Source organism: Carassius gibelio, chromosome B19 (assembly GCF_023724105.1).
Source record: "Carassius gibelio isolate Cgi1373 ecotype wild population from Czech Republic chromosome B19, carGib1.2-hapl.c, whole genome shotgun sequence".
In the NCBI taxonomy this organism is placed as follows: Eukaryota; Metazoa; Chordata; class Actinopteri; order Cypriniformes; family Cyprinidae; genus Carassius; species Carassius gibelio.
The window spans coordinates 29,590,598-29,696,699 of record NC_068414.1 but is presented as its reverse complement, the minus strand read 5'-3'; the positions used below and the strand labels follow the sequence as shown (position 1 = coordinate 29,696,699).

At 36.0% G+C, this 106,102-nt stretch overlaps 7 protein-coding genes and 1 pseudogene across 9 annotated transcripts; 4 read left to right on the top strand and 4 right to left on the bottom strand.

Annotated features, from left to right (window-relative positions):
- The first annotated feature begins 1,491 nt into the window (after window positions 1–1,491).
- LOC127978910 (thyroid hormone receptor-associated protein 3) lies at window positions 1,492–17,660 on the top strand. 2 transcript variants are annotated; one of them, XM_052583887.1, is made up of 11 exons: window positions 1,492–1,596; window positions 6,235–6,373; window positions 7,078–7,851; window positions 8,310–8,870; window positions 8,968–9,143; window positions 9,348–9,459; window positions 9,579–9,654; window positions 10,736–10,887; window positions 14,184–14,478; window positions 16,063–16,197; window positions 16,390–17,660. In XM_052583887.1, the coding sequence occupies exons 2-11, from the start codon at window positions 6,252–6,254 to the stop codon at window positions 16,615–16,617; spliced, it is 2,631 nt and encodes an 876-aa protein (XP_052439847.1). In that variant the 5' UTR covers window positions 1,492–1,596; window positions 6,235–6,251; the 3' UTR covers window positions 16,618–17,660. The 2 variants fall into 2 exon arrangements, with proteins under 2 accessions (XP_052439847.1, XP_052439846.1); XM_052583886.1 differs by lacking the exon at window positions 1,492–1,596 and adding an exon at window positions 3,405–3,669.
- Window positions 17,661–18,432: 772 nt separating this feature from the next.
- eva1bb (eva-1 homolog Bb (C. elegans)) lies at window positions 18,433–23,633 on the bottom strand. The gene is made up of 3 exons (XM_052583606.1): window positions 23,397–23,633; window positions 19,715–19,842; window positions 18,433–19,180 (listed from the first exon to the last, which is right to left on the bottom strand). Exons 2-3 carry the CDS (start codon window positions 19,779–19,781, stop codon window positions 18,753–18,755), a joined length of 495 nt encoding a protein of 164 aa, XP_052439566.1. The 5' UTR covers window positions 19,782–19,842; window positions 23,397–23,633; the 3' UTR covers window positions 18,433–18,752.
- A 2,824-nt stretch (window positions 23,634–26,457) lies between these two features.
- Window positions 26,458–28,363, bottom strand: lsm10 (LSM10, U7 small nuclear RNA associated). Its single transcript, XM_052583364.1, has 2 exons — window positions 28,196–28,363; window positions 26,458–27,378 (listed from the first exon to the last, which is right to left on the bottom strand). The coding sequence occupies exon 2, from the start codon at window positions 27,370–27,372 to the stop codon at window positions 27,010–27,012; it is 363 nt and encodes a 120-aa protein (XP_052439324.1). The 5' UTR covers window positions 27,373–27,378; window positions 28,196–28,363; the 3' UTR covers window positions 26,458–27,009.
- Window positions 28,364–29,307: 944 nt separating this feature from the next.
- Window positions 29,308–33,687, bottom strand: LOC127978875 (protein OSCP1-like; annotated as a pseudogene).
- A 4,304-nt stretch (window positions 33,688–37,991) lies between these two features.
- Window positions 37,992–46,162, top strand: LOC127979533 (endoribonuclease ZC3H12A). Its single transcript, XM_052585060.1, has 6 exons — window positions 37,992–38,157; window positions 38,925–39,495; window positions 41,618–41,757; window positions 42,909–43,143; window positions 43,231–43,331; window positions 43,902–46,162. Exons 2-6 carry the CDS (start codon window positions 38,960–38,962, stop codon window positions 44,819–44,821), a joined length of 1,932 nt encoding a protein of 643 aa, XP_052441020.1. The 5' UTR covers window positions 37,992–38,157; window positions 38,925–38,959; the 3' UTR covers window positions 44,822–46,162.
- Window positions 46,163–52,133: 5,971 nt separating this feature from the next.
- Window positions 52,134–59,169, top strand: LOC127978588 (E3 ubiquitin-protein ligase TRIM39-like). The gene is made up of 8 exons (XM_052583359.1): window positions 52,134–52,297; window positions 53,050–53,124; window positions 53,361–53,914; window positions 54,063–54,158; window positions 55,041–55,274; window positions 55,366–55,504; window positions 56,208–56,243; window positions 56,387–59,169. Exons 2-8 carry the CDS (start codon window positions 53,070–53,072, stop codon window positions 56,932–56,934), a joined length of 1,662 nt encoding a protein of 553 aa, XP_052439319.1. The 5' UTR covers window positions 52,134–52,297; window positions 53,050–53,069; the 3' UTR covers window positions 56,935–59,169.
- A 5,768-nt stretch (window positions 59,170–64,937) lies between these two features.
- LOC127979682 (small integral membrane protein 13) lies at window positions 64,938–69,309 on the top strand. Its single transcript, XM_052585279.1, has 3 exons — window positions 64,938–65,149; window positions 66,046–66,135; window positions 68,029–69,309. Exons 2-3 carry the CDS (start codon window positions 66,060–66,062, stop codon window positions 68,217–68,219), a joined length of 267 nt encoding a protein of 88 aa, XP_052441239.1. The 5' UTR covers window positions 64,938–65,149; window positions 66,046–66,059; the 3' UTR covers window positions 68,220–69,309.
- Window positions 69,310–74,661: 5,352 nt separating this feature from the next.
- On the bottom strand, window positions 74,662–105,778 carry LOC127979138 (enhancer of filamentation 1). Of its 2 annotated transcripts, none has more exons than XM_052584341.1 (7): window positions 105,695–105,778; window positions 88,475–88,846; window positions 81,210–81,308; window positions 81,002–81,133; window positions 78,190–79,296; window positions 77,173–77,262; window positions 74,662–75,623 (listed from the first exon to the last, which is right to left on the bottom strand). In XM_052584341.1, the coding sequence occupies exons 2-7, from the start codon at window positions 88,838–88,840 to the stop codon at window positions 75,075–75,077; spliced, it is 2,343 nt and encodes a 780-aa protein (XP_052440301.1). In that variant the 5' UTR covers window positions 88,841–88,846; window positions 105,695–105,778; the 3' UTR covers window positions 74,662–75,074. The 2 variants fall into 2 exon arrangements, with proteins under 2 accessions (XP_052440301.1, XP_052440300.1); XM_052584340.1 differs by lacking the exon at window positions 105,695–105,778 and adding an exon at window positions 104,110–104,324.
- Between the last annotated feature and the right edge of the window lie 324 nt (window positions 105,779–106,102).

The window sequence follows — 106,102 nt, the reverse complement described above, 5'->3', positions numbered from 1 at the left end:
GATGGACAGTATAAAACCTCATTGGACAGTTACCCATGAGCCATTGCATGGTGTGAGTCAACTGAGAATGTACTGGTTGTTTGTTGTGGAGCTGTTTTGGTGGTAGCCGTTGATAAGTGTGTATGTGTGGATAAATGTGTGTGTGCTGCATTTATCTGCAACCTCTCTATTTAAATGTGGTCTTGCTGCATGTTTCCATGATCAGCCACATATTTGCTTCTCACAATGTGGCTTTGTTTAATGGCTTTTATACCTGCGCTGCGTGTAACTGCATTGCAAAATATTATTTCCAGAAACGTGTGATTCAGTATAAATAAACTTTCCAAAGCAGTCTTTTCTTTGGGCTTTAGGATGTTTAGAGCTTCTAGAATACATATGTCTGCATTCTTATGGCTGGATAGTAATTAATATTGTGGATTGTATTTTTATGATAGTAATAATGTGAGCCAAAGCATGAGAGAACTTACTGGACAAAACTTTGGAGTATAGAACAATGAAACATTACTGAAAACTTAACTTAAAAAAAGAACAGCTTCTAAAACTTTAAATTCTTTCATTTGTTATTCATAAGAGAAAAAAAAAAGAAATTGGGCATATTTTATATATGTACAGTCCATATAATATAGACTAATTTTATATAATTTTATTTAATTTAAGGATCTTTACAACTTTAAGAAAGGATTCATAGACCTTTTTCACATTTGCACTTAATGTTTACACAGTGTGTTCATTAAAGACAACATTTAGTTTGTTTAAAAAAGGTTGTTTGTTGAATGTTTGACATAGTTGAAGGTCTATCAGATTTTGTTTGTTGATTTTGTGTCTAGTGTTTTCATCAGTATATGTGTTATTTTACAATTGCTATTATAGTTTAAATTTTTTACTTTAGTTTAAGTTTTGACTATTTTTTAATATTTTGGTTTAACAATAATTGTTTTTTATTTCAGTTTTTATCACATTTAATACTTAAACTTATTTTATTTCATATTTTTTTCAATTACTGGATACATTTTAATAGTTTATTTAACAATACTGTTCTACATAGGGAACACATTTATGCTAATTCCTCTGACTGTGAGGTACATGGTTAAATAAGAGCCTGGTGACAGTGATATGTTTATAGTAATATTTTTCTACTTATAGACAAACCAATTATAAATACTTTACATGGTTGCTGTATTAGAATTATGTCAAAGTCAATGGCAAAGTATATTTATATATAGCACAATTTATACAGCAACAGCTGACAGATGTGCTTTACAATGCATATACAATATTTTGCATTACAAAATAGACAGAAGACATGCATAAAATGTTAGCAATATTTTACAACGTGTAGTGAACATTAAAAGCCATTAAAAATAAATTAGTTTTCAGTAAAGAATGGTAAGGGATCGAGCAGATCTGAAGTTATCTGAAGTTGTCTTCATAGAGCCAGCTAAATGCATCTGCAGATAAGCTGAAAGTATCATTCATTTAGCCAAGACGTGACTTACTGTAGCATTACTCAAATACAGGAAGTTCTTTTGTTTGTTTCTGACAGGCTAAGTTTACTTTTGCTTTCTCTTGTATTCTCTCTACTACTAAACGCCAGAGGTAAGGCTTCTCTGTTTTTATCATTCTCCTGTGAGTGTTTCAGAATTGGGTTTGGAGTAATTTAATGTGATCAGTTTTGAGGTGAAACTACTTTTGCACACGTGTGGCATCACTATAGCTGTAAAGGCCTAGAAATGGACAAAGTTAGCACCCTGCTGTACTCAAACCTTCAGTGTTAAACATGCCATTTTCATCGGTATTGAGCCCAAATGCATGCAAAACAAAAACCAGAAAAGAGAATGTGGCTTTAAGATATGTACAGCTGCAAAGTGTGGTTAGAAAGAAACAGCCCACCCTTGGTTTTAGGATGGAGGAATAGTAACGGAAAACCACAAGAAGAAGAAAAAAGAACATTCCACTGAAAGTGTGTTATTCTATTGAAATTTGCCCATGGACTCAAAATTTGGTTGTGGTCCTCATATAAATATTTACTAGTGGTTTTCAAATGGAAAAGCTACTTTTCTTTCGATCTTTCATTCATTGTTTTGCATGTGTTCATGTATGAGCATCCAGGCAGATGAGATGCAAAACAGGTTTTAATCTATTTGAATTCACACCAAAAATAAAGACTTTATTGGACATGAATTAAGCTAATATTAAACTGTCTCAATGTAGGTACCCCCTAGATCAGTTTGGGAATGTAAACAGTTTGTCAATGTGACAGACAAGATTGCAAGAGCTGTGCTGTTCAGCGTTCTTTCTTTCCGTTTGAAGTGTGGCATTTAGAATATGATGCTGATAATATTACAGAACTTTTAAATATTTGTATGATTAAGTTAGTTTTGATGCTTTTGTGCTCACACACACAAACACACACACACACACACACACACACATATAATAATATAATATGATTGATGATTTATTTATTTCTATGTACACATTGCAGATCTGAACCAGAAACTTTCTCTGGCCTTGTTGCAGATGACTATTTTTGCGACAGCAGCTGCCAGCAGTCATAATACCACCCAGACAAGAATGTTTATCTCTACATTTTTTATAGGATTACCTTATTGGAAGTCATTGTCAGTGGCATATAATGTAAGAGCATGTGCCTCAAGACTATAGTAAGAGTAAAATTAGATGTGTTTCTCAATTATTACTTATTTCTTCACAAATGTGAGAAAGTGAGATTAGCACAGAACAACAACTACTTCCTGGAACAACACTCAGGAAACACACGTTTCAGAGTAAGACCCACAATTCATAAAACATTGATGTGGTGTGATCACATATATTTGCTAAAAAAAAAAAAAAAAGCTATATTAATAACGCTTAAAAAGGCATTAGGTCCTGACTTACAGAAATACTCATCTGTAACAACAGTATTTTTTGCAGACATCTGAGAGAGATTGGCTCATGCAGTGTTTCCTCTCTCTGTGAAACAGTGCCTGGTGTTTAGCACATTTCTCTGAACTGGTCTTGTGGCCTGTGATTACAGCTGTCACTACTAGAAGCTTTCAGCAGGTGTTTGAAATGGAGGCCCTGTGTCTGTTTTACCATGTGCTGATGCTGTAGCAGAGCTCAGAGAAATAAAAATGGCCATATATTAATTATATTAACATGCAGCTGTTCTTTTAATTAAGAAAAATAGACAGAGAAAATAGTATGCAAATGTAAAAACTCTAAAGGGACTCTGGAATGGGAAAACAGTTTACGTATAAGGCCTATAAAAACCGTCAAATGTCAATTTTGAAGTCAACTCTCATAGTTTTTTATTTATTTATATTCAAGAAAATAAAAAGAGAACACTGAGGTGGACTAGCAGAAAGGGGCGTGTCTAACCGTCTCCGTCTGTGCGCGCGCGCGCGCGTGTGTTGATCAGGAAGCTCTGGGTCTCTGAGCAGCTTCGAAGCGTCTTGCGTTTCCTCAGGAGACCAAATGGCCACTTCTCAATTTCATCACTTAGAAACCATATTTAACTGAACTCATATATGCGAAAGAGATCAGTATAGTTAAAATCAGACGTATATTGAACAGAATTTGGGGTAAAATACAGGTTATTCTTCCGTCGCGTGCGCACAGTGCTTCGGCCAGTGAGCTCGCTTTAATCACATCAGCATAGCCCCTCAGGTGAGTTTTTACACATTTTAACACTATAACGCTATTTTCTGTTGATATTTATCTTAAAAATACTGTTTCGTGTTATTTTGGTGCCAATTATTCTGCCTTTGTGCGTTTTAAGTCGTTTGAAAGTGGCTAATGGGGCTAGTGTTAGCATGGCTAACCGCAGCGATCGAATAGTATTTTTGATAACATTCTGTATTTTGGTAGCATAACAGGACAACTTAATGTGTCATTTGGTTGCTTTACTTGTAAATCCCGAGATAATTGTTCAGCTAGTTTTGTATATGTTTTTTTTTTCTGAACACGTTGATGTTGATAAATATTATTTGTTATCATTAAATATCCTTAATTGTCATTTAAAAACAATCCTGAATGACTATCACCGTAGATGATCGTATTAAATCGAAGTTATAATTGTAATGTGACTGTATTTTGCTGAACTGGTTTTTTATTTCCACCCTTAACGTGAAAGAAGTGAAAACGAAAGTGTTTTTGAATGCGTCTCATAAAATGGCTGGTTGTTGGCTTTTGCATTGAAGAATAGTACTGTTTTCATAATATCTCAATCTATTCAGCTGCCTATCTAGACAGCAAAACAATGCCTAGTCAGCAGTTTGAGCCTGTAGGCAGGTCTGTTGCCTAACTAGACATCATTTTTAGGGGTCACAGTGTCTCTAAATTCAGTAAATTGGCTGTTGAACTATCCATCCACTACCTTTGGAGTCTAAATTGCTGTCTGGTTAGAGAACTTACAAGGTTTTAAGACACAGCCAGTGAGAGTCATCTGTCCTGATGATTTGATTAATGCAAATGTTTTTTCCATAGTATTTCTTGAATAGATTAGAAACTAGCTGCACTCGTTGGACTGGACTGTCTCTTACCCCAAAGGACATGGTGAAAATTGCTTTCCAGTGTTTCCTGTTCCTGATTTGACTGTCAAATCCATAGACTTTATGTATACAAGTCTTTCATGCTACATGGCACACCCTGATGTCTATCCAGAATAATGCTGCACATCGATTAACCTAGGCATCTCATGTTACTAGATAAATGCATCAGTCTGAAAAAGCAGCACTTTGAGATTTTTAACCTCTCATAAAGTTATTATTAACCAGCAGGTGTAAGCCATTGTGAGCTATATATTCTTTTGATCAGAAATGAAAACAAGATTCTGTAGTATATATTTCAAATATAGTGGCTAAATGTGTCATGCTTCTATTGCAAGTGACTAGTGCAAAATATTGTAAGGGAGTGTGTTTGTTTTTGCATGTTTAAGAATTTTAAACCATTTCACCTTCTGCTTTCTGGCTCAGCGGGTCAGTTTGGTTCTCGTTTTTTGTGGTTATCTGGTGCATACTTTTAGAGTTGTTTTCTGTTAATGTTTGATTTATCCAGTCCACACGGTCCACAGAATTCATCCAAAGTGGGTCAAGGTAAAAAAAAAAAAAGACCTTACCGTAAATTTTTATCAGGTAGGAAAGCAAGTATGTTTGAGGACAAATAATATATTGGAATTGCATCAGTTACCGTTAATAGGAATTAGTTCAGGTGACCATGATCAAAACTGCTGAAGATTACTGGAGGGATAACAGCAATCATTGTGAACTTTGCTTATAAATGGTAGATACCTTTAAAAAAGTATATTAAGCTACAAAACAAATACGTAAACAAACAAAAATAGAATAATTGAGTGTCGTTACTGTCCAATTTTCTTTTTACAGATTCTCATAAAAATAAATATTAACATAAAGATTTTATAAATATGGCCAGTTTCTCTTTTTAAAATTTTCATTTTATAATATTTATTTTTTAAGAAATGATTTATTTTGGGGGGAAGTTGTTATACACAGTGTGAGCGATAGAAATAAGTTTTAGTCCAGTGTGATAACAGTAACTAGCATTTACAGGAAAAAGAAAATCATCTCCTGGTCAAAATCACTGAAACACAAAGATTATAGCCCTAATAAATATAATGGCATGCATAAAAACAGTTTTATACAATTATTTCATTGTTGAATTAATCACTTAGTAAAAAAAAAAAAAAAAAAAAAGTTTAGTTCTGCATATCAGTTGTTGGTCACTTAAAGGGTTGGTTCACACCCAAAAATGAGTATTTTATAATCATTCACCCTCACCCTCATGTTGTTCCAACCATGCATTAATTTTTCTTCTGTTGAACACAAAATAAGACATTTTGAAAATAAAATTGGTAACCAAACAGTTGCTGGTCTCCATTGACTTTCATAGTAATTATTTTTAAACCATGCCATGGAAGTCAAGATATATTTTGTTGTTCAACAGATGAAAAAAATTAATGCAAGTTTGGAGGGTGAGTAAATGATGACAAAAATAAGTAGTATTGGTAAATCTCTGTTTTGCATATGACAAGCAGGTAAATCACATTGTTTAGCTGGCCTGATTGTTTTTCTTTTATTTTTGGTCTGGTTTAATGCCATAAAGGTTTAATTGTGTTTTATTTTTAGGGGACTTTTTTCCACATTTTTTTACACTATTGTATAAGTGTTACAGCTTTGTGTTTATGTGATATATTTTTTTTTTTTTTTTTTTCAGATACTGTGAATATAAAGATGTCTAAGCCCCCGAATTCTGCTTCTCGGTCCCGGTCCAGATCCAGGTCTAGATCGAGGTCCTACACACGATCTCAGTCAAGGAGTCGCTCTCGCTCAAGGTCCAGAAAGCGTCGCTACAGGTAAACGCACATACGGCAGATGCTTTATTGTACCCTTGAACCAGAGTGAATGAATATTCAGATAGCATTAAAATAAGATACCATAGTTTCCTGAAGGTTGCTCCTCCTCTAAGCCTTTCTCTTTTTTTTCTAACACACCACCCCCTTTTTTTTTTTTCTTTTTTTTTACGTCCTGTGTGCGTTAGGCTAAGGCTTACGGTTTCCTTTTGTTTGTCGTGACTACCTCTTTCCGCTACATGTGGCTTAGCATGTCGATATGCATGTCAGTAAATGTTATTCTTTAACTGTTTTCCAATGAAAAAGCACAAACGGTAAGACATTTTCTTCTTAGCAAATGTGTGGTTTAGTCTAGTAAATTTGGACCACCTGTAGTTAAGCTCTAAACGTCTAACTTTATGCATTGCCAGATTTAGATAATGAATTTAAGTTGCAGTTTATGTAATTTCGGAAGATCATGATGAAGGCATACATTTAGGCAGCATAATCTTTTAGTCTGTGGTAAAGCGCTTGTCAGAGTAACATCCATTGCAAAAATTTACAGGAAGTAATTTAACACTTTGTCAAGGAAAGAAGTTGCTCTTTACAAAAACAATGCCATTTGTGTGAATATTGATTCTGTAGCGCCATCAAGTGTTCATGAATCATAACTGCATTCTTTCTCTCTTTTTCTCTCTCTCTGATTTTCCATCCTTCGTGTCCTTTAGCTCTAGATCAAGATCCCGTTCACACAGCAGGGAGAGGAACTATCCTTCCAGAGATTTCCAGAGCAATCGTGGGTATAACCGTGGTTTTCGTGGCTACCGGAGACCCTTTCAGTACCGGGGCAGAGGGCGTGGCTACTTCCCACGAGGTAACTACCATAGAGGTGGAAGCAACTATGGTTACCGTTCCAACAACTGGCACGGCCATAGAGACCACCACCACCACCACCAGCAGCAGCAGCAGCAGTACGACCACTCGTACAGCCCTAGGAGGGGGCGCTCGCGTTCCCACACGCCACGGAAAAGATCAGCAAGCCGAAGCCACTCACGCCATTCCGATAAATCATCCTCTGTGCATTCCAGACGTTCCAGCTCTTCCTCCCGTTCCTCATCCCCACGTCGACGCAACTCTACCATTGGACGACTCCATTCTAAAGATCGCAAAGAAAGGGGTTCACCAAGTGAAAGCAAGGGAACCAGCAAGGAATCATCCAAGCCTACAGGAAGCACCCCAGAGGAACCCAGTAGCAAGTGGGAAGGCTTACCTAACTACGATGCCAGCCCCAAACGCAAGGCTGCCTCTTCTGGTGGTCTGTCGGAGATCACAGTGTCTATCTCCGGAGGATCTGGCAATGGTGGTCCTCTGTGGCGAAGCATTGGCTCTGCTGGTAAAAGTCCACCGGCAAAGACGTCAAGCTCAACTGGCTTCGGGGGCTTCTCAAAGGAAGACTTGAAGACTGAAGACAAATCAGCCTCCATTTCAACCGCTTTCAAAAAGTATGTTTTTGCTTTTTTGGTTTTGGATGTTTTCCCTCTTTCTTTTGTCCTCCAGGCAGTTTTTAATCAATCATCATTCTCTCAAATGTGTTTAGTCCTTGTACAGCAACAAAGATCCTTGGAAGAATAGAGCTTATAATGGAAACCAATTTCAAAACTCAAATGTCACAAATGGGCATTTACCTGTGCTATGAGGTTGTTTGCAATCCCATAATTTAGGAGATAAAGTATTAATGATGTAAGTATGGAAAAGAAACCCCATCCTGGTTAGTCGTGTCTGCATTGCTGAAAAGTTGAGCCATAAGTTTCCGCATTTATTAACTGTTTTTTCTGTTGTAAGTATCCTTTCTTATCTTGATGTTAAAGGTTATGCTGGTTTGAAAATGTAAAACATTTACTAAAACAGTTAGATTTTTGATGGAAAAAAAAACTGATTAATTTGTGATCATTCACTTTAGGTTTTTGGCAGAAAAGAAAAAGCCCTTATCAGACAGGGATAATGGCAGGGGTGAGACTTTAAGCTTGGGCGACGCGGACAGTGAGAAGAGCGGCAGCAAGATGAGAGCGATTTTCGATGCGTCTGAATCTGGTTTTGATGGTTCAAAGACTGACAAAGGACTTCCATTTCTGGATGCAGAAGAAGAGGAGTATCGCCAGGAAATGAAAGACAGGAAGACTGAGGAAGAATCCAAGTATAAAGACAAACCTCTTGTCACAATGCGGGACTTAACCGAAGAACGTTTTGGGAAATGGGATGAAGATGTTGAGGAGGAACTGGACGAGGAACTTTATCGCAGTCGGAAGCTTTTGTCTAGAAAAGAAGAGAAGGCCTCCAAGAAGAAGGAAAAGAAAAAGAGCAGGATCAGTCCATCCTCACCATCGCCATCCAGAGTATCAGAGAATAGAGGCAGGGCACTGTTTCCAGCTGGAAGAGAGGCCTCACCCCCAGCTAAATCCTCAGCGAAGAAAGACCCAAAGTTTAATTTCAGTATAAAGGCATTCACTGATGATGGAGAAAGGTATGAATGTGAAGTCATGTTTACTGTTTTTAAAAAAAAAAAAAAATTATATATGACATTTGGGTATGCGTTTATGACTCTCACTGCTTTTCCTCAGCTCATCAGGTGCATTAGCTAAAGAAAGACGTTTGTCGCGGGATCTTGTGCACCCTGGTAAAAAAGATCATGATGAGTTTCACTCGATCTTCCAGCATATTCAGTCTGCTCAGCTTCGCAGAAGCCCATCAGAGCTATTTGCGCAGCATATAGTCACCATAGTACATCATATTAAAGGTAATTCCAGACTAAGCTGGTGGTTGTGTATTCTTTCATTTTAATTTTGCACTTTATGCTTTGAGGTGCTTCAGGGTGCAAACCTAGGACCTTTCTCTTTTTTTTTTTTTTTTGTGAAATTCAAAAAAATTGGCTTCATATGTGTGAACATTTTAAAATGGTGGCATGCATTAAATTACTTTTATTCCTACCTTATGAATGTAGCTCAACATTTCCAATCATCTGGGTTGAGTCTGAGTGAGCGATTTGGAATATACCAAAGAAAAGCTGCAGAGATGGAAATGATGAAGCCAAAGAAGAGTCCTGAGATCCACAGGTAGGTGTCATTGTTTTCTGCTCCGCATTCTACTCATGTATCACTTAACGCTTTGTGGATTATGATTTAGATGTCTTGTTCCTCTCTTTAAAATATATTTTTTGCGTGTTTTTCCACAGGCGAATCGATGTGTCTCCCAGTGCTTTTAAGAAGCACTCTCACCTGTTTGAGGATTTCGAAGAGAGCGGCTACAAGGTGACAGAGCGTTTTCAAATCTGAAATTCCTGCCCAAATGTGTACCAGCTGAAACAGCAGAAATGTGCTATGAGGTGTATAATGCTAATGCACAAGAACCCCAATCTCAGTCTTGTATTACTGAGCGTTACGCTCTCACCCTCCAGCATTTGTCGTATGATTAATCGTGGGTACATACTTACCCAAACAAAATGGCTAATGAAAAGGAAGTGACAATTGATCCTGTGTCCAAGCCTTTCACTGGACCGCTAACCAATGCAATAGTAAGTATATCTCCTCAAAAATGTGTCTATAAAACAAAAAAGTGAGGCTCAGTACTAATCAGCATTGGGGAAAGCATGGAGCATGCTGCTTTCCCATGAGATCTGTGCTTTATTTTTTTGTCCTGAAGTTTCACGTGTTTATAGACGTCTGTCACGTTTTCAGTGGGTGTCCAGTGTATCATGTTCCATCATATTACTTTCTAAATTTGCACACACATTTCATTGGTTTCATTGAAACTTGGACAACATCAGCCAAGACTGTGCAGTCATAGAGGGTGACTAAATAAAATGAGGATTGAATTTGGGTTATACCTAAAGATGGCCAACAAATAGTTTTTCAGCTGGAATTTGACTTGCATTTCCATAAGTATTGTATCTGTGTGATAGATATTCTCAACCTCTTCTTGTGCCTAGGTTAACCCTTAATTTATCATATTCATACTAAATTAATGTTAAAGGGTTAGTTCACACAAAAATGAAATCTGTTCTTTTTTTTTTTTTTGCAAATGACAGATGTTTATAAGACATCTCCCACATGCTGCTTTTGCGCAACGAAAGTAGTCCAATTAAAGTAGTCAACCTTCATGTTCATTGTTCGGAAAACATCAACTTAAAAAAAAAAAATTGAGTTATTTGGGTTTGTAACAACCGCATGGAGAGTAAATGAGTTAAATTTCATTTTTGGATGAACTTTCCTTTCAAGCTTTGTTTATTTGAAATCACATGCTAGTTCAAGATGGAATTCTTATGTTTAGTTGTTTACACTAATGATTCAAGAAAATATGTTCATTATTTTGGATATTATTGTGTCTTTACAGGATCATGGTAAAAGGCATGAGGGTGATTCATTGGACCTTCGCTTGGCAATTGAGCGGCGTAAAAAGCGAGAGGGGGGAAAGAGTTCAGCTGGCTCACGCACACCCAGCCATGACCTCTCCCCTGAGAGATCCTCCAAACACAAGAAATCAAAGTATGTTCGACTCTGTGATTCTTAATAATGTTTGAATAGTAATTCTTTTTGAGCCTGGGTCTTGTGCTCATTTTCATTTTGTACTGTAATGATTTGATGATTGAATGTTGATTTAACTTACCGTATTTTCCGCACTATAAGGCGCACCGGATTATAAGGCACACCTTCAATGAATTGCCTATTTTAGTACTGATTTCATATATAGGGCGCACCTGATTATAAGGGGCAGAGAAGATACTGCAGTCAAGCATTTGACTGGGTTTGCTAAAGGGAATGTCATCCTTATGACAGAGCGCCTTGATCCATATATAAGGTGTTCCGGATTATAAGGCGCACTGGATTATAAGGTCGTTTTTTGAGAAAATGAATGGCTTTTAAGTGCGCCTTATAGTGCGGAAAATACGGTAACAATTTTCTTTTAAAGTGGAACACTTTATTCATAAAACACTCTTTTTAGTTGGTGTTTGGGAGGAAGCACTATTTATTTATTTATTTATTTACTTTATATTTTAAATGTCGTACAATTTAAATTCTTGTAATTTTATGATTCTATTGTTCTAATTCTAATTTAGCCAAATATACAGACTCTATTGACATTTTGTAGACAATTTCAGTTAGGGATGTTCATTTCGGTTATTTTTCCTAACCGTCAACCAACGCTTGTTAAACGATTATTAACCATTAACCGACAAGATTGTTTTAATTAGAATCAAATTAAATTAGAAAGGATCTGTGTCTGTGACCCGTTAAAAATACTAACATTTGTTTCCCTGGGATTAATTTTACATGTGCAAAAAGCGATTCACGTGGTCATATCACATCAAGCACCTGCAGCGCTTCTGCAAGCGGTGAAAAACGTAATAAAGCTAGGTGTTATATGTATATAAAACAAATAAATAGGCCTATACAAGAAATATATTTCTGCTTAATAAATTAAGAAAATTAATGAAAAACGCAGTTTCGGTTAATTTTTGTGCTGCATGAAAGGAAACTGATGGCAGAAAACGGCATCCTAATTTTCTTTTGGCTTATTTTACGCACAAAGATTTGTTTTTATTGTAAATGTACACAAATACAGGCAAACTATTTATAATTCTGATTATTTTTATGTCTAAAAAGAGTAGTTGCTTCCAGAAAAAGTGATTGCGCTGTATGCGTGCACACAGTTAAGCTTTGCTACCTTGACAATGTAGTCTGTTCATTATCATAATAAAATTCAGTCACTCAAACATATGGGGGGAAAAATACACTGCTCAGTTTAAATATGTGGTAAAATCATTGCCGTTAAGTGTTACCGCTGTAATGTTATGCAAAACATTGGAACGAGTGAAGTACAATTATAAATAATAATTTGGCATTCAAATACATTGTGAATACGGAAACATTTTAATTTGTGTTGAATGAGAGAGCTAATGCTGGTTTCAGTTTTGTTTTAGCCTAAATTAATTCGAATGAAATGATTTGTTGTGGAGTGAGGGGAACTAAAATAGCCTAACTGTGTTTACAGTTTATTAGAATGTTTAACATTTTGCGTCGGCATTAGACCTATTTCTGAGTAAAATAATAAAATGTGATTATTGAGTGACATAATTTAATGATTGCTTATCCTACGTGACTTATGGTTTTTATACACTCTTTTACACTATATGCCAGTGGTTCCCAACCTTTTTCAACTCGCGGCCCACACAACCAAACACATATGTTTGCGCGGCCCACTTCAAAAAAATTAACTGACCCCGCTATTGTTGGGTTAATAACTTAGTACTCAGAAGCTAGATTTTAAACTATATTTATTGAATAAACTAGGGCTGTGCGATATGGACAAAAAAAAAAAAAAAAAAAAACTATCGCGATTTTTTTGATCAATTTTGCAATTGTGCTTTTACAGTCATAAATGCATTCAGGATTAATTTGAAACATATTTCCAAAAGAAAACCAATCAGAGCTTTATCAAAAAGTTGTAAAGTCTCTACAACAGACATAAGTCAAAATTATCACTATAGTGAAGATGTAAAAAAATGTATAGACTTGTGGCAAAAAAATAAAATAAAAAAAAAATCCTGTATACAGGGACTTTTTTTTTCTTTTTTGCCATGCATTGTTCATAGAGCTCATTAATTGTAGCGGTGCCTCAGGTGTTTGCAGTGTGTATACAGTATGTGTATGCGGTCAGCAGTGAGAGCGCATAAATATAACGCGAAAGCACATTAAAATAATGCACGAGTGCGAATCTCTCTGTTCGCAGCAGATTTCCTTTGCTCTGTCACAAAACCGGTCGTGCTTGCTCAGATACACGCTGCTTTGCGAGGAGAGTGTGTGCACACTTAAAACGTGTCTCCTCTCACTTAAACTGCATCCTGTTCACTAACAAATTCACTCTATGCTCATGTGTTAGACATGAATTATTTTCGCACGTTTTTATTTCTAGCCTTTTACCGCAGTGAGAATGCTCTGATCCGTCAACATTGGCTCAGAAAAAAAGGCTCATCACAGACAGTGTGTGAACCTGGAGTTAGGCATATGCGCACGCTCAAATCGTGATTTTAGGACGTTTTCTTTTAATCGCACAGCCCTAGAATGGACTGGAAATGAACAGAAAATAATTGGCGGCCCACCTGCAATACCACCGCGGCCCACTAGGGGGCCGCGGACCACAGGTTGAAAACCACTGCTATATGCGTAGCATATTTTAAACTTGCAGCAAACCTTTTAAAATATTTTGATACATTTCTGAAAATAAATAAATTACCTTTTTAAACCATTTAACTGATTGTATTAATCGATCAAAATTCTTAACGGTCAGCTAACAGTTAACCGGTTAAAATTAACATCCCTAATTTCAGTGTTATGTGTGCAATTCATTTATATAAACTTTGTACAAATGCAGGTCGTTTTTCTTCATTTGAATCTTATTAAATTTCCATGTTGCCATTTTGGCATACTGAATTATTTGTAGCTTTATCACATTTATTTGCATACATTTTTTTTTTGTGCAAATATAGTGTTACATTGTGTGTTTATTCTCATACAGTTCCCACAGATGGAAAAGTGGCTCTGATGGAGGATTTAATTCACACAAAATCCCAGCCTAACACCTTAACCTAACTTTACCACTTATTTTTCCTTTAAGAAATGCAAATCTAGTTATTTATCTTCATATTTAAGAAGGAGTATTATCACAATTCTTGTAATGACAAATAGAAGAAGGTATTAATTTCAAAACAGGCATTAACTGCAGACCCATTATTTTCCAGTCACCGATCAGAGGACTTTTAACTTTCTCATTTATTCTAAAGGAAAAGCAAAAAGAAGCGCGAACGCTCTCCCTCCTCCTCTTCCTCCTCCTCCTCTCCCTCCCCTCGTCAGTACAGAATGAGAGAGTACCCTCCGGAGGAGCACATGGAGGGAGGAGGGGGTTTTAACAAGGCCCGACTGGGGTCAAGGGAGTATCCGGGACCCATGGATCGCGGCCCCCGGGACTATGAGGGCCACATGGACAGGGGTTATGAGAGGGGCAGGGGAGGATATGACCGAGGAGGATACGACCGAGGAGGATATGACCGAGGTCATGGGGGTTACGATCGGGGGTTTGTAAGTATCTTGCAGTTCTCTATGACATTGATTGAACTTGTTGATCATTGATAAGTTACAGATGGAATTTGTTTCTTTGAGAGACCTCAGTTGATTCTGAAGCTGCCCAGACAACTTTTCAGTGTAGGATAATTTATTTTAGCTCAGTAATGTACTAAATTCCAGAGTATGTTAGCGGATGTCAGAGTATGTTAGCGGAGTGGAGGGGCAACAGTTTGCCCTCCGTGCTCCAAGCATTCAATAATCACCCGCTCTACACTCCTCGCTCCACTTTATAGAAACCTGCTCCACGGCTAAATTATTTTACCATGCTTGAAAAATCAAAGTTCTGTTCAGAAATAATATTAAACAAAAAAATTGCATGATGCTAGAAGAATAGTTTTAACATGGTTTAATATAATCTATATTAAATGCCTATTTGTGTAACTTCTCTCTATAATATGGCGGAGCTTAGGGTAGTTACTTCAGAAACAAAGATATGCTGTAACTTTCATATTTTTCTTCATTCCTGAATGTATGCTCACGATTTATACGTTATGTGTGAGCTTGTGTGCTCTGTCCGTGTGCAGCACATTAGTTTGAGCACTCGTCCATCGCCATTTTAACCTTTGTATACGATCCACATATGTCGAGATAACTAATTGGGTTTAATGTGCGAGTTGGCATAATTTGTGCTTGTGATTGAGTGTTAGTGGAGCGTTCTTGGAGCGAGTGAAAACCTAGCTCCAGGCAGAATCATGCTGCACCGCTCCTCGCTCCGCTTCCACTCCGTTCCGCTCATATACTCTGCTAAATGCTAAGCTAAAATTTATAAACGTACAAAGAAATCTAGGTATGCAGATCATCGGGGTTTAGGGCCCTATGAAATCCATTTCTTTTCCCACAATTTTAATGGTTTAAGTTTTAATCAAAAAGCATGTTTTATCAATTTAATTCATAAAACATTTGATTTATTTAAATTATTTAAAAAAAATAATAATTCTAGCAATAATAATAATGTTTTTTTTTTCCAGAATTTTTTTATTCTTCTTGATTTGATTCATGATTTAATACAAATGTATAAAAATGGTGAAAATTAAATAAATGCAAACAACTTTTAAATGTAATCAAATGAAAATTTGGTTTACTCTTCAGGTGTGCTGTGTAAATTACAACAGCTGTGTTATTTACTTGAAGTGTGTTCTACTGTTCAATAGTTATTTTTATTTTTTAAGTTTAAAATTTTATTTTTGGGATTTGACTTGAGTTTCTGTGGATTTCTAAATATAAATTTAAATGTAAAAAAATTTTTTTAGCTTAAATGGTGAAATGCTGTTAAAGTGAACCATCAGAGCAGTTCTGAAGTTGAAGTTCATGTTTTCATTGGAGGGATGGGTTATTAGTAAAATTTCCTAAATTCCGTGATATTCCAAATTATACAGTAAATTCTATTTTTATAACTGGTTTCCACAATTCCGTCTTTGTTAGAGTTTTTATATTTGTGTCTCAATGTGTTCCAATGATCCTGAATTTGTTCCTCTATGTGTCTCTGTATCTTCTCAATTCTCACTTGATCTGCTCTTCTCTTGTATTTGTTATTTGCAGCTGAGAATGAGAGGAAGAGGATGGAACCGGGGAAACTACCCAGGCAACAACAACCCCCCTCCCAATTTGGGTGGCCCTTCACGACCCCCAGATGAGGACCCTGAATACACCCCCAAGAGTCGGAAATACTTCCAGGTGTGCTAACATTGATCTCATATACACGCGCCCCCCCATAAACATCACATTAAAAACAAAAACTGGTGGTGGGTTGCTTGGCATGTCACTCAGACAGTCTCTTCCTGTATAAGTGAGCAATTTTGGGACAGTATAAGCTGAATGGTGGCCAGTTGGAGAGTTTCAATTTACGTCTCTCTCATCTAACTGCAGCACGATGACCGGGACAAGGAAGGGGAGATGAAGTGGGTGGACACTCGGGGGCGCGGCAGAGGAAATTACCCACGTGGCAGGGGCACCTTCCTGGTTCGCAAGAGCAACGGCAGCCCCAAGTGGACCCACGACATGTTCCAGGGTGCTGAAGAGGGAGAAATTAGAGAGGGAGGCACAGAGCAAAAAGATGACGACAAGTCTGAGGAAAACGCTGCTTCCAAGCCATAGACTGATTCGTATCCGTTTGTGTCTGTTCTTCTCTACGGTCTCTAAATGGGTGAGAGCCCTCATGAGAAATGCAACTTTGTGTGTTCAGATGTTGGACTGCAGAACCCCAATTAGTAGAGTCATGTCATTTATAGCAACAAACTATCTACTATTATTTTTTATTTGATTTTTCTCTCATTTGTTTTTGGGGTTGTGTGGGGTGATTAAAAAAACAAATTCAACCATCTGGTGGCTAAAATTTAATTGATTTGAAAAGTGCAATAAATCTGTGCACTTGTGCCTTAGATTTAACTAGTTTTATGATTCTTTAAAAATATATATATTTTTTTTTCCCCAAGTAGATTTCCCCTTTTTGTTTAAATTGCATGTAAATTATTTCATACATGCTGCAATCTTTTATATTTCTTTTTTTTTGGTGCACGGTTTAGTCTCATTGGCGCATATCCTTTGTGGACCAATACACTGTGTACTGGGCCGATTTTCTCCAGAAAATAATCTGTTTAAAATGTCCAGATTCACTCTTCCTAACCAATTTGTTCTCGGCTATATTTAACATCCAATTTAGTCAATTTTCTTCCCTTAAATTATGCCACTGATGACTAAAATTGTCCACTTTTGCGAAATGTAATTTAAAAAGTATTTTTTTCTGTTTTGAACAACAACAAAAAAAATTGTCAAGTTTTAGATGGTCATTCATCAGATTTTAAAGTGTAGATATTAATAGAACATGCAAGACGAAGCTTATAATGCATTTATTGCATTATTGTGTTAAACTATCAAACAAATTGTAAAATAGTTCATGCTGCATGTTTAGATCATGTGGTTTTTGTCCATTGATCTCTGTACGCTGTACTATTCACTTGTGCTAGAAGGATATAACTGGGAGACTTGGCTGCTTTCTTTTCAGCGTAGAAATTCCTGCTTTGTGATGACAGACAGTACTGTAATGCTGTAACTCAACATTCTTTTAACATTTATAATCTGTTAACTGTGCTTTCAGTCTCCATGATAAATTTGAAATAAAACCCGTCCTCTGTTTGGTACATGTCTTTTCGTTTTTGTTTTGAGTTGCATTGGCCTTACAAGACACATCCGTGGGAACAGCTGCTCTCAACAGCTGGAGCCTTTTAGAGATTTTATGAAGAGGTAGTACTAGTTACGCAATGTGATATGAGCTGTTTCATGATTAAATTCACAGTTTTTATATATATATTTGTCGAACTGTACTGCAGGACTGTTTTGTGCTTTATACATTTTAAGTTTCAGTGTGTACAAACAGCTCCAACCTGCTGAAACCTGTAAGTAGTACTTCAAGTAAATTGTCATTTTTAATAGTAAAGGGTTAAAGCCATAAAATTGTTTAAAAAAAGAGCGTTTTTGAAGCTCAAAGTTGGTGAGCCGGCCGTTGCCATCTTGGCAGTATGTCACTCCCGGAGAATCGAAAATGGGCAAAAAGGCGGGAGCTGGTTGCTGAAGCCACACCCACCTAGCTCAACAGCAGTGTCTGCTGCGGCCATCCACCTGTCACTCAAGTGGCCACGCCCTTAATTATACAGAACTTTAAGGCATTCATTTAATTTAAAAGGATGGGTTAAAATTCATCCCCCTCACAGTTGTCATAAAGAAAAAATTAGCGATATAGACCAAAATCTTTTTTTTAACCAGGTTGTACATGTTTTTTTTTGTGATGTAAAGCTGGCCATTTTAACATTGGGAGTCTATGGGATTAACTATAACTATTAATTAACTATTAATATACTTTAGTTATAGTTTAGTTTAGTTATGCTACTTTCTCATTTATAAAACGTGTCAGAATTAGGTAAAAATCTTTGGTTTTATTTAAAAATACATACAGTATATATACACAAACATTTAGTGCTAAAATGTATTCATATATACAAAATGCAAATGAAAATTTTTTAATTTCATTTAGAAAACAAGCAATGGCTTCAAAACAGAATTATGGGGATTAAATGCAGACCTACTCTTAAAAAAGTTCTTTTGGAAATACAAAACCTCCCTTTGGAAGCCATATTTTTAAGAGTGTACTCAATCCGTCCCATTTTAAGGGTACTTTACACCCAAATCCTGTGGCATTCAATATCTGTAGAAACAACTGCGTCCACTAAACACTACTAGAGATAGTGAACTCGTCCGAGTGTTCCTGTGCCGGTGACCAGTATATCTGGCTGTCCGTTCCTCCAGATCTCCCTGACGATCCGTTCTCTCTCCTCCAGTCTCCTGGCTCTCTCCAGCTCCTCCGCTGAAGCAAACACGTTCACACTCTTAATGGTTCCATTCATCTGGGCCTGATCACTCAATGGACTCCCAGTAACCACTGGGAATTCTAGGTCCTCGTCATCTCCTTCCTCACTTTGGTCCTCTTCCTTGTCTTCCTCGTCCTCCTCACTGGACTCTTTCAGTCGTCTCTTGTCTGGTGAGGATAGTGTTTTTATTTTTGAACGCGGTCGGCAGGTGATGCCCAGTATGAGGAGGACAATGACCAGCAGAAGACCTGAACACACCCCCAACAAGAAGTACAGCGCAAAGCTCTCCAAGTTCTCTGTGTTCAAAGAAAAGGAAAATTGTCAAGAACAAGTCACATTTCATCCTGGAATCAAAAATTGGATTCTAAATGATAAATCAATTGAAATTTGAATGTCCTATTTGAATTGGGATACTTGATATGCAATGCACTTGTGTGTTGTGTTGCATGCTGCACTTTTGGCAAAATCCAGGAATTCCATGCATACAGTATTCAAAACTTGCATCGTGTACAAATCAAAAGTTTGGATGCATATTAATTTATGTTTCTGATTATCTTGAAAACCTCTTGATCCAATCCTATGCTTAAGTATTACATTTCTATCATAACCTTTGAAACATCTTTAGGAACATTTAAGCCATTTCTCATGAAGTCAGACGTGTGAAGCCAAATCAAACAGAACACTTAAGTCCATGGAATGGGTTGTTATTTTCTTCTTGGGGTCAGGAGTGAGACGGGGCCCAAATCTATAGAAGTGTTTAGCCAGCTGCCTTTCACCGTTTGATATCTTACGCTGCACAGTAATGAGTGGTGAGTTTTGAAAGCTCTTACCTGTTATATGGGCATAAGTAGCCATGCTGTTACTCAGCAGCTCCATGTCTTTCCGTATGGGGTTCATATTGGCTTTATCTGGCTTTCCTTTCTCTTGCTTTCTTGTCTACTGTATTTCACCTTGACCCCTGTGGTAGAACAAAGTACATATAGTTCAGAAACAGCAGACATACGGTTAAGAAAACCCCCAAAACAAGCTTCTGGGTGATGTGGTTGGGAACCTTCCTGTCGCTCTTCAGTTGCTAGGGTGTTATTAGGGCTGCACAATTAATCGAATTTCTAATCGCGATGCCACAATTACATAATTGCTCAAAGTGGCAATTAATCTTTAAAAGTCCACTTATTCTGCATGCTTAAGATACGTTTTTTTTTTCTTTCTATGTGTTATTTTAAGGGTTTTCCATTGTTATAATTTTAGTATAACATTATAATACCTTTCATATTTGTTAGGGCTTTTGAAAAACCAACAGTGATGCTTGCTTCAGCATTGCAAGGACAGCTAAAACAACATGCCCTGCTATTCATAATTAGACAACTAGGCTCTAACTTATTTATTTTGGATCCTGAGGCTGAAATTGCACTTATTGTGCCATTAAGCAGCATTATATCAGTCTCTTTCCACACGGGCCATTTATAACCGCAGTTGTTATTGCATTGACCCAGGTCTCACTCTTTGCTCCCAGGCAGGCTTTCCCATTTTTCCCACAGGAACTGAGATTCTGTGAGGACGTTCACATGCTGCTCGGGGTCTGCGTGGGACTCTTCCCTGGGAAACTGGGAAGGATCCAGCTTGTGTCACTCTCTCCGAGATGGAAAAGAGGAGGGGGAGAATTAAAGCTGAACATCTGGATTTCCCAAGCCGGAGCCACAATCTCCTCCGGCCCAAGTGAGGAAACAATAAAAGCATCAGGCTATAAATGTGGTGACTTCCTGTGTGCGTCCACACCATAAAAGCAGCAGACGCTGAGACCATGCCGGGACCACGGAAGAGGTGCCATGTTATTGTCTTCCTGTTTGTTTCCTCTTGGGGCCTGTAATTACAGCAACGCCATCAAGGCTCAAAGTCTCAGCCGCCCCGATCCCTATCTGCCGCTCTTGGCAGGACTAGGGCACACATTTGAGTACACTAGAGTGAAGCACATTATGTTGACTGTACAAAGTGAAATCTCATTTGTTTTTGTTTTTTTTTTGTTTTTTTTTGCTTCAGAAATCAGAAAATTATGATCACATGTAATAACATTTTCTCAATTATTTATACAAAACCAAATTAGTTGTTATCAAATTATCGTCATATTTTTCAATCATATTTTTAATTATTAAAAAATATATATTATATAAGTGTTATTGAATATACTACTACTACTACTGATTATTATTATTAAATGTGATATATAGTATTATTTAATAATAATAATAGTGGAGGTGGTGAAGATGATGATAATTATATTACAATTATATAATAAAAAAATTGTTTATTAATATTATTTTAAAAATCACGATTAATCACATCCGAAATAAACGTTTTTGTTTAAATTATATAACACAATGCATTTATATAAGAAAAAAAATATTTTATATATTAAATAGTTATATATAATATGAAATATAGGAATATAAATATATAAATGTATATACATGAAAATATTTTCAAAATATATACTGTATATACACAATACACATGCATATATTATGTAAACAAAAACTTTTATTTTGGATGCGATTAATCTTTTGACAGCACTAATAATGCTAATAATGAATATTGTTAGTATTATTACTATGTATAATAATAATTTTTTAAACTTTGATGTTATAATAACGGTAACCATTATAATACTTAATTAAAAATATATACAAAATATAAAAATGATCATAAATATTAGTGAACAAATTAGTAATAATAGTAATAAAAAAATTATTTAATTATGCTTTATATAATCAGTCTAAACAAAGAGTATATTTTAAACAATAAAATGTTCATGATACTTGAAGTAATTAAATGTTTAAATTAAAAAAAATGCTTTTCCTGTGGCGTCTCAGATTTGTTATTCTCTGCAGTCCTGTAAAGCCCCTCAGTGTGGTTTAGCAAACACAATCTACATTCCCTCACATAAACAAAAGACAAACAGGAACTAGGATACCGGGAATATGAGATTACACTAGAAGCTTGTAAACATTGTCAAGTCCTGCTCCAAGTACCAATTAGCGTGGGACATATGCCACAAGTTCCAAAAATATTCCTGTTAGTGACAGAGCATACCAGACAGTGGCTAAATGACCTGCGTTCTGCCCCACAGCTGTGAGTCAACGACTGTTCGACACAGGACAAAACATCTCACAAACATACCATCAGACACCTGTCAGCGTCTTTCCCAGAAGAGCAAACCTGCAGAAGGGCATGTAGCAGCAGAACCTGCTGAACTCATGCTTTTTTTTTTTTTGCATATTCTCCCATCAGCAATCTTTAAAAGCACATTTCTTTCAAGAGGTATCACATAGCTTCATTATTAACAACATTAGCTTTCAGACCACAAAAAGGGTTTTTAATGCATGTTCTTAGTGATTTTGTTTATAGTCTGTTCCGTGAGGTTTAGGTATTCAGCCTTTTATAGAATGTAAGAAATTTGGTTTGCAAAGAGTCAGTGCTTTTTTATCTAAAGTATTTTCTTGATAAAATAATTAATTGCACATCACACAAATATACAGTTGCTAGAGAATTATGGGTGGATGCTAGGTTGTTTCTATGCAGTTGATATGGTGTTGTGGGTGGTTGCTAGGGCACTGCTATGCAGTTTCTAGGCTGTTGTAGATGGTTACTAATGTGTTTCTTCTATGCAGATGCAAATGAGTTGCTAGAATGTTATGGGTGGTTGCTAGGGCATTTTTAATGCAGTTGCTAGGGTCAAAAGAGTCCGGACTTATAATGTGGTGATATTCTGGTTTTAATATGGTTTCTATGGTGATATTCTGGTTTTAATATGGTTTATTTGATATTCTGGTTTTAAAATGGTTTGTATGGTGATATTCTGGTTTTTAATTGGTTTATATGGTGATATTCTGGTTTTTAAATGGTTTATATCGTGATAGTGTGGTTTTAATATGGTTTATTTGATATTCTGGTTTTAAAATGGTTTGTATGGTGATATTCAGGTTTTAATATGGTTTATATGGTGATATTCTGGTTTTAAAATGGTTTATTTGGTGATATTCTGGTTTTAAAATGGTTTATATGGTGATATTCTGGTTTTAAAATGGTTTATATCGTGATAGTGTGGTTTTAAAATGGTTTATATCGTGATAGTGTGGTTTTTAAATGGTTTGTATCGTGATAGTGTGGTTTTTAAATGGTTTGTATGGTGATATTCTGGTTTTTAAATGGTTTATATCGTGATAGTGTGGTTTTTAAATGGTTTGTATCGTGATAGTGTGGTTTTCTGGTTGATAAAACTAGTCACTCCTTCAGTGTAAATCTTTGGGATATTTCACCTGGTTATATTTTGTGGCAGAAAAAAAACTCCAGTTGCTTAAAACGAAACAGCAAGCTCTTTTAAACTAAACTAATACACCCATATAACATTTTTGATACATCCAATATCTGAACAATTTTCTGAAGTCAGAAAGATAGTCAGAAAGATAGTTTTGATGTTTTATTCCTTTAACAAAGATGAACTATTTGAAGTCCTACCTTTTCTAACGAACCATCATTTCTGTCCAGATTGTCCTGGTGGAGGAAAGAGTCCCGTATCCAGAGGCGCAGCAGCCTCACGCACAAAACACTGAGAGGTGCTTTAGCTCCAAACGCACGATCTTTCTCACTCTACTCACACTTATCTGTGCCTGACATCAGGAGAAGCAGCAGACGTCTGCACTCACACATACACAGCGGCTCTCTCACTGGGACCAGACCATAGAAAAGCAGTTTGGGCTGCGGGAGGTGTTTCCTGTCAGAGGGAAAATAGAGTCAGGGAGGGGCAAACGACAAGAGATGAGAATTTACACCCTCGGGATGGCAGTGCGATCCAGGCCACATTTCACGCCCGCTGGTCACCAGCTCAGTGTAAACCTCTTCTTTCAGGTCCACACATGTATATTTGAGTGTCTTGTGTGGGTTTGTAAACCACAGAAAAACATACACTGTGTTTTCTTTAAGCTTAGACAGACTACAGACGCTGTGCTAAATGTAGCAACTCAAATAGTTTGTAAGTATGGTCTAGTATTGTAGTTTATACACCATACAGTATAGCCACTATACATTGTAATGCCTAGGATCCAAAAATATGATATTCCCTATGCGAAAGACCCTTTGTAATATGAAGGCTATGCAATTAAAGACCCATTTATACTTTAAGAAAAGATAATTAAGAAAACATGAAAGAATTTGTATTTATGTTATGATGTACTAACTTATCTAAACATTTATCTGTTCTGTTAGATGTATAAACCTATAGAGAACTCAATTCAAATTTAGATATAATGCTTTTCACCACAAATATAGGTGCAAATCAGTTTTACAGAGAATACCGGCAGCTAAATGCAACAATGGTGAGGGAAAAACTCTAGAAAGATTCAATACAAAAGCAAAAAACGATTTATTGCATGGAAAATGTGTGTGTTTTTAAAAACATTCACAAAGGCTCTCAATTAAAAAACTAATATATGATGAAGTTTTTAGAAAGTAGTTAATTGACTTTTTTTTTTTATCTCATTTTCTAAGACACTCTAATAATAACCAAATTATTAAATGAATGTATTTTGCTTATAAAACAAAATATTAAACCTTACTTATTTTTAGTCATTTCAAAGGAAGCACAAACACAAAAACATTTATCATAATTTTCCCAATCACACACTAATGTTAAAAGTTTAAATAAAATAAATTACACTAATATTTTTAACACATGGATGCATTACATTGATCAGAAGTAAATGCGTATCATTCTGTTTCAAATAAATGCTGTTGTTTTGAACTTTCTATTCGTCAAAGACAGTTCAAATGAAAAAGATTAAAGGGAAGTTCACCCAAAAATGAAAATGTATGTTTATCTGCTTACCCCCAGGACAACCAATATATAGATGACTTTGTTTGTTGTATCAGTCTTATAATGTAAGTGGATGGGAATCACGGCTTTAAAAGTAAAAAAAACAACAACAAAAAACAAACACAAACAAAACCAAATGAAACCCTGACACTATCTACAATCTCAATTAGGAGTGTCAATGATCCACTTGAGAGATCATTTTGTGTCTTTACACATCAGTGTATCATCATGAGCCGCAGGGCTTAATTTGGTTTTGTTTGTGTATGTTTTTATTGTATGTTTTAGCCACGATTTCATCCACTTACATTATGTGACTGACAGACTGCAACGGTTTCAATTAAAAATCTTAGTTTGTGTTCTACTGAAGAAACAAAATCACCTACAACTTTGATGCCCTGGGGGTAAGCAGATAGACATCAAATTTTCATTTTTGGGTGAACTATCCCTTTAAGAACTTTGTTACAAAATATGTCAAACAATTAGTTTAAACTGGAATAATGTTTCACAGTATTAGTTTTAGTGTAACACATTTGTAATTTTAAATGCTATTAATAATTCCACTTTGCATTTTTGAGAAAATTAAAATCTCTAAAACATCAGTAGACATTTTTTTTTTGCATGATCAAGCCCTTATCACTTCTTCTTCAGAAAAAAAATATGCATATTTATAAAGGAAGCCAAAATAAATGGGTGGCAAATGTAAATTCGAACCCAGCCTCTTTATGTTTCTGTTTGTCTTCACTTTCTACATTCAAATACGCCCCTAAATGATGTGTCTTTCAGCGTGTGCTGACTTGAATAAGGCCAACCGCCCAACTTCTGGGACGGGCCACGTTGAACATGCCAGAGATCTCTGTCTGTTGAGGGTTAACCCTGCAGGGTGGAACAGGAAATGTCTGCAGTGGGCACAGTGCCTGGTGCTTCAGGCTATGGCTGGATTAAAAGAGCTCTTTGTGTTCCCGTCTGACCAGAGTTAAACACCTGAAGCGACTCTTAACCGAAAGGCATCCTAAGCTTAGCACAAGGCCAATGAAAACCTGTGAACCATGCTCCTTAGATAAGTTGAGTCCGATGGAGATAAATGGACATGATGTGGGCAGCATGCTCACATCAGCAGGTGCATGCTGGGAAAAAGCTAAATACAACTTGAGTCGAATCGCCCATTGAGATTGAACATCATGCACCAGCATTCAAACGCTTAAAAATGATTTTTCCCTAATTGGGATTCAAGCTTCTTCATAAGCAGCATGTGTAATGTTCATGTTGTGCCATGTCTTTTGTTTACAAGAATATTCCTGGGTCCGGTCAGGAATGAGGTTTGTGTCATTGCAAGGACGATGATTATGTGGTCACTGAAAATCCTGCATCCTCATACGCAATGCTAAAACATATGTAGCATTCTGGAAGCAAAATAATATCGCTCCAAAATAAGATGTAAACTCTGGTGCCACATTGGCCACAAACTGAGACAAAAGCATTCGTAGTCCAATCTGAAGGATTGGGTTAAAGGAATGTTTCACGCTAAATTTTAAATGCGAAACAGAGCCATTATTAAGGCGTTTTTCACTTTAATCTGCTGCTTCTGACAAAAAAAAAAAAAAACAAGTCCTCAGTCTATAATATTGCTTTCAACAGTGTAAAAAGTATTCTTATTGTGATCAGAGGAGAAATATTCAGAGATCAAGCACCGTTTACATGCAAAAACAGTCAAAAACTGTTCTAAACAAATATATTGGTAGATTTTTATGTGTGAGGACAACATAGATGGATGAATGTCTCTTACAGACATCTTATGAAACCTCAGCAATAAAAAACATTAACAGTCATTAAACTGAAAACATTGTTTTGAATTGAACAAATAAAAGGCTTCAACGTACCAATATTTGCATAATGTGATTAAGATATAATTGTGGTTGAGAGATATTGACATCTCAATCAAGAGACAGAACAAATATTAAAAGTAAAAAAGATGTGTCGTTTAAACAAACACAATGTCAACTTAAGGAACACATTGATCAATGGTTATATCACTGTTTACTGCTTTTTCAAACCACCAGAGTTGTGCACACTACACAGAATTGACTTTCCCACACTTTTCCTAGAGATGACATTCAGAGCTCTTTCAGTCACCAACTAGCAACATTTTCAAAGTAAACTATGCATTAAATTTTTCTCCATGATTGCATGACTTAACGAAAAGAAATACTGCCCATTACAAAACCATATGTTTGCAAGACAAACATGAGTTTCTCATAAAAACTATTTATTCTTAGAGTATTCTTTGCGTCCACCGCTTGCTCCAAAGTTTCGCACGCGGTGTATTTTGGCGAGCTGGGTCTCTATTGTCTCTATAATGTTCATGTGGTCTGGGATGTGGACATAACGCACGTTTCGCCCCGTGATGAACAAGTCGTCCATACTGGACACGTGTCCACGTCTGTCCCTGTACAGAACCTTCTCCAGCCGGATGTTCATGAAAGCGTCCACGTTAATAACGCGTCCCCTCGCCGTGCTCTCGTCTCGCAGGTCAACGGTGGTCACCTGACCATGCAGACCCTGAAGAAGAATCACCAGACTGTTCTCGGCGATGGTGCGTTCACGAATGGAATGGCTCACGTCCATGTTCACCTGTGCACAGAGAAGTCCTTAACATGTGGACAATGTCATCTGTCTTACAGTGGGAGCAAGTTAACAACCAATCGATTTCTTTTTTATTTCTTTTTATGACACCAAAGAAGACGAAAAGCAAACAAGTGATTCTGTGCCAATTAATTATAAAAAGGCAGCCCCAAATAAATCTATGAAAAACATTTTTGTTTAAATGTTTTTGAGCATGTGCTCACTTGCAGGTTTCTGCAAGGCTCTGCTGACAGACGAATCACAACAATGCATGGGAAATTTGCTAAAATGGGTTTGTCAACAGAATGAAAAGCAATAATGTCAAATTCAGTAAAATTGAACTTTTATGGATAAATATAGATGTATTGTATAACGAGCACAAAAACACAACAAAAAGTTACACAAATATAAGTTACATTTCATATATATGTGTGTGTGTGTGTGTGTGTTACTTTTTGTTGTGTTTTTGTGCTTGTTATATATGCTCCAAAGTTTAGCTTGCGGTGTTTTTCAGCAAGCTGCGTCTCAGTAACAATAAGTATATATGTATAGTGACGTGTTGCAAAGCATAAAAGACTAACTTACAAAGATACATGCAAGATAAATTACTGTTTAACGGATAGTCACTGGTGATCATTGAACACGATACGAATCACGAAAAGACATTTGCAAATATTAAGCTTTCCTGCAACGTTATCTTTAACGTCCTTACAGAGGCACGCGAGATTTGTATTCATTCAGAGAGGAAATAATAACAAACTAATTTCATTTTGAACCCGGAATAAGTCATAAATTCAACTTGAGGTAAAAGTTTTTGTTTTGTTACCTTGCTTTGCGTTTTCTAACACGCTCAAAACATCATGTCAGTTTATTTCGGGAATGGTTTTACTGTCTATGTTTCGAGAGCGCTGCGCTTTGTCGTAGAGGAGAGTGACGTCATCAATGCGTTCCGGATGAAGGCGCTCGCGCTCCCTCTAGCGAGTTAGGAGCAACTAGGGCAAAGTGTATTGAAGTATAGGGCTTCTATACTCTTTGACTAGGGCTAGTTGTCATCTGATAAATGCAATTTATAAGTAACGTTATGTTATTTAAATGCATAATCGGAACAGTAAAACAATGATGAAACAATGTAAAGGAAAGAAAAACTAAAGATAACATGCAAAAATACCAAACTACTTTTCTGATTTACCTGTAGCTAATTATTTGTATCAAATAATTGTTCTTCCACACACTTATTTCCTATGTGCTTTAGACGTTTACGTTCAAACATTATTGTACACAGTACATAGGCTGTACTTTAAAATGCAATTTGTTAAAAGTTTTGTGCTGATATAGAGAATGCCAATAAATAGCCAAAGAAAGAAATAGATAGATAAATAAATAAGTGACATCTTGCCCCAACCAGACCTGTATAAAATATCCCGAGAACACAGTTCAACATTCCATCCTCTTTATGTTGAAGGTGATATTGTTGACACTTGTCTGAATGTATGTCGTGTGTGTGGTTTTCTGTCTGCAGAATGAAACGCCTTCTGTTCCAATGAACTCAGAATTATTGACTTTCATTATGCTGCAAAGAAACCAGATAAAGAGATAAAGCAGTCATTGCACGTCAATCAAATAAGATATAGTAAACGTACATTATAGATGTAATGAAAACAGAAGAAACACTCAGTCAAAATTTAAAAGGTTCAATCTATTTTCTAACTTTTTTTTCAACCAGTTTAAAGTTTAAAACATCACGTTGTTTAGGAAATCATAAACACCACCCATCAAAATGCGATTTTGCTTCCAGCTTGTTCTTCATCGTGTTTTTGACTATATAAATGCCAGGCATTTCCAAACCTACCATATTGTTCTGTAACCTTGTTTCAGAATTACCACATGTATCCTGACTCACAGTTTACAGCCACTGACCTTTAGAGCTCATCCAGCAAGTCATCCCCCTTGTTCCCGGGTCCCTCTGTCAAGCTTCCCCTTCATCAAATACTCCTGCTGAGCGTGCCAGCTCAGTAATGGCCAGCTGATCCTGAGAATACCAAGGTAAACATTAAAATAAAGTTATTTATATTGAGCCATTTACAGACACTTAGAGTTTGGTGTTAATAGTAGTACATTTACGAGAGTGTCACAAATGTAAAAAATTTAGTTAATATCAAACTCAGTATGTGTTTATATGTACTTAACCGTGTCTAGGTCAGGCAATGCTAAAAGATTATTCCAAACTCATAAAACATTCCTGAATTAGCTGTTGATGTTAACTTCCCAGTGAATTAAATTTGATTGGAATTAAAGTGATATGCCAAAAAGCTTTAAATTGAGCTGGCCCTGGAGCAATGATGCTGTTTCTTAGTAAATGATAGTATAGATTTTACTAGTAGCATTCTCAGCCCTGGGCAACCAAATAAAGTAAGTCGAGGACATGAGCAGATTTGAAAAGTGCATGACACAGCACCTGCGTGGCTTGTACGTGCTGCTCCTTCCGAAATTCCACTGAAAAACATTTTAAGAGATTGGTTATCTACAATACCAAAAATGTTTACCTATTATTTTCAGTCAGCCCTTTGTGGACAAACAAAAAGCTACATACTTCCTTGACTTATTTTGTTAGTTATTTCTTTATTCTTTGCAAGACATTTGCATTTATTTTTCTATATTGGTTTGTAGGTAAATATCCAACTCACCCAGCACTCAAGATCCAAAAAGACTAAAGAAGCAGCATAAAAGTACAATAGAGAATCCAGCATGCCTTGGAGGTTGTGCGTGGCTTGTTGCAGGAGTATGTCTGGATTAGTAATGCTTACATGCCGTCCTCCTCCTGGTCTAAGGCTAACAGGGTCACTTTGAAACCTGCGTCCACATTCAAGATTTTCTGCACCTCTATTCCACCCATCAGTTAAGCGAGAAGGTTGAGTTCCTCTGTGGCCAGAGGATTGGGAGTTGTATCTGCCTGTCCACAACATGTTCAGATATTCACACAAAAACACAGTGAAATCCAGACAGCATTGAGTTGCAAAGCTAAAACTTCAATAAATCTTCATGCATATATTATGTTGTTATGTTGTGTTGTGTTGTGTTATATCATATTAAAAGTAGCCTTTTTTTCCTCTTAACAATGAGCTGTACTATTGGAATCCTGCATGATGCCTGCAGTGAGGGTGGACCTGCTTTGGTTTCCGGGTGCTGTTAGAGGTAGTTGATGGATAGATTTCTTTAGGTGAGGGTGTGTTGTACCTGCACAGAGGTCAACAGAGATTCACAGAAACATATAAACATTCGTGGTCAGTAAGATTTAAAAAAGAAAAAATGTCTTTACTCACAAAGGCTGCATTTATTTCATTGGAAAAATAAAAAATATTATTACAGTTTAAAATAGCTTTACTCCATTTTAATGTATTTTAGAATTTAATTAATTTATGCTGCTTACTATTTTTGTGGAAACTGTGATTGACACACACACACACACACAGACACACAGACAGACAGACACACACACACACACACACACACACACAAACACACACACACAAACACTAGAGCTTTCAAATGATTAATCACTTTCAAAATAAAGGTTTGTGTTTACATAATATATGTTTGTATGTGTATTTATTATTGTATATATAGATACACACACATACATGTATATTTTATTAATAATTATATATAATTTATATTATATAAATATATAAATGTATATATATATATATATATATATATATATATATATATATATATATATACATATATAATAATAATACATACACAGTACAAACATATATTATGTAAACACAAACTTTTGGATTTCATTCATTGTTTGACAGCCCTAACACAATGTAAGACTCTTAACTGTCACCTGATTAATTTAATGCATCCTTGCTGATTAAAAAACATATGTATTTATATAAAATAATTATCTCTATTAGATAACATGGTTAATTTTATTTTATATTGCAATTTAAATATATTAAATATTTGTAATACATAAAAAGATGTATTATATATTTTTTCATGTTAACAATTAATTTTAAAACTATTAATAATTCCTAACTACTAATTTTAATATTTACATGTTGGTGCCCAAAATTGTGACCCTGTCTCCAGAGAGGTCAAAACAGCACTTGTGTAGCTTCCTCCACTGAGAAACCTTGTCCTCCTCGCCTCTCTGCCTTTAGCACTGAAAGACCTGTGAGACGAGAATGTTTAAAGGAATTCTAAAGGAACAAAGTGACTGTTTGCGTATGGGTGTGTATGACTGTAACAATGTGAACTTATTTCCATGAAGCCTCTGTGTTTTCCAGTGTAAATCTACTGATGAGGAACTCACTTTCAGAATATAAGGATCCAGCCTGTGACCTCTGGCCTTTATCTGCATTACCTGATTAAACCAGGAACCTCAAATCCATAAGGGACTGGCCCTGAGGTCTGCAGCACAAAATGGCCATTTAAGTTCTGGATTTTTTGTTTCAAGAAAACTGAGACTTGATGAAAGAACATATTACAAAATCTCATGCAATCAGTAAGTGTCACTACAAGCACATGACAGATTGACTGCGCTGGATGTTCTTATAAAAAAGCGTCATGACTGAGTACTGATTTGCATACAACCATATGGTCTGGCAGGGATCCATTTCAAATGCTAATGACAATATGCCTTGACAAACAAACCACTTACCTTGATTTGCATATCTTGAAAGAGAACCAGCAACATATGTAGGATGAGTTCAAACCCACCATTAGATAAGGGAGTGTATACCTTAGAAAAATGTGCTTTTTAAATTTGGCAAGCGTGCACTAGAAAAAAACCCAATATCATTGGCACAGAAAAGCAAGTTGATGTGTGATGAATTTTATAAAGAATTTCTTCACAACGACAACAAAATGCATCTTTACAACAGATGACACAGAACGATCTGATACTTAAAGGGCATAGTCATCAAATCATAAAGATACAATAAACACAACAACACAAACTTACACAGGAAACTGGTTTTATTAAAGTCAGAAATATTATTTAATATGACTGAATGTAACTGACTACATTTAAGTAATTTGATCTGGGTTGGAACAAGTAGAAATAGCTGCGTTCTATAGTTGCATAACACGTTGTAAAATGCTACTGGTTCATAGATAAATTCAATAATCCTAACTGAAGTAATGCATTTAGTTGTAATACATTTCCTCTGATTTGTCTGAATTTAAGTCACCATGCTTTTTTTTTTTTTTTTTTTTTTTACATTTTTAACAGATCTAGACTGAAAAAAAAAAAACATTTATTCAACATCTTCCCAGCATGCACTGGGGCATGAAACTTGATTTAGTTACAATATTTGCTTGTTTTGTTTACATTGCCTTTTTTTTGTCACATTTAATAACCTGTTGACTATGGCAGATTTTGATAGCTGACCCAAAATGTAAAAATTGCTGAAGCTTTACTCACCCACAGACAATCAAAGATGTAGATGTTTATTGGATCACTATGACAGTTACAGTGACAGTTTAAACAACTTACTGATGGATTTGTTTCTTACAAACACACAACTTTTCACAGAAGGCATTCACTGATGGTCTGGAGTCGTGTGGATTACTTGTTTTACATACTTAATTGTGATGTTTTTATCAGTGGTTTGGACTTTCATTCTGATAGCACCCATTCACTTCCAAAGGTCCATTGATGAGCAAGTAATATAAGATTAAACTGGATGAAGTGTGAACAAATTTTCAGCAAAAATTTCTTTAAGCCACATCAAACTGACATTTTAAGTTCGGTCAAGACTTAAATGTAAGAAGCCATGGAAACTGTTGCCTAAATGTATTTTTCCAAGTAAAAAAAAAAAAAAAAACTTTTTGTTTTAAATAGTTGGACAACCAGTCCTACTTCTAGCCTGATGCATACTGTACAATCAAGACCATTTATTATTACTATTTCTTATTTTTTTTTTTTTATAATTAAGTTTAATCTGAGTAAATATTTCTTTAATGATATATTTAATTACTGACAATATAAGAAAAATTGGTTGCACTTTATTTTACAGTACTTACAGTGTATTTATCTAAGAAAGTTCTGGTAAAACAAGGTAACTACATGGGGTAGGGTTAGGTTTAGGGGTAGGTTCAGGGTTAGTACCTACTTATTACATAGTTATTGTAATTACTATAATAAGTACCTAGCATGTACATGAGGAACAGGACTGTAAAATTAAGTGCTACCGAAAAATCAATGCAAACAAACAAACAAAAAAGGAGTGTTATTCGCAATCGTTTTTGCCCGAGGTGAGGGCGAGTTCATACCTTATCCATGCTGGCTGGGTTTAGACGCATTATAGAGACGTGTGCTAGCCGTGTCAAAACTGTGCGGAGGGCTCCTCTAAAAAGCCTTATCGAACATAGTGGCCACGATATCATTCATAGATAAAGAGCATGAGAAAGATGAGTAAGAAAAACAGAAACATTGAGGCAGGAGTTAAATCTTAAATGTGAAAATGATTTTTGTACATTAGTTAATTATGGGTTTGGTTATGAAATAAAGACATTAGTATATTAACCTTAATTTTGGATTTTTTTTTTTTAAATGTAGTATGATTTGACTTTTTCCAATTAATGTTTAGTTTTGGAAAACGAGCTCTGTGTGGGTGATTGAGTTCTTAAAGAAACCCCTTAGAATTTCACAACATTTACTGATTCTGTCATGATTCTGCCCTCGTGTCCTTGATTTTCTCTAGTCTTGAGGCAGGATCATGACAGGCCCGTGTTTTGTGTGCAAGCACATGGCCTTGTCTTTGGGTCATGTGCTTTTGTTGTCTCGTTTCCTTGCCCCGCCCCCTTGTTATCCTCGTTTTGTCATTATTGCTTTACCGGTGTCACCTGTTATGTTATCTTTAGTCTCCCTATTTCAATCCCCTTGTGTTCGCTGTCTAGGGCGGATCATTGTTACACTTTGACAAAACGTTGTGAGACCTGTGGATTGTTTTTCTGTAGTGTGCGTACCAGAGTGAAGAGTCTTTTGTTTTATTGTTTGTTTCTAGTCGAACTCTTTATTTGTCTATTCCCTATTCGTTGTTTCCCCCCACGTGGGTTTTGTTTTCCCCTTTTTGTTATTAATAAATCCTGTGTGTAGTGCATTCTGTCTGCGCCTGAGTTCATCCCCGCACCTCCTGTGACAGATTCTTCCACACATGCTTTTCCTGTTACAAATAAGCTGCATGTAACAAACATCAAATAGTTGGAACAAACTAAATAGGAAGGTAATGAAGTTTTTTTTTTTTCCTATCATCTGTCCAATGACCTGCAACAGAGCATTTAACCTGTGTTAAGGCCAAATTTCTGTTACATGTGAGCAAGCACTTCTCCTTCACTCTCCTTCGTCTCACCACAGGGCACAGTTTAGTGCAATTGAGAATTAGACATGGTACATGATTCTGTCAGTTATGCAAAGTCCCCTGTGACAGCAGCTGAGATAACATCAAATCAGGCATGTGAATAGATATAGTTCTAAAATGTTCAATGAATTTGCATTAGAAATATATTTTAATTATATTTAAGCAGACAGACTTATATTATAACTGACCAATGAATTTTCAAATGCCGTCTGTACACCATGAATGAATGCAAACAATTTCAGGGCTCATTTTGCATTGACTGTTTAGGCAAATGTAGTCAAATCCTGTATAACTGCCTCAGTTAAAGATGTAAAGTATGTCAAAAGTAAAGACTGCAAACGTCACCATTTTCTGTCTGGTGCCAAGGCCAGAAAAATTCAGTGCACGCTAATTCTTCTACAAATTATATTGTGCTAGTAAGTATAATTATTTTTGTTTAAATCATGATCAAAGACATTCCTAAATATGAAATATATGTTGAGTGTGTTTATTTTGGCATGGTTGCTAAATGCAAATTACTTTTACAGGGAACTCTTGTACTGTAAACACGTGGAACTGTTGAAGTCTGGATTATTCGAGATATTGCAGGAGATTATTTGGTATTTTACAATAATAATGTTCAAAAATGTTACCAGTGATTTTAGCTATCTTTTAAAATATTCAGAGACTCAAGATCAAATTACAGCCTAGATGATTTTAAGCTTTATAAATAATTAACTCTTTTCATCTATGTCATACGATGTATTTTCATTAAGTTCAGATCGAAACTAAAAATAATGGGAAAACTTCAGTACATTTCTGTGTTTATAATGAAAGTAGCATTGTGGTAAGTAAGAAGAATATTGCAAACATAAAAGCATTTAGACTGATTGATTCTGAGAGTAATGTATATGAGTGCCATTATATTTTCATATATTGAAAATATAATTATATAATTATTATATTTTTTTTATAGTTATATATCTTTAAGTGTCTTTAAGTCAGCATCTCTGAAACTCTTAGTCACATCAAGTATGTCAGTCACAAATGGATGTAGAAAATAGCACACTTCTATTTGCCTATATCAGTACCTGGAACTAGAGGGGTGCATTGGGTTTGGGCTCCCGCTGGACCCACTGCAAATCTCGCGGGAGCGGGCGGGTTTATATGGAAACGTTATAAAACCGAACATAACTTTTTAAGAAACTATCACAAATATGCCATTACAAAAGAAGAAAAACACAATGAAATTGAAAAAAAAAATGAACTCAGTGGCACAAATTTAACAGGCTCTTCAAATATGCTTCATTTTTTGTTAATGTTTTTCAAAAATTCATTTTCAATCGTGGATTCTGAATGCATTGCCACAGATTTCGCTTACGGTTCACAATTTTTCGTTTGGTGTTTTGACACAAACTTCTCGTGGGGGCGGGCTTAACAATGATCTACTCTGATTGATTGGCAAATTATGGAAGGGGTTCACAGATTGTAGGTGACTAAGGTAACAATGAAGAATCTCAGTCTGCAGAAGGGGGCTAAACTTCAGCTAAGAATAATCTTAATTCACAGGAGGGGAACATAAAGCAGAAGGTGAAGAATCTCAGTCCACAGAAGGTGGAGAAACTTTAGCACAAGAAGAATCTCTGTCCACAGATGGAGAAACTTTAGCACAAGAAGAATCTCTGTCCACAGATGGAGAAACTTTAGCACAAGAAGAATCTCTGTCCACAGATGGAGAAACTTTAGCACAAGAAGAATCTCTGTCCACAGATGGAGAAACTTTAGCACAAGAAGAATCTCTGTCCACAGATGGAGAAACTTTAGCACAAGAAGTATCTCAGTCCGCAGAAGGTGGAGAAAATTCAGCACGAGAAGAATCTCAATCTGAAGATGAGGAACATCATTCAGAAGGTGAAGAAACTTCAGCACAAGAGCAAGAATCTCACTCTTTGGGCGAGGAACATCTTGCCCAAAGTGGCCAACATCCCAGAAAATCGATTATTAAGAGAAATTGCCACAAAGTTAATGCAAGTCTCCATCCACCTCTTTACTTTAAACAGTATTAGTGGAATGACTTTAAGTGGAATAAACTCTTTATAGAATAAATACTTACCACTTAAATATTGAACAGTTATAGTTTTTTAACTACAACATATATAACATATAAGCAGCACTCAAGCACATCCTGTCAGTCAAATAAAGTATACAAACAAGTGAAAAAAGACTGAAACGAGAAGGCAGGTGAGAGGAAACTATAGTTGCACTCTATGCATCTAACTGTGGTCTGAGTCAGTGTTCACTTAGGGGGTTCCCTTTTTTGCAAACCACAAAAGAAATAACTTTTAACACATACCAAAATGTTAACGATTCTGTAATTTTTGTTTTCTTGACATTTGCGTTTCTTGATCCCAAGATAACAGCAACGAAATGTGACAGTGTGAAAATATGTGGCCTGCTTGTCTGTTTTATGTTATGTCCTTTATGTGTTTGACGTTATACTTTGAGCTTCTTGTACATTTTTTCCAATGTGGTTTTACACTGCAAATGGCTAATAAAGTGAACTGTGTTGGTGAGTAAACAATAACCTGGAGTAATAGTGAGAATTTAAAAAAGCACCAAGAGTACACCCTCCTTTCTCACTGTCATATGCTGCATATAGAAATATAGGGGAATATAGAGGAAGTGAAATTTACGAAATGTAGAACATGTGAATTAATGCTCAATAACTTTTGGCCTGTTTCAGTTTAATTGAAGAAACTAATCCTTAGAACAGTTTCTCGTATTTTTTAAAATATATAAATAAGTTAATGTTGTTACTGTTATTATTATTATTATGTTACTTTTATATTCCTATAAAGAACTATTATATAAATAAATTAAAATAGTTTGGGATGTTTCACTAGGCTACAGTTTCTTTAGATCAAGTATGGGCTTATTTAAGAGGAAATACAATTTAATGTTCTTCTCATATGACATCAGTTCTCATATGATGTGTTAAACACTTGATTCTAATGGACTTTTATTTTTAAACGAGTTAAGAAGGGAAAAAATAACAGGTACTGTAGTATCAACAGCATTCTTTTACTACCCGTATTTACATACGCAAGTGGGTACATTGTGACCAAAACAAATATTTTTTATAGAAATACAAAAGTTAAATAAAAACGCTAACATGACTAAAAATAGTAGCAACATCATTTGAAAACTTCCTTATTTTTAAAGTTAATTATTTTTAGATAGCGTTTGCCTTTGAAAAACAAAGGTCTCCGTGACGTCATCGCTTCCTGGTTTTGCGTTTGAAACTTAAAGGTGTGCCGATTCTCTCTCCGGTATTTTGCTGCTTTGGATTCAACTGGGGCGAAACTTACGATCTTATCAACATTATCACAAGAGGACAGCAGCTCGAAACACAAAGAGAACGGATCAAGTAAAGGTACGTTTAACTTTTATTCTGTTTGTAACTTTTCCTACTTGTATATTTGTACTAGCCTACATAAACGCGCACCAAGCGATAGTCTCGGCATATTAACGTTTCTAATAGTTGACATAGACATTTATTTAGTAACCTGATAGTAAACGGTTTAATGTCTGCTTATATTGTGATCTTATGTTGAATTTAACTTGGTAAACAAAGTGTTGAGGTTCAGTAAGGGGACAGCGCGCGTCCATGTGCTGAAATGCGGGAACGCGCCGCAAGTAAAGAATATGGAAACAATGAAATAATGTGATGTTGCTGTTATTACTGTCAGTAGTTCATAATCTATAAATAAAAAATGAGAAATGAAACCGGCTCATTTTAAAGTTTAACGTATGGAAATTACATTTCCTGTGCACTAGCAGACTTTGGTTTTATAGCTTGTTTATAGATTGAAGCGATTTAGTACATATTTATTATTTTTATATTTTTAAGAATTTCTATATTTTATACGTTTTAATATAATGCAAACTCATTCATGTTTAAGTTCTTTATTTTTTTATAGATTTTAATAAAATATTAATAAAATAATCTATTGAATCGTAGTTTAAAATTCATAATTAAATTCAGAAATGTTTTTTGAAATATTTACCAGATTGTCACAACACATAACCTCATTGCCATGTGATATTTAGATAATTAGATGTTGTAATGTAATCTGAGGCTATAAAAAAAAGGAGTTATGATTGATTTATCATATCTATTATTACACATTCTCTAAACAGGTGTGACTGACAAAGACGTTTTTCCGGATGAAGAGATGAGTGCTGAAATCAGCACCATTCCCACGTTACAATTGTATTTGGATTCCTTTTGGTCTTCCAGCATAGGATCCCACAGTTCTGACATAAACACCACCAACGCATGGGTAACAGCACCCAAATCTTCGTACAGCCCTCCTGTTTCCAGCAGCATTATAATGGACCCGGCCCAGTCCAGCCCGACTCCAGACGAATCCTCAGAACCCTGCTCTGAATTTCAGGCTCAGCTCGACCTGTTCCTCAAGCTGGGATTTTCCCAAACACAGATCCGTGCCACTTTCCTGAAACTTGGCCTCAATGCAGACACCAACAGGGTTTTGGGTGAGCTTATCCAGGCTGCTGGGGAATCAGAGGAGAGAGAGGAACCTACAGCCTCCACGGTGCTGGTTTCACGTGGGGATGCTTCCAATAAAGTCCAAAGTGCCCAAAATCACTGTCACAATGTTCCAGCAGTGTCAGGTGCTCCAGAAGAGCTGGTAGAGGATGAGGACGCACTCAGACCCATTGTCATTGATGGGTCTAATGTAGCCATGAGGTAAGTTTACTGTAAACCTGGCATGCTCTAAGATTTTTAAAGAAGTGTTTACAGTGACATTTAAGTCCGTCTTCTACCACTTTACTATTGAAGTTGTTTACGGTAAATTTAAAGGTCCTTAACCTTTAAAGGTCTTTTTTGACCTTTTTCTTCGTGTCAGATGTTTAAATTTGAAAAATCACAAGATAGCACTTTTTTTTGGTAAAAGTAAAACTGAACATAAACTTTGAATTTGGAGTCATTTGGATTTAATGGTTTTGACAGAAGTCTCTTATTCTGCTGAAAAGTTATCTTCAATATCACATGAATACATTATGTTTGAAAATGTATAGAAATAGAAAACTACAAACAGTTGATTGTAGTTATAGTTACAAGTATAGTTACAAGATGATAAAACAGTCAGGGAATATTCATCATGTTATGGTTAAGCATGTTTGTTTACAGTAAAATAGATGAATGGAGTTTTAAAATTGAGACTTTCTGTTTTTAAGAAACAGCTTTGCCAAAAATGAAACCTCTTTTCTTGCTGAAAACGGAGATGGATTTGTGTTTATGTGAATGTGTGCAACTTGACTGAATATCTGGTTTTCATGTTACAAGAAATGGATGGAACATTATTTGCTATTCACGGGACAGGCTGGATCGTGTTTTAACACTCAACTTATCTTATTTATAGTATACACTTAAACTCTTTTTACCCATGGCACAATATTATTTTTATCCTCAAATGTTTCGCATATGATTTGCTGAGTAATTCATTCTAAATGTCAGACCAGAACATCAGGAAGTTATTAGGAGAAGTTAGATCATATGTTGCCAGTACAACTTATATTGATAGACAAGGTTTTTTTTTTGGTGTGTGTGTGTGTGAGAGAGAGCGAGAGAGAGTACTTATTTATCAACACCTATGTGTTTAATGATCTTTTAAAAACCCTCCCTTTGTATTTCACGTGCATCTGCAAGTGGAGTCCAGGTTTGCACCTGCAGGCTCCTGTATGGGTCATCACTCCAGTATGCAAATAATCTTATATGCAAATCATCGTCGTTTCCCGTCCCCTCCCTTCCTTCTCTTACTATCCTAAAGGAGAATGTATGTGAAAAGAACGCTGTGTAACAGAACAGGCCCGACAGCATTGCAACACAGCTTCTGATTGGATAACTCTGCCCACCTTTGCTATTTTTGCTCCTATAAATCAAACGTTTTTAATTACCTCCCAGAACAGACTGTTTTCAAACACCCAGTTCTGTTTATCCCAGGCACTTTTAAAAGATCCTGGCTTGAATAGACTTGTTCATACAATTAAATTGATTTTGAACTCCTTTGCGGTGCCGAAAATCCTTGGTGTTCCCTGTCAAAAATGACAAGGCTGTTAAAAAAAATCTTTGTAAAGCTGTCATTATGCTAATCAAATCTTAGATTCAATCTTTGGCAATTGTCAACTTATACGCATCCTCATTTGTGAAAGATTTTGGCAATGTTCATTCAAAAACTAATGTGCAGTAGCTCAGTTAAATGAGGCCTACGATGAGTTCGTTCCAAAAAGAAATACAAAAACTGCTTATTGAAAGAAAACATTTTAATAGAAAGATAGAATCCAATACTTAGCAGTAATCTAGCATAACAAAAAAAAAAAAAGTGCGTTTTTTTTCATACCATTATAATTAAAATGTCAAAATAAACTATCAAAGAAACCTTGCATGCCTTATATCAGTAATGGTGCTTTATTTAGTTGCATTTTATTTAGTGATTTCACTGGAATGTGAAAACATGATATAATTCAGCCATAATTAATCTCGCCGTGAAAATAGCCACAGAAGCTTGAATGGCATTAAACACAAAAACTGGAATGTGTATTCCTGCCCATTTTCACCTTCAACTAAGAAAGGAGCATAACAAATGTGATTATAATGATCTTAATGCAGAAACTGTTTCCAGCAAATCTGAAGAGAGATAACTAGAAAAATATTTTCCAAAAAATAACACTTAAACAAGTTTGATATGATATTCCTTGTTTGATCAAAAGCATCTGTTAAATTAATGTCTTCGCAAGCCATACAGTTTCCTTATGCAAATTCTAAACGAATTGAAATTTACACGTACAAAACATTTTCTGTTTTGTAGTCACGGGAACAAGGAAGTTTTTTCCTGTCTGGGAATTCAGTTGGCGGTGAACTTCTTCCTGGAGCGGGGTCATGTTGACATCACAGTGTTTGTGCCTTCCTGGAGAAAAGAACAGCCGCGACCTGATGTGCCTATAACAGGTGAGGAACAGGGAATGCATGCACCGTCTGTCAGAAACAATTCCTGCTTTCCAGAGGGAATCACATTCCCATAAGTGAGGTCTGTTTCCTCTTACCAGCAAAACTGCTAAAAAGAGATTTGCAGTATATTGGAAGCCAAATGATGTATGAATGTCCAACTAAATTACACTTGGAATACAGGAAATACATTTCTGGTTTTATGTCTGGTCTTCAACCTCAGGTCTCAAATAATAGAACTGGAAGTATGGGAAAACCCCAGATTGGTTTTATTTGTGTAGCTGTTTGAATGAAGTATGTCATAAGATATATTGGCAAGTACCTGGGGTTTTTAAAACCTGTGCAACTTCCTTATATCATAAAGAAGGCCACAGTGGAATAATACAACCGCTGCTTTTGCCTGGTAAGATGTTCCAGCCTGCTTGATCTGCATTGTTTGCCAAACCCTCTCCTAAGTTTGACCTGTCTAGAGGGTAATGTGGTTGGCGATAATTCTCAGCATCCAAAAAATAGTTGTGATGTTGATCGGTCTTAACAGTTGACATTTAACTATGCAAACATGTATGTTTTATATTCCTGCTAAACTGTCTATGTGTAAATGGGCACTCGTCCAATGAAAATCACAAGCAAATGAATAGGCCAAGAATCTTTTTTCCCTTGGGCTGTTTGTTCCGGCTGGTGCGAAGGGTAACTGAATACCAAGAAAACCATGTTTACTTTTAACAGAATAGAGACCATGTTCCAAGAAGATCCGTCAATCAATGGTGATGTCAGATTAATTGCGTTATACTAGTAATTACGTTTATCAATATTTGCTTAGAAAACACGTTTAAGGATATTACATAATTGTGGCAGACAAAAACATTTAATTTGATATGGCAAAAAGAACATAAACATAATTTTTCATTCTGTCCAAGGTTTGCACAAAAAAAAAGATATTTTTGAGCCATTGCATAGCTCAATGTTTTGTTTTAACATTGAACTTTTAATCAAGGTCATACTAGTGTGAAAAACTAATTATTATGCATTTAATTCTACAAGCGCAAACATGCATTTAAGTGTTAAGTGACTAAATGTATTTATTTATTGTACAGATTTGTAATAGTTGACAAAGTAAAGCAACAAAGTTGAGATTTCATGAATGTTTTTCTCAGATCAGCACATTCTACGTGAATTAGAGCGGAGGAAGCTCTTGGTATTCACACCATCCAGAAGGGTGGCAGGAAAACGAGTGGTTTGCTATGATGACCGTTTCATCGTAAAGCTGGCATACGAATCCGACGGCATCATTGTTTCCAATGATACTTACCGAGATCTACAAGGAGAACGTCCTGAGTGGAAGCGTTTTATAGAGGGGAGGCTTCTGATGTATTCGTTCGTCAATGACAAGTAAGTGCCATTGCATTTTGGTGTTCGCAGCATAGGTCAAGTTGTTTGATAGCCCAATTTGATTAAATTTACAATGCTTTTATGTAGGTTTATGCCTCCAGATGACCCTTTGGGAAGACATGGACCCACCTTAGACAACTTTCTTAGGAAAACTCCACGTATACCTAAGAAACAACCCTGTCCTTATGGTAAGAATCAAAAACATTTTTCTCCAGCTTTCATGAATGATTAACATTGAAGTGAGTTGATGCAGTAACATGTTAGTGTAATTATCAGGGTGTGGCTTGACATTTTTATTTGCCATGGCCCATATAAAAAGTATAACCCAGATATAAGGAATTAATGAACAATATACACGGCTGTTCAAGCTTTGGGTCGTTAAGACGGTTTTCTTTGTTAATATGTTTTGACTTGTCGTTTATTCCTGTAATGCAAAGCTGAATTTTCAGCAACTTCAGAATGATCCTTCAGAAATCACTCTAATAATGCTGATTTGCTCAAGAAATATTTTATATATTATTATCAATATTAGATACAGTTGTGCTGCTTAATATTTTTGTGGAAACCATGATACAATGATGAATAAACAAAATAGAAAAGCAACAGTCATTTGATAAAAGGACTCTTTCATTACATTATAAATATCTTTTGATTGACACCCAAACTTTTGAATGGTGTTATATCCCATATTCTTCTGACCACACAAGGATAGCATGTGTTATTTGAACAAGAATTCAAATCTCCTGTTTTCAATGCAGGAAAGAAGTGCACTTATGGAATCAAGTGCAAGTTCCATCATCCGGAGCGAACCAAGCAATCCCAGCGTGCCCTGGCCGATGAGCTCAGAGACAAAGCCAAAATTTCATCCACACCGCACAAACCTCAGCCAGTGTCCAGTCAGAGTCCACCTCTGGAGGAAGTAATGGAACAGAAACTCTCCCTGGATGCTGGATCTCTTAAGAAGAGTTACGCCAGTGAAAATGTCCTTGTCATTAAAGCAGCCCCCCAGCCGACTCAAAGGAAGTTTCCTTTGAAAAAAGAGCGTCGGCATTCGCCAACAAGTCTAGATTCCTTTCCCAGGGGATCTCAGGAGCGTTTGGATTCTGGCTTGGGTTCCTACGAATGCCATTCTCCTGAAGCATCCCATTGTGATCGCTACTGCGACCACAGGAAGTCCAAACCATCCAACAATGGGCGGCATCGTTACGTTCCGGCCAATAGCCAACCCTGCAGTTGCTGTCCTTACCAACCCCTCAGCACTGGTGGAGTCGGTCAGCACCATAGCATGGACCTGTCCAGTTCAACAAACCCGGGTTACACTCAACCCCGATATCACTCCTATGGAGGAGGTCCAGTTTACCCACCTGTTAACATGTCCCAGTATTCATTTCCACACAACAGAGGGCCTCCTTGTCAACGGGGCTACTGGTCTGACCATTATGATGGCTATCCTCCAGCATCCCATAATGCCATGCTGCCAGAGAGAGGACATGGCCACTGGTCACCCTCCAATCACAATCCTCAGTGCTCTGAACGGGAGCAGGTAAGAAAGAAATTACTAGCAATTTTCAATGCACGTTTGGTGGACAGAGCCATGGACATGTTCCCATATCTCCTGGACCCACAAAGACTGGCCGCAGAGATTTTGACCCTTCAGTCTCAGGATGGGGCTTTTTAGTTTATCTTTTTTGAAGGACTAGGTGACAAGACAAAGATTCTGGCACCAAAGTGTTACAATAAGTTCTCAGCCGAAAGTGATTTAACTGGAGTTTGTTGTGTAATTCAGTGTAGCTCTGCCCACAGTGAAATCTCATTGGTCTACAATCCCGCTGTTTTTGTTGTGCAGTGTTTTGCTTTTTAACGAGGACATAAAAATTACTTTTTTGTAGGAGACTGTCATGTAATGCAGTGTATCCCCGCCCACAGTGAAATCTCATTGGTCCACAGTCCCACTTTATATCAGAGATGTTCTGATTGACTGTTTTTGTTGAGTCATGCAGCGTTTTTTTCGATTAGCGAGAACACAAAAATAATTTTCGTTGGAGTCTGTCACATAATGCAGAGTAGCTGCAACTATGTCAGATATATTCTGATTGGCTGTTTGTGTCAAGCAAGTGGTGTAGCTCCGCCCACAGTAGAATCTCAGTGGTCCAATGTTCCGATTCGCATCAGATTTTATGTTCTGATTGGCTGTTTTTGTCAAGACATACAGCGTTTTGCTATTAGCAAGGCCAGAAAAATGACTTGACTTTTAAAAAATGTTGTGATTCCTAATCAGGGCACATTTTGAAATAAGATTTGATTAATGTTAATGTTAAAAATAGAGTTATAGTTTAGTAGATGTGTAATTTTTGTGATGAAATGGACTCAATTCAAGCCATTCAGAAGATTTTATTTCTGTTGTATTTTGAATATTGTTATTTGACCTCAACTATGGTGAAATCACTATTTGTTGTATTATATAATTATTATCTTGCTGTGGTTCTCAAGAGTATAATATCAGTTTGGGTTTCATAGTTTTTACAAAATATGCAATCATATCTGATAATGGAATGACAAAATTGCAGATTTATTTGTGGAAAAACCTCTTTTTTTGTGGTTCTGCACGATTCGCAGTACTGTGTATGTTGAATGTGTTGGCACCATGTGCCGTAACTGACATTTGTCAAGCAGAACTACCACAAAGGTAGAAGAGTATGCACCCTATGGTGTATTTTTCTATAACTTATAAAATGTCCTCATGAATGCAAGCATCACCATTGTAACTTGACATATTTTTCAAAGTTCTCAAAGGTAATTGCCGAAAACATGGAAAGTCATGGAACTTTTGGTGACTCTGTTAGTTTGTATTGAAGCTGTTCAGAGTTTAAAAAGGGAGTCGGCAATACTAAGTAGGCAATTTTTTGCCTTTTTATTTTTATTTTTATTATACATAAGTTGTATGTTCTTTGCCCATTTAAATATGCATTTGCTTTTTATGCTGTATCTCATATTCTGAAAATAAAATGCCATATTTATATACACAAATCAGTCTTTTACTTTTATTCGACTTGTGTTGTTCCTCTGCATAAATGAACGTTTGTTTATGACAATAAAGATCAGACCTGACCTTCAGAAGCTTTCATGCTGCAGGCGGCGGCCTCATTTTTGAAAGAAGCATTCCTCAAAAATCACTGTTCCATCCTAGAAAGCACCTAATGTATATGCTTTTATTTACTGCAGACAGGTTTTATCCCCCCCCCCCCCCCACCAACCACAGAAACGTAATGACAGGCATTTTGACTCAGCGATTAATTAGCCTAGTAGAGATATAATCCACCAACATCAGAAGTATCTATCAAGATTTCATATTGAAAGGGCAAATGTTTCTTCTCCTGGAAAAGCTGGTGGTATTTATTGACATATAATTGGCATTAGTACTCATACAGGACAACTTTTGTTCAGCATACTTCACAACTATAGTATAGTTGCAGTGAAATTCTCAAAATAAAAAAAAAAATAAAAAATGACATGAAATGCAGATCTTATTTTGTTATTTAGTATTTAACTTTTGTTCGTTTTAAATTATTTTTATTATTAGTCATGTACTTGTTAAACCATGCACTTGTATTAAAAAATGTAATAAAATTAATGAATGCTATAAAAAAATTATAGAATAGACTAGAATGACATTGTTTATATAATACAAATAATATAACAAATTCAATGCAAAAACGATGCATTTAATAACATGTTAGATTACAGAATAATACCTTTTCTATGGGATTTCTTGAATCTATGGTTTAACGTTTTTCATTTCAACTGGAAAAATACAAACCACACCACACAGCAGCACAGGCGTCAGAAAAGGCAGTCTACGGGAAGTACTGTAGATGTCCTTAATAGATATCAACGGAAGTGGTCTGTGGGGGTGAGGATTTCAGAGGAATTAAAGGTTTGAGTGGGAAAACAACATGCTAATTATTTTCCTGACTAAATTTAGTAAGCTTTTTATTAATATTATATGTGACGAAGCTACTTTCAGGACTAACAGCCATCATGACTCATGAGATGTGACATCTGATACAGCATCTTTCTGTGGTTCAGATCATGCCTCTAGTGTGCATGGTCAGTGGATTTGGATTTCCCCAAAACTGTAATTTACTTTTTTTGTCTGCTATTGGGGTCATATGCTGAAAGATGGAACTCTGAAATGCAGTGAAAATACCACGATGTAGAACACTGTCTGTTTCACTTCCCCTGGTTTGTGTGATACAAAATGCCCCAAACTTTAACTGGACTATACAAGTCTCAACTGGTGTCTTGTGAAAATTATACAGTACCTTTTGGGAGAAATTTTGAACTAAATTTAGTTACTAGTATATTCAGTTAGTTAAGTACGTATTTTTTGATAAGCCTTTAAAATCAGATCTATTTTTTACTTAGACCTAATTAATAAAACCAAAGACATGACAAACTTCTTTTTGAAATATTTATATTATTTATTTATTTGATTTGCATGATTTTTAGTCCTTGCACTATTACTAGTTTATTTATTCACTGAGTTAGTTAAATTGGTTGGTTGAGTACTAAGGTTTGTTTGATGTACCTTTCAATTCAGAACTATGATTTCTTCAGAAGTTAATTGATAAAATAAACAGTAGAAAATAACATATTTTTTTATTTCTTTTAATTATTACTTTTATGCATGATTCTTAGACCTTGCGCTCATGCTATTTTATTCATTTTTTATTTTATTTAGTGAGTTAAGTACTTAGTTTTTGATCCATTCACAACTAAGATCTACTAGTTTGTAAAAATGTATTGATATAACCAATTACATAACTTCTACATCTATCTAGCTATCTCTCTCTGTATAAATGTGTGTGTGTGTGTGTGTGTGTTGAAAATCTAAAAATGCAGAAGGTTTTGTGTGAGGGATAGATTAAGGGTAAGGACATAGAAAACGCAATACAGTTTAGACCATTATGCCGTTAGAGAATCTCTGTTAACCACATGTACCAACATTTGCGTGTGTTTGTATTTTTGTCTTTTTTAATTGCAAAACAATATGCAGTCATAGGCAGTAACACCTGCGTGTCTTATCAGACATCATTGTTATGAAACAGCAAGCTTATCTCCCTGCGCTCACTATGAAGGGGATGTACCGAAATTTCCTATGAAGACCATTTCGATACTAATCTTAATTTTCTGTAATCAAAAATGTTTTGGTGGACAGAATTTTTTTTAAATGGTTTCCACTATTTCATTTCTGTCTTTGACATTCACAGGATGGAATTTTGCAATTGTCAAAGACAAAACCAAAGAAAAAAAGTGCAAGCATCACTATTACGTACATTACTCATAGCCTTATGTGTGTGTGTGTGTGTGTGTGTGTGGGTGTACTTGTTTATTACCAAATGTGCCCACAAGGATAGTAATCCCTGACATTTTCGACATTGTGGGTGGTCCCAACAAGGGGGGGGGGGGGGGTATTAAAAATAGTAAATAAGTTGTGATCTGAAAGTATAACAATTCAAACAGGTTTTCTGTAAGGGGTAGGTTAAGGAATAGGGTATAGAAAATATAGTTTGGTCAGTATAAAAGTAATGGAAGTGTATGGAAATGTATATTTGCTATCTGCAGATCATAGATGTGGATCTGGCCTGCCTGTGCTGTACTGGGCTTCAGAATGGTCTGATCTGACTCAAATATTGACTCATAACTTTATTTTCTGCACATGGATGCAAGTCTGAGCTCGCCTCAGCGCAGAACAAACAGAAGACAGGAACACGTGTCTGCAGAAACCAACACTAGCATTTTTGTGGCTTCTAGATTTTATCTTGTGCTTGATTGTCCTCAAAATCTGCTGTCAAACAGAGCAAATAAACATACAGGAGTAGATAATCAGAGTCATTCAGGCCTTCTCAAGTGCACAGAGACGTGAACGATTCTGTCAGAAGCTCAGATTTGTGATTCTTATCTGTAGCTCTTTGCTAGACATTAGCGACTTTGACGGATTAGCCTGAAGCAACAAATGTCACCCTATTAAGGTAGCACAATTTAATAATTGACAGGAATGAAAAGGAGGCTGTGTGAAATATAGTTCATTTGGATAAATCTTATGTTTAAAAATGGGTTTGTTACTCTAGTTTTGTCAACATGAACAGATAGGCTACTGTCATGTCAAATATATTAGCTTATAAATATTTTAGCCCTATACTGATTCATCCTCAGATGGTTTTACATGCTCTGTTTCATTTGGATAAAATAATGGTATTAGTTGTATGAAGATCATTGTAATATACATATGGTGGAATTTAAAACCCCTTAACTGTCACTCACATATTTGAAGGCTTGAATGTGCATGACACAAACCTAAATTTTTATAATTAATTACTGAAAACATTTTGTTACATGATTTTGATGTACCATTTTCATGGCAATGCAATGTTTGAATTTAAAATGGGTTTTAAAGGATGAATTTTGGGATTTTAGGTCTTAAAGTGATATATAATTATATAAAACGTAGGCGGGGGGGGGGGGGGGGGGGGGGTGACAGTTAGGCTTATCTCTTTATGTAAACAGCATTCTGCCATCTGCCACTTAAGCAACAATGAAATTCACTTAAATGGATACTCAACTTTCAAATAAGATCACAGATAATAAATCTGTCCAACTCCCTGTGTGCTAAAGTAAACAACAATAACCATACGTCATGTTCTTAAAAACAACTTTCGAGAAGAAGGTGTGGCCACGTCACATCCGATAAGAACCGTCACTGCGAGAGAACGGTGGCCTCTACTGGACACGTTTGGGAATGCATCACTTATCACTTTCACTTCATTCTTGGTTAGGACAAATATTTCCATATCCACTGAGAAATTTCCGTTTCGCAGTAGTTTACTGATAATTATGGAAAATTGCAGAAAAAGAAAAAAAAACTTGCAGCAGATACATTATGAAGCACCAGATCCAATGAGGAGTCCAGGATAGTCTACGGAAAGTCTACTAGTCCTGAGGAGCTCATTACTGTTCAGTGAGAAATTCAGAGAAAGTGAAACTCACTTGATCAACTTTTGTTTGAATTTCCCAACATTTTATAACAGTAGCCAGGTGGCGAAGACAAGAAACAATAAACTAAATTACAATGTCGCTTGTAACATTGTAACACCCCCCCACCCCCCCGCCACCAGAACGCCCATTGTCCAAACAGACATCATAGCAACCGTTACCATTCCCAAAGCCGAAAACACAACGTGAGCGGTGCCTACAATGGATAAAACAGTGTGGACGGCCCCACTCCCAGTTAAATGCGTCGAACATTACAGATAATAAAAAAAAATGGATATGTGAATGCCTTATATTTTATTTTATGCATTTCATTTTATTTCTCTTTTGATTCTCAAAACAACAGAGAAATGTTAGTTAGCTTTGACACGCATGTAGGTTTAGCTAGCCCTTGTATTTGAACAAAATCGCTACTCGCAAATGACAATAATCAATAGGTATTGCTCCAAAAAGGTCACTGACACGCACTGGTATACCTCTTCCCGTAATGGCAATATGTCGCGCTGGTCGTGTTTGACCATTTGTTTGTCGGAGGTAGCAACAGTTACTAAGGGGGGCGGGGCTCGGCGAAAGGCTAATCGACACAAATCGTGCGTGTTGCCAATAGAGACAAAAGCTGTTGTTGTGAATAATTATATATCGAATTTGGTCTTTTAATTGAACGTAACGTATCCTAATACATTATGCCATATTAAGTTTTTGTTTTTTTTCTACAGGAGGAAAACGCTTTACGAAAGACTTTGTGTATAGTAGTAGGCCTACTAATTTAGTTTTAATCATTTAATCACCACCACAGCGTCTTGTCTCCATTGGCAACATGCATGTTGATTGCAAGTGACGTCACAGGTGTGCAAGTAAGCGATTGCAAGTGACCTTGTAATTTAGTTTCTTTTTTCTTGTCTTCATCACCTGGCTACTGTTGTAAAATGTTGAAAGATTCGAACAAAAATTGATCAATAAATAGAACAAAAAAATAAAAATAAATAAAGACTGCAAGTGACGTCGCTAGCGGAAGCACAAGTGTCTGAGAGTACAAGTGCAAGTCTGCAGCCAGACCCTTCTCGACAGGAATGTCTGGAATACGCAAATATTAAAATCACTTATCACTTTAACTTCATTCTTGGTTAGGACAAATTGTATTTACACTTGAGTAATCAAAAATATTACAAGAAGCAAATGGCCTTAATTGTTTGATGTTCATCAGTTTAGTCTATTGGTCAATATTTGTTTGTCAGAAACAATGCTTTTTTTTCTTAAAAAGAGGTGAAGAATAATGGTAGAATCTTCATCAACATCAACAAAAGGAAGAGAAAACAGAAGACTGAGTGATTTCTGTGTTGAAAGAAAGCTGAAAGCCCAAAAGGTGATTTTTTTTTTTAATTGTTAGCCTTCCGCATGTTTTTTTAATCCCTTCTCAAAAGCGATGGGGACAAAATCGAACCTGAAAAAAAGTGGTGGGGACATGTCCCATGGTACCACATATCCCATCTGCAAATTAGGCCAATGCTTTAATGCAAGTTATTTGAATACATTTTATTGAATTGTGATTTGAAAATACTGTCACACTCGCAGTCACACTGTTGTTCTGAATATCAACATGACTGTCATTACCTGATCTCTTAGTAAACTTATAGCACACCTCTCCTCAATAAGAGTACTACAGTGCAAACGCTGCAAGATGAAGTTTAATACTTTGGTTGAAAGTCTTATGGTGACTATTAACGTATCACTGATTCTTGCCTTTGAGACTTCATACTGAACTGCTGGGGTTGATAGAGAAGCAGCAGAAAGCAGCAAATAAACAGGAGAAAGAGCTGGCGCAGGAGATCACAAAACAAGACATAACAAATGTTGTTTTTATTCTTCAAGTATTGTTTTATTCTGGAGCTAAATGCTCCAGTAGTCTGCTGTTGCTATACTGATCTTTTATGGGTAGCCTTTGTTCTGGATATTGATAAGAGATGGACTGTGACCTTATTGCAGTTCATTGAGAGATAAAGTTACACGATTAACAACAATATAAATACCCGAAACGATCAAACTCTTTAGAAAACAGAATATTTTTTCAGCCAAAGACCTTTGTGGACACATCTGACTCTCACGGGTAAGTGATGGAAATATAAGAGAGATTGTCCTAAATAGGTTTCTAATGGAGGTGGTCTGGTTTAGTTTAACATAATCATATTTAAACATGTAAATTAATCATCTACTCTATCTGTTTTCTGCATTGAAATGGTATCAGAATTGTGTTAAAAGTAATTTGATCGGTGGCAAAGAGAAGTTTGGTGTTTCTGTCCCTTTTTGCACAACCTAAAGACTAAGAAGGGTTTCTCGTCTGTGGTAAGTGAGATCCACTTTACTGCTTTACAGTTTAGTTAGTCAACCCTAATAAAACACACCAACCTGTATATAGTTTATAGTAATCCTGAAAACCTTGATTAACTTGCTCAGGTGTGTTTGATCAGGACGGAAGCTTAATTTTGCAGGAAAATTTACCTCTCAGGCCAAAACTAAGAAACCTTTGACTAACAGGAAGTATCTGCTACACAGTAGGAAAATCACATTAACATACTTTGAAATAAATAAATATTTAATCAAAGCAACAGCATTTTATGAGTCACTGTGATGATTTAAGAGCCGTGATTATATTTCCTCCATGTACAATCAATATTTATATGATAACTTTTTTTAATGGTTTTGATCCAATCACTTATTTGTTTATACCTCAGTGATCAAAAACATACTCATTATTGCCACAAGAAAACTGGCTTATTTTTTTATTTATGATAATTGACCATTGATCATGATTTATATTGTGAAATAACTTATAAATTGTGTATTTTCTGTCCTAAAAAGACTTGAAGAGGGCATGAGCAATGGCAGAATCAATTGAAGAAACAAAGAGAAAGAGTATAGACTCTATACATCCAGGTAAGACAATACAACCCCAAAAGTCGCAGCCAGTCAAATGTTTCAACACTCCTAACTATTTTATATTTTAACATTGTTTATTGATCACCTGGTGGTTGCTGATGTTGATGACCAGCTGACTGTACATACTTAATGATACTGTTAATATATTAATTTCATTATTTATGCAGAAACCTTTGTGAACATTTTGCCCTTTGACAAGTAGAGTGATTTATCTTCATCATTTATTTTTCGAGTCATGTCATCCTCCAGTGGTCCACTGACTGAGGAGCTTCAGTGCTCTATATGTCTGGATGTGTTCACTGATCCAGTCAGCACTCCATGTGGACACAACTTCTGCAAGACCTGTCTGAATAAGTGCTGGGACAACAGTCAGACCTGCAGCTGTCCATACTGTAAATATACATTCAAGCAAAGACCTGATCTCAAGATTAATACCACACTCAGAGAGATCGTAGATCACTATAAACAGAAAAGTCCTGAGGATAAAACCGAAGTTCTGTGTGATTTCTGTGAGGAAAGAAAGCTGAAAGCCCTGAAGTCATGTCTGGTGTGTCAGAGCTCTTACTGTGAAACTCACCTGCAGCCTCATTTAAGAGTGGCAGGTTTAAAGAAACACAAACTGATGGATCCTGTGAGAAACCTGGAGGACTATATATGTCAGAAACATGAGAGACCTCTGGAGCTGTTCTGCAGAGATGATCAGACGAGTGTGTGTTCAATGTGCACTGCGACAGACCACAAGAACCACAACACTGTTCCTCTAGAAGAAGAGAGTCAAGAGAAGAAGGTAGTTTATAATGTCTCATATCCTGAAGAATCAAATATTTTTTATCTTGTGAAGTAAGTTTAAAATGTAAACGTACTGAAAATTATCTTCAGAAGACAGAAAATCTCTGTTATGTTAAAAATGTGTGTGTTTTGTTCTCTATCTATAGACTCAACTGATGAAGACACAGAAAGATGTGCAGCAGATGATCCAGGACAGAATTCAGAAGATTCAAGACATCAAACACTCAGCAGAAGCCAGAAAAGTGAGTTTAAAAAAATGTAACCCATTCAGACTCTGCTTACATTGGAATGGACATCATGGTTCCTAGTTTAAACCGAGCGCCAACCTCCCGCTCTCTCTCCAATAAGGCCAATAAGCCACACTTTAGGCTTCAAAAACACACTTCAGGAGTCTACGGTGACGTCACGGACACTACGTCCGTGTTTTCATACAGTCTATGGTTTAAACCAATATAATTTTGTGTTTTTATAATTTAAGTAATATCTGGTCACTCGTTGGTCCCTGATCAACAACAAACCCTAACCATGGGGTTCGTTTCCCAGAAGTGTTTAGGTTTCCTTCCCTGACTGAGCTTTAGGCATCAAAAAGAAAGTCCTGGCTAACCAACACAATGGACATCAGGTCTTGAATGAATTCAGCAGGAACCTCTTGACTTTAATTTTGTGCCAGGTTGTGAAATTTGTGCATGCATTTCAATGATAAAATATAAAGCTACAAATTCTATTGGTAATGTTTTATGCAAAATAATATGTTTTTATTAGAAAATTATTATCTTCAAAGTGACTATAAACCGTCATTGGCTTTTTCATCAGTTTTAGTGAGAGAGAAACGGTGAATGTGAAATGAGTGAATCCACAACACACACACATACTGTACACACACCATAGGCACTCATGCCTTTATACTACAGTGCAAACAATTAGAAATGTTTAAATAAGCCAGAAGATTAATATGATTGGTCTGAATATTGACATGGCTATGATTACCTGATTACTTAGAAAAATAATCTCACATGTCAATTTTTTTTCAAACTCTTTAAACCACTGATAAATGAACAATAGTAACAATGATTATTGTTTTAGCAAAGAAACGTAATAATTTGTTAATTGAACTGCTTGAGCAGAGAAATACAGAGAAGGAGAAAGCAGCTTGTGCTGAGCTCTTTACTGATTTCATCCGCTCCATTGAGAGATGTCAGACTGAACTACTGGAGATGATGGAGGAGCAGCAGAAATCAGCAGAGAAACAGGAGCAAGAGCTCATTAAAGATCTGGAGCAGGAGATCAGTGAGCTAAAGATGAGAAACACTGAGCTGGAGCAGCTCTCACACACTGAAGATCACCTCCACCTCCTACAGGTCAGTCAACATCTCTCTGATTAATGATAATGCAGTTTATGACACCGTAACACTCCCAATGCTGAAGGATTTCTCCTCTCTCCTGCTGTAGATTTCCTCAGCCCTGCGCAGTCTTAAAAACACCAGGAACTGGCCTGAGATCAGTGTGAAGACTCATGAGAATCTGAAGACTCTGAGGAGAGCTCTGACTCAACTGCAGGAAACTCTAGATGAGAAACTGACGCAAACTGGTAAGAATGAGTCTATGTCAAGCTGAAATAAGAGAAGTATGTGGTCGTGTTTGTGGCTCATTATCAGATCAGAATCAGAAAGAGCTTTATTGCCAAGTATGCTTACGCAAACAAGGAATTTGTTTTAGTGACATAAGCTTCCAGTACACAGAGACAACAACACACAGAAAAAAAAAAAAAAAAAAAAGAAAAAAAAAGATATTTACAAATTGGCAAATAAATAAGTGTATAAACAATTGTGCTATAAATGATAATGGAATAGGATAGAGTGAGATGCAGGAATGTTCTAGGATGGAGGGTGGAGATGGAGATGGTAAAGAGGACAGGTAATTTTTTTTTATCTCTAATGTCAAATTAATCTTGTACTAAAAACTTCATCCCTGTAACCACAAATATGAGACATTAGTGCATATGTGAACATGTTTAGATAAGAAACTACACAGAGAAAAAACTCATTTAATATGAACTGATTATATTATGCCCTTGTGAATACCTGTAAGATTAAATCAGTTGAAGAAAAGATTTTTAATGTTTTAGAAAATCAAATTGACTGACATCAGGGTCATGATATCTGACATCAGTCAAGAGGCACATTTGTTGCTCAGAAGACAAAGAGTGTATGTGAAATTTCTGACCTGTAGCTGTTTATATAGGCATAGTTAATAAACAGCCTGAATATCTCATGATATTTAATTGTCATTAGTTTCCACAGAGCTGAAGTGGATGCAACAGTACGCAGGTATGTTGTCTGAACTACACTATTTTACATTCAGATATTCTCAGCTTCATTACTGCACTACAATCTGATTAACAATTTATTAAATATTCAATCACAAAATCTGTGTATGGTGAAATTGTGATTGATATTCTCTGTTTCCTCAGTGGATGTGACTCTGGATCCTGATACAGCTCATCCTAGACTCATCCTGTCTGATGATGGAAAACAAGTGAAAGACGGAAACGTTTATCAAAAAATCCTAGACAAACCGGAAAGATTTGATACATGCGTAAATGTCCTGGGAAAGCAGGGATTATCCTCAGGGAGATTTTATTTTGAGGTGCAGGTGAAGGAAAAGACTGAATGGGATTTAGGAGTGGTCAGTGAATCCATTAACAGGAAGGGAAAGATCACTGCTAGTCCGAAAACTGGATTCTGGACTGTGGTTCTGAGGTATGGGAATGAATATAAGGCTGGTGCTGGTCCTTATGTCCCTCTGTCTCTAAGAGTGAAGCCACAGCGGATCGGTGTGTTTGTGGATTATGAGGAGGGTCTGATCTCATTTTATGATGTGGAGTCCAGCTTTCATATATACTCTTTCACTGGTCAGTCTTTCACTGGAAAACTCTATCCATATTTTAGCCCCTCCTTAAACTACAAGGGTAATAACTCAAGCCCACTGATCATCACTCCTGTCAATTACTATAAATGATTTTTTCCAAAAATGTCATAAATACTGATGCTTATTTCCTTGAACCTGAACATTTGAAAGAAGATACAGTTGAGCATATCCACAGGCAGGGGCTCAAACTAACTTTTGTCCCAACATTTTACGGTCATTTAAGACTTTATAAATCATTTAAGACCACGTTTACAAGGTAACTCAACAAGACTGAGAAATTTGACATAATTGTGTGTGTTTTAGTGCATTTAAGCTCTACTGGTGCACTGTCTAAAGTGGCTCAGAATGCAGCCAAATGCGCAGCCTTTCAGACTATACTTCACTGCACCGTTTAGGCGGCGTGACCCCAGGTATGTGTCGCCAAATTCTCGGGTTATGAAGAATAAAGAAGGGAAAAGTTAATCTTCCGAAATGAAGCAGCAAAATCTTCTCAGGTAAAAGTTATTAGAACCGTGTCTAGGGACCAGCTGGCCATCACTGCTCTGACTTTATCAGTCCATTTGTATCCTATTATTTGATTTGCTCTCGTCAATTACGACAGAACAGCTAATCACGATGATATTGTCTTCGGAAAATATGATTTTATTCACTTATGTCAGAAACAGCAAATCTCTTTAAAAACTGGCTGTTGTTTTCACTTCATTGCATTGTTATAATTCATAAAAGTTGTACTTTATATCAGCTGAAAGCAAACGGCGTACGCTATTCTTTCAGTGGCGACACATGGATAGGTTTTCTAAGTGTATTTATGCTTTGTTTTTGAATGAAAACAGTGCATCCCTACAGCGCGGCTGACCCAGAAGATAGTGTCAGTGTATTTGTTGCCGTTTTAGAAAATGGATTTAACATTCAACATGAGACCATAGTCTGGACTATTTTTTGATTGTTCCTGGTTAGGAAGAGTCTGGTGTTTGAGAGATGTGGCTTAATTTTTTTCATTTCAAGAGGCTGGTTTAATAATTTGCTATTAGCCATCTTCAGCTATGGACAGTGATTGGACATTGATATACTTTTGTATTTAATAAATCCACTGAACTGAAATCCCCTTGACTACTGTACATTTTTGACAATATAGACATTAGTATGTGGTGACTGCATTAATTTCAGATGTATAATAACTGTTTTTCCCAAAGACTTAGCTTTAGTAGCTATAGTAGCTGAAATGTATTTTAAGTGAAACAGTTTTATTGTTATAGATTGGGGCGAATCCTGTTCATGGAGATATACCTTCCCACAGAGTTCAGTTCCAACCCTGATTAAACAAACCTGTCTGTAATTTTCAAGTGCTCCTTCACATCCTAATTAGTTATTTCAGGTGTGTTTGGGCCAGAGACAGGGCTAGCACTAAGGGGCCAAAGTTTTGCCAATGAGAAAAATCTCAGATGCCTTGCACTGGCAGCCCACTGGGGCCTGTAAAGGGCCAGTGCAGGATTGTTTGCAGGGGATGAGCCCTTCCGAATGGAACGTGGAAGTGATGCCAAACAGCTTCCCTGTGCAAAGGATCATGGGGGCCTGCAGTGTCCATCAGTTGTACCCATTGAAATCCTTCATTCTGACAGAATGGCCCTTTGAAGAGGCCAGTTTTGAGACCTTCGGTTTGGAATGACCCTTAAATATGGCGGCCAATGACTGTTTTCACTCTGAAGGCCGGAGGGTGAAATATCCCATTTAGAACGCACCATGGTCCATTTGTTGTGGCCACAATATATTAAACTCAGCTCCTAGAGGGCCACAGTCTACTAACTTCACAGAGTTTAGTTCCAGCCTTGCTCCAACAAACATTCCTGGGCTGCGTTCAGTGCCAACAAAATAGTGCAAAACAGTTTTTAAATGGAAAGATTGGTGCATTGAACACCCTGTTCTGCTGAGACAAGAGTTGCAACTATGGCAGCTGAGAAGGCCATTCTTTGTGTTCTTTTTGAAGAATTTCCAGAGGCTGATGAAATCAGTATAAATAGGTGTTTAATACTGCAAAATACACCTGATGTTACAGTCACTGACCTTGCTGTCCAGAATAAAAGAGAACATCCCAATCGAGTGAAGGGATTTGTGATTCCTAATTATTGTGATCAGGATGAAAAGACAAATATTTCCAGTGAAAGATAATCCACTCCTTACCTCCGAGACTGTGTGATCTATATGACTTTATTATTTTTATTGTGAGTTTTAGGCTTAGCAATATTGCTGATCACTGTTGTTGTGCTATGATATATAATATTTACCATTATATAATTAGAGGTGTATAGAAAAGTTCATGAAAGTGTCACTCCATAATACAGTAGCAAAATATATAAATATGTATTTTTGTTACATTAAACAGTCTAGCACACCTTCCTAAGGAAAGGATATGGACCAGAAAAAATTGCAATTATTAAATGATATTTAGACATACTTAAAGTTCCAGATCTATACTCTTATTATTTTAGTTATTTGCGTTGTAAATAAACATGTGCAAACAATATACTTGCTCTTGTGAATTTATTTTGATGTTAATTACTAGAGCTGTAGTCAAGTCCAGCTTTGTCGAGTCCAAGTCAAGTCCAAGTCCAGGACTAGTCGAGACCGAGTCAAGACCGAGTCCAAAGAGGTTCGAGTCCAAGTCAAGTCCAAGTCCAAAAGTTTCGAGTCCAAGTCCAAGACCGAGTCCAAATGAAAGAAAAAAGGGTCCTCTTCAAGACCACATACTTAACTACTGATAATGTTTGTGATGCGAGAGACAACATATCTCCTATTCTAAGAAAATCATTTTACATTATTATTTGTAATGATCAAAAAGCATGTGCAAAGTAACAACTCTGTAGGACAGGGGTCTCCAAACTACATCCTGGATGGCCAATGTCCTGAAAAGTTTAGCTCCAACTGGCCTTAAAACACCTGGAAGATTAGTGTGTCTAGTAAGAGCTTGATTAGGTTCAAGTGTGTATAATTAGGGTTAAAGCTAACAGGGGCATTACACAAGATACCGGGCCCTATGCTTAGGCAGTCCTGATGGGCCCCCAAGGCCCCCACCCATGAAAATATCCAGGTAAAAAATATATATTTCAGATTCATACTTTTCAAGGGCCCTCTCTTCCTTTGGGGCCTTGCTAATGAGTACTGGTTTTACCCCCAGTCCGACCCTGGGAGCTAAACTTGGATAAACAAACACAGTTTGGAACCGTAAGGTCAAATCATTTTTATGTACTTTATTTTTTGTTGACATTATATCTGTGGTCAAAAATGTATATGACTATGCCTAATTGGCACAGTGCACAGACACACGCAAAGCTCGGGATATGACAAATGCGCGCAGCAAGGCTAGAATGGATACGTTTGGCTCTACTGGACATGCGCACATAAATACAGCGACATTTTTGTCATACTGTGCTAGTGCTTGCATAGACTAGTCGAGCTCTGTCGGAAACAATCGACTACTCCAGCATGCATTAACCATAATGCATACAAAGTGTTTGCAAGTACGACGTGAATTTTAGAATTACAATATTGCGTGGAGCTGTTACTACTATATGACCTTATCTATGTTGCATGTAACAATAAAATATGTAATAATCAGGGTTGTGCCTGAAGCCGAATGCCTTATTCGGAATGGCAAGTATAATGGCTTAAAAAACGAATAACGCACAAGAAATAATTCTGCCTGAATACTCGGCTAAAGCTAACACAGTCTGGTGTTTGCTAGATAACAGGTGAGCCAGGGGATCAGCGCCAGATGTGAATCAATGTAAACTTTGAGTGAAAAAATCGCAAATCAAACACCGCATTGTTGTCGCCTCTCTGTGCATCTCTCAGAAATCAGAGCGTTGCAAGAGTAATTTTACCTATAATAATACATCATAGCTACACGTTATATTATTTGTATATATTTAAAAGGCAAATATTGAAAGCTTAGGCTACCATGATACGAATGAATGGAATAAGCATAGCGCGCTCACCAATCAAACAGCCACGCTGCGCGTCTCAGTCTCTCAAAAACCAAATCAGTTCTCTCTCAAGAGTAGGCTAATAATCAGCTTCGATACGGATACATTGTCTACTTGTCCTACATGTTTGCATATTTACCTTTTGCTGGTTTGCGCGGAACACACACATCTGTTTAGTGAAGTTCATTAACATTAAGGGCCCTATCTTGCACCCAGCGCAATTGACTTTGTACACCGACGCATGTGTCATTCCTATTTTGCACCCGCGCAAAGCGCGCTTTTCCCTCCACAGAAGCACGTCGCTAAACTAGTGAATGAACTTGCGCTCCCTGGGCGGTTCAGCGCAAAAAAGGAGGCGTGTTCCGGCGCAAACAATCCCTGGTGCTATTTTGCTGTTCCATTAATCAATTGCGCCACTGACCAGAAAAAACCTAGTCTAAAGTCAGTGGCGCGTTGCGCGTTGTTCATTATGCTATTTTAAGGGCGCATGCTTGACCATAATGTATAGCGTGCACAACGTGCATACACTTTGCTCATGTAATCTACACAGATGCTACAGTTATTTTTGCAAATCATAAATTGTTACACTAAAAAAATATTAACACATGAGATGACGGAAATCATTGTGAAATCTTGCTTACAAATTATTCAGGCTAATTGTAGTAATTAAGGATCAGACCTGTTTGCCCGATAGTGGCAAGACATATATGTATATAAGGACATCTGACAAATTTGTTTGTCCGTCAAGAACCAGGAAAAAAAAAAATCGATGAAACAATTGTGGCTATTTCCTCCCACGCCTGTTTAACTGACGCTATTTTGGGTGGGTTTCTCCCATCCCCATACAACACAACTTCTCTGTCTTTCACTGCTCTTACAAGAACATCAGTCTCCTCGGCTGTGAACCGCTCCTGGCGTGCGCCTGGTAAATACGCCACAATAATAGCAATCCATAATGGAACTTGCGCACCTGCTTTTAAAGGGAATGTTGGATGACGCTCTGATTGGTTTATTTCACGTTACGCCCAAACCACACCTATGAATAATGAAGCTACTTCAGACCAACCCATTTTAGATTTGCGCCGGGCGCAAGAGCCATTTATCCCGCCGGGAAAATAGCAACAGCGCCGAGACCCGCCCACAAACTTACTTGCGCTTCGCGCTTTGACACTTGCGTTTCAGATCGTTAAAATAGGGCCCTAAGACTCGCTCAAAGTGTTCTGCGTAATGAAAATGTGTGCATCGAATGGATTCAGTCGTGTTCAAATGATCACTAAACGTTTGTCATGACATCTCTCTGCTTGCATGATAAATATTATTTCAGAAATTAATAATTATTTCAGTTTAACACGACATACTTGTTCAGTGATAACTACGAAAAAATATATAAAAAGTCATAACAGTCTTATCAAGTAACTGTACGATGTTGTATCCGAATGCAGATAGGAAAATTTTTGTGATTGTTACAGATACAAATACTGGCTGTTACATGACAATTTAAATATGTAATGTCATATATAAAGTTTTTAAAATTTGCATATGTAATTGTTGCATAAGGCTATACATTAATACGCGTTTATTGATTAAAAAAAAAGGCTATCTAGGTGTAGACGTAAATAAAACACAATCTAACAGGTAAAAAATTAAATTAGAAACATCTAAACTTTTCAGGTCGCAGTAAGTGCACCACTGGTCATGCACATCCTTTCCCGGAACAATACTGAAAGCTAAGATGGAGAAACAGATGATCATAGCTGTACAAGGATAGCCATTTTTTAAATGAATCTATTAGCAGAGCTACTGCAAGGGATTTTTAGTGCTGGAATTCCATTTATTCTTTGCTGAAACTTCTGCGTCATCATGGAGAGCGGGTCATGGTTGCCCAGCAACAGCAGACGCCACTGGAGCGCGAGCGTAGATTACAGAGTGCTTTGGAAATAAGGAGAGCGGCGCGCCTAGCGTTTTCCACACGTTTTCAGTCGCGACATCATGCAAATGTGGTTTTGTTTTGAAGGAGAAATTTTTTATTTTATTTTTTTGCTGGACTCGGTCGAGACCAACTAGAAGACTTGGCGAGTCCAATGGCCAAGTCCGAGACAAGTCCGAGTGCAAATTCAACAAGTCCGAGACAAGTCCGAGACGACAGAAAAATGTCTCGAGTCCGGACTCGAGTCCAAGACCAGACTCGAGTACTACAGCCCTATTAATTACATTGTGAGAGTTGTCTTTTTAATACCGCGTGGTATATACTGTATACATGTTGCTGGTGATTGGGCTGACATGTTTGACACACGGACCAAACAAGAGAAAACGCATCTCAAACCCTGTTGCACACCAGGAAACATGTTGTTTAAACCGGAATCCGGAGCAAAATGACTAAACTAAGTGAACTGAACACTACCTTCTTGGTCAACATAGTAATCTGTACATTTTTGTCAAGCCATCAGTTTTACCTGCAATCTTCTACATCATTGACTATTTTTTTTAGAAGAAGACTCCAGCTCACCAAAAACATTTCATTTCAGAGCAAATCCATTCTTGGTTTCTGAACAAAAAATTCTGTATCGAAAATAAATTTCGGTTTAACAATTTGCAATTTTAATGGGGCTTTATTTAAATAAGGAAGATGGATGTTGGATGTGTTTAGGGTAATAGTGTTGTTTACAAAATAATGCAAATGTTTATTTAATAAAATGCATGTTTTTTCAAATGTAACATTTTGTGAGTTTTTAATAAATGTCATTTTTGTGTCAAAAATAGTCACTTAAATTTACAGTACACAAAACTAATGCAGTTATGCCTTTTAACAGTAGTCTTACATTCGCTGTGATAGAAATCACAGTAAGAAATCATAGTTACTGTGATAAAATTTACAGTTAGCATATACTGTGGAATGTACAACAGCAACTTGCGTGCTAATTTACTCATTGTATTATGAAAGGAACTATTCATCTCCAGAAGGTAAGATTTCATTGAAACTCATTTGACACTCATCAATCCACTAATTTATACTTATAAATAAGATATTTTATTTATTTATTTTTATTTTTTTATGAAAACGCTTGAAGAGGTCAAGGACAATCATCAACAAAATCTACACAAAAAAAGAGGAACAAAAAGATGGATTTTGTGTGTGAGCTCTTACTGTGAAACTCATCTGGAGCCTCATTTAAGAGTGGCAGGTTTAAAGAAACACAAACTGATGAATCCTGTGAGAAATCTGGAGGACTATATATGTCAGAAACATGAGAGACCTCTGGAGCTGTTCTGTAGAGATGATCAGACGAGTGTGTGTCTGATGTGCACTGCGACAGACCACAAGAACCACAACACTGTTCCTCTAGAAGAAGAGAGTCAAGAGAAGAAGGTAAAAGTTAATGACAACTGATTTTAAAGTGAATTTTATCGGCCCATTTCAACCAAAATCCTAAAAGGAACATGCACAGAAGAACACACAGGAAATGTTTGTAATGATAAATGTGTCTTTGTTTTTCTTTGTCTATAGACTCAACTGATGAAGTCATAGAAGGAGATGATCCTGAAAAATAAACATCTTCAACATATCAAACACGTAATTGCATTCAGTTCATTTAACATGTATTTGGATTATTTTGTTTTGCTCCTCCAGGAGTCCTAAAATATACATTCCAACAGTACTGGGACTTTTGACAGTTTGTATCACTCCACTTGTCTGTTTGTTCAGATTCTCAGTCTGTGTTTCATCCCTGTGGCTCTGAGGAATGGCAATAAATACACCGCTTGTAATGATTTGTATCTGCCTCTGTATATAGGTACAATGAAGCCACAGCGGATCGGTGTGTTTGTGGATTACGAGGAGGGTCTGGTCTCTTTTTATGATGTGGAGTCTGGCTCTCATATCTACTTTTATGCCGGTCTGTCTTTCACTGAAAAACTCTATCCATATATGCCCATGCCTACACAATGAAGGTACAAATTTAATCCCACTGATCAATATTTTTTTTTATTCATTTCTTATTCATGCTTCTTCACACTCCAATCTGGACGAGGCCAAATACACACACACACACACAAGAGTTCATTTGGCAACCACCATTAAATCAAGGCAGTACACGACACTACAATTCCCACAAGACCACGCGGCGGAATGGTAAGAATGACCGCTTCCGGGTCACCCCGAGATTGAGCGTGTTGTTGAGGATTGAGTTCGCTGTTTTCTTGCTCTTCTCTTTTCTCTGTTAACGGCGCAATGATGTAAATAAGGAGAACATTTGAGGATCTCCATGACATGCGCTACCGGCCTCCGTCCCGCGAGATTCGGCCTGAAGACTGAGGCGTGAACGTCTGTAAGTCTGACCATAAACAAACACTTTCATCTGCATGACTCATATTAGACACAGACTAACGTTACTCTGCGTATTATTACAATCATTTAATACTGATATCACACATGCACAAAAGACATTACTATATGATTTCAAAAAATCATAATATCTTGTATTTCTACAAATTACTAATCATGGTAACGTTATAGTTCAGAGTACCAAAGTATTACCATTGGATACCATAACTGTTATCTGGTAACGTTACAGATGGCATTACCATATTAGTGGCACTGTCTAAAACATGGTAATGTCATAGTACATTGATTGCATTGTTACATTGTAGCTTTGTGAAGTATGACATTGCATATGATATATATATATATATATATATATCTCATACGTTATGTGTCTGTGCACGCGTGTGTGTATTTAAGTATGTATTTATATGTGTGTGTGTGTGTGCGTGTGTGTATGATGCAAGGACCTTGCAAATGTAAATTAAGATTGGCTTTTTTTTATAATGATTAAACTAAAAGAAAGCAAAACTGTAAGTTAATAACATATTCATATATTTGTAAATATTTAAGCTAATGCTGAATTAAAAAACAATAATATTTATAGTTCTGTTATATATGTATAGTTTTTTTTTTTTTTTACTTTTATGATTTACAATAATTCACAATACATTCATATCAACAGGTTGCATATCCAAAAAAAGTTTTTTTAACATGATTTTTGAAATCTTTATCAGCGGTATTCTATTAGGCATGCAAATCATGTATGATGTATCAGATATAATTAATGTGGGTGCTACAGGATTTATGATATTAAATAGAGAACATGGTGAGCTTATAGAGCACATGCAGAAGTGAAGGTGTGTTTTTTTCTGTTTGTTTGTTTGTTTGTTTGTTTGTTAGGGAAGAAGAGGAGGATGTGGCAGAGTGTTGGTTTGACCGTGTTGGTGATCGTGGCCACGCTGATATGTGTCCTCCTCTTCATGCTCTTCGGTAAGTACAGACAAACAGCCTGAGAAAAGATCCTGCAATCCTTCATCGAATGCGATGCCATTTTTAACTGACTGGATTGTCTGAATACTTTTGGGTCACTGTAGTGTATCTTAAACTAGATATTCGAGGGACTGTATGATTGTGTGAAGTCTGTTGCAGTGGTTGCTTCTTCTGGGATCTGATGGTCATGATCCTTGTCACATTTCTGAGGAAAAAGCAACACCTTCAGTTACAGGATTTCTCTACAGGGACTTCACAGCCTTGAATTATGGGCTCGTGTGTGAGAATGTGCTCGGTTAGTCAGGACCACAGAAATAGAGCAGGTTTGCTGACGGTCAGTGATACAGAGTTCACTGAGAGTTGAGTGTTGACTTTAGTCAAGGTTTCTCGGACTGACTCACATCTGTTAAAGGCACAGGAGCAGTAAAATGGGTTTCTGTTCTGTGGACAGTGCTCAGCTGTTACATAAGTGTGCCATGTTCAGTATGTCATTGGAGAAGTTGTGTCATCCTGTCAGACGCAGGCTTGGATCAGATCTGTGAAGGTCTACACTCGTGTGTATTGCTAGTTATGATGAAGATGCTTTTTCTGGGTTAACTAAAGTGTCAGAATATGTTATGAATTAAAATACAAATTCTGCCAACAATGAACCTAGGTTCTATTTTACCAATACAATTAATGCAAAGTTAAACAATGAGCACATTAATTTCTTGATAATAGTTTATAAAAAAGACAATTGTTCATTGCTTAATAATGTTAGTACATAATACATTAACAAATGGTAAAAAAATTCAACTTTTGATTTTTTTTTTTTTTATCATTTCATATTGTATCCCAAAATCAAAAGACAATTTGATCATTTTTTTTTTGCATTAAGAAAACTACTATTTTAAATTGACGTTATTTGCATGGCATTTTCTCACTAAATTCTCATTACCATAATGCATTCAAATATATTATGAATTCATATTTCTTCTGAAAAGTTGTTTTTAAGATTTTTAGGATATTTTTCCATTGACATGATTATTACTGGTATTATTTACATGTCCCTGGTTAAGCCTTATTATATAATCTTCCATATTTTTTACATTTCCACTTTCTGTTCTGTTTTCATTTGAATTATTCAACTTTTTATATTGTACCAACGAGACGAAAAGAGGAACAAAAAAATAATAATATTTTGCAGAAATAAGATATTATGAAATGTCTGCTCTTTTCCCACCAACTTATCATTACCATAACGCATCCAGATTATTTTATGAATTAATGTTTCTTCCCAAAGAAAAAAAACAAAACAAAAAAACTGATTTTAAGATTTTAAGGATATTTTGAATTTACATTATTATTATTTACATTGTTCTTGTAAAGTGTTATTACCATAATGGTTTGTATGTTTTACATTTGATTCTATTTTTTATTCTCATTTGAATAATTGCTTTACTTTTCATATTTTACCCAGTTTACTAAATTATTATTTTGCATAAAATTAATATTGAGAAAATCTTAAATTCTTAGAACCATAATGCATTCAGATAATTTACATTTCTTATTATGATTCTCATTCGTTTTATGTTACAAATTTTACATTTAAGCATTTTTTTTTTTTGTGAGAAATTTTGCTGTTACATAGTTTGTAACATTAAGCTTGGTTGGATTAAAACAAAAACTTTTAACTGCTTTCTACAAATGGCTAAACATTTCTCAGTGAAATGAAAGGTAAGTCAGATTGGTCAGGGATCTGAAGTGCATTATTTCACTTAATTTTGCAAGACCCATCTGACTCTGTGCTCTATCATACAGTCAGTGCAAATGCTTCAGTCTGAACCAGAGTCCTCTCACTCCTAGTTCCAGTGACAGCCAGACATTAAACGTATGTTTGTGTTGTGTTTGTAGGGTGGTACGTGGTGTGGCAGCTCTTCCTGTCTAAGTTTAAGTTCCTGCGGGAGTTGGTGGGAGACACCGGTTCTCCTCAGGCTGAGACCGAGCCCTCGGAGTCCGAGAGTGAACGCAGCTCGCCCCCGACGCCCCGCCACAGACCCAAAAGCGCTCGCCAAAGGATCGTCCCTCCTGACAGCACTACATAGAGCCCTGAGCCAGATCTCCTCCAGTTCACCGTCAGAAACGTTATGCTGTTTTAGGTTGGACGTGAGGTCATGCATCAGTCACTGTGCTCTCCCTCACATCCTCTCATCATGGTCACACTCGTTCACAGTCGGTCTGAAGGCAGGGGCTGAGTCACATGTTCATGTCCCGACTAACACGCTGCTACCCTCCACTCCGGACGTATAGTATGTTTACGTGAGAGTGCATCCATATGTATTTGTTATTGTTTAACCAATCTGTTAATGACTCAAGCTCACAAAAAAACAAGCTGATGACTGAAGGTCCAGTGTTTCTGGGAGCTAACAGCACTACTGTTCACAGTGTATGGAAGCTGTTTCTGCCAAAGAATAATCATAGTAAAAATAAAAGGTAATTCTGACTTTTTATCTCACAATTCTGATGGAAAAACTGAATTGAAAGATATAAACATTTAACAAATATTACTTATTTTTTTTCAGTTTACATAAAAATGCTAATTGCATTTTTGTTTCACAACTCTGACTTTTTTCATACAATTTATCATTTTTATCATGGCATAAACAAAAAGACAAATGTGTAAATTGTGGAGAAAAAAAACCTCACAATTGTATTTAAAAATTAAGGTCGCAATTACTTTTTAATTCATTTATTTATTTTTCATGACTGAAACAGGCTTCCATAAAAATTTGTCCAACAAGTGCAATGAGCGCTTCTTTATTTGCCACAAAGTAATCATCATTTTGACAGGACTGCACACCCTAACAATGTTAAGAATAGGCACATTAGGATGATGTTGTTGTCAAATTTCCTTCGCTCCCAACACAGCGTAGTGCTTTATGATGGCAGCCATCAGTCCCCTCCGCTCCGGCTTGGGTTGAAGTCGTCCTGTTTGAGCGGATGGATCTGGGATACTCCTGCTGTTCCCATCTTTAGAGAAGCATTAGAGCTAGAACTGCCTGACACTGTTCACAGGGCAGCTTCTGTAGAAATGATCACCAGTGTAGACGGTCACATGGTCTTTTTCTGTCTTTTTTTGGTCCCTTTTATGACAGTAGATGTTTTCCCTTCATAATAAATATATTCCATAAAACATTTGAGTTGTTTATGTGGACTCTGACTTCAGTGCACATTTTTAATGATTATTTTAATTATACTTTTAAAACGTAACTCTGACAGTCTCAGGAGGCTTTGTTGCTGTTCTTTTCTCAGGTATTGTTTAGTACTTCAGTAATCAGTACTTACTCATAAAACACTTGGGTTTATTTACCTGGTACGACTGTAGTGATTTTGCTGTAGTACAAATCATTTCCTCTGGATGGCAGTAAAATGCGAATACAGTAACACAGTAAAGCGTAAAACTGACTGTCTTTAATCAGAGAGAGAGAGAGAGAAACAGAATTAATATTTACTGCATATTTTAACATATAAGTAGGTGTGTTGACATTAAAACCCTATTATAGTATAAGTAAGGCCTGCTTTTGTCTTTTATTAATGGTGTGTCATAATTTAATACCATATTGCATTAATTTTAAGTCAATGGCATTATTATTATTATTTATTAACAAATGCAAAAGCACCCTAATCACCTTTTTCTGCGTCAGCAAACTTTTCTTCTCCATTGAAAATGTCCACAAGGTGGCAGTAAAAGGCGAATAAAATCACACAGCAGGGCCTCAAAGTTGTGAGCTTCAACTACTTTAACAATAACAACTGCTTCTAAATTAGAACTTAAAATGGATAACACTTGTGGAGTTTGCAGTATAGTTTTAATTATATTGTTGTGCACTTGCTTCAGTAATTATGAACATGAAACGTTCAGCTGAAATACTTTTGCTGCACTACAAAAAAGTCCAGCAGGTGGCAGTAAATGCGAATAAAATAACACTAGAAACCGAAGACGTGATGATAGATAGATAGATGGATGGATAGATTTGTTAATAAAATACTTTAATGTCACATTAAGAGTTATTAAGAAATGCAATAGCACTCTTACTATCTTTTGTGCACGTGCTGCTCATGAAAAAGGCAAAGCTCAGAGGCTGCCTTGAGTCTAAACAATAATTTTCCGATTTTAACCTGTATTTTAAGACTAACGTTATATATTGTTATTAACTTTCATTACTGTCATTTCCCGGGTATAAAATAATATCCATACATCTACGGAAGAGTCAGATTAACATCGTCACATCATACCTCTGACTTTTTCCAGCGCTGATAATAATCGACCAATCAGAGTCGTTTGTTATTACTGTACAGGGTATTTTATTTAGGCCTAAACATTTATAGAAGATTTGCTTGGGCGTTATTAATTAATATGTATGAATGATTTATAATTGCACTTTTGGTTATATTTTTAAACAATATATTTTTAAAGTGAGGTACCCCTTTGTCAGTCCACAACGTTTTAAAATCTATTAAAATATATGCAGCTTTTACGAAATGAAAGAGGTAAGAGAGACTTTGCTGTGCACAGAAGCTGTAATTTTGAGGCCTTAGAATACTTCACAGGAAATGGTTGTGGTCAGCCACGGAAATGACATCGCCAGCGCTGCTCTGGTCGCCACTGTATTCACAGGTCAGATCTTCCAGTTCTCTTCCCCCCTTCTCTTCAGTCTTGCTTTTCTGCATCAGGGTTACAACATCATCTCTGCAAACATGTGGTGCCATTGTTTGAGACACAACAAACATGTTCTGCAGTGTAACGGACCTTTCTGCTGTTGCATGTCAACATCAGTAAAAGTTATGCAAGGTGTTTGGAATGAATGCTTCAGAGTGCAAATATTCAAGTTAGGGGCTACTCTGACTAACATATGTTTAAAATTAACTGTTTTATGTATTTAGGCCATACATTTATTGTTATTTGTACCTCCTCCGTCTTTTTATTATGTCTGGTTCTTCAGCCCTTGGAAGGGTTAAATTGGTTTTTCACACTTCTTTTCATTGCTGCAACAGTCTAGTAATTTAGCTAATAAACAAAAACAACCAAAAAACATAACCTTTGACAGACGTGAAACTCAATTAGACAAAAACAGATTTTTTGTTGTTGTTCATGGGTGATTCAGAAGAGGAGTCTCAATGTGGAGTCAACTTTGAGTCTTTCATATTTAAGTGTTTGACAAGTTGTTTTTGTATGACTCTTTCCTGTTCCTCAAAGTGTTGATTTTTAGCAAGTTGCATGAAAACCAACACAAAAACAGTGTGTTTCTAAAGCTTTTCCATGTGTCAAACTTTGCATGCACATTCGTGACCCTAAAAGAGACGTATTTAACAAATAAATAGTTAACCACTGTTTTAAGCAGATTGAAAAGTGTGTCTGGGTCAAATTGACACAGCAGGAGGATTTTAAAGTCAATAGGAATTATTTTGTTTTCCTGTTGTCACATTTTGGATTTTGCAAGTTGCAAATGATGTTTGTGCTTTTTGAGCTCCCTGAATACTTAATGAAATATGTTGTCTCTATTAAGTTCACTTGTCGAGGTGAATCTAGTTGGTAGACTTATTTAGTGTGAGCTGTGAAGCAGGGATTGGATAACTAACTCATCCCTCCCTCCTCAGGCTCTTTAATTCAGTGCAGATCCAACTCAAGACACATCCAATACCGCAGAACTCCCCCTGATGCCATTACAAGGGGGAGATAAATCACTAGGAAAGGGTCTGGAGAGAGCGATGGTAAGAATTTACCGCTCTCTCAACATGTTTAATGAACTTTTTTATTTTTTTAAAAAGGCTTTCTCTTTCTTTCCCCGAGGAGAACTTAGTCCTGAATGCGGAAAATGTTTAAATCGTTAATTACGTGTAAATGCCAGTCAGTGGATGCTGATGGTTTCACAGAGATTGCTTGGTTCCCAGCGAGATTCGTAGCTTTTGTTACCAAGCCTAAAAGAGGGAGAATGTTCTAGAAGCACAAAAGAATGACCGATGGCATGTGAAATGTAAATGCAAGATGATTTATGTGGTGTTTGAAGACGTTTTGCAGTTCATCTCTGTGTCTTTTAACTCTGAGCGTTGATTAAATGGACAATTACAGCAGTTTGTTCATTTGTAAGAGTATTAATATAAACCTACAGTTGCATGAACTATGGGACACATTGGGATTATTGTTAGTGGTAATCAACAACATGCAACAGTTGCAAACTATATTATCTTGTACACAATCTAGATTATTTCTTTATGTAAAAAAAAAAAAAAATACACACACAATATAATTCTGCCGTATAACAAATGTCTGTATTATGTGCCTGCAGTGTGCAGGGAATGATCCATCAAAAAATGTGCCCATTAGCCACTGGTAATGGTTGGTGAAACTGGTGCACAGTTGAATAGAGCCGCAGAGCACCTGCTGCATGAACTAATGTCCTTCATCTCACCGCAGGACACATGATCACTAAATCATCATGTGCATCTGTTAAAAACATTGCTAGATGAGAAAAAGCCAAATTACCCGAATGATGGCAAAATAAAAAACCTACCAAATTAGATTGGGCAGACATGTGGTGCTCCGAATGTTCCAGCAGGTTAATGTTCATGATAATATGGTGTGGCACTCTGTTCAGACTGTGCTCGTATTACTCTTCAATCCCCTTTGGATGGCCCCTCATCATCGCCGCTAACCCACATGAGCCATGATACATGCTCATTTCATTACAGCCTGGAATGGAAAGTATAAGTCACTAAGGTCCAAAGAGATGGTTTGGGACGCTCGCATCCATCTAAGGTTTTTTTTATTTTTATCAGATTATATCTGTCCAATTGGATCATGTGATAATACTTTGGGAATTATGGATCGGTGGGACATTAAGTTATGTTACAGTTTTTCTCAGTCGCTTTGGTGCATTTCTCAAAACAACTCGTACAAATAGCAAATCACCATGAATTACCTGCAAAAGCCAGTCTCCTGCTCAAAATCCTTAGTTCATCTCTCAAAAGTAAATATCTGTGTCAATGAACATATCAGTGCCATCAGAATGACAAGTCCTTGTGTCATAGTGTACGGATAAGACAGTCAAATTGCTTAGTCATGTTGTCAATATAACAGTTTACTCTGGAGGGATGTTCTGATGTAAACCTCTGTATTGAACAATATGCCATATGCTTATGTATGCCATATATCCATTTCAAACGTACACATTTACACATTACTGTATGTGGGATATTGACTGAAAGAGACTGGATAGAATTCCCAGTTACACTTTTACAAAGTCTGACCAAAAAAAAAAAAACCTTTACAATGTCATTGTGATATAGAAAAGGAAAAACAAATAAGTCATAAATATGAAAATAAGTCAATTTTCAGAATGTGTAACTCTTGTGTTGTCCTCTGTCTGTACAGTATAAGCTTTTCAACTGAAGATTCATGAGATGAACCTTTGAGCTATTTCAGAGAAAGGGTTTATCATTGGTTTATCATCTACATTCTCTTCATAAGTCAAGATTCACTTGGACAATTCATGCCAAATGTACAAAAAGTCTAATAATAATGTGTAAAAATAAATATAAAAAGTGTGCTAGGCAGTTTTTGACAACTAGATTAACCATTTTGCATTTAATGACTTATACGATGAACTAAAGACTAGATGTTTTGAAGGGTAAGACTGTTGCACAGAAAACTATGCAATACGTTTTGAGCAACATGACATGAGCAACTGATAATGTAGGAAACTGCCGATAAACATGCATAATCAATTGAATGAATGTACAAAAGCAATCGCAACTTGTTCAAAAGAATGAGAAACTGGTTTTATGATGTGTATAAATGACTAGATGATGTGGAGGTTGTACAAGTAGTTTTGAGAATTTCATTTCTGTTTTGAAAAATGCACCAAAGTGACTGAGAAAAACTGTAATGGAGGGGTAAAAGCTCTTGGGAAAACATCTTCCTTGCTTCTGGCAGATTTCACGTTTGTTTAACATGGTTTACTTGGTTAGCTTTGCTGCGATAGCAAAATGAATCTCACGGAAACATGTTTGGGTCACATTTCACCACGCAAAGGAACACTTTGTGAGAAGAAAATTATTTTTAGCTGCATTTAGATTTTTTTTTATTGCATTGTGACATTTTAATAAAATGTTAATTGATTTTTTTTTACTGTAATAAAATACTGTAATTCACTATTTTTTTAATAAGCATAAAAGTAGTAAAACAAATACTGCCATGATGTATAAATACTTTATATGTGTTGTATATGTACATTTATTTTTGTCATAATACAGTAATGAAAATGCCTTTTTATGCATTACAGTAATACAAACAGTGTTTAATTTAAAAAAAAAAAAAAAAAAAAAAAAATTGGCACAATGCAGAAAATATTAATGACTAAAGTAAGCATCAACTAAATGCGATTTCTTTTTCATTTGGGGGTAAAATATGACCTGTAACACATTTTTTTTTTGTTTTTTTGGTGAGATTCCCCTACCACAATATTCAAACAAAAACAAGTGAAACAATTTTTATAGCAAAGACAGAGAAATCTTTTACTTTGTTCTCTCGGCAGAGTTTGTCACACAATACAGCACATTTTCAAAACAAACTATTTCCATTTTGGGGGTTCTGGAGTTCAGCAATACACAATAATTAGCAGTTAAGGACAACTTGTAAGGTGCCTAATACACAAAACGATCAGGAAAGTTAACAGTCACTCTACAAATGCAAGTCTCAATCATTTCTATTTATTCAGTTAATATTATTAGCATTATTAATATTATATAAAACAAATCTACACAAAATATAGAGCCAAATATTTACAGAAAGCAGGACTATTTACAAAAGACAACTTTCAGTGATGCATCTATATGAGTATAAATATATATGTTAAGATGACAGTCTTTGTTCAGAAGTTAGTGACATTATGCTGATGACATCACAATCCCGCCATCTGCGAGAGCTGCACTTTAAATTGTTGCGCCAAGTGCGAGAGGTCCGTCACGCGATCTACCATTTCCTGCACCGCGGCCGTGTTGGGATAGTGAAGCGCCGCTATTTTGGTGGAGCCCACGACTGTCTTTAGCATCTCACACAGCATGTTACTTAAGTTCATGACGCGATTCGCCACTTCAGCCGCCGAGGCTTGTCTCGACAGAGTGTCCCCGATAAACACAAGTTTGTGGGCACTCAGAATGACGAACTTGCCATGCGCAACGAAGATTCGTGGAGGTTGCCCAGCCTTTACGCAGCCGAAAAAAGCATCCACCGCATTCAACAGTGTCACAAAGTGCTGTTCGCATTGGTCCGCGTAGAAGCCCAACAGTTGGCGATCACGCAAACTCATCGGAGCGCCGCCTCCCGTGGAGATATTAGAGGAGGAGTCTGAAGATGAGGAGCCTGATGAATGTTGGTGGGAGATCCATTTGGTGATGTCATTCTCTACAGGTTTGATCACTTCCTGTTCGAGCTGTTTGAACTGGTTCAGCTGTGAGAGAAAGACATTCTGAGTTAGAACTATTTCAAATGATCATTATCATAAAGAAATCCATGTAAGTAGTGCATGTCTTTTCTGGTGGAACTTTTTAAATAATAAAATAGGAAAAAAAAATATATAGGTATAGTTTATTTATAAATAACTCTAATATAGTAATTTTCAGGTATAAAAATACTATAATACACTACCGGTCAAAAATTTGGAATCAGAATGATTTTTTATGTTTTTTTATTTATTTATTTATTTATTTTTTTTTACAGGAGTTTCTAATGCTCATCAGTGCTGCATTTATTTGATCAAAAATGTATAAAAAATATAATATTGTGAAATATTATTATGATAAAAAATATAGTTTTTATATTTTAATATACATTAAAATCTAATGTATTTCTATGATCCAAAGCTGTATTTTCAGCATCATTCCAGTCTTCAGTGTCACTTGATCCTTCAGAAATCATTCTAATATGCTGATTTATTATCAGTGCTGGAAACTCTTTTGCTGCTTAATATTTTATTTGGAACCTGTGATACTTTTTTTCAGGATTCTTTAAAGAATAAAAAGTAAAAAAATAAGAGCATTTATTTAAAATATAAATCTTTTCTAACAATATACAATACCAGTTTGGGTTTCAGTACATTTTTATTCTTTCTTTTTTGAAAGAAATGAAAACTTTTATTCAGCGAGGATGTGTTAAATGATTAAGAAGTGATAGCAAAGATTTATATTATTAGAAAAGATTTATATTTTGAATAAATGCTGTTCTTTTAAACTTTTTATTCATCAAAGAATTCTGAAAAAAGTATCGCAGTCTCCAAAAAATATTTGGCAAGCACAACTGTTGCAAACATGGATAATTCTATGAACAAATCAGCATTTTAGAATGGTTTCTAAAAAGGTCATGTAACACTTTATACTGCAGTAATGGCTGATGGAAATTCAGCTTTGCATCACAAAAATAAATTATATTTTTAAAGGATATTTAAATAGAAACCATTATTTTATATTGTAATAACATTTAGCTAGGTTACTGTTTTTTCTATATTTTTTATCAAATAAATGCAGCTTTGATGAGCAGAAGAGACTTCTTTAAAAAACATTACAAGTCTTACTGATCCCACACTTTTGACCGGTAGTGTATATATGCTAAACAATATGCTAAAGATGCACTGAAGATATCTTATGTAGTTTGTGTCCATCTCAAAATCATACAAACTACTCTTTGCAAAGAAAAAGAAAACCTTCTTTGCCTGAAAACATTTCTTCGGCTGATTTGGACAAGAATGTGTAAATATCTTCTAGTTTATATGAGCAGCTCTCTAGGCTTAAGTTTATATGCAACAGAAACAAATGGTTTCACCACCATGATCTTTCACCTAATGTGTTCACAACTGAACTGTGTTCTTCTGTTTCTATTCTTATCCATTCTGAGGTTGATAAAGCATCTGTCACTCTGTATTTCTGTATGATTCTTAAGCTACATCCATGTTTATTGATGACTAATGCACAAGCCGATGATGTTTATGTGCACGTGTCCTTTACCTGTTCTTGTTCGAGTTGGACTTTGCTTTGTTTGGTGATGTTCTCCTTCTCTAAAAGTTCCTTCTGTTGACGTTCGAATTCATCTTTTCCCTGCAAAAATAAAAAAAAGGTCGTTCAGCTAGTCGAAACAATTTGGTTCAAAGCAGAAACTAGCACCTCAATGCCCCAGTGAGCAGCCAAAGGCCACTGTGGTTTTAAACAAATCCATTTTTAATTCAAATTAGAAAGTCTATCTTTATTTGTCTTGTGAACTGAATCTGAATAAGCAATCTTTTCTTTTTGTTTTATTTAAAACCCTGTTCTGGCAGCATCTAAACTATCCTCTTTAGCCTTTTGCATGAGATTGAAATACATGCTTAGATCTGGATCCCAACAGCATGCCAGATAAAAAAAAATACTGATTAAAATTGTATGTGCTGAATGCACTGTAAATTGCTTTGAACAAAAGCGTCTGCTAAATTCATATATGTAAATGTCACTTTCTGCATGCTCAAATGTTAGAGATCTCATTCCTAATCTCTGCATTCAGGATTAAGCCTTATTTTGTAGCATTCATTTTTGTTTTTACATTCATTTTATTTTCGTTTGTTGTGTTGTCTGCTATGCAAACATCATAAAAGTCCAGTCAAAAAAACATGAACAATAGCAAACAATGCTAATATCACAATAAACAGTTGAGCAATGCAATGTATTTACTCATAAAATAAAATGTAAAATAAAATGTCATTAATATTATTTAACTGAAATTAACTAATGCTGGTAAATTTGTGAGTTATAAATGAGAGTGAATGAATAACTCCAATTTTGAACAAAAAGTTTTTCTATATTAACATTTTTTTGGGTTAAACTATTCGTGTGCAGGTAAATTTCATTAATTCGTTTTTTTAGTTAAATACCTGTTAATTGCTTTTAAGAATCTGCATTAAAATATGAAGATAGATAATTAGATAGATAGACAGATAGATAGATAAAGTAGATAGATAGATAGATAGATAGATAGATAGATATGATTCTCACCTGTAGGTGGACGTAGTCATAATCTTCCATCCAGCTTTTAACGCACTTCTCTCTGTTCATGTTTGCTTTGTCCTGAGATACGGGGAAAGGTTTGGTCTTGGCTCCGTAGCTGTCATCCTCCGTTGGGGTGCAAGTAAAGGGATGAACGATGCCCTCTATTGGTGCTCTTCGGAAAAGCAGCTCTGCACTGCCCCCTATTGTTGAAGCCAGCTGCTTGACATCATCAGGCACTGTCCGCGACACCATTACAAAACGTTCCAGTTCATCAGTCTTGTTCTGATGCTTGGCGCCCGTTACTAGTATATTAAGCGCCCAGCTATTGTTTTCTAAAGTTTGGTGTGTTTGTTGAAGAATCTGATGGGAATCTTCTAGACGTTGCAACTGGCGTCGCAACTTGGAGTGCAAACCTGGATCGGACAACGTGGTGCAATTCGCAGCCGCTCCACGGCCAAATGCGATAAACTCTGTAAGCGCACACTTGACGCGCTCCAATGAAACACGGACCTCGTTGGCATGACGCTCCATGAAGCTGTACGTTCGCCAGTGAGGCGATGCCGCAAGAGTTTGCAGCACACAAACTGAAGACTCCAGACCTTGCTGAAGACGACTTAACCTCTGGACCGCAGAGTCTAGATCCAATGTTAGCCGGGCCTCGGCGGGCGATCCGGCGGACGAAGAGGAAGTCGACATACTACTGCGAGTGCTTCCCGTGCTGGAAAACGACAAGCGGTTGACGCCTTCAGTCACGTCACCGAGTAACCGAGCGTCTCCTGGAGGAATATCGTAAACTGATTTATTTCTGTCTCTTTCAGAAGAAGCGTGTCGATTCTGCGGCATTCCACGTGGAATATCGTACAAGTCTTGAGATCCACCTGCGGCCAGTTGGCTGGCGGGAACGTCGTAGATGCCAGCGCTGTTGTTCATGGCCTTTCGGGACATCTGTTCAGAGCTGGGTGGGAAGTCGTAGTTGGAGCATGGGGAACTTTTGGAGAGTGACGGTGGTGGAACGTCATATATACCTTCTTGCTTGTGCTTCGAAGGCTGTGGAAAGTCGTAACTCCCTTCGTCTTGTGCAATGTTATTCTTGTAAGGTGGCGTTGAGTACACCTGTGGAAAAGGGAGTTTGGTTAAACATGAAGTGCATGTGCTTATAAGGACAAGTGTTGGCAAAAACATCAATTGCTTATCCAATATTGAATATTTGAAATGGATTAAGCAATCATTTTCTGCAGTACTGGTACACGTACACTGGCGATAAATGTTTGGTGTCTTGCCACTGTTGTCTTTGGCTGCTCAGTTGGAGTAAATTTTACTATGCCATTGATCGGTTTTACTATGCCCATCTCATCTAAAAGACAGTTGATGTCCAGAAAATGTTTTGATTGACTTCACTGACACTATCGGATGAGAACAAAAGCTTGAACCTAATTGAGCTGGATAATTACACTATATTCTGTAGAGCTGCTTTTGGAATTGATTCATAGTTGATTAGCGTTGACACTTATTGAACTGAACTGAAACAACAGAGACTTGAACTGAACAACACACTTCTTCTCTTCTCACGTCTTCTGTAAAGCTGCTTTACAGCTGAATCGACACTTTTCATAACTGATAAACTTTACTGTTGTTAAATAAAAATGTAATCAACACCGAACTAAACTGAGCTGAATAATGACACCATTGCCTTTTATGCTGCTTTACAGCTACATTTGAACCATTTCACAACTGATGCATTACTCAAATTTGTATTTCTGTGGTCAGTAGTAACCATTAGATACTGTTTATTTTATGCCCTTAATATTGCGTAACTTTTCTGTGTGGTATTGAAAATAGTATTGGAAATCCCAATATCTTGACAACACTAATAAGCACCAAGTATGAGCCACTGACAGTCTAATAAGTCTAATTCTGCATTTTATGGAAGTTCTGAATAGTACATAGAAAATCCTGCCATCTAGCTAAAGGATAAAACCAAGCATTGACCTGACAGCGTAAAGGGAGTACATGGGGCATGCCAACAGGACACAGGTCAATAAATAAACACAGCGGCCTGTAAGTGATTTCTGTCAAGTGTAGAATCTATCTTTCAAAGCGAGTCTGTGTTTCCTCAAACCCTAATTAAATAGGACTCTAATAATAAGCTTCCACATACGTCCAGTTTATTTCAAACAAACTCAGTGCGCTGCGCCACATTTCGCCAGGATCAGCGGTGAAACATAAGCGGGGCTTCAGCACAATTATTTCTGTTTTGACCTCTCAGCAGAGTTAAGAGCACTACTCTGAGTTTGACTCCAACATTACTGGCAAGCTAGGCTTTCATTTGCTAACCAGGGGAAAGTAATAAAGATTGGAGTATTTATTTCTTTGTAAGATTTCTGGGAAATAACAGCGTTCGGTTACAAGACAAAGAACAAGGGCTGCATCAGGGTTATTAAAGTTAACTAAAACGAAAGCAATAACTTTTTTTTTTTGCTACTTGAAGTAACATTTAATGAATTAAACTTAAATATACATACTTTTTCAGCGAGTTGCAAAGGCAATATTTCTCGTTTTAATTTAGTTTAACTACATTAGCTAAGACTGAACTGTATTAACAGTACTAAAATAATAAAACGGAACTAAAAATTTAACTATACAGACAAATATATATAAATAAATATACTGCATAGAAAACAAACTTAAAGCTAACAAAAAAAATTATATATATATATATATATATATATATATATATATATATATATACAAATTCTTAATTTGCATGTACTAATTATCATGACATCATAATGAATATAATGCGCTGAAGATTATATACCCCTTGTGAAGCTGGTGGTATGTCATACAGTCCTTTTGATCGCAGGTCCTGGGAAGGGGGGGTGTCGTAGAGGCCCTGGGCTCTGGAGATGCCTTGCGGTCCAGTTTGTTTGCTCGCTGGAATATCGTACACCTGTGTGGGTGTTTAAAATATAAATACATGTATGCAGACATCTACATGAGCGTGTGTTATTGATCATGACACTCACCCCCTGTTGACGAACTGGAGGAACATCATAGAGGTCATGAGATGAATCTGCCGCAGGACTGTAAGCATATGTTTGCCCTACACGGATTGGTGTCACCACCTGAACAAGAACACATATGTTAAAAGTTAGAGCCAAAAATGTTTTTTCGTATATGAAATATGTCATAAAAAAGCGTCATTAGTTGAGGATAACTTGACATGTAGGAGAAACTGAGGCTGAGAACACCCTACAAAATAAAAAAAAAGTATTATTCAAATGTTTACTTAATAAAATATATACTGTCTACATACAATATATATATATATATATATATATATATATATATATATATATATATATATACACATACTCAATATATGAAGATTTTGATTATTTATTTAAAATTATATATGATATAATGCGTAATATAAACAACATAATTTATCATAAGTAATGGAATATTTAATTAATAAATAATATTTTGTATATTACTAAATTATATTATTATATAAAAATTATATATGAGAAATATATTTAAATCGGTTTTTTAACACACACACACACACACACACACACACACACACACACACATATATATATATATATATATATATATATATATATATATATATATAAAAAATTCTTCTATTTTTTAGAATTTATATTATAAACCTTTCTGTTATAGTGAATAATAATGCCTCATTTAAACTCACTTTTAAATCACAAAAAGCTGTTGTTGTTCAGAAACAACAGGCAACATGCAAAATGGCTACTGTGAAAATATGGTGCATTGTGTACGTGACTAGATTAATGCAACTGCAAACAGAGACGCTAATGGGGTGCTCTGTCTTACATGCCTCCTCGGTTCCAAATAATATTTGTGTCATCATGTACGTTTTTAATCTATCAGTTTTCTCTATATTCCTCCAGTTTTCTTTCCATCTTCTGCATCAGACAGACAAAAGCATCATTGGAATGTACTTGGTTTCCATTTGTTCTTCTCCAAAATCCGCCCCCCTCTTGATCCCAAACGCTCCGCTAATACACCGCACACCGCTGTCACCACACGAGAACACTCACGGGTCACTGACAGGTCTCGAAAATGGGAACCATACTGCTTCCTGCCTGAGAGACTCTAGATCTGTTCCAAAACCTAGTGGGCTGCCTTGCTGTCTACCACCTACATAGACAGCTGCCTTCCAGCCCAACTGAGACCTCATAAGTGACTGATTGGGAATGATCTACATAGACAGGAACTCAAAGAAATAGTGATTCTCATTTCTAAGCACAAAAATGTCTAATACAAAATATATTTGTGTGATTATTTCTTAGCATTATGATTGCATTATTTATTAGCACATTATATATTTCATTACATCATATATTTATTTAATTTAAAATGACATACATATTAAATAAAAACACAGATTTAAATATATTAAATGTATTGCATTTTTAAAAATAATAAAAACAATAAATATTGTTTAGATTTAAGTTAGGTTTTAGAGCAAAGCCTCTTTAAGAGGAAGAATTTTCTCAATCCTGGTTCTCTCTCTCTCTATCGTAATAATTGTGGCATGTAGGAGGTATGAACAGCGGTATCTTCATAAGTGAGGTTGGGAACTCCTAATCCTATCTATTTATCCAAGCTGTGTTAAACTGGAAAAATGTCTTTCTTCGAAGACTCGCACTCATATAAAGCACCCCCTCCAGACACAGAGTTCCAGAGATGGGAACGTCCAGATGGTTTTTATAAGCGCGACCGTCACACTCTCATTTTTACTCTGTGAGTTTAGGTGCACATCAATGACATTCCTGTTCATAAATCAGCATTCTGGAACTCCAGGTTCGGCATAGTTCAACAATTACCCAGATCTCCCGGCTTGTTCCCGTCAGTCATAAATCACCAGTCATAAAATCCCAGAAATCCTGGGAAAATGAGTGGGAATAAATGGAGAACGGGACACGTCAGTGATCTGATCGATCTCACACTTACATGTTAAGGATATTCCCCCTTACCTAATTACAGTTTTCAGGGATAAAAAAATATTAGTAATACTACTATTATTAAATCTTTATTATGATCTTGAAATAAGTTATAATATAACATTTTATGAAATCTTATAGTATAAAACTATATACATATAGACCTATACTATAGTTTATATATATATATTAGTTGATATTATTATTATTATTACATATAATATATTAGAATCTTGATATATATTGTATTATATTATATTATATTTTAATATTATATGTTCTATTAATTTTAGGAAAATATGATAAGATATAAATCCATCCTAAATTACCCAAATCACTTCTTTGAGTCCTGAAGCGTCTAATCAGAAATGAGTAAGTGAGTGGCAGTGTGAGGTGTGAACTGTGACTTTAGGCAAACACTCAGGTGACTCCTTCTCTGGATTCGGTTACACCCTGGCTGGCAGTGCGTGACTAAAACCGGATCACATCTGAACCTGAGACTGATCTGATAGCTGCAGGAGCCTCTTTTTTTTTGTCCTTGGAGAATAACAGCACTAAAAAAGCAGCATGACATAAGCGTGTTTTTCTTGCCAGCCTCAGTTTTTGGTGTGCAGCATTTAGGCGAAAGCTGTTTGAGTAAACAGTGACTTCACTTAGCAGCTCTGAGTCACGTTTAACAAGTAAATAGAGCTGGAAAATCATTTTATTTATCATCTGGATAAAAAGAATAGAAAAACTAATCTCAAGAATCATCTGGAATCTTCCGTCTTGATCTGCTACGTCTCTCTCTCTCCAGTCCCTTTACATCTGTTCTGTTCCTGTGACAGAAAAAGCTCTGTCCTATTAATAAGTCGAACTCATCAACGAAGGCAATTAAATGTCAAACCCTCAGGGATCTCCAACATGACAGCTATAAAACTGAAAAGTGCAAAGACTTCCTGCTAATTTAGGAGTATTAACGTAATGCAAGGAGCCGTAATTAATTTTACATCACACAGAAGCATTCATACACACCTATTATAGATGTGAATTGAGAAGATGGGGTTGGGTGATTATTTAAATGAGATGCATCAATTAAGCAGTGACCCTGATTTCAATAGTTTGTACTTGATTAATAACAAGTGGACGGAAGCAAAAACAGGATTTCTGACTTGAAATGCGGAAACTGGAATGAATTGTGCTGAAAGAGTCCAGTGGTCATTTGGAAATAAGTTACCTCTCCGCTGAGCATTTCCTGTTATCTCTGCAGGAGGGAAAACACAGCCATGCATCTCACACTAAAGGGGTCATGACATCCCTCTGGGTCAGATCACAGGGGCTTGTGACACATCCAAACTAAAAACAGGTGGAACAACTTCACACCTAATCTATATCTAATATTACATTACATTTATTTGTAATATTTTTAATATTATATTATTTATTTGTAATAATATTAAATAATTTAATATGTTTTTACAAATGTATAAAAATAAATTACATAACTTTAAATTTAAAAACATTTTTTTTTTATAAAATTTATTCTTAATTAATATATATATACAGTAATGTAAAAATTGTATATTTAATTGTATATATATAATATTACATACATTCTTTTATTTCATTATTTAAATTATTTTTTAAATAAAATATAAGTGTATATTTATGCATGAATATTTACATTAAAATAAAATTAAATATAAGCTGTATAAAATAAAATCTACGTTTATATCTGTGTATGCACATACAATTTAAAATTACATTATTATTATATAAAAAAAATTATTATATGATATGATATTATATTATATTATATTATATTATATTATATTTGAACCAGTACAATTAATTTTTAAATATATATTATATATTAAATATTATATTTTTATTAATATAATTAATTTTTTGTTTTAGACAAAAAGTATTTATATTTTCTATTAAATAATATACAATTATAAATGTATAATTTTTTTTTTTTAAATAATACATAGTAGAAATGAAGACGTCAAATCTAGTTACTAATAAACTAGCAAGTATGAGTCACACAAATAATGCTCCACTACTTTTTTCTAACTTTTCCACAGAAGGGTGCGGTGACATGAGACCTGCCTACACTTCCAACAAATCTTTACAATATCTCCTGGAGACTGAGGTGTAGGCCTACAAACAAAAACGTCTGGCTTAGCCGTCTCAAACAAGACGGGAGGAGGAGAACAAAACCTGGTTAAACCTGGTGATAACAGTCAGCCTCGACACATTGAGTGGGAAGTAAATTATGATTTATAATGTGACTTATGAAGAAACGTAAAAAAAAAAACGCCTAAAAACAAACATTGCTCTTAAGTCTGGAAACTTCAAAGCTCAGAATTTTCTGGAAAGGCGAGTATGAAGTCACAAAAACTGCTTTACTTCACAAACAGCGTCAATTTGTGGTGTCAACCAGACTCGGGCACCAATGGGACGAGAGATCTCATCTCTACCCATAAGTCCCGTCTCTGTGAAGGACATTGTGTGGTTGTGCAAATCTCGCTCGACGGCCCTCGCTCGAGCCAGGCTCTGGCTGGCATGAATAGTGCAGCTGTGAGCAGCTTTAGATCACTGTACTCTTCAGGTCAGACAGGGACAGAGCCTCACTCCAGCAACCAAACCTTACAGTGTGTCATTATGTGCCCAAATCCTGCTCTGTGCCAGCAACAAACACATCATCCAGGAGCATAACTGCACTACAGCACAAATAGACACTTTCTGGAATCAAATTAAACATTCGAGAACTTTATGTTCTAGAATTAAGCCTAGTAAGAAACACTATGTTCATGTCGTTTCGGCACGACCATAATTACAGGATGACAACTCCGAGCAGTTCAGGTCCTTAGATATTAGTTGTTTGGTAAGTTTAAAAAGCCAAAATGGATCCATTTGCAATTTTATGTTGATAAAAAAATAAAAAAATAAAAAAAATAAGACAATGCTTGTTAATGATGTTGCACTGGACTAAAACCTTCTTTTTGATATTTTTTTAAAATATATATTTAATAAAAAATACTATATACTATATAATATTGTAAAAAAAAAAAAAAAAAAAAAATATATATATACATATATATATATATATATATATATATATATATATATATATATATATATATATATATATATATATATATAGAATTGTATATAGAATTTTAAAGAACTGCATTATGACAAACATTTCATATTTTTTTTATTTATTTATCTTGTTTTCTTTCAAAATATTCTTTGGATAAAAGCATCAGCTAAATGTAAATATCATAGGTTATGTATTTCTTTTGGAACTAACTGATAATAGGCCTTATTGATTGATACATGCAAGTTTTAAAAGGTCATTTCTGATCGGCTATATAATCAAAATCAAAGATTTTCAGCCCAAGGGTCATTCTATCTATACATGTGCTCATTAAATATTAATTGAATTTAATAAAATGGCATTTTTAACAGGAATACTGTGAGTGTTTTGACCTACATAGTGTAACCGTTGTTATTTTTTAACAGTCATTCACAATAATAAATGTAAACCAATTGTTTGTCAAAGATTAAGTGTTTTTACTAGTCTTAAACTTGTATTGTACTTAAACTTTTGATTTGGCGAAGTTGTGAAAGTCAGGATGTGCATCGTACAAAATTCTGATCACCATTTTTAGCGATAGATCAGAAAAAAGGGATCACTTTTATTTTTTCGGCACAGGAAGCGAGAGCAGGAAGGAAACTGTTATTTTTGTTGCACTTTCCGCTATGCCACACCTTTGTGTGCCAAACTTTATGTCTGAAGTACGTCAACTGAACACAGCATTTACAGATCTAGGAACACCCTCTTACCTCACTCTTACTGGCCAACGGTTATGCCAACCTCAGGAAAACAACAAACAATGTGTGCTATCACTCCGAACCCCACCAAACAAAACAGCCAGATAAACCTCGCCGAAGACAAGACAAGACAGCCCTATATCCATGTGATCATCCATCTCTAGATCATTTGAGGTGAACGGACCGAACCTTAACATCAACACCCCTGACGTCAGAGACTAGTAACCCTCTAAACGCTTAATTTCAGAAGCAGAACCTCTACTTTAAAGCGACAATCTCAGACATGACCTCAGTGTTATGAGTTTGCCTGAGTGATGTTTTCATCGAGTGTTTATGAACACAAGATATGTGTCTGTATAGTTGGAAAAACAGCTGAATCTGAATAATATCCGTCTTTAATTGTCATCCAAAATATGAAATCTTACATGTTAATTATACTACAGTTCTTCAAATGAAATATTAAATATTTAAATAAAAAATAATATTTTAAACAGTGTTATATAGTATGAAATAAATAATAAAAACAAATATATTTTTTATTAAACATATTTTTTAATTTAAATAAATTTGTATATAAAAATAAAAACAATAATATAATATAAAATAATATAATATGCATTTTTATCATATATAACAGTATTTCTCAAATACGACTTGTTTTTGGACCATCACGCAGCCATATGGTGTGCCATAGATATGCAACTTTAAGTTTTACATGAAAATAAGCAGAGATCTTTTAATAATGACACAGAAATCCCTTTCCTCCTGCTGACATACACTTGATTTTGTATGCTTTCTCAGCATGTGCAGAAGCCTGATCTCCTCTATTTATTTTTCCATCCATGCTGTGGCTTTCCTATTCAGTGCACCGGTGCAGCCCAATGCATCGACAGGACATTATAAAGCCCTTAAACATAAAGCCTCATCGCTGCGGTGGAGGGCAGGGCAGGGCAGGGTGTGCACACAACTTCCATCCAAACTGGTTTTTGGCTGGACATGGAGACGCTTTTAATCTGGACTATAAAACAGGCTTATGGGTTAACCAACCACTGTAAATAGCTAGGAATATTATTTCTTATATAATATATAACATTTAATTCAAAATATGCATAATTCATCCTAAAATGCACTTCCGTAAAATTATTTAATCTCCAAAGATTGTAAAGCTGGAATCCCCATACTTACATTTGAGTTATTTGATCATTTTGATGATTTCAAGTGTTTTTAAAATGTGCAAAATGAGTAGAAAAAGTAGTCGTGTCCAAAGTTTTGATGTATAAAAATGCCATGGTATTTCCAATACTTTACCACAGTACTCTTTTGTAAGAGTAAAAAATGCAACGGCCAAAGGAAGGTTGATGCACAATCAAATGCCACACTAGATGAAAGTTTGGACTTGACAACACATGCCACATGATGTTCACCACAAGTGTTACCATAAAGTGCGAAGTGAACATCTTTTCTGTAGTTCAGTTTACCTTGCTGGGAGTCCCATCAGCTTTCAGTGCGCTTCTCTGTGGAACCTGGTACACTTCTTGAGATGGAGGGATCTGGTAGATGCCCTGTCCCTGTGGGCTCTGGTGGGACGGTGGCACCTGGTACACACCTTGAGGTGAGTGACCCTGTGGAGGGGAGAGGGATGCAGGCGTCTGTCCTTCAAACATTGGTCCGATAAGCAGTTTGAGGCGGTTGCCGGGTGCGATGCCCTGACGGCCGTGGAGCGAACAGAGCCACCATCCCTCCAGACCGCCAGTGTTCTGCTCGATGACGGTCAGGATGTCGCCTTTCCGGAACGCCAGCTCTTCTGGAGATTCCGGGACATTGTCGTAAAGCGCTTTAGCCATTAGATTCTGTAAAGAATGAAGTTACAACAATTTATGATGCTGTTGCACTAAACATTCCAGATTTTACAAAAGAAAACACTCAACCTAAACGCTGGCCAGCTCAAGTATCATATTCATGTTCAGTATTATCACAACCATTGAGGCATGATCTAGGCTTATTATATGATTACAAGCAGTGATTTTTGGACTTATTCAGAAGGTTCTTGTGGGCTGGAATATTAAACGGTTCCCTATAATATCAGAATTAGATGTCTAAAAAACATCCGTGTAACTCTATCTGTGTAGTTCGGTGGCCTGCTGGGAGTTACCTTCAAAAGAAGGCTTTTCATCCACTGCGTCTCAATAATAACTCAAACTCAAACTGAACGTCTGGCCGAGTTGACCCACGTTGGACTAGGAAAATAATCATAAAATCTTCTTGCTGACTCCATAGCCAAAACATATTTCTCAGAGGGGCTATGCTGGAAAACCATTTTTCTGTCAATCATTTAGAAACCACTTTGAGGAAGGCAAAAAAAACAGAACAGTGCTGGCAGAATATAGTTCATATTGTGCCAGTCCACAGGATATTTCATATCACACTCTCTCTTGTAAAACTAGAGTTTAAACTTTTAGAAAAAAAAATATTCTACAGGTCTAATGTAGCCTATTTGAATTATATTTTAGCTAAAAGCTACCTAGCTACCTGCAAATCAGGAAAGAAAAGTATTTAAAATAGAAATTAATAAGTTTTACTCTTCAAACAACTAATACAAAAGCAATAAAATAATATGAATTATATTTGAGTAAGTATATAAATATATAACTTGCCTAGGCCTACAAACAAACGAAGACTACGTTCTTTCTTTAAAAAAAACCCCTGTGACATGTTTACACGGATGTCACACTGTGGCCTGTGCGTTCGCTTCATCTCATGCTATCATTCACTGTCAGAGTCAACGGTTCGCGCTTGGTAATGATGGCTGCGGCTGCAGTAAACAAAATATTTGTGGTCGCTGTTCAAAGTCATACGGGTTTGGGCACCATAATACATCAAAAATAATTCATTAAAACAGCTCGACACCGCTTTAACTTGGCACGAAGTTCTGGAAAAACTGCCCAGATCTTTTTCCATCCTTTCTCCCGTCTAGTCTAAAACTTCGAAAATCTATTGCACAAATCGATTGGACCAACCAACACAAGTTTCGAAAACGAAAATAGGAAATTGATTTTAACGGCCTTCTCTCTGAGCAGATTTCTGCCAGTATTCAGACTCATGCATACAGTTATTGGTGCTAGAATAGCCTACGTACGTGATTTTTTTGTTGTTGTTGACATTTCTAATCGTAAACACAGCCATGTTGAAGCCTGCAGTTAAGTTTTGCATTGTTATGGCAGTCCACTTTGCTTATTGTTTTTCTAGAATGTTGCACTCCTGTTTGTGATTGTGCACGTAACTGCACGCCAATAAATCATCAGAAATATTGGTCTTTACATTTGTCCTGCCTGTTGTCCGTGGATTGGTGTTATTTGCTGTATAAAATGCATCTAGACATGCAAAATCGATTTTACAATCGATTCAATGAACACTCGTCACTCAAATCAAACGATTTTTTTTCACAAAAGTGACAACCTAAGAAAGCAAAGTAAACGGTCTCTCATTTGTAGGTTGCATTGACACCTAGTGGTGGATGCAAGTAAAACAGTATAACATTACCTCATGCAATAAACATGTTTTTGGCAAAGATTTCAATTTGTTTGTGGTCTATATAGCCTGCATCAAAATGAGGTTTGCAATTATGCGCCCGAAGGCACGGGTTGAAGACACAGTCAGTGACGTCACGATATGCTAATTTGTTTAAATTCATACCTACGTAATCTCCATCACCAAAGTTTACTTTTTTCTTTTTTTACATTGAAATCTGAAAAAAAAAAAAAATATATATATATAGACCTACCTACCGACCCTTTTTACAAAAATTTTACTGTTACTGCAAACCAAAATATTTTTAAGGATGGTCTTATTAAATTACACAATTGTATTTTTTATTATTGTGATAGCATAACACTTAAGCCTACTGTACCATATTTAATACACTCATTTTTACACCACTTTTAACAAAATATTTTTTCTAAAGATTCAATTAACAGTTCCATTTCAGTTTTTTTTTTCGCCTATTATATCTTATTTCTGGCTTTACATGGTTAATATAATTTTGAAGTTCCATATCAATATGGCAATCATACAGCACCATTGTAAATATTTAGGACAGATATGGTTTACAACTAGATTTAGATGTATCCAAATCATAAAAAAAAGAAAATAATTCAGTTCTAAGGTCATTTGGGATGTAATATAGTTATCTTGGCCAACATATCAGTCTATCACTAACGCTCCCATGGGCCGAACACAAACAGTCCTACAAACGCTTTGAACAGTGTGTCTATCAACTTTTCCTTGAGTTCTGTCTCAGCTGACATTGTGTGCCTTCGTCTGCTTTTCCACAGTGCTAAGTAAACTGGTTCCCACGTGAACCTTCCTGTCTGAGAAGCATCACTATCTGTGATTGGGCGTCTGGTCGCATGGCTATTGTCTCACATTCAAGGCCTCGGTCACCCGCATTAGGGCATGACAACAACCCCCGCCGAGAAAACCACGACATGCTAATACAGTGAGCTTAAGAACATGACCTTTAGGGTCACCATTGTCTAATAGGAGCGTTTTGTGTTCAGCTCTGAGCATTCAGCCCGTTTAGGGCTTATTTGCTCAAAAATAATACAAAAACAGTTCACTGAAAAGGAAACAAGTCAGAAAATCAAAAAAGGCATGAGAAAATCGTTGATGAGAAAGTCACATAACCACTTTATTTTACTTCTAAATTTAGTTGTAGAGTGTCCAAAGCTTAAACTGGTGCTTCATTGAATGTTATGAAAGTAGTAACACGTAACAACACTTTGAAAAAGCCCTGATGCTTATTATCAGCCATGGTATTCTCGATAGCCTTAGCAAACATCACTAAGTAGTTTTTACTCAGAAGACCAATTCTAAGAAGAAGCAAAGTGTCAAAAATGTATGTGATGGTGTGTAGATAAAGCACATGAATCATTCAAGCCATTTTTGGTATTATCACCTCCACACACACATGCAAAGTGAAGTCTGCAAGCAGAACTGATCTGGAAATAGTCCATTCAAAGCATTCACTATCACGGCAACATGTTTCCTCTTGTGCAAGGTTTCTGTGCAAAAAGAAGAAATTAACTTCACTACAACTACAGTGCAACACTTTTAGAAGAAGTAGGTTACTACATTTCACAAACATTTGACGTGCATCTTAGAATGAACCCTGATCTGTAAAACCAAATTAGCCATCAACTACCTTCCACTTCAGAGATGACTGTATAAGAAAACATGTTATCTACATCCAAAATTAAAATTCCAGTCCTTTATTGTGATAAATCTATCTGTAATATCATTGGATGGCAACAGACTTAAACAAACAGAGATAAATCAATGCAGTAACAGTAACTCTGATTAGATTTTTTTAAGGTTTAGGTTTTTCAGTGCGTGCATATAAACCACAGGTGTATCTGGATATTGTGGATGCAAAGCATTATAAAGTGATCTAATCATTGGTTTATTCTTGTCCCACTACACACATTACCTCCCCTGATGGTCTGGGAAGCCCCAACCCTTTAATGTTAAAACAACGTCCAGAAAGTGGTTTGTAATTGAGCTGTAAGGTTACATGACATAGGGTATTTTTCTGGACTCATGAACGGTTTGGCCATCTTATAAAAACAATTAACCACAAATTCAGGAAAGGGCTATTATAATTAACAACAAAAATACAACTGATTTTAAATAAATACTGAAAAACATTCAAATTATTTATAACAACTGTAAAATTAATACAATGATACTAAAACAACATTGATTTAGGATAAAGAAATTCAGACTTGTTCAATTTAAATGATGAAACTGAAATTATATTAAAATCTACCAATGATACATATTCAATGAGCATGATGGCCGATATAATGTTTTATTTTTATATAATTAACGAGTGAGACATACAATATGCATTGTAATAAATTAGACATGTCGATGTCAATGCGATATATAACAATAATTAATTATATGCATGCTATTGTTATCATTGGCACTTAATACATTTTTGTATATTTCTTTATTGCATTTAAATGTCCAGTTATTTTTGTTATAAGAAAAAAAAGTTATTAAACCAGTTATACTGTATTGTGACAACACTTTTTTGCAAATAAATTTCAACATCATGATAATACCATATACCGTGATAAAAGCATGATCAATTAATCGCAACATGAAAATTTGATCCTTTAATCAATATATATATATATATATATATATATATATATATATATATATATATATATATATATATATATATATATTTTAATTTACATTTGCATGATAAAACACTGAATGCTTACATTATAAATTGGATGAAATGCAAATGGAATTTCATTTGGCCAGTCCTAAAGAAAAATATTTTTACTATTTTTTTTTTTTTGTGGCTAGACAGTTTGTGTTTATATAGTAAACCTGTATGTTGAGGAATACGTGCTAACCAGCACAGAACTTGAAACCATTGCGCAACAAAAATGACTAGTGTATGGTAAAGCCTCCCTGCTTCTCAAGAACACTCTCATTGGGTGGTTTTTGGCTTTGCCCCAGTAAAATCATCAAGGCTGATTATGTAGGTAAATGAGCACGTAAAAAACACAATTCCCCCAACAACGCTGCCAAAGTCACCAAAACACTGCAGAAATCTAAACCCTCAGGGTGCAAAAAAGCACTATGCAAAAAAAGATTATTAAATGGCCAATAAGCAAAACCCCTACCTTGCGAAAAGTGGTGTGTTCCTCCAGTGAAATGGAGTGGTGTGAGAATTAAGGCCAGCTCACTTTAACATTCCCCTGGAGGGAGGGTGGTGTGGATAGGACTAGTGAACCAGGACCTTTTACCCTAATTTCACTCAAATAAATATAGAAGATAATTACCATAATAACTCTAATACTACCTGATGACTCAACTTGGCCATTGCACTGAATGAACGAGAGTTTGGCCATGTCGAATGAAAAGGACGTTTGAGGGACTGGCTATGAAGGGTTGCGTTTACTTTAGGTAATTCTTGAGCTGGTTTGTCTGTCTTGACACCTTAATGCAATATGTCATGCTTTGGCAGAAATTATAGCTGCTGAGTTTACTTGCAATTAAACCGCCTTTAGCAAACAGACGATAACAATAATAGCAGCAAAACTTGATCGATAATTTCATGCCTGAAGCCAAAACACAATGGGGTGCTCGATCAATGCTCTCTAACGTACAGTAAGTTACACATGAACATCTGGTAACTAGAACATGCATCAAAGAGACTGGGGATCTTTTCAGAAAACTTTACATAACACATTGTGAATTAAAGTCATTTTTCATTTGTCATATAGCATGTAGCTAACAGTGTTGGGTATAGTTACTTTGGAAAGTAGTTAGTTAGGTTACAACGTTACCATCAATTAAAAGTAATCAGTTATGATACAGCGTTACCTATTCATAAAAGTAACGCGTTAGAGTACTCATGCGTTACCAAAAATTAAAAGCCGTTTTCAGCGGCTCACACATGACAGACACAGCCCCCGGCCCCTTTAAATGCACCTAGAAGTCGTGACTCCCGACAAAGAATAACGTCAGTCATCCGACTAAATTAACACTGCAGGATAACAATAACAGGAAAGACAGTCAGCAATAGGCTATTCCACATGGCGTTTTATTTATTTATTATCAAAGAACATATTATTAATCAAAATTTGCACCTACCCAGCCCGGGTAGCCTAGGCTACTGTATATTATGAGCACCACAAGAAAACTCCTGATTTTTCTTTAACTTTAAATAATGCAGTTATCAAAGTACAATTATGCTTACTTGTAAACACAACCTTAAACAGGCTTGCAGATTTAAATCCATTAAGAAATGATGAACAACCAGCCAGCCAATGATCTAACAGAAATTAACAGCTGCCTGTCAAACAAAAATGATAACAAACCGAATTAAATCCTTCACTGCCACACAGGCAAATGACAAATCGCTTAATAGCCGAACTAATTATTATTAAAGTGTCACTCACAGTCACAAGCCTAAATTCGCTTTAACACAGTCCTCTTACATTTACTCTTCAAAGTAGTGTAATGATTATGATTCTATTGATGGTGTGACGTCATTGCTACGGAAGGAAAGATGTCTGTGAGTACACCTGTGGACAATGAACAATTTTGGGAGGCTTTTAAATACGGGGGCGGGGAAAGGTGAGGACGCGCTGATGCCTAATAATGAACTGTGAAAGAGACTGAGACACGGTGTTTGTAAAGCCTGCCGGGTTCACAAAAGCAAGGGATCCGTTGCGTTCGTGGTTGGCTAGCACCACCGGCGTGAAGAAAACCGGGGTCCCACTTATTGGCCCGGAGGTAGACAGTGGGGGGTAAACTTAGATAGACAGGGAAGCGAGTGTAGGTGGACTTGGCAGGCTGTTTGAAAGAAACCTTCTCAGCATTTCCGCGGAGGGGAAGGTTGAGTCCTCACAGTGACGGCAGGGTGTCGTTGGACGTGGACAGGGAAGGCCGAAGTTATTTTATTATTACGGAGTTGTGTGGGTTATGGTTGTACTCAGTCATTTGTGATTACTGTCCTCTTGAAGTATGTTGATTGCCTGTACTGGTTGTTTCACATAGAGCATGTGATTTAGGTTTGGAGTTTCTAATTAAGTGTGCTGTGTATGAGATTTCACCTAATTTATTGTGTGCTGTGAATTTGGAGTGAGTACTTGGGTTCTCTTTTAAATGTGTGTCACGGTTTAATGAAATATGACCAGTGTGTGTAATCAGGATATTTAAGTGAGACAATGCCAAATGGCTGCTATTGTTAATAAAAAGTGTATTCTTTGATAATTCCTGGTCTTGAGTGTTTGGAGTGCTCCTACCGGACCAGACCGGGGTGAAATTAAAGGTGGTGGCAGAATAGGTGTTAGTCTGCATTACCAGTGGCCCCTAGCGGTGGCAAAATGTATTACAGTAGTGATTAGAACGTAGCGTTAAATTTGAGGTAGAATTTTTGGCGGTCGACAGAAGCTTTTCACCAACGCAGTGTGCAATTTACCATTATGTTCTTTTCTTTTTCATTGATAAAATTGAAAATAATGTGCGTACTTCCATAAACCAAACGCTGTCCACTCTGCCATCTTGCCGGGAGTTCGAAAAAAAAAAAAAAAACGCACACAGGGTCAGGCGCAGGGCACAGACGCATCACAGCCATTGACTTTACGATCACAGAGCTTCGGCTCCGCTGATACATCCGCAGGTGGCACAGTAGACCTAGGCCTACTGTCTGACAAAAAGCAGGCTGCAGTCGGGATTTTCCTTTCCTTAAAATAACGGATTACTTTTTTTTTAAAATAACGAAGTTACTGATTACTTACGCACGAAACTAACGCGTTAAGTTACACATTTCTGGAAAAAAGTAATTAGAGTACTCTAACGCGTTACTTTGTAACGCGTTACCCACAACACTGGTAGCTAACATCACTGGAGCAAAATGTTGAATTCAGTCTCAGCAAATACTGATATGGTGAATTTCAACCTTCAAAATAACATGGACATGTTCTTGACTGGTTTTATGAGATTCTACTGACAATAAAAAAAAAAGATTGAACAATTCTGGCATAAAAATACAGAATATTCAGTTAACTGCAAACAGCAGCTCATCACAATGAAGTGGTAGAGTATAAAACAAATGCAACAAATTGATCTGCAGCTGCAGAATGATCACAAGCTTTAAATCTGGTGGTTTGAACGCTGACACTCTGGAAACTCCCACCGGGGGGCTGATTTCATAGTGACACATATTTTGACTATGTTGTAGTAGTTGTGCCATGTTTCTCTTTGCATTTGACCAATCAATAAAAGGCTGGCAGGAGACACAAAAAAAGGGTTGTCTCATTTCAGTGGTGGCGTGATGTTAGTATTAGTTATCCCTCCCTTTTCCTCAGCACTGTGAATCAGTGATCGCCCACACTAATGCCGACAACACGAATTACAACACCAGCAAAAACCCCCCGCCCACCAACCACCTAACAAACACAGCCCAGCCAACATGACAACCTCAAAAAATCATACAGCGCAGACTTTTCCTTTAACACCTTTAGACCACACTAGCATTTCTGAGCATTTGCACAAATCTACGGTTAGTTTGGTGTTCAAATGCTGTAGGCATTGACAAAATAAGACTTGTGGTTGCCAAAAACTGGCAACCTCTCAGCATAATTTCTGAAAACCAGAACCAGATTGTTGTAGGTGGGGCGTAATGACATTTACGCTTATAATCATTGCAATAAAATGCAAATTTTACATCATAACTGCTTATTAAGAAAACCACAGGGAGTCTTAATAACCCTTTAACTGTCACCCCGTCCCGTATACGGGATGCCTACATTTACCTCACTATATTACAATTAAATCTAATCTAATATTGACAAACTATATATCATTGGAAAGGTCTAAGGCTCCCAAATATATATTTTACCAATGTTTTTTGTAAAAAAAAAATTATGTAGGAAAAGTAATAGATTAATTTATGATAAGAGTGCACCCTCAAAAATCTACATTATAAAAGGAGTTTTGACCTTTGTTTTAAAAAAATACTTCTTTGTTGCCTTTTTCTCTGTCACATTTTTGAAACCCTAACTGAAAACTTAAAATCTCAAAATTCATCCTTTAAACCTATTTTGAAATCAGACATTACCATGTAAATAGTACATCAAAAATGTATCAATTCATTCATGAATTATAAAAATGTAAGTTTGGATCGTGCACTATAAATCTATGTTCAAAAATGTGAGTGAGAGTAAGTTATTTGGCTTTTTCATTCTATCATTACAAGACTACTAGAGAGTTTTTTACCTTCAGTTTGAAGCTTGTCTTCAGCATGGCATCTTAATTTTTAAAAAATAAATAAATAAATAGATAAATTAATTAATAAAAACGAATATATTAATAAATAATGTGGAAATGTAAATAAATATAAAAATCTATATATTTAAACAAAGCAAAAAGCTATATAAGAGAAATAGACTGCTATAGCTCTTGACTTGACCTTGACCTTAATGTCCTGTTGATGTCAGGATTACAGTATTTTATTTTATTTCAGATTATTCCCAACAAAACATTTCTCATTTTAATTTAGTTTAACTTAGTGTACTAAAATACATAATTCAAAAAATATGACATGCAACAAAATTACAAAAAAATTACTAAAATAAAATATGGACATATAAAGTAATTTCACCATCTATTAATAAAAACTAACTCAAAAATGACACATAAATTAATATTAAAAATAATTTAGAAATTAAATACAAAACAAAAAAATGAAAGTGAAAATGTAAAAATAAAAACTAATTTTACAAATTAATAAAAACTATCCCAAAGGCACTAAAATTTCACTGGTTGTAATTTTATTTAATCATTAGGTATAGCTGCTGGCAATGAAAACTGCATAATGCTGCATTTGTAGGGCCTCCAAATACTGAAGGAGACAGTGTAAATGAACAGAGAGGTAATCGGGTTCACTCATCCTGTGGGAGATAGTTTAAGCCATAATCCCCCCCAAACCAGCTAGCGACTTGGATGTGGGATAGATTTATGATGTCACAGCAGGGACAAGAGCGGGAAATGTCATCTCAATTTCACACTTCTCGTGAAAGTCTGTAGTGGTCGGGCACAGATAAGTAGTACATGAGCTCGCTGTAAATTACTTTCAAAGGATTTTGGGTCAATAGGGCAAGCCTGTTTCGCTCTGACATGTCTAAATGAAGCAGAAAAACATATGTCCTCAGAAACCGCCGTGTGTCACGAGACTAACACTAGAAAAACAACACCTGTTATTTCTTAGCAGTGAGCTCACAACGCTAAAAATATTTACATTCAAAAAATGTTTTAAAAGAGAAATGTAGTTTATGGTGTGTCTGTGTGTGTGTGTGGGTGTGTATTGACTAGGACAAAAGATGACAAAAGATCTTATGAAAATATATTTAAAAAAAGCCCCAAAAAATGTTTTTTCTTATTTTCCAGCCATTTTTAAATACAAAGAAATAAATAATAAATAATCAAATAAATACAACTACATAAATAAACTAAATGAAACACTGGAAATTAACAATGAATGACAAATCCATTAAAATATTTCCAGAAGAATGAGGTCAGTCTTTAAATAGTGATGACTACAAATAAAGAGAAGTCACAAAGTTCAAGGGAAACAGTCCCACACTATCACGCCAACCTTATTTGCTTCCCTCGTTAGCAGCTGTCAAAGTTCCTCTTATCTGACAGTTTGCCATCCCACCTTTTGACTGCAGATAATCGCTCTAAATCACCACAAAAGGCAAACTATCCTCCTTCGGATTTCAAATGGATCAATCTAATCTAGTTTACCTTTCATTGGATGCAAACAAACTCTTGGCTTTCTTAGTTTGTCGGCAATTGTGGAAGAATGATGTTTGATGAATGATTGTTTGTGAATATAATCCCACAATCGAGGCTTGATGAATAAACTTTTGAATCTCATATATGGGTCACTAATCTGAATATTGGGGGTCTGTGTGCTCTTTAACATCTTTGCGGGTTACGGTTCTGAAAGGTTCACAGTTTCTTATTTGATGCATCTTTGCAACCCCCCATGTTCGTATATGCAGGAGGGTTCTCGGCTCCTTCAGAATCATCTCTTTTCTTTGTCCGTGCCTTTCAAACAGAGCAGAGCTGTGCTGTGGAGCGCTGGTTGAGACCTGCTCTCTGAATAGCCCTTGTTCTTACCCTGGGGAATGTGGAATGCCTGCTGAGAAGTGTTCTTTATCCACAATACCACCCTGACGTGGCCAACACACACACACACAGACCAAACACATGAATATACAGACACACACATTCACTCACACAAAAGTCTTCATACTCCAGTGTTCTCCAATAGATGGAAACGAGAAGTGATTTTAAATTGAAAGACCTTTCAGTGAGTTCCTTTATATTTAATAACTTCCCACACACCTAAAGATAAATGTTATTGCTCTTCATTGAGTTTGAGTTCTCAGCTACGTTATCAACCCTGTCTTATCGTTGGCTAAAATTCTAGAGAAATAATGCAAACAAAATTTTTGTTGATAGTGTAAAGTAATATGGATTGAATCATTAAGATAATTAGGTTATCTATATAATTATGTTTTCTGTATAATTAGGCAAAATCTGATTAGAAATGTGTTATATCGAGTTCATATAAGAACTCTCACTTTGATTGACTATTTTGACAAATGTTTCTGAAACACCAGGTGTGGGAAGCTTATTTCTGCCATTGGAATAAAAAATAAATAATTTGCAAGTTCACTCACAATTGCAAGTTTATATCTCACAAATCTAATTGTTTTCTTGCAATTTTGAGAAGAAAAAAAAGTGAGATATAAAAATATTTCAAAAAACTAAAACTCAGAATTATGAGGTTAACTCGTAACTCATTTCAGAAACTTAGAATTGCAAGGTATAGATTCTAGTATAAACAGAATCAGGATAAAAAGAATCTGAATGATGTCATTTTAACTTAAAATTGTAAGTTTAGAACTAGCAATTGTGAGATATGAACACAATTCAGAGAAGAAAATTCCTATATAAACTCTCAAATATTCTAATTTGTGAGATATAAGCTCTCAATTGTAGAAAAAAAAGAAAAAAAGAGAGATTAAAAACTTGCAATTACCTTTTTTCTTTTTTTTATTCCATATTGGAAATTAAGTTACCATTTGATTGCTAGGGAAATATTAAATTCCGAAAATATGGAGACTTAAGCACAATTTTTATTGTGGTCTCCGTTTAATCTAGGAATGAGATAGATCATTCCTTTCTTTGATTTTGCTGTCATATAAAAATCACTGATGTTAATTTTCTCTTTCAAACTCACAAAATCACATTCTACCCTTTCTCTGCCTTGTATTTGCCATTTCTTTTCATTTCAGTGGGGCAACCCCCTATTTTTTTCCCATCAGACACATTAGGAACAATGTACATTTCCAAACAGAACCCTCTACTTAGACTACAGCCTAGAGAAAAGAGAAAGAAAAACAAATCCCAGAACGTTTACTTCACCTAATCAGTTCTTTGTGCCTGTCAGGCTATTTGTGCCACAGTTACATAAGAGTGAAAAGAAAGCAGGAAAGCAGGGTACAGATGTTTGAGTGTGGCTGGGTGTTTAGAAGGAGGGGTTGGCTCTCATTTCGATGTGCTCCTGAAGGAAAATCGATGGCGTAACAGTCTCAAACTGTTCCCAGATCCCCATGTCTGTTAAAACAGGCTGCATGAGCTCCGAAATCTAATAAGAGGGCATACAGGTCTGCTTGTTTGAGGATTATTTGTGTGTTATGTATATCCTCCCACCTGCGCACCTGCTGGAAAACATAGGCCTGGTTTTGACTGACTTTTGGGATGTGTGACGTCAAGATGTGGACCACGTGACTGAAAGATGAGGTCTGTTCAGTGTCTTCATTGCTCCAAAGGTGGAAAACTGGCTCTGGTGAGAACTTCATGTTTAACGTACATTCCCCTCATGGACTGTGTGAGGGACTTCCTTGATACCCCAAAAGAACCAGTTAAGAAACCTTTGTTTTTTAAGAGTGCTTGTAGAAGTAAACAGGTTAAACTGAGGAAGCATGGCCTTAGTTATTCCGTCAGCTGTCTGTCCACTCTGTTTGGCAGATAGTTATCAGACCGTGAACCGAAAACAGCCTGTGTGTCACTCAGGGTGATGTACATCAGTTGTTCTGCGTCAGAAACCACACCAGCGTGACCAGTTTGCCCCTGCGGCCCTGACCCTCTAATTCCCTCCGGTAAAAGTCCTCCAGAAAGTAAACCAGTCTCTGAGGCAAAGATGCTTTAAAAGTTTCAGAAATGCCAGCAAAACAAAGGAGCTCTCTGTGTCAACAGGAGATGAAAGGAAATTGGATCTGTTTTGATGTAACTTCCTCTGAAGTTATGGGGTGAAACTCACAAAAACTTTCTGACTTTTTTAATAAGTATTTATTATTTATTAATTAATGTATTTATGTTCTTATTTTTTTATTTATATAGATTTTTTTTAATATATAATAATAATTAATTAAAAAAACATGTTTTATATAGATTAGTCAAAATAATCTTTTCTTTTAAAATAAACATTTATAATGTTACACTCTAAAAAAATGCTGGAATGTTTAAACCCATCTTTGGGTCAAATGTGGACTAACCAAACTTTTGGGTTAAAAAAGGTATTGTAAAAATTTAACCCAACAGCTGGGTTATTTGAAACAACCTAGCATTTTTTTAGAGTGTACAATATATATATATATATATATATTTTTAAAATAAAGTTATTTTGAATTTTCAATAAAGAATTTGCAAATATCCACAAAATTAAGCAGCATAACTTTAAAACTGACAATAAGAAGTGTTTCATAAGCACCAAATCACCATTCAATGATTCCACATGATCATGTGACACTGAAGACTATTGGCTTCTGAAATTTTTTTAATGATTTTTTTTTTTTTCATTTTTATTTCACATTATTAATATATTCTTGCAGATAAAGACAATAAATGCAGCTTTGGTTAGCATATTAGAGAGAGATCGCAATAGAGGCTCATTGCCATACTGTAGAGGGATCCAAACAGTCTGATATGCGCTAACAGTCCGTGTCTTGCCAAGTACTCCGCATTCCCCAGATAGTGTGAAGCAGACAAAAGCATTACATTCAGGAAGAGCCACTCGATCCTCCTACCAAAGTAGGAAGCAAATCTTCCCAAAGGGCTGAAAGCCTCAAAGACTATGCAAATGTGAGAGGGAATCGCACACAAGGGCCAAGTTTCTCCTGAATGAAAATATGCCCTCATGCAATGTGCACTTGCATTGGAAATACAGATTTAGCCAAAGTTTAGGCACACTTTTGAGTGCCCCAAAATCAGCTGGGAAAACCTTTGAAAGTATGGCGGAGCTAAAGTCACTATCTGTTTTACACAAAAGGTCATTTTACTTAAAAAGTCAATTTATATATATATATATATATATATATATATATATATATATATATAATGAAAGTGAATGTGGTCTGAGGCTGTCAAACTATAAAATTATTAAATAAGCACCATAAAAGTATCATTAAAGTGATAAGACTCATGCACAATATTCTAAGTGATCTAAAGCCATATATTCATCCTGTATATCACACAAAGAATGATCAAATCAAATTTTAATAACAATCAAATAAGTACAAGTATAAAGATATAGAATTCATTAATGAGTCTATTCATCATTTTCGAATGACGGCTATAAAATCACTCTCAGAAAACAGTCCCAGTGTAAAGGGCAATCTATGCACAAATCAAACATGGACGTGCACATAAAATCCTGGAGTGGTTTTATTTTCTGTCTCCACCAGGAACACTTAGTATAACAGCAACCCTGTTACTTTGAACAAAATGCATGCTGTTTGCTTTAGGACAACACATTACACAATCGCAGTGAGGCTCAAATTGGAAAAGGGGCTGGAGACTGGGCTAATGAATGGCCCCATATATCCTCAAGTGGCTCCGAGTAACCTGAGTTGAAAATGCAGAGTGTAAATCACATCATTTATTACAAGTCTTGCTACAATAGAGCTCAAAGAGTGCTTTTGTGTCATGGTTGTAATAAATGATGTGATTTGCACTTTGCTTTTGGATCATACCAGCCATGCAATAAATGAATGGTTGGTTACGCACACAAATGACTGTTGTTCAGAGCTGGAGCCAGCCTTGTTGTCAAGTTGAGGAGTATTTAACTAGTGAGATACCATTGGTACTAAAAGGGAAGGATGCTTAATCACATCCTCCATTGAATTTACATAATTTGCCCCAGTATAATAAACATTCACACAATAATGGCACATATAAATAAAGGTAACATAATGTACAATGTACAATTTATACCTCTTTGCATATTATCTATCTATCTATCTATCTATCTATCTATCTATCTATCTATCTATCTATCTATCTATCTATCTATCTATCACAGTTGCGCTTTCATTTAAAGAGTCATAGAAATCCCTTCTAAGTTTGATAAACATGTAAACTCTACACGTTTTACTTTAGTAAACATATGAGTTCCAATATAACGTTAGTTTACGGAAATAGCTCGCATGAATGGACAGTCACTTACTTTGTACTTCATTTTTACACGTCTTTCGCTCTTCAGTAACTCCAGTAAGAAACAAAATCCGTGTTCAAGGTCAGGAGAAACTCTTCTTTTAGCGTTTAAACGAGACTAGACGCGTATTGTGCCCATGTTCACTGTGTATCGCAGGAACGGAGTGATAACGGTGAATGTGCTGCGCGCTCGAGGGTCTGTGTATTCATCTATCGCGAGCGGGAGGAGCGCGCACTACTCTCTGCTAACCTGCGCGAGCTCATTTGCATAACGCACACTGATTGGTCAGGACCTTCCACTCGTGGATCGTGATGTCACCGCAGTCAGCGGACTAGACGCTGCGGAATTCAAAGAGTGAAAACTTTTTATAAGCCATAAAAGGCGGCGTCGATATTTCCTCGGAAATAATACAGCGCAGTTATTAACAGATTATAGTATGAGCTCACTGTCCTAGATATTAAGGAAGGGATAAATTAAGTGATGACACACGTACACTTTGACCAAAACGCATCTTGGCTTTGTGTTTTTCAGTTTGTTTACAACTTTGATAAACACTTCTGTACACCACCTGGTAAATTATTTTACTCCAGACCAATAGGATCAAGATTTACATATGTTTTATGTAAATCTTGCCCCCCCCCACACACACACTTATACATGGCATTCTTTAAAAAAAAAGGTTGGCCTGAAGTAATGGATACAAATGTACTGCCTGGGGATTTTGATCAAGATCTTTTAGCCCTTGATGTCAAACAGCTTTAATAGGTTTATTTGTCAAACTTTAAGTCATCACTGTAGGCAGGCATTACATGAGTGGTGAATGTACCAACCATGACCACAGGCACTAGAATAATGAGACTATTACATAAGATCCAAGATGATTATTCAAATGTGGATGTGGCTGGGATTGATGCAAGAAGGATTTTGGTTTATTTTTTCCAGTCATTCTTGAATTCTAAATACTAACATGGTTCCAGATGACCTTTTATTGACTGGACTGTTTAATTTCTTGCTAATGAACGCTTTGTTTTTGCTGGTTTTTAATTTGCCATGTCATTTAAGAGACAAAAAAATTTAGCAGTTGAACTACGAACTACATTCATATTGTGGTTTCCTGTTGTGAAATGAGGTTGATCATAAGCCATGAACAGTGTAGCTTGTTTGCTTGCTTATTTTTTAGAAGATATGTTACCGATATATTTTTTAAATATCTAATATAATATGTATATATATATATATATATATGTAAGGTCTCACTGTACATGTTTCATATCGATCTTAAATTTAAAACAAAGTAATAAGTTGTGGGAAATGATAACGATGCAGATTTTGTTTATATTAATATCTATATTAATAATAATAAGTCTGATTTTACAACTCTGATGTGTAAACAACCTCTTTAGTTAAGACAACTAGGAGATGACTGAGAGTTCGATTTCTGAGTTCAGGTTCCTCATATGAAATGTGCTGTTTTTTGGTAAATGTGCATCTGAAATCAAATGTACTGTATGAAAGATGTTCTGCTTCCAGAAAGATTCATTACACACCTCACACAACCTTATACACAAAACAGGTATAAAAGAGGTAATGTACTCACCGGTATGCTGGGTGTCAGTGTGTTTAAGAGAGCTATTGACAGTAAAGAAAAGATGATAGAAAAGAAGTGAGAGGAAACGCCCTGGATGGCCTGATCTAACAGTAGGCCGGGGTGTGACTGTCTGTTTATGTGAGTTTGAGCTTGCAGTGTATGCATGCACATGCTTTGAAGCAGTTATGAATACTGGCTTAAAAAACATGCAGAACATGAGGGTCTTTCAGTTTATACTGAACGTTAGATACTCCACTGAAGCTTTACTACAAATGCACAACCAATTTCTCTTTTATTCCACTTTTGCTGTATTTAGTTTCTATTTCAGTTAATTTACTGTAAGGTTGTGAACATCCAGTTACTGTCATATGGCCTCATGTTGCATGTTTATTTGGGCATCCAGTTTGGAAATAAAAA

Coding starts and splice junctions, on each gene's coding strand:
- LOC127978910 (XM_052583887.1), top strand. CDS start 6,252: ATGTCTAAGCCCCCGAATTCTGCTTCTCGGTCCCGGTCCAGATCCAGG. Junction 8,871..8,967: donor TTCACTGATGATGGAGAAAG/GTATGAATGTGA, acceptor GCTTTTCCTCAG/CTCATCAGGTGCATTAGCTA. Junction 9,460..9,578: donor AAGAGTCCTGAGATCCACAG/GTAGGTGTCATT, acceptor GTTTTTCCACAG/GCGAATCGATGTGTCTCCCA.
- eva1bb (XM_052583606.1), bottom strand. CDS start 19,781: ATGAACCCCATACGGAAAGACATGGAGCTGCTGAGTAACAGCATGGCT. Junction 19,181..19,714: donor TACTTATGCCCATATAACAG/GTAAGAGCTTTC, acceptor CTTTGAACACAG/AGAACTTGGAGAGCTTTGCG.
- lsm10 (XM_052583364.1), bottom strand. CDS start 27,372: ATGGACGTGAGCCATTCCATTCGTGAACGCACCATCGCCGAGAACAGT.
- LOC127979533 (XM_052585060.1), top strand. CDS start 38,960: ATGAGTGCTGAAATCAGCACCATTCCCACGTTACAATTGTATTTGGAT. Junction 43,144..43,230: donor TATTCGTTCGTCAATGACAA/GTAAGTGCCATT, acceptor GCTTTTATGTAG/GTTTATGCCTCCAGATGACC. Junction 43,332..43,901: donor GAAACAACCCTGTCCTTATG/GTAAGAATCAAA, acceptor TTTTCAATGCAG/GAAAGAAGTGCACTTATGGA.
- LOC127978588 (XM_052583359.1), top strand. CDS start 53,070: ATGGCAGAATCAATTGAAGAAACAAAGAGAAAGAGTATAGACTCTATA. Junction 53,125..53,360: donor TATAGACTCTATACATCCAG/GTAAGACAATAC, acceptor TTATTTTTCGAG/TCATGTCATCCTCCAGTGGT. Junction 56,244..56,386: donor GTGGATGCAACAGTACGCAG/GTATGTTGTCTG, acceptor CTGTTTCCTCAG/TGGATGTGACTCTGGATCCT.
- LOC127979682 (XM_052585279.1), top strand. CDS start 66,060: ATGTGGCAGAGTGTTGGTTTGACCGTGTTGGTGATCGTGGCCACGCTG. Junction 66,136..68,028: donor CCTCCTCTTCATGCTCTTCG/GTAAGTACAGAC, acceptor TTGTGTTTGTAG/GGTGGTACGTGGTGTGGCAG.
- LOC127979138 (XM_052584340.1), bottom strand. Junction 79,297..81,001: donor TACCACCAGCTTCACAAGGG/GTATATAATCTT, acceptor CCTTTTCCACAG/GTGTACTCAACGCCACCTTA. Junction 77,263..78,189: donor ATGACTACGTCCACCTACAG/GTGAGAATCATA, acceptor TTATTTTTGCAG/GGAAAAGATGAATTCGAACG.